The sequence below is a fragment of the Drosophila subpulchrella genome, unplaced genomic scaffold (genome assembly GCF_014743375.2).
Source record: "Drosophila subpulchrella strain 33 F10 #4 breed RU33 unplaced genomic scaffold, RU_Dsub_v1.1 Primary Assembly Seq430, whole genome shotgun sequence".
Taxonomy (NCBI): Eukaryota; Metazoa; Arthropoda; class Insecta; order Diptera; family Drosophilidae; genus Drosophila; species Drosophila subpulchrella.
The window spans coordinates 385997-530175 of record NW_023665647.1 but is presented as its reverse complement, the minus strand read 5'-3'; the positions used below and the strand labels follow the sequence as shown (position 1 = coordinate 530175).

Sequence of the window (144179 nt, the reverse complement as noted above, 5' to 3'; positions counted from 1 at the left end):
TAGTCTTGTCAATACCTATCGATTGACCCAAAAAAAATTTTGCTACGCCCACTCTAACGCCCACAAACCTCCCAAGAAAAAAAGCTATGACGTCAGAGCCAGACTATGCGAAATGTTTTTACGCGTGTATGTGTGTGTATGTAAATAATTGCCGGCCGAACTTAGCGGCAAAGAAAAAAGCACTGCGGGCGCTCAGAGAGAGCAAAGTGCGCGGCTAACTTATTCTATTGAATAATGCATTTTTCACGCCTACCCTAACGCCCACAACGCTTAAATCTGTCTGTCGCCGGTAGATGGCGCATTTAAATCTCGCTTTGCTGCTTGCATATCTCCATTTCCTTTTGGTCCCTTAAGCTGAGTAACGGGTATCTGATAGTCGAGGTACTCGACTATAGCGTTCTCCCTTGTTTTTTTACTTTGTTATCTTTGCCACAAATAGTTTTTTTATTAACTTTAATTCTAGTTATTTTGTGTGCTTTTGATTTATACATTTTTCTATTACCATATAGTGAGGTCCCAGATAATAAAACGTTTTATTTATTTATTTATAAAGAGCTAACAAATAAATAAAGTTATGAGCTAGCAATAAAACGTTTTAATAGTGTTCAATTGTAAGAATTCGTTAACTCACTCCATTTGCTTTATTATGTGAAGATTTAACTTGATCTATACTATAACAATAAACCTTTGAGCACAGACCTACAAATTCTGTCATGAGTTGACCTTTAAGCTCATCTTTCAAAAACCCTAAACTTTTTCTGTTAACTCTTTTAAAGTTATACAGATTAATTCTTTCATCTGAATAATCCGATGTATCAAATTTTGCTTCACGATCATTATGAATATCTCTATAAAAATCCTCAGTTTTTATTGTATAGATAAATGAATCAGTATCCATATAATTTAAGTGTAACTTTTCCTGAAACTTTGGCTTCATATATTGATAGTGAAAATCATACAATTTCCATTTCGATAAGGGTTACTCTGCAAACCCTAAATACATTGGCTTATTAAATATGTTTACGTCAAAAAGGGCGTTTAGTTTCAGGAGGCAGTGTCCAGCAGTTTAATCCAGATGTCTACATCTCGCGCGCTCGCACTGCTGTCCGCTCTCCCTCTCAATCTCTCTCCTAAGTCTCCGCTGCGCTCTGGAGCGCTTAAGTTAAGTTAGGCCTAACGAGTTCTTATTTCAAAGTGTACGAATAAACAGACATGCCAGTCGCGCAAAAACCCCAAGCTACCCCCGTGTTTTTTGCGTACCCTTCGTTCTTGGGACTTCAATTATTTCAGCGATTAAGCCACCCCGCCAATATTTTGGTCCAGTCGAAGCCGGATTTTTAAAATCTTTGGATTTTCCTCTCCTGGAGTTTCCTTTGATTTTTCCCAGCAGGCTTGAACTGCTCCAGATAAATTCCAATTACTATATTTTGCCGGTCATACAGCCAGTTTTTCGAACCCTATTTCGACTAACTTTCTTTTTGATATATTGTCTAAATCCAAAATTGATGCATCCGACGCAACGGTAATATATATATATATATATATATATATATATATGTATTTCAATTCCGTTATTTGTGCCCGACAATATTCCAGTTTCCTTCCCCCACAATTGTACACTTGAAACAATTCCAGTATATATTTCAGTGCTACTATTTAACTAAAATAATTCTCAATTATTTTCAGTTCCAATTGTGTGAAAAATATAACTCAGCCACAGAAGAAAAATTCCTGATCATAAGATTTTTCCTTAAGATTTGCACTACTTATTATACCCGTTACTCGTAGTGTTCGTACCCAAAGGTACTCAATATGACCACACCCAACAAATCAAGCAGTAGCCAAGTTGGGAACAGTACCAGCCGCTCAGTAGCACACATTGCAGATGAGAACTGCTGATCAGCATATTATATGTCTCACTAACTCACCGTCTCACCGACTTAACGGCACACTGACTAGCCAATGCAGTCAGCACATATTGCAATGTCAGCCGCGCCAACTACGCAAACTGCTACCATAATCATAGTTCCCTGACCTACTTTTGAATATAGCTTATTTCACTAATCTTTACACTAATCTTCCGTGTTCCAAGTAGTATATAAGCATGTATCAAATAAAGAATAAATCAGTTATCAACACACCTCATAACTTCGCGGTTCTACTTCCTACCTCTAGGAATAGGGCTCGTAATACACTATCTCAACTAGCAGCTAACCACGTTAGCTCAACCTCAGCGCAGTTCAGCATCGCCTGTGGTCCGGCATCGCAGTAACCATCGTTACCATTGCCGTGACGCGATCGTCCTGCCAGCAAAGCGTCCCCGTGCCAGGGACAAGTGCTCATTACCTCCTTTTCCCGCGGTGTGACCCAGAAGTGTCTACTTCGGTTAGGCACAAGCAGTGGTGACCTCGTGTTGGTCCTTTACCAACAAGGCATCACACTCAAGCAACCCCCTTCCCACCAAAGGCTGAACCTCTGACTGGTAAGAAGACCCGTTAAGTTCACTACATCCTCCCGCCCTGGAAACCATAGCTCATCCAGCTTACTCAGCTTAATCCAGCTTCACAAGATACTCAGCTTCATCCTGCTTCACAGGATACGCTTCTTCATCCAGCGTCATAGGACACGCTTCTTCATCCAGCGTCACAGGATCGTCAGCTTAATCCAGCTTCACAGGATACTCAGCTTCATCCAGCATCACAGGATACGCTTCTTCATCCAGCGTCACAGGATCATCAGCATAATCCTGCTTCACAGGATACTCAGCTTCATCCAGCTACACAAGACACTCAGCTTCATCCAGTTTCACAGAATACTCAGTTACATCCAGCTTCAGAGGATTCTCAGCTTCATCCAGCTTCACAGGATAAGCTTCTTGATCGTCACTGGATCGTCATCTTAATCCATCTTCACAGGATTCACAGCTTCATCGAGCTTCACAAGACACACAGCTTTATCCGACTTCACAAAATTCTTCGTTTCCAAGCCACACATTATGTCTACATCATTCATAGAGGAAGCAAGTCACACAAGAATCGATTTACACAATCGACTTCTAGATAACCAAAACGAACAGCAAAGGAAAATTCAACATCTCATTAAGAATTATGGCACGGATTCGGCCGACTGACGCCACCGAGACGGCTATTATTCCGCTAAGCTAACTCAGTTAAACGATCTCTGGCAGCAGTTTTGTGACCTAAGTGAAGAAGTCCAGCAAGCGGCATTACCAACTGGAAGTGAGTAATCTTCACGACTAGTAGCACTTAAGGAGCTGGTCGAAAAATATCAGAATATCGTTCTGGACAACATGCCGACTGAAAGCGGGCTCCGAAGGCCCCCAGACGAACTTCGGCCAACATCAAGATCACAACAGGAGATTAAGTCAAAGGAGACTCCGCAATTGACACGGTGATCCAACAGTTGCAGAGAAGATGCAACGAATTGGAATCATCATTAACATTAGCTTCGAACGCCCCAACCGTCACCCCAGCCCTACAAAGGCACCTGGATCTCCATTGGGCGTAACTGGGGCAAGTCCACGACGAATTGGATAGCACACCTGGGGACGCAGCTCTGGCAGAAGCAGAGCAAGCTCAATTCCACACATTATACGAGGAATACGAAATGAACCTGCCTCGAGAAAACGATGCTCCAATGAGCCTAAACCTGGCACTTCCGCCAATTAGCATTCCGGAGTTCAATGGCGAGTATCTAGGCTGGCCACGGTTCCATGATCTCTATGTGGAAGTGGTACATAATAAACTATATTCTAAAAACTAAACTATAGTCAAAATCTATATATTCTACAGAGTTCGCTTCGTGGTGAAGCGAGGAACGTTTTGACAGACGCACCCTTCTCACAGGGTGGCTATGACGACACCTGGTTGCGATTGAAGGCCAGGTACCAGAACGGAAAAATACTAGTATTTGCCGCCATAACAAGAATTATTGACCATAAGCCTATAGACGGCCCCTTGCGCCAACTAAGGGCCCCTCATCAAAATCTCAATGAGTACTCTTAAAACCTCGATGTCAGTACAAAAACCTGGGATCCAATCCTGTGTTTTATTATCAGAAGAAAACTAGACCAGCAGTCTCTAGTTGCTCTGGAAAATTCAGCGGATGCACCAACAAGAATTCCAATGTTAAGGAGTGTACTGACGTTTATTGAGCGGTGCGCTTGCATGCTGGAGATGATGAGCGCTCAACCTACAAAAACACTCCGCCATCAGTCAGTTAACAACGAAAAGAGCTGTAAGAGTTGTCACCTAGGACCACATAATGGACCAATAAATGGACCACAAAACACGGCGCCAAGCAAATATTCAAGTAGGAGCATGCTCAAATTGTTTGTCTAAAGCTGATAAGGTTAATAACTATCACCGGCCACTTGTCGAGTCTGCCAGTAACGGCATCATTTACTGCTACACCAAGGACCGACTAGCAATCCAGTGGCCGACCCAGTAACCATTGCAGGTTACGACAGCCCTAGAGGATACACTCTGCTCGCGACCGCCAAGGTATCATTACAAGGGCCAACCGGTCAACTACAAACATGTCGCGCTGTAATAGATGCTGGATCAAAGGTAATTTTATCTCAAGAAGGATGGCAGATCTGCTCTTAAGGAAATGTCACCGATTGAAATATCTGGATTCGGAGGAAAAATAACAACAATTAGATCAACACTAAAGCTCTCATCACTTACATCAGGTTTTGAAACACTTATAGAGGTATTTATTATTCCCACAGTCATTATAGACCAACCGTCAGTACCGATTGCAACCGATCTTAATATTCCCGAGGGACTGCCGTTAGCAGATCCTGACTTTCGGCAACCTGGACCCATTGACCTAACCTTAGGGGTTGAGGTATATTCTCGTGTAATAACCGGTGAACTTTTTGAACTAGGAAATAATAAACCTTTGGCCGAAGGCACAATGCTTTATTATATAGTCACGGGGTTTCTCAATAAAGAAACTTCATCTGTTACGGAAATAATACCTACTTTGGTAGAAGCGCAAATTATCTTGCAGGACCGAACGCTGCTTATGAGCCAACGATTGACATAAATACAATGAATGATAATCAATTTGATATAGAAGATAGCAAACGGCAGAATGAGATTTCACTCGACGAAGAAAGGATTCATTTAACGAACTTAGCATTGATGGATCACAAAATAAAGGAGGCTGAAGATATATGTAGCCAATCAAGAACTAGCGATACTGACTCGTCCGATCAAGAATAAACCGCTACATATAATGGTTCATTGCAGCTAACTGAACTTTATACTGCCAAACCAATTAATACAGAACCGACTTCTCATTAACTTAAAACCTACAAGAAATCTGACTTTTTTTCAACATTTTTAAATTAAACTCAGAAATGATTTGTTGCAGAAAGTCCACATACCATAGATGTGCCAATTGATCAAGTTCTACGAGGGCACAATTTCAGTCTCCACGGAAATGTCAATTTTATCGCAAGGTGATCAGCATCAAGAAGGTATGAAGGACCTTAATGACAAACATGAACCTCTGCAGTTGAAGGAAGGATACTCCACGGTCCGTGATTTGTTCGGTGCCGACCGACATCACGCCTTAATTGAGGATACCCCTCAATGGGGGGAGAATGTTCGTACCCAAGGGTGCTCAACATGACCAGCACCCAACAAATCAAGCAGTACCCAAGTTGGAAACAGTACAACACGCTCAGAAGCACCCACAGCAGATGAGAATTGATAATCAGCATATTATATGTCTCACTAACTCACCGTCTCAGCGGTACTCTGACCCGCCAATGCAGTTAGCACATTTTGCAGTATCAGCCGAGCCAACTACGCAAACTGCTACCATAATCAAAGCTCCCTGACCTACCTACCTACCTACCTACTTTAGAATATAGCTTATTTCATAATCATTACACTAAACTTCCGTGTTCCAAGTAGTATATAAGCATGTATCAAATGAAGAATAAATCAGTTATCATCGCAACCTATAACTCCGCGGTTCTACTTTCCACCTTCGAGAATAAAGATTGTAATACACTATCTCAACTAGCAGCTACCCACGTTAGCTCAACCTTAGCGCAGCTCAGCATCGCTTGTGGTTCGGCATCGCAGTAACCATCATTACCATTGCCGTGACGCGATCGGCTTGCGAGTGTCTACTTCGGTTAGGCACATGCAAATGCAGCAGATTAAATTCATCGGTGAAATACTTCACTTGGAAATTCCAAGCAACACAATGCAGTGCGGGTTGCTGCTTATCTGCGGACGGTGAGGAAATGTTGACTATTTGAAGCCTTCTTGAGCAATGGGCAAAACGAAGTATCCACGCGACTACTGATAGGCGGCTGCCATGTGAGCTGAACTTGTATACGGCTTCCAGAAGATAGTTTAAAATGGTTGATTTTGCGAATGTTTTTCTCCAAAAATCATTTTTACAACCTCTACCTTAGGCTCCTTACGCTTGTCTGCTAGGCACTGAGTTCGGTTCAACAGCAAAAATTCGGGTCCGTCGAGCCATCTGGACGCCGTTAGCTCCGCCACCGTACAACCTCTCGAGATCAGATAAGATCCATAGGACTGACGTGCGTAGGGACATGCCTCCAGTGGCAAGTTGTTGTTTCTTCTTTGACCTCCGATGCGATTACCTACAAATGTTGATAGCGTGGCGGAGTGTTGACGGGTCCTGTGTAATACGATTTGTAAATTGCATCATAGAAACGGCGTTTGGCGTTTGGTTGTAAATGTGGGACAATTAGCATATTAATGGCCCCCGACCCGCCGCCCGGATCATGTCCATAAGGAGTATACTTAATTGCCCCCATCGCCCCCACATCCCCATATGATAATATTGATCATGTATCCTTCCCCTCATTGTGAGCAATTAATAGTCACGTGAAAAAGGTGCACGTGAGAAGGTGCACGTGAGAAGGTGCACGTGAGAAGGTGCACGTGAGAAAGGTGCACATGAGAAAGGTCGCATACACATAGTATCCAAAGGTTATTATCTCATTGGAGTTTGCCCCCATCGCCCTCACATCCACATGTGACAATATTGATAATGTATCCTTTCCCTTATTATGAGCAATTAATAGCCACGTGAGAAAGGTCGCACACCCATAGTATCCAAAAGTTGTTATCTTAGAACATATTCGATTGGGAAAAGGTGTGATCACGTATCCTTTTGCCTCATTATCACAGGTGTTGCTGTGCACGTGAGAAAGGTCGCACACCACCAAAGTATTCAAAGATGGTTATCTTAGAGGAATATGTCCCATCATGTTGGGGAATAATTTTTTCTATGATTGTAAAACTAATTTAGAAATCAAAAGAACCCCAATAAAATAAATCTCAGAAGTTAATGATTTTTAGATATAGATTATTTTCAAACACACATTTTTGCTTCCGTCCCAGAACGTTTAACTGGTAAATGGTCTAAGATTCTCTCCTTTCCACAAATGGGTCATAAACATGTCATAAAAGGGATTCAAGCAAGAGCTACCCGAACATGCGCACCTGTCCATTACCTGACCGCAATAAAAGGGACACATGGACAAGCCTAAAGGCGCACGCTCATTGATAAGATCATGGACCTCACGCCAACGACCTCACGGCTGACTGCTAGCTCTAAAACGTTCCATAATAGGGGTTGAAATCACGACCGCGCAAAAACTCGCAAGTAGCTGACATATCTCAGTCAAGGAAATATTTTCCATTCGCCGTACCTGTAATTTTAGCTCGAAATAAAAAGTCAGAAGTTAATTTTGTTGCATAATAATACATTTATTAATTTACTTTGGTATGGCGAACATGTTTTATTATATATTGAAATAAATTTTCTGGCTTCGTTCCGTCGATTTGCATAGAAGAGGCAGGCGCACGTTTCCGACGTCAATCCAAGATTACAAAATGTAAAGTGTTCACCATAATTCGTAGTTTTTAGATCATGTGCAAATTATTATTTAGTACGGGTCAGCTGGCGTGCAGGTCCCACGCAGCAGTCACTAGTATCCAAAAGTCAACAGTCCCAATTCCTATGGGCCACGGGTGCTGGATCCAGGGGGATCGCGAGTACTGGATGTTGGGGTATTATCCGGGTTAAGCCGGATTCTTGATGAGCCGGCTGGCTATTCCTATCCACTGAAGATTAGGAAGTTTACGTTGGAAGGGTGACTGCCCTTCTGTACCTGCTGGCCTAGAGACTCAGACAGTGTGAAAATAATAAGTTCTTAACGGCGGTAGCCGGAGTTTAATATTGTCAGAGCTTGTGCTCTTTATTCAAGACTTCAAATTAGACTGAACTTAAAGCTAACAAAAATTGGAATCATAGCGGCCACGCAAATATGCTGTGTTTGCCGGCTATGCATGGGCATCCGGCCAGACGCTGTGTCAGCAATTTTGGCCGGAGCGAGCTGTCGAACGAACGGTCATTGCCGCCGCTCGGTTAACTTAGTTAACTACTCCCCCCTCAGGAATGAGGCCGCCCTCGGCCGACCCTAGTCTGGCAATCATCTCTTTTAGCTGGGCCGTAGTTCTTCTGGCCTGGGTGAATCGCCGATAGGTTAATCCGATTCAGATCAACGCGCAGCATATTGCTCCTGCAATAAGCATTATCTGATACAAGCGATAGTCGTTGACCTCTTCTCCGAATCGTTTGATGTGTTCCAAATTACGTTCACTTAATCGATGAAGGTATGGAAGATTAAGGATGTTTCGTTCCATAGTGATGTTCAGAGAAGGCGAGCTGGCTACTCCCGGAGCCCTTTTCTGGGCTGTGTCCTGATTAACAAATCGGGTTTCGTTGACTGTGGTACTCTCAATGAAGGTGATGAGGTAGGTACCCTGTACGTGGACGTAAGTGCCATTGTCCACACTCACACGAGCCGGGCGATCATTTACAATGACAATTCCATCGTCAACGTAAGTGACGGGATGCAAGTCGCTTTGTTGAATTTCGCAGTGCGCAGTGCCTCCAGCGTGGAGCTCCTGGGCGCACGAACTTCTTAGTGCCAGTTGGCGAAATGTGGCCCCTGGTGTTACGGAGCAGTTTTTTACCGTGCGGATCTCCCCATTGCATTCTGCTATTATATTATCTTCCAGCCTGAGAATGGTGCCATGATGTGACACAGGAAAAACGGTAATTTTGTTGCAGGCTGACTTAATTTTAGGAAATTTAATAAAAAAGTGTAAGATGTTAATGGATTGTAAAACTTTCACGGACGCTACGGACAAAACATCTTTGATGGCGGTCTCCGTGGGCTCTTCCATCCACACACTTTCTAGGTCTGCATGATCTAGTATGCTAGGGCTAACGACATTAATTTTCGCAAGGGCGACTGCAAGCATCAAATTCTGCAGCTCCATTACCATCATCCTATTACGAGCTAGTAACATCTCGTATAGGTGTCCCGTACCAATTTGGGATTCCTTAGCCGACCTCAGAAGTTGATTGACAGTAGTGGATATTTTATTGATTTGGTCTTGGACTTTGTTATTAATATTTAATTGCCTATTGTTTGCATCAATGAGTAGAAATTCGTTGAATTTAATTTTTTCAAAATCCTCGGCGTCCGGCGTTCCCGCCACTACCTTTAAGGCTTTACCTAGGAAGTCTAAACTCCTGGCTACTCTATGGTGAATGCTTAATGACTCGAGCAGGTCACGCAAGTGAGCGGTATCAACGCTCAAAAGTTTTTGCATATGCGATTGTGGGAACCTGTCGGTCATCCCGTCTGTCTCTTCCACCATGCGCCTATACTCCGAGAGATTCGCTGAGTGTCTTACAAATGCGAACTCTTCCCATACCAAAATTCGACCGTCAACGATGGGAATGTATTTGGCTTTTGAGTAGTCTGTTATGTGCGCCGAAGCTACGGTCAAGAAGAATAGCAGGGGTATGATTGTAAACCTGTAATTCGGATATACTGTATTGTTTGTTAAAGACGGGTTAACCCACCACCAAAGCACAGAAAAGGCAGTATGATTAAAAATAATAGTAATGAAAAGCTTACGCCAAGTGGCTAGGTATAAAAGTAATGAAAAATGAAAAATTATTAGGCGAGCGATAACATGGTTATGCTTGGTCTACCTAAGGTTGTCTTTGTGGACCACCCTCCCCTTAATGAGGACTGTGGTCCCCATGTCCGCTTCCACCGTTTTTTCTTCGCTTAACGGCGAAAGCTTGTTTCCTAGTCTCCTGTTGGATTTTACTAGGACTTTGTCGCCGGCATTGAATATTCTGTTCTGCCGGGAGGCATTTTCCCTGCTTCTTAGCTTGTCTTGGGCATGCCTTATTCTACCCTCTATATCGCACTGTGGGTCATTCGATTGAGTGACTACCACGTCGGCGGGCCTCTTACCGATGACCGAACTCAACTCTACAGTGTCGCTGATGCCATTGTCGATTTTGAGGCATCTGGCAAGTTCCACCAGAGTGCTGTGGAAGCGTTCCACTTGTCCGTTCGAGACGCTGTGGAGGGGCGGCGCATTCGAGACGCTAACGCCGAAGTGGTTTTCCAGCATGGTCAAAATAATGTGCGAATTCAATGACGGTTCATTGTCGCAAAAGATGACCTTAGCTTTGGGGAAAACGTTCAAGAGTTGTAATAGGGCCGGTTTGAGATCCTCTATTGTTCTAGAGGGAATCGGTTGGACCATTGCAAATTTTGAAAACTTGTCAATGCATGTGAGGAAGTATTTCCTGTCTGTAGAGAAAATGTCTATGTGCAGCATTTCCCCCACCTGCGATGGGACTGGCGTTTCGCCGAGTTCCTGTTTTTTTGGATGTCTGTCATATTTGGCTCTCGCGCATGTCTTACAGTTTGAGACGATTTTGCTGGCCAATTTTGCCATCTTCGGGAAGTAGTACTCGGAGAGCACTTGCTTCACATTTTCCTGGGCCGATCTATGGGCCCTATTATGCTCAGCTGTGATAATTTCCCGCCTCTCAGCAACTGCGAAAATGTCTGTTACTTGATTTTTGCAATACCAAAATTTTGTTGCTGGAAATTGTCGCACCAGCTGGTCCTGTACCATGGCCAACGTGTGTAGGTCACAATGGATGGCGTTTACGCCATTAGGAACGATAATATCTGCGATTTCTCTGAGCAATGATTCTTTGCACGAGAAGCTAACTAAATGACGCCTTTTGTTCCCAAACAGTATGAAGCTGCGTTTCGTTGGGAAGGGCGCCTCTTCGAGAACCAATTGGTTCTGGAAGCAATTCAGCGGATTGTCCGTAGAATCAATGGTGTGGGTCAGGGAGAGTTCGCTGTGTATCGTGGCTATGCATGATTCAGCTTCCTGCTCTTCCATGGCATTGAGTTGTTGTCTGGACAGAGCGTCCGCGACCAAGTTCTCTTTGCCAGGCTTTGCCATCAATGCGCGCCTTCCACCTCTTGATTTTAGCGTTCGGATTCGACTCCGAGACCGCAAAGGTTAAGGGCTGATGATCAGTAAAGATATTTATGTCTTTTACTGCGTACAGATAGTGCCGTAATTTGGGTAATGCCCAAATAATAGCTAACAATTCCCTTTCATTTGTAGCATAATTTATTTCCCTGTCCTTCAATGTCCTTGAGATCATTGTGATTGGCCGACCCTCTTGGGACAATACCGCGCCAATGCCATAGGCTGATGCATCTGTCGTTAGATCAAATGCTTTTTTATAATCAGGGTATCTCAGCATGACGTCCTCAGATGCCAAGATATTTCGCAGCTTCTGAAACGCTTGTTGCTGCGCCTCAGAGAACTGGACCGAAATGTTCCGTGACCTATGTCTACTAACCGTTCCGGTTTCCCCTTTCAGGATGTCCGAAATGGGTCTTGCTATTGCCGCAAAATCCTTTATGAAACATCTGTAGTAGCTTGCCAGGCCAAGGAATGATCTGACTTCAAACACGGATTTTGGTTCCGGGAAGTCTTTAATGGCTTTGACCTTCTCTGGGTCAGTTGTTGCACCGTTGCTGGTGACTATGAATCCCAAAAAGCCTACGCTCTTTTTAAAGAAGCGTGATTTTTCTACAGACACCCTCATGTTTGCTTCGTAGAGGTTCTTTAAAACCCAATCTACGTGTGTGACATGTGATTCTTCATTTTCAGAAAAAATAATCACATCATCCACGTATACGTAGCAAAATTTGCCGATTTGCTCTCGCAAGATGTCGTCGATTGTCCTTTGAAAAATGCTGGCAGCAAGGAAAGGTAGTTTTTCGCGATCACGCTCTGCGAGCATGATCTGGTGGTATCCTGACTTAAGGTCCAATGTTGTAAAATATTTGGCCTTGCCTAGGTTTCCCAATATCATGGAGATATTTGGCATGGGGTACTTGTCGGATACCGTTCTTTCATTTAGCTTGCGAAAGTCAATTACTAGTCGCATGTTTTTGTTGCCCATTTCATCAGTGCCCTTTTTGTCCACTACCCATATTGGGTTGTTGTACGGAGACACGGATTTCTGGATTATGCCGTTGTCCAATAGGTTTTGGATTTCCTTGTTAACAAAATCGGCCGCCACCATGGGGTACGGATACAGTTTTGCATAAATAGGTTCTTCGTCTATTTTTCTTATTGTGGCTACTACCGAAGTGTTATGCGGTAGTGCCTCATTGGGGTCCGCAAATGCCCTTTTTCTGCTTTGAAGCATTTATATAAAGGCATCTTTGATTGCAGGGGGTGCGTCAGAGCAATCTACGTTAGTAAAATTGACATCAGCACAGGTATGGAAGGAAATTTCTTCGACTTCCGTACCCCATTTAAGACTCCCAGATTTTAAGCAAAGCGATGCCCCAGCCTGTGTCAACAGGTCGAGGCCGATTATCCCATCGAACGTTGATAGGTCCGATAGAATAAAGAACGTTGCTTTTATATTAAAAATTGAGACAAGGCATTTCTGTGTTATTTGTGTTGTTCCATGGATTGAATGAATATTGAAAGGGGTTTCTACTGGACGGACGCCTTTTAGAACCTTTTAAGGTCTAATAAAGTTTTTAGAAGCGCCCGTGTCTATAAGGAATTTCATGGAAGTCCCCGCTACTCTTCGTCTGAGGACGGGTAGCAGGGACTTACTCCTAAAAAATTGATGGCATCCGAATCATATTCTGTGATGGCGTCATCATCAATTTTTTGAACCGCGCTAGAGGCCGCTGTGGTGTATGTAGTTTTGTCAGCGCTCTGGGCAATATGATTTACCCTTTGCCTTTTTTGTGGGTGCGTTTTGTCAGACGCCGCCGGCTTTCTATTCAGGTATGCCGGGGCCTGTGATGGTTTCAACAGTCTAGACAGTGATGGATCCACTTCCATGGGTTCCGGAGTGCCTCCACGGTGCCCATCGCCGCGTGGAGCAGGGTGCACCTGTACCTTATGCTGTTCAGTAAAATGTGGACTTTTCCCAGCACTTACTTGCGTGTATGCCTGTTGGGATGTTTGCTGGCGTTCTTGCGTCTTTGGATTTGTTTTCCTGTCCCTATCCTCCTGACTCTTTGCAAACGACGATGCAAACGTGTACCTCTCGTGGTTTGCTTCCACCTCTTAAGCTAGAGCCAGAGCCGTTGGCATGTCCTTCGGCTTTGCCGAGAAGAGGACATCTGTGAGGTTGCGCCTAAGTCCCGAAATAAATACACGGAGTGCATCATCCCGGAATTTGTCGCATAAAACTTTTGCCGCCGACAATTCGTACGACATTGTGACCTTGTTGGTGAGCAAGGTCAGTTTTTTTTCGACCTCGTCATAATACTGCAAGAGTGTTAGGCTTCCCTGACTGAGGGTGCCCATCTCCTGCTCGATTACGTGGATCTGGCGTTTGTCGCTGTATGTAAAATCGAGCCGATTTATGATCGCATCGAAATTCAACACAGTGCTGAACGAAGACAGCACTGCATCGGCAGGGCCTCTTAATTTACTCCTAATAATAATAACTGCCTGATAATGGCGAGAGCTATCCACATAATTTCGAAAAATATAATGTGCGGCTACTGCCGCTTGCCGCCAAGAGACGTATGCATCCTGTGCTCCCGTAAATTCGGGCAGGCACTTAACGCCGTCCAGGGGCTCGTCACATTTAACATTATTTTTAAAATCTATGGGCTCGTAGGCTTTAATCTGAGGGGCTTCCGCTTGGGTGGGAGCGATTTGTACCGCATTAACCTGGGCGGTCAGCTGCTGTATGGCTTGGCGTAGTTCGTTTTCCCTACGCTGGCTCTCCAGGGTTGCCTCTTGAACGGCATGGGCAACTGCCGCCTGTATGGTGGCTGTCATTTCTTCCAAACTAAAAGCCATGTTTACAGCTGAGGGAATATTAGCGCGTACACGTTTCGGTGTAGAAGTTCTGGCTGGGCCTTCGGTCTCAGAATCAGAGCCGCTGGAGATTTGTTTATTATTCCTATACTGCTGAAACGGATTGTTCATGAGGGTCTGCAATTACAAAATCGCCCTGAAGAGTAAAAGCATGGTCAAGCTGTATGCTTGTGCAGGCAGCTGGCCTGTCGAGGGGGACGCGGGGGCTGAGTCGCCGCTTTGCCCACGATGGATGGGGGCTGTTCAGACTGTTGTTGTAGCCTTGCCAGGCAGTGACAAGGTGAGGGGTGCGCGGGTACTGAGCCTCCGCTATGGCAAACCGAGAAAATGAAAAACAACAATTGCCACACAAATGCATGCGCGACCGTATCGGGTTCGCGGATGTGGGGTGGGGAGACAATAAAACCAACAAGACTGCGAAGCTAACGCTGAGAATACAAGATATTCGGTCGGGATTTTTAAAGTTTGTAATTTTTCCTTTATGACTGCACTAATATTGGTTTATCTATTTGCAAAAAAAAAGAAAATAGTATGCAAACAATACGCAATAATATTTGGTAATATTGTCAATATGTCACCATTAATAATATATTTAGTTAAAATATGTTTATTATATAAGATTTAAAAAATTTTATTTTCTTCTTTTATTTTAAATTTATTATAAAAGAATTGTAAATGTCAATCAATTAATGAGAGTAAATTTACGAAATTAATGTGAAATGTCAATAATGGAACTGCAGAAATTTTTCTGACAGTGTATTTGATTTTTGTTTACAAAATGAATGCAGATAGAGGGCATGTGTGAATGAAAATGCTCACTTACATGATTCCCTAAATTTATTGCAATCCGTATTTTACGTTGAGCGCCAATTATTATTTAGTACGGGTCAGCTGGCGGGCAGGTCCCACGCAGCAGTCACTAGTATCCGAAAGTCAACAGTCCCAATTCCTATGGGCCACGGGTGCTGGATTCAGGGGGATCGCGAGTACTGGATGTTGGGGTATTATCCGGGTTAAGCCGGATTCTTGATGAGCCGGCTGGCTATTCCTATCCACTGAAGATTAGGAAGTTTACGTTGGAAGGGTGACTGCCCTTCTTTACCTGCTGGCCTAGAGACTCAGACAGTGTGAAAATAATAAGTTAACGGCGGTAGCCGGAGTTTAATATTGTCAGAGCTTGTGCTCTTTATTCAAGACTTCAAATTAGACTGAACTTAAAGCTAACAAAAATTGGAATCATACCGGCCACGCAAATATGCTGTGTTTGCCGGCTATGCATGGGCATCCGGCCAGACGCTGTGTCAGCAGTTTTGGCCGGAGCGAGCTGTCGAACGAACGGTCATTGCCGCCGCTCGGTTAACTTAGTTAACTTGCACCTCGATTCATAAACATAGTTTTTGTGTTTAGAAGGTATTGAAAATGTTGACCAAATATCTGTCCTTTAAATTGTTCAATAAGTTGATCAATTTCCTCATTAAATTTCATTCTGTTAATTTTGTTTTCATGTAGTCTCAACTTTAAAATGATGTATAAAAATTATTATATTTTTTTAGAGCTACTTTTAAAAAATGTCAAAATAATGTATGCATTGTTAAGAGCACAAGCCCCGCCCTTAAGGTGTGCTTCACAATAGGGAAAACGGTTTCCTTTTAAATTGTTTGATGACGGACATCCCATTTCCTCGATATTAATGAGCTGACGACTCCAAAAAAACGTCTGTAGAAATCGTTTCTATTTCACACCTTTACAAATACTTTGTTTTCCGCTTGTATTTGTCTTTAGATACTTCCGATTTTCTGGACAACTGTTTTCTCCATCGTTTCAAAAAAATTTGTGATTTGTTTAACCAAATCTCAGTCTTTCGAGATTTTTTATTTAGCAAAGTGAAATCATATGGTGACTCTAATAAAAAACTATTTTTTAAGTTGGGATCTTGTTCGAATACAATTCCAATATCCTTTAGAATAAAATTATTATTATTATCAAAGAAACTTTGAATATCAATCGAAACGGTATCTTTCAACTTGGTGTCTTCCGTTCTATTGTAATTCTCACATCAATAGGACCAGTTTTCACTGATTCGTATTGATATGAAAGATCAACCACGATAATAGGGGCCTTCAAATTTAAATTCATTTGGGGTCAAAAATGGTTGTGATTCACGATTATAGTAACTAGATTTAATAGATTTTGACTTTGAAGATTATGCAGAAATATAAAATTTTGTAGGGTATCGTGTTTTATTAATCTCACATCCATTTATTTCATACTTAATTTAATTAAAAAGTAAGCCATACAATTATTTAAAAAATGTGGTGACACTATCAGTTGTCCATTCGGTGAATCTTTTCTAATAATTCCTTGATATTTAAGGTAACTTTCGTGGAGAAGCACGTACAAGTCTTGATTTTGGATGGTAATTCGAATATCATCGTTTGGTTTAAATGTTTGATTATACGACGAATAAGTATGAAACTCTTTCTTCGTAATACCCTCATCTGAGAAAACCTTTTCTCAAACATTTAAAATTTCGTTCATTGTTTTCCTTTCCACCTGTTATATTATATCCGAAGCTTCAATCCTTACGACCTTAAAAATAGTTTATTTTTCAAAGTAAGTCAGCTTCTTTTTACTGTTGATCCTCTTTCTATAACTTTACAATTAGTAATTCTTGGCTGAGGACTTAAGCTACGTCTTTTATTATAAATAATCATATATAATATGATACTCCATAAGTAACATTAATTATTTTGGAAATTTTATTATTAAGACAGACCATTTGAGTTCTATTAGAAAGGTAAGAAAATATCTACTCTACAAGGTTGGGAGGAAAACCTAAAAGGGACAATTTATAAAAAAGAAGCCTATAGTTCACTGAATCAACAGCTTTTGAGAAATCGGTATAAATCACATCAGTTTGATGATGTGTCAGCAAACCTCTAGTAATTAAAGACGTAAATTCAAGTAGGTTTGTATAAGTAGAGCGAATCTGGTGAAGCCATGCTGACAAGGTGAAATAATAGACCGTCAATGATGCTGCAACTGACAGGTAATAATTTTTTCGAAAAGCTCAGGAATAGATCTGAGTTTAGCAATACCACGATAATTTGAGATATCGGACTTGTTCCCTTTTTAAACAATGGGATAACAAAGTATTCCTTCCATATGGATGGAAATCTACATTGACTTAGGGACATATTAAATATCAATGTTAAGGAAAGAGCAAGGGATGTAGAATTCCTGAGTATACAGCTTGGTTTTCTGTCAGGACCCGGTAAAAATGAGAGCTTGAGAGTGTTAAGACTCTGAAGTCATCAGATACATTAATCACTGGTTTGAAGATAGAGTTCAAATGAGGTAGTGGGTATGGATAATCTTTATTAATGATACTATTGCTGTTTGTGCCTAACCGAAGTAGACACTCGCAAGCCGATCGCGTTGCGGCGCGCTGGTAACGATGGTTACTGCGATCCCGGACCACAGGCGATGCTGAGCTGTTGAGATAGTGTTCTACGAGCCCTATTTCCAGAGGTATGAAGTAGAACTGCGACTTATGAGGAGCGTTGATTTATTCTTCATTTGATACCTGCTTATATACTACTTGGAACACAGAAGTTTAGTGTAATGTTCAGTGAAATAAAGTAGGTCAGGCAATTGTGATTATGGTAGCAGTTTGCGTAGTTGGATCGGCTGACACTGCAAAATGTGCTGACTGCATTGGCGGGTCAGTGTTCCGTTAAGTCGATGAAACGGTGAGTTAGTGAGACATATAATAGCTGATCAGCAATTTCCATCTGCAGTGAGCGCTACTGAGCGCCTGGTACAGTTCCCAACTTGGCTACTGCTTGATCTGTTGTGTGTGGTCATGTTGAGCACCTTTGGGTACGAACAATTGCATTGCGTCGATTGAAACAAGTCTGCGAATAAGTTGGAAATATCTTTATCATCAGATGCTACCTTGTTATTGAGAAAAAGAGAAGGAGGGAAGCAGTAAGATTTCCGTTTAGAATTGACGAAAGAAAAAAAAAGCTTAGGATTACTTTTGAAATCACGCTTACAACGAGACAGGTAATTTTTGTTACAGAAAAAATTGAACTGGAAAAATTCCACCTTAGCTGAACTATATTTGGTAAAGTCTGTCTGCAAGCCGGATAATTTGAACCGTTTAAATAGTCTGGTTTTTTATTCTTTAGATAAGATAATTGACGGGTAAACCATATTAGAGCTGTAAGAATTCTTCATGGAGAAAAGAGGGACATGTTCATCAAATAACTGCATCATCACCAGCTTACTGTCGATAAAGATTCCACTAGTTTGCCGTAATCAGTCCTCCTAAGACACAAGGCTGTACATTTATGCAGTCCTAGGATTATTAAAAAATCCATTAATACAGAACTGAAGGGTAGGATGATAACAACCTTCAGGTAAAGATATTGACGAAATACGACTAACTTCAGCATCGCTACTATCAAAAACAAAGATAAAGTCAAGAAGACGACCAATATGATTGGGAATCCTGTTAACTTGCTGCAAAGATAGCTCAACGAGACCATCATTAAAATCGTGTCGCATCCTAGGAATCATTGAAATCAGAAATATTGGGAAGATTAATGTCACCAAGCACAATAAGTTAGTCAATTTCAGCAAGGAACAACAAGATAGAATGTATGGCGGACAGGTGCAATAGATACACGTTAAATTCAGAGCCAGGGGATATATAGGAGCAGGTTAGAAAAATGTTATTTTTAGGGAGAGATAATTTTACGGAAATAAATTCAATACCTGATGATTCAGAAATATCAACAATCTCAGAAGTTAAGTTGGATTTGACTCCAATAAGAACGCCCCCACCTCGACGGGTCTGACGATCCTACCGATAAACAAAAAAGTTATAAGACAAAATCTCACTTTCGTGTACGGATGGGTTAAGCCAGGTCTCAGTAAGAACGATAACATAGCTTTAAAAATTGATTTGTGCTTATAAAGCGTAGAGAGTTTACTAAGAAGCCCCCGAACATTCTGATAGTGATTTAGGAAATTTAGTTTTTGAATTTAAATCAGAGCTGGGCGCCGACAAAAAAGTCATGGAAAGGGATCCATTTTTATACCCGTTACTCTTAGAGTAAAAGGGTATACTAGATTCGTTGAAAAGTATGTAAGAGGCAGAAGAAAGCGACCCCATAAAGTATATATATTCTTGATCAGGATCACTAGCCGAGTCGATCTAGCCATGTCCGTCTGTCCGACTGTCTGTCTGTCCGGATGAACGCTGAGATCTCGGAAACTATAAGAGCTCGGCTATTGAGATTTGGCATGCAGATTTCTAAGCTTCTTACGCAGCGCAAGTGCCACGCCCACTCTAACGCCCACAAACCGCCCAAAACTGTGGCTCCTACAGTTTTGATGCTAGAATTAACATTTTAACTGAAATGTGTTGCTCTCATCAGAACCTATCGATTGACCCAGAAACCGCCCACAAAGTTCAAGAAATCGTAAATATGAACGTGGAAACTATCAGAGATAGAGAATTGGGATCTCAGATTTAGATTAGTTTGTTACAAGAATATGCCACGCCCACTCTTACGCCCACAAACCGCCCAAACCTATGACGCCCACAATTTTCATGCTAGATAAAAATTGTACCCAAAATGTATTGGTCTCGTCAATACCTATCGATTGATCAAAAAAAAAGGTTGCCACGCCCACTCTAACGCCCATAACGCTTAAATCTGTCTACCGCCGGTAGGTGGCGCATTTCAATCACGCTTTGCTGCTTGCATATCTCCATTTCCCTTTGGTCCCTTTAGCTGAGTAACTGGTACCTGATAGTCGAGGTACTAGACTATAGCGTTCTTCCTTGTTTTTTATATACTCTTGGACAATTATATCAGCAGATATTCCGGGATATAGTTTTTGTGGACCGGGAACAAAGTTACAAAAACGGTTGAAACGCGGCGATCAAGGAATAAGCCCATTGGATGAAGCTTGCAAAGAGCACGATATTGCATATTCTCAAAACAAGGAGTAGAAAAAACGTCACAACAGGAAATTGGAAGTGTTGCTGTAGGAGAAGGATTGTATCTCAAGCCCTATAGAAAGGGTTATGGTATCTTTCTTAAGCCCTATAGTAAGGGGAAGGAATTTAGAAGCGAAAAATCTAATTTCTCTGCTACCCAATAGACCACTATCAAATAGCGACATTATAAATTTTGCTAAGATATATGTCCCACATTTTAGAGGGGTATTTATGAGAGTTCTACTCCCAGAAGCACGAAAAAGTTGGGAGTGTGGTATAGTAAGCCTAGATGATTCACTATCAAGTGGTACACATTGGGTTGCATATAATAAAAATAAAAATAATATACATTATTTCGATAGCCTTGGAAATCTTCATCCACCTAGAGAAGTTGGGAAATACGTGGGATAATACAATTACGATAGAGTTCAAGACCTTGATACATACAATTGTGGACACCTGTGCCTCGCTTTTCTACTTTCTTTCGTAAAAGATGTGGAGTCAAAACCGGTATACTTAAACTTAATTTACATTTGGGGGTTGAAAGTCAATGTATGGGTACGTGTATGTGTGAACTCCGTATAGTATAAAAAGTGGACCTGCACGCGTTCAAATTCACAGTTTACGTTTGTACTTCACATCAAACGTCGTCTAGAGGACAAGAATTTTTGATCATTCATAACAAAAGACTATAACAGCTCATAACAGTTAATAACAGCTAGTGACCAGCTTATTACAACTAGTAAACAACTAGTAAGCAACTACTAAACAAGTACTGAACAATTGCTAAACAGGTAGTAAACATCAAAATAAAGCTAAATACAACGTGTAACAACTGTACCAAGTCCAAAAACCTCAACCACCATTATGAATCAGGAAAACCAGATGAATATTGTAATTAAAGAGTTCAATAAATTTAATAAAAAGACACTGCTATCGAAGACAAGGATGTCTGAATATGTAAGATTTCCGATCCTCAAGGCGGAGCGCAAAACAACAAAGATGGAGAATCTATTGCTCTCGAGTTGGAGGAGCACATCCTGTACATGCCGGAAAGTTACACCTCTCTTTATGATGATATAATCAATGAACAGGTTGATGGAAATTTAATATTCGTAAAAGTAATGACAATTTGTATCTAGAAATAAGTCAATAATCATTAAAAAGATTGAGATTTTAAGAATATTACTATAAATACACTTTTAATATATAATGAAAAAAATGTATCGAATCCTATTTATTCGGAAATGGTATATAAATATTACAGATTATGGCGTTCCCTAACAGTATTTGTTTAGTAACTGAGGAGTGACTACATGAATTTCGCAAATTTTAAATCTTTCACCTAAAGTTTGTAAATTATACTACAATGAATATTTTGTCTCAGTTATCCAAAGCTAGATTTGCTTTGGAGCAAGAATTCGATGATCTCAAACATGTCAAAAATCATACAAATTTACAATTAGAGGAAACTTTAAAACCCATTACTGAACCCTTACATGAACTTGTTAAGGAAAATAAAAAACACTAGACTTCTAATATAAAAGATTGTATAAAAGTAAAGCGTGAATTGGAGCAAATTAAACAAGAAAGGAAATTAACTTCGGCAAGCCGAAGTTTGTATACCCTTGCAGTTATAATTATTAAATTTAAAAATACAAAAAAATGATTTTCCCAATAGTATAAGATAATATTTTAAAAAAACACCGAAGCTATAATTTGTTTCATATTGTTTTCCCACCAATTTTCCGATCGTTCCTATGGCAACTATATGATATAGTCGTCCGATTTTGATAAAAATAAATTCGAAATTCATAACTAATTAAAAAATGTTATTTCCAAGCGTAGGAGGTTATATGTTAAAAACCCGAAGCTATAATATGTTCCATATTATTTTTCCACCAATTTTCCGATCGTTCCCATGGCAGCTATACGATAAAGTCGTCCGATTTTGATAAAATTAAATTCGAAGCTCAGAACTAAATGAAAAATATTATTTCCAAGCGTAGGTGGTTATATGTTAAAAAACACCAAAGATATAATTTTTTTTAGCTTCTTTTTCCGATTATTCCTATGGGAGCTATAAGATATAGTTGTCCGATCCGGCTGGTTCCAACTTATATACTACCTGCAAAAGAAGACTTTTGGGAAAGTTTCAACCCGATAGCTTTAAAACTGAGAGACTAGTTTGCGTAGAAACGGACGGACAGACGGACATGGCTAGATCAACTCGTCTAGTCATGCTGATCAAGAATATATACACTTTATGGGGTCGGAAACGTCTTCTTCACTGCGTTGCAAGCTTTTGACTGAAATCAATATACCCTCTGCAAGGGTATAAAAATACGATGATGATCAGAGAGAGCTGGACGATTTCTACTTTACAACTAATGAGAAAGATGTGCAGTCTAATCGAAATATAACTCCACCAAGGTCTTTCGATGATAGAGGTTGCTATAATGAATTCTTTTCACAGACAAATATAGAGGAAGATATAGAAGACGAGAAAAAGCAGTCGGAAAAGAGTGAGGAAGAAGGGACAACACATTTACCAATTTATACAGAAGAGGCCGATATGGGTGTGGATGCAGAGCTAGAAGATAAAAACACTAGTAATAATTATGATTTTAATATCAGTAATTTGACCAGAGGAAATGTGTTGGGTAAAGGTAATGGACCTAAAAAAACTGCAAACAATTCATTAACATTGGGAGATAAGGAAAAAAAAATTAAAAATAATAAAATAACATTTTCTAGTGGAATGAGTTGTGATCTGAATCCTGGTCTGTACTCTCAAATTTTTCTTAGTAAATCTGAAAACTATGATGATCAAAATTTTAAAATGTATACAGAAATTATTTTAGAAACGTATATACATAGAGTGGGCTTTAAACCCAATAATAGAATTAATTAATTAACACGAGCATACAAATATAGCCATATTATTAAGAAGTTGATAGACTAAGATTTCAGTCCTACAACGTGTACACCACTGCGCTCAAAAACAGGTTTTGGTTACATGACTCTTCAGAAATCAAAACCCAACTATGTATATTGGAATGATGTAAATGAATTAATCGAACGATTGGAAATTTTGGTAGCATCAAAAGCAGCCGGTAACACCAGTCACAATAATTACATTTGTTCAATACTAGAGAAATTGCGTGAGAAAAGGATTATATTTAAATGGGTATAAATAGGAAGGGCAAATACGTTTTACATTTATTAACATCATGTCTGTCGACAAGTTTGGACATTTTTCAGTTTATAAGGAACGATTAGAAAATTTGAAAAAACTTAACACGTGTTAAGTCTACTGAGGGACTATTCATCGATGAGAACGGTAGACTAAATGCTCAAAATAAACGTATCAAAAACGGAACTAAACCTTTAGACAACGATGATCTATAAACGAAACAATATACCGATGAGATCCTCGGAAAGTTGGGAGAAGATTTAAGAGAAATTATAACTCAAAATATTAACCGTCGACTCACAAAAATGTCAAGCTTAGAAAATAAAATTGAATTGTATAATAAGAGGGCATTATACAATTTAATTTTATTGCTTATTACAAGCTTAAAAAATAAAATTGAATGGTATAATGCCCCCTTATTATACAATTCAATTTTATTTTCTAAGCCTGACATTTTTGTGTGTCGACGAAGAGTCGACGACAGCGCTGACCAAATTCTAGCCGAAATTCTGGAAAAGATAAAAACCATTGAGGCCTATATATTTAAATATGTAACAAAACCGATATCATTACCGAAAAAAAACATAATTGAGTTAGGTGTCGCTTTTCAGCCTAATATAAAAATATGATGAGGCGAGAAATCGTAAATGAGTTGCACGGACCATCTCGAAAACACTTTTAACGAAGACGAGGTATTACAAGGGGTATAAACGATCTGTGGCAAGAAGACTTGGTTAATATGAGAGCCTTTTCAAAATATAATGCTGGGTACCGATACTTGTTGACTGTTATAGACACATTTTCGAAATAGGCTTGGGGTAAGGCATTAAAATCAAAATATGCAAATGATGTTTCTCATGCTATGGAGAGAATATTTAAATCGGGTCATGAAACACCGAAATATCTGCATACTGATGATGGCATTGAATTTTTGAATTAGAAACTTAAGGTATTAATGAAAAGTTATAGGATAAATCATTATTCAACCTGCAGTACTGTAAAAGCATCTATAGTGGAACGTTTCAATAGAACTCTTAAAGAATTAATGTGGCGTGAGTTAAGTTTCAATGGAAAATATAAGTGGATAGATATGAATAAGCAATTAATTAATATATATAATAATAGACTTGATAGAACATTAAAAATGAGTCCAAGTAGTGTCAATTCTTTCTATGAAAAATAGATATTACAAACATCCTATAATCACCTGAGTTTGTTGCAAGTAAATTCCGTAAGGGGGACCACTTTCTTATTAGTAAATATAAACATTTCTTTGAGAAAGGGTATACACCAAACTATAAAACAGAAATCTTTAAAGTTAGAAAGGTAAGCAATACATACCCTAAAACATACTTATAAAGATTTAGATGGTAGCCCGATTCAGGGCGTTTTCTATAAAGAAGAACTCATAAAAACACGATTCCCCCACACATACCTAGTTGAAAATGTTGTAAGACGAAAAGGAAATAAAGTTTTTGTTAAGTGGCTGTGGTTTTCAAAGACTAGTTGAATAAATAAGGAAGACATTTTGTAGTTTAACAAATGATTTATTTAATTATTTTATTTTTATATATTTATCCCATCTTATATTAAGATTAATATTAATTGTTCGTACCCAAAGGTACTCAACATGACCACACCCAACAAATCAAGCAGTAGCCAAGTTGGGAACAGTACCAGGCGCTCAGTAGCACTCACTGCAGATAAGAATTGCTGATCAGCATGTTATATGTGTCACTAACTCACCGTTTCACCGACTCAACGGCACACTGACTCGCCAATGCAGTCAGCACATTTTGCAGTGTCAGCCGAGCCAACTACGCAAACTGCTACCATAATCATAATTCCCTGGCCTACTTTAGAATATAGCTTACTTCACTAATCATTACACTAATCTTCCGTGTTCCAAGTAGTATATAATAATGTATCAAATGAAGAATAAATCAGTTATCAACACACCTTATAACTCCGCGGTTCTACTTCCTACCTCTAGGAATAGGGCTCGTAATACACTATCTCAACTAGCAGCTAACCACGTTAGCTCAACCTCAGCGCAGTTCAGCATCGCCTGTGGTCTGGCATCGCAGTAACCATCGTTACCATTGCCGCGACGCGATCGTCCTGCCAGCAAAGCGTCTCCGTGCCAGCGACAAGTGCTCATTACCCCCTTGTCCCGCGGTGTGACCCAGAAGTGTCTACTTCGGTTAGGCACAAACATTAATATTTTTGTACAATGTTTACTTAAATAAAATTAATAATAATAAATATAATTTTTACAAACTCAAATTAATTTTTTTTTTTATTTTCCGAAGTCTCGATTATGAATTTCGCAAATTTTAAATCTTTCACCTAACGTTTTTAAATTATACTACAATGAATATTTTGTCTCAGTTATCCAAAGCTAGATTTGCTTTGAAGCAAGAATTCGATGATCTCAAACAAGTCAAAAATCATACAAGTTTACAATTAGAGGAAACTTTAAAACCCATTACTGAACCCTTACATGAACTTGTTAAGGAAAATAAAAAACACAAGATTTCTAATATAAAAGATTATATAAAAGTAAAGCGTGACTTGGAGCAAATTAAACAAAAAAGGAAATTAACTTCGGCAAGCCGAAGTTTGTATACCCTTGCAGTTATAATTATTAAATTTAAAAATACAAAAATATGATTTTCCCAATAGTATAAGATAATATGTTAAAAAACACCGAAGCTATAATTTGTTTCATATTGTTTTCCCACCAATTTTCCGATCGTTCCTATGGCAACTATATGATATAGTCGTCCGATTTTGATAAAAATAAATTCGAAATTCATAACTAATTAAAAAATGTTATTTCCACGCGTAGGAGGTTATGTGTTAAAACCCCGAAGCTATAATTTGTTTCATATTATTTTTCCACCAATTTTCCGATAGTTCCTATGGCAGCTATATGATATAGTCGTCCGATTTTGATAAAATTAAATTCGAAGCTCAGAACTAATTAAAAAATGTTATTTCCAAGCGTAGGTGGTTATATGTTTAAAAAACACCAAAGATATAATTTTTTTTAGCTTTTTTTCCGATTATTCCTATGGGAGCTATAAGATATAGTTCCGATCCGGCTGGTTCCGACTTATATATTACCTGCAAAAGAAGACTTTTGGGAAAGTTTCAACCCGATAGCTTTAAAACTGAGAGACTAGTTTGCGTAGAAATGGACGGACAGACGGACATGGCTAGATCAACTCGTCTAGTCATGCTGATCAAGAATATATACACTTTATGGGGTCGGAAACGTCTTCTTCACTGCGTTGCAAGCTTTTGACTGAAATCAATATACCCTCTGCAAGGGTATAAAAATACGATGATGATCAGAGAGAGCTGGACGATTTCTACTTTACAACTAATGAGAAAGATGTGCAGTCTAATCGAAATATAACTCCACCAAGGTCTTTCGATGATAGAGGTTGCTATAATGAATTCTTTTCACAGACAAATATAGAGGAAGATATAGAAGACGAGAAAAAGCAGTCGGAAAAGAGTGAGGAAGAAGGGACAACACATTTACCAATTTACACAGAAGAGGCCAATATGGGTGTGGATGCAGAGCTAAAAGATAAAAACACTAGTAATAATTATGATTTTAATATCAGTAATTTGACCAGAGGAAATGTGTTGGATAAAGGTAATGGACCTAAAAAATCTACAAACAATTCATTAATATTGGGAGATAAGGAAATAAAAATTAAAAATAATAAAATAACATTTTCTAGTGGAATGAGTTGTGATCTGACTCCTGGTCTGTACTCTCAAATTTTTCTTAGTAAATCTGAAAACTATGATGATCAAAATTTTAAAATGTATAAAGAAATTACTTTAGAAACGTATATACATAGAGTGGACTTTAAACCCAATAATAGAATCAATGGTACACGAGCATACAAATATAGCCATATTATTAAGAAGTTGATAGACTAAGATTTCAGTCCTAAAACGTCTACTCCACTGCGCTCAAAAACAGGTTTTGGTTACATGACTCTTCAGAAATCAAAACCCAACTATGTATATTGGAATGATGTAAATGAATTAGTCGAACGATTGGAAATTTTGGTAGCATCAAAAGCAGCCGGTAACACCAGTCACAATAATTACATTTGTTCAATACTAGAGAAATTGCGTGAGAAAAGGATTATATTTTAATGGGTATAAATAGGAAGGGCAAATACGTTTTACATTTATAAACATCATATCTGTCGACAAGCTTGGACATTTTTCAGTTAAAGGAACGATTAGAAAATTTGAAAAAACTTAACACGTGTTAAGTCTACTGAGGGATTATTCATCGATGAGAACGGTAAACTAAATGCTCAAAATAAACGTATCAAAAACGGAACTAAACCTTTAGACAACGATGATCTAGAAATGAAACAATATACCGATGAGATCCTCGGAAAGTTGGGAGAAGATTTAAGAGAAATTATAACTCAAAATATTAACCGTCGACTCACAAAAATGTCAAGCTTAGAAAATAAAATTGAATTGTATAATAAGAGGGCATTATACAATTCAATTTTATTGCTTATTACAAGCTTAGAAAATAAAATTAAATGGTATAATGCCCTCTTATTATACAATTCAATTTTATTTTCTAAGCTTGACATTTTTGTGTGTCGACGATGAGTCGACAACAGCGCTGACCAAATTCTAGCCAAAATTGTGGAAAAGATTAAAACCATTGAAGACTATATATTTAAATATGTAACAAAACCGATATCATTACCGAAAAAAAACACAATTGAGTTAGGTGTCGCTTTTCAGCCTAATATAAAAATATGATGAGGCGAGAAATCGTAAATGAGTTGCACGGACCAACTCGAAAACACTTTTAACGAAGACGAGGTATTACAAGGGGTATAAACGATCTGTGGCAAGAAGAGTTGGTTAATATGAGAGCCTTTTCAAAATCTAATGCTGGGTACCGATACTTGTTGACTGTTATAGACACATTTTCGAAATAGGCTTGGGGTAAGGCATTAAAATCAAAATATGCAAATGATGTTTCTCATGCTATGGAGAGAATATTTAAATCCTGTCATGAAACACCAAAATATCTGCATACTGATGATGGCATTGAATTTTTGAATTAGAAACTTAAGGTATTAATGAAAAGTTATAGGATAAATCATTATTCAACCTGCAGTACTGTAAAAGCATCTATAGTGGAACGTTTCAATAGAACTCTTAAAGAATTAATGTGGCGTGAGTTTAGTTTCAATGGAAAATATAAGTGGATAGATATGAATAAGCAATTAATTAATAAATATAATAATAGACTTGGTAGAACATTAAAAATGAGTCCAAGTAATGTGAATTCTTTCTATGAAAAATAGATATTACAAACATCCTATAATCACCTGAATTTGTTGCAAGTAAATTCCGTAAGGGGGACCACTTTCTTATTAGTAAATATAAACATTTCTTTGAGAAAGGGTATACACCAAACTATAAAACAGAAATCTTTAAAGTTAGAAAGGTAAGCAGTACATACCCTAAAACATACTTATAAAGACTTAGATGGTAACCCGATTCAGGGCGTTTTCTATAAAGAAGAACTCATAAAAACAGGATTCCCCCACACATACCTAGTTGAAAATGTTGTAAGACGAAAAGGAAATAAAGTTTATGTTAAGTGGCTGTGGTTTTCAAAGACTAGTTGAATAAATAAGGAAGACATTTTGTAGTTTAACAAATGATTTATTTAATTATTTTATATTTATATATTTATCTCATCTTATATTAAGATTAATATTAATTGTTCGTACCCAAAGGTACTCAACATGACCACACCCAACAAATCAAGCAGTAGCCAAGTTGGGAACAGTACCAGGCGCTCAGTAGCACTCACTGCAGATAAGAATTGCTGATCAGCATGTTATATGTGTCACTAACTCACCGTTTCACCGACTCAACGGCACACTGACTCGCCAATGCCGTCAGCACATATTGCAATGTCAGCCGCGCCAAATACGCAAACTGCTACCATAATCATAATTCCCTGACCTACTTTAGAATATAGCTTATTTCACTAATCATTACACTAAACTTCCGTGTTCCAAGTAGTATATAATAATGTATCAAATGAAGAATAAATCAGTTATCAACACACCTCATAACTCCGCGGTTCTACTTCCTACCTCTAGGAATGGGGCTCGTAATACACTATCTCAACTAGCAGCTAACCACGTTAGCTCAACCTCAGCTCAGTTCAGCATCGCCTGTAGTCTGGCATCGCAGTAACCATCGTTACCATTGCCGCGACGCGATCGTCCTGCCAGCAAAGCGTCCCCGTGCCAGCGACAAGTGCTCATTACCCCCTTGTCCCGCGGTGTGACCCAGAAGTGTCTACTTCGGTTAGGCACAAACATTGGTGACCCCGACGTGATCCTTTACCAACAAAGGATCACACTCAAGCAACCCCCTTCCCACCAAAGGCTGAAGCTCTGACCGGTGAGAAGACCCGTTAAGTTCACTACATCCACCCGCCCTGGAAATCAAACCAGCTTCACAGAATACGCTTCTTCTTCCAGCGTCACAGGAACTCAGCTTAATCTAGCTTCACAGGATACGCTTCTTCATCCAGCGTCACAGGAACGTCAGCTTCTTCCAGCCTCACAGGATACTCAGCTCCATTCAGCTTCACAGGATACTCAGCTTCATCCAGCTTCACAGGTTAATCAGCTTCATCCAGCTTCACAGGATACTCAGCTTCATCCAGCTTCACAGGACACACAGCTTTATCCGGCTTCACAGGATTCTTTGTTTCCGAGACACACAACATGTCTACTTCATTCATAGAGGAATCAAGTCACACAAGAATCGATTTACACAATCGTATACTAGACACCCAAAACGAGCTGCAAGGGAAAATCCAACAGCTCATTAAGAATTATGGCAAAGATTCTGTCGACCGACGCCACCGAGACGGCTATTATTCCGCTAAGCTAACTCAGTTAAACGATCTCTGGCAGCAGTTTTGCCACCTAGATAAAGAAGTCCAACAAGCGGCATTACGCTGAGTGAGTACTATTCACGACTAGTAGCACTTAAGGAGCTGGTCGAAAAATATAAGAATATCTTTCTGGACAACATGCCGACTGGAAGCGGGCTTCCGAAGGCCCCCAGACGAACTTTGGCCAACATCAAGATCATAGCAAGTGATCAAGTCAAGGGAGATTCCCCAATTGACACGGTGATCCGACAGTTGCAGAGAAGATGCAACGAATTGGAGTCATCATTAACATTAGCCTCGAACGCCCCAACCGTCACCCCAGCCCTACAAAGGCACCTGGATCTCCATTGGGCGTTAATGAGGCAAGCCCACGACGAATAGGAGAGCATACCTGGGGCCGCAGCTCTGGCAGAAGCAGAGCTAGCTCAATTCCACACATTATACGAGGAATACGAAATGAACCTGCTTCGAGAAAACGACGCGCCTAAACTTGGCACTTCCGCCAGTTAGCATTCTGGAGTTCAACGGCGAGTATCTAGACTGGCCACGGTTCCATGATCTGTTTGTGGAATTGGTCCATAATAAATCATATTCGCCCAGTCAAAAACTACATATTCTACAGAGCTCCCTTAGTGGTGAAGCGAGGAACAGACACAGCCTTCTCACAGGGTGGCTATGACGACACCTGGTTGCGATTGAAGGCCAGGTACCAGAACGGAAAGATAATAGTATTCGCCCCTATAGCAAAAATGGTTGACTATAAGGCTACAGACGGCTCCTCGCGCCACTATCAAAAACTCAATGAGTACTCTTAAAAACCTCGATGTTAGCACGAAATTCTGGTATCCACTCCTGTGTTTTATTATCAGAAGATAACTAGACCAGCAGTCTCGAGCTGCACTGGAAAATTCAGCGAATGCACCAACGGAAATTCTGATGTTAAGGAGTGTTCTGACGTTTATTGAGCGGCGCGCTTGCATGCTGAAGACGATAAGCGCTCAACCTACAACAACACTCCACTATCAGTCAGTTCACAACGAAGAGAGCTGTAAGATTTGTCAAGGAAATGTCACCGATTGAAATATCTGGAATCGGAGGAAAAATATCAACAGCAATCAGATCAAAACTAAAGCTCTCATCATGTACATAAGGGTTTGAAACACTATTAGAGGTATTTATTATGCCCACGGTCATTACAGACCAACCGTCAGTATCGATTGCAACCGATCTTAATATTCCCGAGAGACTGCCGTTAGCAGATCCTGACTTTCGGCAACCTGGACCCATTGACCTAACCTTAGGGGTTGAAGAATTTGCTCGTGTAATAACCGGTGAACTTCTTGAACTAGGACGTAGTAGACCGTTGGCCCAAGGCACAAGGCTTGGCTATGTAATCACAGGTTTTCTCGATAAAGAAACCTCATCTGATACGGAAGTCTGGTAGAAGACAGAGGTGATTTTGAAGAACCGAACGGTGCTTATGAGCCAACGAAAGATAAAAATCCGATGAATAATAATCCTACAAGAAGTCTGACTTTTATTCAACATTTCTAAACTTAACCAAGAAATATCTTAGTTTTGTTGCAGAAGGTCCACATACCATAGACGTGCCAAATGATCAAGTTTTACGAGGGCACAATTTCAGTCCCCAGGGTAATGGCAATTGTATCGCAAAGGGGAGTGTTAAGCAGCATCAAGAAGATCTGAAGGAGGATCCTCAGTCAATGATTTGTTAGGTGCTTTCTATACAATTCGGCAAAGGGCTGACCGACATCACGCCTTAATTGAGGGTACCCCTCAATGGGGGGGAGAATGTTCGTACCTAAAGGTACCAGGCGCTCAGTAGCAATCATTGCAGATGAGAACTGCTGATCAGCATATCATATGTCTCACTAACTCACCGTCTCACCGACTTAACGGCACACTGACTCGCCAATGCAGTCAGCACATATTGCAATGTCAGCCGCGCCAAATACGCAAACTGCTACCATAATCATAATTCCCTGACCTACTTTAGAATATAGCTTATTTCACTAATCATTACACTAAACTTCCGTGTTCCAAGTAGTATAAAAGCATGTATCAAATGAAGAATAAATCAGTTATCAACCCACCTCATAACTCCGCGGTTCTACTTCCTACCTCTACCTCTACCTCTAGCTCAACCTCAGCGCAGTTCAGCATCGCCTGTGGTCCGGAATCGCAGTAACCATCGTTACCATTGCCGCGACGCGATCGTCCTGCCAGCAAAGCGTGCCAGCGACAAGTGCTTGTCCCGCGGTGTGACCCAGAAGTGTCTACTTCGGTTAGGCACAAACACGTAGAGTAAAAGGGTATACTTGATTCGTCGGAAAGTATGTAACAGGCAGAAGGAAGCGTTTCCGATCCAATACAGTATATATATTCTTGCTCAGGATCACTAGCCGAGTCGATCTAGCCATGTCCGTCTGTCCGTCTGTCTGTCCGTCCGGAGGAACGCTGAGATCTCAGAAACTATAGGAGCTAAGCTATTGAGATTTGGCGTGCAGATTCCTGAGCTTCTTACGCACCGCAAGTGTGTTTCAGCAGAGTGCCACGCCCACTCTAACGCCCACTAACCGCCCATAACTGTGGCTCCTACAGTTTTGATGCTAGAAAAAAATTTTTAACTGAAATGTATTGTTCTCATCAATACCTATCGATTGACCCAAAAAAGTTTGCCACGCCCATTTTAACGCCCACAAACCGCCCACAAACTTCAAAAAATCGTAAATATGAACGTGGAAACTATCAGAGATAGAGAATTATGATCTCAGATTTAGATTCCGCAGGCAGCAAGTTTGTTACGCGAATATGCCACGCCCACTCTAACGCCCACAAACCGCCCAAGCCTGTGGCTCCCACAATTTTCATGCTAGATACAAAATTTTAACTGAAATGTATTGGTCTCGTCAATACCTATCGATTGTGCCAAAAAAACTTTTCCACGCCCACGTCGCTTAAATCTGTCTACCGCCGGTAGGTGGCGCATTTCAATCTCGCTTTGCTGCTTGCATATCTCCATTTTCCTTTGGTCCCTTTAGCTGACTAACGGGTATCTGATAGTCGAGGTACTCGACTATAGCGTTCATCTTGTTTTTTACTGTGTTCCAGCTGCGTGTGTATATTTACATAAATATTCTAATACAGTCCACTGCAACTACTTTTCTCGACCTACAAATGCGGCTAAATTATTTATTAAATTAAAAACAAAGTTACAATATCCAAAAATGTACTCCAGCAATTCGTCTGCAATTTAGTTATCCAGGTGACAAACAAACGCACCAACAAACAAACATAAGCGAAGTCTTTACAATTCCCGCAGCGTTATTCCGCTATTCGCACACCACATATGTACATATGTACAGTGTACATACATACGTATATCGATATTTTTTCCAGTGCACAGTGGGTCAAGGGCTCACAATAAATGTTCCTTCCAAACAGACAATATTAAAGTCCGTAATATTTTACATAGGTCCGACAATCCGATATAATAAATATTTATTGACTTTGCCTATCCGAGAGTGTGACCGTATATATTTACAATCTTGATTGGTTCCTAAATTCCAATTTGATTCTAGCCCGTTTCCTTACTTCTGAATTAAAAATGGTATATTATCTTACGTCATGGCAACATCAGTCAAATCAGCTTTAACCCGATTTATGGTCACAGCTGACTGTCTGATCCACTTTGAAGCCACTGTGAACGCTCCAGGTGCTCCTACCCCAACGTTATCCGCCTGTAAAATCCGTCGCGATCACTTCAATTTCTTGTGGCAAACGGTAATGGCAGCATACGACATATGCTCCGACTGCATTATAGCTGCAGGCGAGGGCGCCGCAGACACTAAATCCATACTAAAATTCCAGTATTACCAAACGTACTATGAAATGTTTGCCGCAAAGCTCATGGAACAAATCCAAAAAGGCTCCTCCCAAATACCTCAAGCTCCAGTAACTCCGTTCCAAAATTCCACGTCTTATGGCTGTCGGCTCCCTCCTATCGACACAGAGGTTTTCTCTGGCGATTATCTTCGCTGGCCGACTTTCCGGGACCTTTTCACGGCAATATACATAGACAATCCGAGTCTAACGTCCGTTCAAAAACAAGTGGCGAAGCTCATTCCATAGTTTCAAGATCCCCACTCACCAATGATGGCTTTCGCTCAGCCTGGAAAAACCTAACTGAGCGTTTCGAAAATAAGAGATTGCAGGTGAACAGTCACCTGAAAACAGTTTTCAATGTGCAATCCATAGCACAGGAATCGGGAGCAGCCTTAAAGGAACTTCAACGCACTTTATAAGGTTGCTTAACTTTCTTAAAAATTTCCGGTGTCAATATTAAAAATTGGGATCCTATCCTGGTTTATATGTGCTCGACAAAACTACCAAAGCACACCCTCTCATTATGGGAGCAATCCATCCAAAATAAAGCCGAAATTCCTACGTAGCTTGAGCTTGATTCTTATTTGACGGAGCGCCATCGAACTCTTGAGGCCGTCGATAGTTTCCGATCTGCCAATTTCCTCCATGTCCAGTCCAAAGACACAAATCGAGTGGCAGAATATCCAAAAATAAATTCCTTCAACAAAAGGTTAGTTCCGATACCCAAAGGCTGCGATCTGTGTTCGAAGAAGAACCATCCCGTTCGTATATGTCCACGCTTCCTAATGTTTACGTCAAAAGGGCGTTTCATTACAGGAGGCAGTGTGGCACTGTCCATCTCTCTCCTAAGTCTCCGCTCCGCACTGGAGCGCTTAAGTTAAGTTAGGCTTAACGAGTTCTTATTTCAAAGTGTACGAATAAACACCTATGCCCGTCACGCAAAAAACCCCAAACTATCCCCGTGTTTTTTGCTTACCCTTCGTTCTTGGGACTTCAATTATTTCAGCGATCAAGCCAACCCGCCCCAACAAAATAGAACGGAAAATCTTTTCATTTGATTTGCATAGAAATTATCATTAATTTTAGTTGCACTATGAAAATGGTATTTATACCCGTCACTCGTAGAGTAAAAGGGTTTACTAGATTCGTCGGAAAGTATGTAACAGGCAGAAGGAAGCGTTTCCGACCCCATAAAGTATATATATTCTTGATCAGGATCACTAGCCGAGTCGATCTAGCCATGTCCGTCTGTCCGTCTGTCCGTCTGTCTGTCCGGATGAACGCTGAGATCTCGGAAACTATGAGAGCTAGGCTATTGAGATTTGGCGTGCAGATTCCTGAGCTTCTTACGCAGCGCAAGTTTGTTTCAGTAGACTGCCACGCCCACTCTAACGCCCACAAGCCGCCCAAAACTGTGGCTCCTACAGTTTTGATGCTAGAGTAAAAATTGAAATGAAACGCCCACTTTAACGCCCACAAACCGCCTACAAACTTCAAAAAATCGTAAGTATGAACGCGGATATCTCGGAAACTATCAAAGATAGAGAATTGGGATTTCAGATTTAGATTCCGTAGCCTTGTACGCAGCGCAAGTTTGTTATTCGAATATGCCACGCCCACTCTAACGCCCACAAACCGCCCAAGCCTGTGGCGCCCACAATTTTCATGGTAGATAAAAAATTTTAACTGAAATGTATTGGTCTCGTCAATACCTATCAATTGATCAAAAATGTATTTTGATCAATATAATTCTTAACCCATGGCTTTTATAAGATTTGAACACCTCTATGGATATTTTACAGTACTAACCCATTCTGTATATATTGTTGCAAATTCCGATAATGTATTATATAATATTTCTTATTTCCCAGATCAGCAATTAATTTTTTTACCTTTTCCTCATTTGAGGCGAGACAATTTGACGGACAAATTAGAAGATCATTATGAAGATCATGTAAACGGTACGGATATATTAAGTCCACTTCCAAAAAATAACCGTATCAAATAACTATCAAATGGAATATTATGAATATCAAAATTGTCTATGTCCTTGGTAGACATCCACTCAAAGTCTTTATATGGTAAAAGTTGTGACATTGCCCAACCATATAAGTTTTCGCATCCACATACATTAAAAATGAAGACTCCTTCGAGGAATCAAAATTTGACAAATATTTATTATTTGCTTTTCTATATCTATGACAACATTGAACTACGCCCCCTCGAATGCCATTTTGAATAGATCTATACATATCCTATATCTTTCAGCAATTAAAGTTAAATATTTGTAGGTTTCAACATTTCCTCCCAATATAAACCTCGAGTCGTATAATAGTCAAGTGAATAAAATGGCATACACATTTTTCTGAAGTTTTGAAAAATGTCAGTTAAGAGGAATACATCAGTTCTAAACTTGGTGGCATAAATCTATATGTATCGAGAAAACGAATTTCAAAACTATTTCCACTTAAATATTTCATTTTTTTGAGACAGAAATATAGTTTTCCTTATTTGTTGGTATTACGGAAATTTCACCGGTAATCTTTCCCAACTCTTGAATAAATAAATGACAGTCGTATTTAGAAAAATTATAAAAAAATACTGGTATGAATTTGTTAACTTTATAATCCAAGTTACATTTAGAGTGGGCTGCACCTCTAAAGCGACCTGTGAAATGACAATGATCTCTAACCCTATCAGTCCCTAAACCTTTCTGACAAATAGAACAATTCAATGAATTATCAAATTTTTGCTGGTCATTCAAAGTCATTTCCATAGGAACTATTTTATGTTAGTAGTATTCACTCCATTTGGTTCAATTTTTTATCAAGGAATTTACAAAACTTTTTCCTGAACTTTTTCCTGTTTCTAAAACCAATTTATCTAGCTTAGAATCAAAAGCACACTTTGTATAATACGCATATGATATTGATATATGTTCATTAATATTAAATAATTTGGGGCTCACTTCAAAATTTTTTGGTTCCAGAATGCATTCAAAATCCGCGTAGACAACAAATGGAACTTGAAACTGATGTTGAACTTGGGTAAATTCCAGTTTTTTATTCTGGGGGTGCGGCATCTTTGAAACCTTCCTACTGCAGAGCGTCTTGTGTTTCAATGCAGCTTCCTGGGTTCCGGAAAAATTCAAACACATTACAGAAAAATTGCGCCCTCCTCTGATTTCCTCTTTGAGCAGTCATTAGTCTTTGAAAGAGAAATATATACAAATTATGTAATTGCTTAAAAGAGATAAAAACGAATAAAAGAATTTACCTTGAAATATTTATACCCGTTACTCGTAGAGTAAAAGGGTATACTAGATTCGTCGAAAAGTATGTAACAGGCAGAAGGAAGCGTTTCCGACCCCATAAAGTATATATATTCTTGATCAGGATCACTAGCCGAGTCGATCTAGCCATGTCCGTCTGTCCGTCTGTCCGTCTGTCCGCCTGTCCGTATGAACGCTGAGATCTCGTAAACTATAAGAGCTACAATACTGGGATTAGGCATGCAGATTCCTGAGATTCCTGCGCAGCGCAAGTTTGTTTCAGAAGAGTGCCACGCCCACTCTAACGCCCACAAACCGCCCAAAACTGTGGCTCCTACAGTTTTGATGCTAGAACAAAAATTTTAACTGAAATGTGTTGTTCTCATCAATACCTACCGATTGATCTAAAAAAAAGTTTGCCACGCCCACTTTAACGCCCACAAACCGCCCACAAACTTCAAAAAATCGTAAATATGAACGCGGATATCTGGGAAACTATCAAAGATAGAGAAACGGGATTTCAGATTTAGATTCCGTAGGCTTGAGCGCAGCGCAAGTTTGTTACGCGAATATGCCACGCCCACTTTAACGCCCACAAACCGCCCAAATCTGTGGCGCCCACAATTTTCATGCTAGATAAAAAATTTTAACTTAAATTTATTGGTCTCGTCAATACCTATCGATTGATTTAAAAGAAACTTTGCCACGCCCACTCTAACGCCCACAACGCTTAAATCTGTCTACCGCCGGTAGGTGGCGCATTTGCTGCTTGCATATCTCCATTTTCCTTTGGTCCCTTTACCTGAGTAACGGGTATCTGATAGTCGAGGTACTCGACTATAGCGTTCTTCCTTGTTTTAATGTACATTAATGTCCATTTCCACCTTCTTCCAAAAACATCATATTGATATGAAAAGGCTTTTCTACTTCCGATTAAAAAAGTGGTCCAATTATTTACCTCGTATCTTCATTATATCTCATATGAGTATTCCTTTTTAAAATATTTTTAATACATTTTATTTAAAGGGGGAAAGTCAACCCTGTAAAATCTTATATTATTTCATCACTTATCTCCAGCGATATATCAATATTATATGCCAAACATCTTTGCGGCCTGTTAACAACTTTTAAGGCAGAAATCAAGGCCCGTTTAAAACAATATTGATCATTTTCGTTACAAACGTTAACTATTGCATTTTTCGTTAAATGGAAACGTGGTAGTGGTATGAAAGATGAACCAGCCATCGGTGTATAATGATTCACATTCATTTTCAAGCGAATCAATTTTATAAGAGGCCATCCACTGTCTCTCTCTTGAAATTCTTGAGTTTTTGAAATTATTTCCATGGTATGTTCATGGAAGATACATTCTAAATCAGAATCTTTATTCCTGATCGTCATGTTACTTTGAAAACTTTTCATTTCAATTTTTTCAGATTCATCTTTAAAAAGTATGTTCTCTGCAAACAGTTCAAAGCTTACTTTTTCTGAATTATAACTTTCTAATAAAACGCTGAGATGAGGCAGCAGGGACAATCCAGCTTTGCTCAAGAAATTCTCTGGTAAGATCAAGTCCGATCCATCATTTACATACATGTAATGCATGAATCCCTCAGAAATTTTTTTGACTCTTCCGTCAAGGGGTTGAATTGCATTTCGCTTATGCAACTCCGAACGGTCATGATTTGCCTGCTTATTATTTTGCAAGAATCACTTGCAGGATTGACAAAACTGATTTTGGTTACTCATTTTATTTTATTCTTTTTGTTTAAACTCTTTTTTTCACTTTCACTTTACACTTTTACTTAAGTTGTATTTGACGTAGCAGAGTATCCCACTTCAAGACTATTTTTGGTAGACTAACTATTGTCCTCGATCATTTATAGTTGTAAATTAAAAAAAAAAACAATATAGGTAATTCTAGTAACTTAAATCGACTCTTCATTGGTTAGAAGAGATGAGAAGTATTGATTTTGAAAAATATTTAATACAAGTGTAACCAATAGAACACCATCAAATCGATAAAGGAGAGACCAAGTAATAGAATAAAGGAGAGTGATGATTAGAAGAGGTCACAAATACTTTGCTTGCAGGTGGGAAAGGAAAGATCATTTTTTATACTCACTATCATACTTAGGTAGCCAATAGGGGACAGTTTGGTAAAAATCATTTCGACTTTGGGAAAAATCAAATATTTTCATTTGTTAAATTTCGAGATTGCACATCTAGGGGTAAAAGAAGATGAAAACCTATATAAAATTTATTTATAAATTGTGTAAGCATATTTAAAAGTGTAAGACGAGATTGTGGACTTAGATACCCATCAAGCAGTCCGTTAAAAAAAAATAATTTTTTGAACGCATTTGATGGAATTCTTTTGTTTCGTCATAATACTTATGCCGACCACTGTACAATCAAAACTCTTTGAATGTGATGGAGTTAATATGAAAACATATATTCATGGAAATCATATGGAGACCTTCGTGTGAAGCAATGATGTTGATACTTGTGTATGCTATCGAATTTCGGATTACAAAAAGGAAGCACTCAATATTATGAATATATACTGAAAATGTAGAGTAGTTTTTCCAAGTAAAAACTAGAAGACCGAAAAAACTTTGGTGGCTTTAAATTTTAATTGGGCAAAAACGAAAAATACTTGTGGTCGACCTAAATCAATTTCAACGAATGCTAACTATATTTCGACAAAAGTTCTTAGAACCTAACTTAACGAAAGTTGACGAAGACGGGACGAATTCGCAGAGAGCGAGAGAGTACTTTATTGCGCACCCGCCTTTGCCCTAAACTCACCTACGCTATACTTCAAACTTCAGGTCTAAAAACAACAGTTAAATGAATTCAATCAAAATCCGGCCCTGGTGAACGCTTCAGGCTTCAACTTATAGGAAGCGGCGCCAATTTATGGATGGCCCGCCGAAAAACTCCTCCTCCGCTTGTCCTAACGTCGACGACTCTGACCATGCCGTTCTCCCCTGCGTGCCTGATTCTCCCCAGGAGTGATTGTTGGGGGTAGGTTGTCCTCGGCCATGATGACGAGATCTCCCTCTTTGATGTTCGGCTGCTGCTGGTGCCACTTGCCTCGAATTTGTAGGCCCAAGACATATTCCCGGAACCATCGCCGAGAGAACATTTGCCTGACTGACGAGACAAGCCACCATCGCCGCAAGCAGCTGAGACCCTCCTGATCCGGGGTCCGGAGTGCTGGTGTGGTGACCCGGGAGTCAGCCCCCCTCCGTCGCTTGGCTCGTGGCTGATCGCTCCGAGCGGGCGCGATCACTGTCACCAGCTCTTCTGCGCTTAGGAAAGCGCTGCCCACCGCTCGTAGGAGTAGGTGCTTGGCAGTTTTGACACCTGCCTCCCATAGTCTGCCCATGTGCGGAACACGAGGCTGTGTGACTGCAAGCTCGTATGCGCTTTTTTAAGCGAGTTCGCTTATCGCTTCGGCTTCCTTCTCGATCCGCTCTCGAAGGGCCTGGAAGTGGCGACTGGCTCCGACGAAGTTCGTCCCGTTGTCGCAATGGACGACTTGGGGACATCCTCGGTGCCCAACGATCCTTTGAAAAGCCAATAAAAAGGAATCTCTGGTTAAATCTGAAACAACTTCTAGATGAAACGCCTTGGACGCAAAACAAACAAAGAGCGCAGTGTAGGACTTATACGGTGGCCTACGACGACTTTTCAGATTTGTATAGACAGGGCCACAAAAATCAACGCCGCATATAGCAAATGGGCGGAGAGCACGGAGACGATCTGCGGGTAAATTTCCCATACTTTTTGTCATCAGTCGAGGCTTGCACTTGAAGCAGCGTATGCATGATCGAGCTGTCTGACTGCAGACCTCGTGAGCATTTACGATCCAAATACGCTGTCGAAGGACCAACATGAAAATTGGAATGGAGCAGATGCCGGACATAGCTCTGCACAAATTGGGAGCGTTTCGTCAACAATAATGGAAACTTGGCATCGAATGATATAGGAGCGTTTGCTAGTCGCCCCCCAACTCGCAACAACGAAAAATGACACCAAGTTCCCTTGTCTTCATGGATGAATGGATTCAATCTCTGAAGACTTGGACCAACTCTGGAGCCTCTACGGACTTATTCCCTTTCTTCGTGATACTCGTGCTTTCGTTATATCTCGACAATTTTTAAGAAAGCTTTATTATATTCAGTAGGTTACAAAGTTTTTTCAAATACTTTACTTTTTCTTAGCATTTTCTTATGAAGTAGAACTATAAACGAATACCCTAAGCAGTTTGAGGTGTGTCGAAAATCCCTCAATGACATTTACCAAGTCCGAATTTCGTGCAGCAGAGGCCAGCCCGACCTCAGTCTTCCTCGATTCTTGTAGTAGGACTTCTTCATCTAGGTCAAAATGTGCATTTTGGGGCCATATTTCTTCTTACGCCATGTAGCTACACCTGACTACTCTTGAATCTCCGCAACTCTATCCGATACGAGTGTGGACAACGAGGACGGATGAGTCCGGATCCAATGAAGCGTAACTTCAGAATTCGACCATTACAAAATTCGTTCGATAGGTACCTTTAATAGGGGCTTGATTCTGTGACAGAGATCAGCGAGAAGGTGAGCGGCACATAACTCAAGTCTTGGGAGCGTCTTAGTCTTGAGCGGCGCTACTTTTGACTTTGAAGTCAACAACGATATTTTATAACCTTCTGCAGTTTTGCTACGAATGTAGACGTAAGCTCCATAAGCTCTTAAGGAGGCGTAGGCAAAGGCATGTAAATGGACCGGTGACATCGGATCGGTATGCACAAACCGAGAAATAGATATTTCTTCTTATTTAGACAGTGTAATTATACCCGTTACTCGTAGAGTAAAAGGGTATACTAGATTCGTCGGAAAGTATGTAACAGGCAGAAGGAAGCGTCTCCGACCCCATAAAGTATATATATTCTTGATCAGGATCACTAGCCGAGTCGATCTAGCCATGTCCGTCTGTCCGTCTGTCCGTCTGTCCGTCTGTCTGTCCGGATGAACGCTGAGATCTTGGAAACTATGAGAGCTAGGCTATTGAGATTTGGCGAGCAGATTCCTGAGCTTCTTACGCAGCGCAAGTTTGTTTCAGTAGAGTGCCACGCCCACTCTAACGCCCACAAACCGCCCAAAACTGTGGCTTCTACAGTTTTGATGCTAGAGTAAAAATTTAAACTGAAATGAATTGTTCTCATCAATACCTATCGATTGACCCAAAAAAAAGTTTGCCACGCCCACTTTAACGCCCACAAACCGCCCACAAACTTCAAAAAACCGTAAATATGAACGCGGATATCTCGGAAACTATCAAAGATAGAGTATTGGGATTTCAGATCTAGATTCCGTAGCCTTGTACGCAGCGCAGGTTTGTTATGCGAATATGCCACGCCCACTCTAACGCCCACAAACCGCCCAAGCCTGTGGCGCCCACAACTTTTATGCTAGATAACAAATTTTAACTGAAATGTATTGGTCTCGTCAATACCTATCGATTGATCCAAAAAAAAATTTTCCACGCCTACCCTAACACCCACAATGCTTAAATCTGTCTTCCGCCGGTAGGTGGCGCACTTAAATCTCGCTTTGCTGCTTGCATATCTCCATTTCCCTTTGGTCCCTTTAGCTGAGTAACGGGTATCTGATAGTCGAGGTACTCGACTATAGCGTTCTTCCTTGTTTTTATCATATTCCATTCTGTTTCCAAATGCATCGGAATCCACTCATCCCAACCTAACTTATTGAGCCAAAGTTCCTGCAACAAGATTTTTCCTCTAATTACAATAGGACTTAATAAGCCGATGTCACCGATACAATGTTCCGTTTTGTCGCTCGGAGACCCACGACAGCATTGTCAATTTAGAATTGAAAGGCATCTTCGTTAGGCAACCACGATATTCCTAACGCCTAAGTAAACTTTGAGTCCGATATGGGTATGGATTTAACTGTGCTCTCAGATGCGGTGACGTCAGCTGAGTTTGAAAACTACTTTGTCAATTCAAAACCTGCAGTTTGAAGAACATGAGACCCTTTAGACATAATAGTCTTTAACTCCTCTAGGCATGCAGCATCAGACAACATGTCATCGCCATAAAATTCGGATCCAATAACTTCAGCAACACTAGGATAAGAAACCGAATAGCCAAAATAATCTCAAGAACTCAGAGGGGTCTCTTCTCCACACTATAAGTTAATACTGCCTATCCGCATCATTTACCATTACTTGGCGATACATTTTCTTTACATCGGCGGTCAGGGCGAGCCTATGCAGCCGGAAGCGAAGTAACGTTGACTTCAACTTATCTTGGATTGTCGGCCCAACCATCAAAATATTATTTAGAGTGATCTGAGTTGACGATTTACAAAACGCATCGAAAACGACACGTATTAAAAACTAAAATCTTAGCTCATTTGCTTTAGTCTTGTTGATCTATGTTTTGTCCTGTCCTTGTTTGTTCTATGTACCTTCCTCGCGAACCGAATTTGCCCGAAATAAAAATGGGCCCGCGCGTAACAAGCACGTGCTTGGTGTCGTTTGGGCCACTTGTTTGTACTGCTCTTAGTGCATCAACGTTCAACAAATAATAACTTGGTTGACATACTTTGGGGTCTCACAACACATTGGTGTGGGATAACGTAATGTGGAGCAGAAAGAATTGTATCTGTAGGAGACATATGACGTAAGGAAAGGTACTCTTCCATGAATTCTAAATTCATTTTATGAGTCTGAGTCCGAGACAACCTTCGTTTAAGCGAAAAAAACCACAACTTCAAAGGAGTTGCCTAACCCATTTGGATCAGTTTAAAACGGCAGCTTTACTTCAACCATGAGTAGTCTTCCGGTAGGGTTCTTCACATAACTTTTGCTCAGGTGACAGAATTTTCTTTAGACATGGCATTTCTTCCAGTGACCAAAACTTTTGAAATGTGCTGTCAATAGATAATTTGTTCTATAAATTGTTCAATTTCCTGATGAAATTTCATTTTGATAATTTTGTTTTCTTGTAGGTCCTTACACATCTAGTCTCAACTTTAAAATAATGTATGCATTGCTAAGAGCACAAGCCTCGCCCTTAAGATGTTTTTCACAATATAGAAACCGGTTTCTTTTAAACCTCTTTGATGACGGACACCCCATTTTCTCGGTATTAATGAGCTGACGACTCCCAAAAACGTCTGTAGAAATCGTTTCTTTTCCACACCTTTAAGAATAAATTGTTTTCCGCTTGTAATTAACCTTAGATAAAAAAAAAACTGTTTTCTCCATCGTTCCAAAAATTTTGTGATGTGTTATGGCTTACCAAGTTGCATTTAGTTGTATTTAGCAAAGTAATATCATATTGTGGTTTTATTAAAAACTATTATTCAAGCTTGGATCTTTTTCGAATACAATTCCAATTTCCTTTAGAATGAAATTATTATTATTATCAAAGAAACCTTGAACATCAATCTAATCAGTACCTTTAAATCATTTTCTAATGTTAAACAACTCGTTGTACTAGACCGTTTAATGAGTTATATTCAACCAAACGATCATGTATGAGGAGACAATAAGCTTGGGTATTTTCATGACTTGGGTATTTTCACTTCTATTGAAACTCTCACATCAATAGAACCAGTTTTTCGTTTTGTTATGAAAGATGAACCACAATAATAGGGGCCTCCATTTTAATGCATTTGCAGTCAAACATGGTTGTGAATCACGATTATAATAACTAGATTGAAATCTTGCACACATTTCATATAGGTGAGCATACTGATTCTTACTTAAACCGAAATTTAGATTATCATGTGGATATGACTCAGAATTCAAGTGAACTTTTAAGTTTGACAAAATATTTGTGATAAGTTCTTCATTTAGTGTACATCCAATTATTACAAATCTTGGTTTTTCGCGGTTAGCCGACAATTTCAAATTACAGCTGTGTTGACTGCCATACGGGGTTATTCGGGGTTAACATATAAGTCCCAACTCCGAAATGCGATAAGTATATTTACACCACTGGGGTCCAGTAGAAACTTCTCCACTTTGAAGATTATCCAGGAATATACAGTTTTTGAGGGTAGAAGTCATACCGACATGGACTTAACACGTTGGACACATTGTATTTAGTTGTTACCTAGCAGTATTTTGATGGTTACTTTCTGATTAATCTTGTTTTTGGATGCTTACTATGTGTACAGTACCTGTAATATACTTGGTTTTAGATGGTAACTGACTGTTAACAAGTGTTATGAGACTTAAGGAGCAGGACGTCTGATAAGATCATACATCTCAAGACCATTGATAAGGGATGAAGTTACGACCACGCAACAACTCGCAAGTAGCCGACGTACCTCATTGAACAAAATAGTTTCCCTTCATTCGTACTTGTAGTTTTAATTATAGTCAGAAAGAAATTGTGTAGGATCACTTAATATTATTTTATTTATTTTATTATTGTAAACAAATTCATTTAATTCATAATTAAATATATATTATATATATTTTTATATAATTAATTTTCTGACTCCTCCCTCTGTAAGAAATATATGGGTTGTTAACCTTCGTTTCAAACGAATATTTTCGCTTGGTTCCCATAGTTGGATGTAAAATAATTCTCACAATTTAATGTGTCTCAGATGTTGGATTATTTTTAAACCATTCATTTGTTCAGTCAGAAACAAATTTTGTAGGATCATTTAATATTATTTTATTTAATTTATTATTGTAAGCATATTTTATTTAATTCATAATTAAATAAATATTATACAAATTTATAAGTATTTAATTTTCTGACTCTTAACTCTGTAAGAAATATATGGGTTACTAACCTTCGTTCCAAACGCATATTTTCGCTTGGTTCCCATGATAGATGTAAAAAAATTCTCACAATATAATGTTTCTCAGATGATGGATTATTTTTAAACATTATAACAAATTTCGAGGGCATCATTGCCTAACATAGGAGCGTCTTTTAATTTAATTTCTGATTCAAGTTTATGATAGAGGTGTTGAGACCTGGTAATATCTGTTTTTTGTTGCCAGCTATTTTTCTAGTTCTAGTTTTCTAGTTCTATTCTATTCGTATACTATTTGTATGAGTTAGGTATCATTGTCTGAGATTTTGAATAAGTTTTATAAACTCTTTAATTACAATACTCATCTGGTTTTCGTGATTCATGATGGCGGTTGAGCTGCTTGGACTTTGATTACTAGTTGTTATCAACTGTTATGAGCTATTATTAGATGGTTACTATATGTTTAGTAGATGTATAGAAGTTGTTTACTAGATGTAATTAGCTGTTTACTAGCTGCTTAGTATCTGTTTACTTGATGTTTACTAAGTGTTATTATCTGGTTACTAGTTGTTATTAACTTCTAGGAGCTGTTATAGTCTCTTATTAAGAATGATCAAATATTCTTGACCACTAGATGACTTTCGATGTGAAGTAAAAACTTACACTCTGATTTTCAATGTGTTTGCTGTGTACGTGAGAAAGATCGCACAACCAAAATATCTGAAGATTGATATATATATCTTAGAGGAACATTTCCGATTATGTTAGGGAAAAGGGATTCCTGTGACTGTAAAACTAATTAAGAAATCAAAAGAACCCCATTGGTTGTTCACGAGCTGTCTAACAGCTGTTTAGAAGCTGTTTTGATAAACAATTACGATTCATGTTGACAGACCTTTTCTTTTTTCATTTTCTTTCATCTTATACAGGTATAAAAAATTTATCCTTAACTACGATAGCTAGCCCTACATTCCATAACTAAAGTTATTAGCTACAATGTCTAGAAAGAACAATATATATGAATGTCAGAAAACCGATTTGAAACTACCTATAGCTGGGAAAGTAATTGAAATCGCTCCGGCGTAATACAGTAAAGACAAAAACACTGTGATAATTCAATTTTTTATCACCATAATAAATGTGTACACCCACACCTAAATGACCTATTGTATTCTTTGTCCAAAATGTCTGTGACTTTCACTTATAAATTTGTCACTGATAATTTAAATCCCATCAAGCAAACCACCCATTGCTAACCGTACCATTACCCCAGAGTCAAGTTGGTTACCTACAATAAACACAGGTGGTGGTGTAAAGGATTGCTAAAATGCCTCGACGCAGGCGCAAAGGTCATAAAAAAATATAATTAGGAAAGTATTTTTTATTTGCGAACCATTTATAACTGTTACCAACAACACAAACAGTTATGTTACAAAGGATTGCAAGAATGCCTCGACGCAGGCGCAAAGGTCAAGGTATTGGAAAAAATTCATGAAATATTATCCGTTCATAAAAGAGGTCATAAAATATATAATTAGGAAAGTATTTTTTATTTGCGAACAATTTATAACTGTTACCAACAACAGAAATAGTTATGTTACAAAGGATTGCTAAAATGCCTTGATGCAGGCGCAAAGGTCAAGGTAATGGAAAAATTCATGAAATATTATCCCTTGACCAAAAACAAAAATTTCTTCTATTTGGATAATAAAAAAATATATATTATTTGAATACTTTGATTTTTCCATCAAAATGCTTGATAAATAGAGTTGTTTGATATTCTCTAACTAATTGAGTAATAAGTTTTCATGTGTCTATTTAATTTACCAAAATCAGTATTAGTCTTCTCTCATAAATTTGATCTTTTGGATCCCTCTAATTCCCCACCGGTGAAATATATGTTCCTCATATTTAATAATGATGCTTTGCCAACCCCGACCAACCTCCGCAACATAGATGGGTACTTGTAATTCATATTTAAGATATTTCCATCCTTCTCTAACTAATATCCTTTTATCCATCATATAAACAGGCTTAGAATTGTATTGGATGCTTCAACCCCTAGCCACATCCACCACTGAAACAGATTTTACTTTTCAAATGGCTGCCCCAGCTACCTACAATGTACATTCATTATGATTTTCCTTTTCTCTTTTAAGCAATGTAATTTTAAAACTGGTTCTATTTAAAGGCATCCTCGAATTTATTTTCGTTTTATTTCTGATGTTTTACTAACAGTAGATTATTAAACTTTTATCATTTTATGGAATTTATGATCACCCCAAATCTCAGATACCAACTCATAACATGTATAACATAGCTGAATATTGTCAAAGATGTCAGACTCTAAAAAGATAAGATTTACCTACAATTCAATTTACTATCTACAATCCCAGGAGAACCGTTTAGTTTAATTTAATAATTTAGTGATTTTACAGATTCCCACCGGTGAAGACCAATTTTTAACAAGGATGGCCGCCAGCTTCATCCCATTCAGACACATTAACTCCTAAATTTAAAACTGGTTTACAACGTCATAGAACTGACTTTCAAGGTATCTGTAATGTACAATATACATACGTCTCTATCCTTCTTATCAATATTATAAAATTTCAAAAAGTGGTTTTATTAATATAATTATATTAGGAAAAATCATTAAGCTAACAAAAAGAAATATATTATCACGTTGTTTTGTGTTAATATCCAGAGAATAATACATAATTCTTATTTTCAAAATAATTTATATCAGAAAATTATTCAAGTATCACATTCAAATAATTACCAGATTAAAAGGAACTACTATTTCGATGGTAAACTGTTGTTATAATAGAAAGCATTTATTTATTTATATTTTATATGATATTTGTTGATAATGGTAATTAAATATTAATTATAAATATAATTTCCATATAATGTCAGATCGACATCATACCCCCTCAAATTCATATGCATATCAATTCAAACCGAAAACAGATTCAGGGTTTAAGTACAGGTAAAACTACCTGTAAATCCTTTGATTATCTATACAAGGGTGGTCAAAAGTATTTTCACAAAAAAAAAGTTAAATATACTCATAATTTGAACTTACATCTTGTTAACTTTGGCATCAATGGAAAGGTAATATAAATGCCGTTTGAATGATGCATTACATTTCTTAACCAATTCAGTACTTATTGAAAAGGACGAATTTGTGTGAAAATGTCCTTTTTGAACTTTTTTCCTCGACTTGAAAACTTAAATTTTTTGATGCAAAAAGTTTCTTCAAACAAAAATAATAGAAACTGCAAAAAGAATTTTGCAAAAATCATTTTCCTTATATGTTTTATGATTTTTTGAAAATGCTTAGAAACATGCATTTGAGCCATATTTTTCTCTTTTTCATACAAATTTTTTCCGACATTGTCACCTTCAAAAAATCATAAAAAATATAAGGAAAATGATTTTTGAAAAATTCTTTTTGCAGTTTCTATTATTTTTGTTTGAAGAAACTTTTTGCATCACAAAATTTAAGTTTTCAAGTCAAGGAAAAAAGTTCAAAAAGGACATTTTCACACAAATTCGTCCTTTTCAATAAGTACTGAATGGGTTAAGAAATGTAATGCATCATTCAAACGGCATTTAAATTACCTTTCAATTGATGCCAAAGTTAACAAGATGTAAGTTCAAATTATGAGTATATTTAACTTTTTTTTTTTTAAATAATCCAAGTGCTCTTGGATTAAACTCAAAAAATGAAGAAGATAATTTTCTAGTTAAATTTATTTCAATATTATCTCCTAATAATGGAGGAAACGTGTTTTTGTTTTTTTTTTTTTTTTTTGATTTACTTATTATTTTATGGTTATTATTATTATTTTATTTATTTATTTATTTTTGTTTTTGTTGCTAAGTTACTTAGTTTTACTTTGAATGAAAATCGCCGAAATGTGCCCTCTCCCGAGACGAGTGGCTCCTCCGCCTGTCTCCGCTCCTCGGTCGGGAATAAGGCCAGACCTGGGCGTATGCTCCTCCGCCTGGTGACGGGAAAGTGGGTTCCGGAACAGGCCCTGGTACACGGCGGCATACCAGTCCGCCTCTTCCCTCATTCTCTGGTGGGTCGCCATCCATGCTTCGTAATTAAGCAGGTTTTGCTCCTGGGGCTCTACCAGCGCAATATAGGCTGGCTGACCACTTTTTGTGGCCAAAAATCCATTTTTCGAAAGTCGTTAATATTAAAATCTAATGACGTCAAAATGTTGGGAAAACTTCAAACTTCAATGTTACGTAACAGAAATTTTAACAGAGTCACGATCTGTTAAAGTATCGGCTGTTAAAACAGCTGTTCGGTGTCACGGGCGCACGAAATCTACTTTGTGAAAAAAGAGTCGGCTTAAAATTATAAAAATTAGGCACCAAACAAAGTTTTTACCAAACAAGTTATAATGGCATCGAAAGATAGCGGTTTGTACTTTATGTTTGTGGTCGTCACAAGTTGGATTTGTTTGTGTTGTCCCTGTAATTGAGTGTTTTTTATAGTCGCTTTACGTGTACAAATTTACAATAAAAACTAACTTTAAATAGAGATATAAAGTGAGTTTCACCTAGTTTCACCTTAATATTTACACTGTGTTGTCGGTAGTTCAGTTCTTGTTCATATGAATGCTATCCTAAAGTGCACTTTTGCGCACTTTCGTCGCAATTTACCTTTTTAGGTCACAACCTCAGATTGGCCAATACAAAATTGTTTGGGATTTGGAGTTCTGGAGAGACAAAGCAGGCAATATTTGACAGTTAGACCTTCGATATCTGGTTCAGATGCTTATGAGGATGTTTTAAAAAAACAATGCGAAGCTTTTTGTCATAGTTTGTCCAGCAAATGGACATCTTGCAAAATAAATTTGAGTCATTGCAAAAGAAAGTACTTAACTTGGCTTACATTCCACATTGAGGCTTGCATAAATGGCAGGCCAAAATTGCCTTATTTGTTGTCGGGAGCAAGGGCTCAGAGAAGAGCAGCTTCAAATTTTATCAAACCCACGGCTGGGAATATTAAATTATTAATAAATTCACCTAGTGGGGCTGCGCGTAAGGGCGGTAACATGTAAAAAATGGGCGGTGCCACACCGCCCAATCAATATAAATCCAAATGAAAACAAGGAAGAACGCTGTAGTCGAGTACCTCGACTATCAGATACCCGTTACTCAGATAAAGGGACCAAAGGAAAATGGAGATATGCAAGCAGCAAATGCGCCACATACCGGCGGTAGACAGATTTAAGCGTTGTGGGCGTTAGAGTGGGCGTGGCAAACTTTTTTTTAGATCAATCGATAGGTATTGACAAGACCAATACATTTCAGTTAAAATTTTTTATCTAGCATGAAAATTGTGGGCGCCACAGATTTGGGCAGTTTGTGGGCGTTAGAGTGGGCGTGGCATATTCGCGTAACAAACTTGCGCTGCGCTCAAGCCTACGGAATCTAAATCTGAAATCCCGTTTCTCTATCTTTGATATTTTCCGAGATATCCGCGTTCATATTTACGATATTTTGAAGTTTGTGGGCGGTTTGTGGGCGTAAAAGTGGGCGTGGCAAACTTTTTTTAGGTCAATCGGTAGGTATTGATGAGAACAACACATTTCAGTTAAAATTTTTGTTCTAGCATCAAAACTGTAGGAGCCACAGTTTTGCGCGGTTTGTGGGCGTTAGAGTGGGCGTGGCACTCTACTGAAACAAACTTGCGCTGCGCAGGAATCTCAGGAATCTGCATGCCTAATCCCAGTATTGTAGCTCTTATAGTTTCCGAGATCTCAGCGTTCATACGGACAGACGGACAGACGGACAGACGGACAGACGGACAGACGGACATGGCTAGATCGACTCGGCTAGTGATCCTGATCAAGAATATATATACTTTATGGGGTCGGAAACGCTTCCTTCTGCCTGTTACATACTTTTCGACGAATCTAGTATACCCTTTTACTCTACGAGTAACGGGTATAAATATACACCTTTATATTAAGTTTTGTTTTTAGGGTAAGTATTTTCTTATCTATTTTTATATTATTTTTTATGATATAACAAGAAATTTCTCCAAAAAGGGGCGTTGCCACGCCTTTTTTCTGTTAATTTGCTAATTATAAGCCCAAATATAAGAACCGAACTCAAATATTTGGTTTTGCTTAAAGTTATTAATTTTGGCCACAAAAAGTGTTCAGCCAGCCTATAGTGCAGCGCGAGGAGCCTATCCTGGTTTACCGGACGATTCGCGAGAACACCCCAGAGCTGGAATGCAGTGGTCCTCAGCGCGTGTATTAGGGGGAGTTCCTCCCAATATTGTCGCTCTGCTTCACCCTGCAGCGCTTCCGCCTGTTGGCGTGCCCATTCTTCGGTCGTGTAGGGCTCTCCTTTCGCGCCTCACTCGCGCCTTTGCTCGCTCAGGCGAGCGCGCATTTCAGCGATGTCGCTAGGGAATTTGTGAGCGCTCATCGTTCTGCTGTGGTGTCTTCTGGTGTTCCGACTGGGCTCTCAAGCAGCGAAAAGCACTTTAAACAATGTTAGTGCTGGCGAGAAATTTATGACTAACCCTTGTATTAGTTTTAAGTCTGTTATTCCATTTACATAATAAACAATTTTTTTTTCAATATTGCACGGATTTATATACCCGTTACTCGTAGAGTAAAAGGGTATACTAGATTCGTCGGAAAGTATGTAACAGGCAGAAGGAAGCGTTTCCGACCCCATAAAGTATATATATTCTTGATCAGGATCACTAGCCGAGTCGATCTAGCCATGTCCGTCTGTCCGTCTGTCTGTCCGTCCGGATGAACGCTGACATCTCGGAAACTGTAAGAGCTAGGCTATTGAGATTGGGCGTGCAGATTCCTGAGCTTCTTACGCAGCGCAAGTTTGTTTCAGCAGAGTGCCACGCCCACTCTAACGCCCACAAGCCGCCCAAAACTGAGGCTCCTACAGTTTTCATGCTAGAATAAAAATTTTAACTGAAATGTATTGTTCCCGTCAATACCTATCGATTGACCCAAATAAAAGTTTGCCACGCCTACTTGAACGCCCACAAACCGCCCTCAAACTTCAAAAAATCGTAAATATGAACGCGGATATCTCGGAAAATATCAAAGATAGAGAAATGGGATCTCAGATTTAGATTCCGTAGGCTTGAGCGCAGCGCAAGTTTGTTACGCGAATATGCCACGCCCACTCCAACGCCCACAAACCGCCCAAGCCTGTGGCGCCCACAATTTTCATGTTAGATACAAAATTTTAACTGAAATGTATTGGTCTTGTCAATACCTATCGATTGATCCAAAAAAAACTTTGCCACGCCCACTCTAACGCCCACAACGCTTAAATCTGTCTACCGCCGGTAGGTGGCGCATTTCAATCTCGCTTTGCTGCTTGCATATCTCCATTTTCCTTTGGTCCCTTTAGCTGAGTAACGGGTATCTGATAGTCGAGGTACTCGACTATAGCGTTCTTCCTTGTTTTGTTTGTTGTGTTTACTTTTGCACCTTCGCTGTGGACTTGGTTGGTAAAGTTTGCAAATAAAAAATACTTTCCCAATTATATTTTGTATGACTTTTTTTATGGTGGGATAATAATCTATGAATTTTTTCCATTACCTTGACCTTTGCGTCTGTGTCGAGATATTTTAGCAATCCTTTGTAACATTTCTATTTGTATTGTTGGTAACAGTTATAAATGGTTCGCAAATAAAAAAATACTTTCCCAATTATATTTCTTATGTCTTTTTTATGAAGGGATAATATTCCATGAACTTTTTCCATTACCTTGACCTTTCCGCCTGCGTCGAGATTTTTTTTAGCAACATCACTATTCGTATTGTTGGTAACAGTTATAAATGGTTTGCAAATAAAAAAGTACTTTCCCAATTGTATTTTTTATGACTTTTTATGAAGAGATCATATTCCATGAATTTTTTCCATTACCTTGACCTTTGCGCTTGCGTCGAGGCATTCGAGCAGTCCCTTACACTTCCACCTTTTTGATTGTAGGTAACCAATTTGAGTCTGAGGTTATGGTACGGTTAGCAACGGGTAGATTGCTTAATGGGATTTAAATTATCGGTAACAAATTTATAAGTGAAGGTCACTGACATTTTGGACAAAGGATACAATTGGTCATTTAGGTGTGGGTACACACATTTGATATGGTGATAGAAAATGGGATAATCACAGAGGGGGGTAGCGGGGTAGCGTCGGCGCTGGTAGATGACGTGGGAGGCGGTGGCGGGAACTGGCGGCGTCGGCGGGCTGCTGCGCTGGGCTGGCGTACGTCGCTCTATGGGGAATTTGACCTTTTTTTTTTTGGCTAATACCCATATTTTAAAAGTCGTTAAAAATAGGATTTGTTTATCAGAATGCATCAGGGTAACATCAATATCTAATGTTACTAACAGAAAAGTTTTACACTGTTAAGTTATCAGCTGTTAAAGCCTGTTTTTATTTCAACGAGGTGGCAGCGCTGGTAAAACTCCTATTATTCTTAATAGTTTAAATTGTCAAAAAGTGTAAAACTAAACATAGCTCTGAGATTTTTGAAATACCATCCAATCAGAGGGACTTGTAACTTGTGTATGTGACCTTAATATTGTATTTATTGATTGTGGTGCTCGTATATTCGTGTTCTAGTTCTAACCTCAAAAAAAAACAACATATTTAAGTTAATTTGTATTTTTAAATAGAGCTACAAAGTGATTCCAGCTGTTTCCACCTCTGAAACCTTTTTTATCTTGTAGAGTATTTAATTCTCATTAAACTCGGTTAGTATAAAAGTGCACTTTTCTGCACTTTCTCTAAAATTTAGCTTTAAAGGCTTCTACCTAATATGGTATATTTCTCGCATTTTTGTCTGGTAAATGGCAGTTTCGATGTTATCTTAAGAGAAACAGTGTGCAATTATATTTCTTATTAAATAACGATTGTTTTAAAATTATTTTACAACATCATTTCACTTACCTAACGTTGATATATAGGATTTTAGTATTTTTGTTAAGAATTATAGTGATAACAATACAAAAAATTACAATTTCACTAAAAAAATGGGAAAACAAAAACCCCAACAATTTTTTTAAAATCAGTTTAATCTTTAAAAAAAAAATCAAGAAAAAAAATTTTTTATTTGATTAACAAGAAAAAAATTTTTTTCTTAAAAAAAAGGCGGGACCACGCCTAATTTTTTTAATTTACTTCCTTTAAATTTTATATACGTAATTCTAAAAACAAAACTTTTAAATGCTGCTTCGTTTTTAAGTTATTAATTAATGCCACAAAAAGTGGGCAAACTCCCCATAGTGGGTCGGATGCGGCGATACGCGAAGTGCCCCGTTGACCGAAAGAAATTACACGTGTTCACTTGTACAAAATAGGCGGGGGAGCGACCGCGGCTTATTCCTTTGAACTGCCAGAATCGAACTGCCTTAGTCTAAGCTGAGTTCCGCGCTCCAAAGCGCAGCGGAGACTTCACGGATGGGTGCTGTGAACAGAGCGGGAGAGCGGTGCACTAGGAGAGCGGTGCAATTGGATAGCGATGCCGGGGCCTAGATTCGCCAGACAGTGGGCCTGAACATTCCGCCACCTTGCAATCGCTAGCGTGGCAAAAATAGACGGAAACCCGGCCAGTCGCCTACGCCTTAAGCCGGCGTACAGGCGCCGGAGAGGATCCACCCGAACACCGTCTTCTGGGCTACTGGCAGTCCCTCGTCGACCATGTGGAAGCCCGGCTGTATCACCTTCGAGTAGACGTCCGCGCCCCGGATCGATGGAACCGCTCATTCGTGAGCGGTAGTTCCCTAAACTTATTGGATCTTGCCGGCAAGAACGCTGCGGAGAAGCTGGCTGTTGGAGCCGGACTTTTTCCAGGAAACATGTTCGTGCATGTGGAGCAGCGTGTGATGGTTCCGGTCGCACGTTCTGCACCGATCACCGCTAGGACAGCTTCCAGACAGTTTGCGCAGTACTGGTTTATGAAAACTGCCCGCAGCCGCTTCTCTGCGCTCAGCTTTAAAAGCCTCTGACACTTCCGAAGAGGATGGATTCCGCGGCAGATTCGGCATCGGTAGGATTAAATACCTCTCGTACGTCTGCTATCCAGCCATTTTCCTGGTTAGAGTGTGGATAAGGAAAAAAAATTAACAATGACGTGGACAATGGTTACGGACTAAGGTGTATAAGAAAGGCGGCTCGTTACTAGGTAGTTTTGGACGGCTCTCTTGGAAGAAGAATCGCCTTGGTCACTGGAAGTTGACAATGCCGCGTGCTGTACGAATGTCGACAACGTGGACATTGCCATCGGTTGCCGGAAAAACGGAGTCCATTCTTCCGAGTCTCCACTCATTTGAGGGCGAATTGTCATCTCTAATGACGACCATGTCGCCGACACGCAGATTTTCTGTGGGAACTTGCCACTTGTTGCGCTTGTGGAGCTCCTTATGGTACTCATCCTTCCATCGAGTGCGGAATTGTTCGTGGAGAGACTTTAAGTGCTGCCACCGGTTCAGAATGGACTTGGACTCGCCCTTTACTTCAGGATCAACTATGGATAGAAGAGGTCCACCGACAAGAAAGTGCCCTGGTGTCAACGCTAAGAGATCAGTTGGATCCTCGGTCATGGGAGATAGCGGTCTGGAATTAAGACAAGCTTCGATTTTCGCTAGGAGGGTGGACAGCTCTTCAAAGGTGTACTTCCGTGTAGCGGTGGATTTGTAAAACAAGGTCTTGAAGCTCTTGACACCAGCTTCCCATAGGCCACCCATATGGGGTCCCCAGGAGGAATGAATTGCCAGGTGAGCTGCTGATGATCATACGTATCGGTTACGGACTCTTTAACGGCTTGCAGGAAGTCTCGGGAAAGCACGGTGGAAGCGCCGACGAAGGTCTTTCCATTGTCGGACTGGACTTGGCGAGGACACCCCCTTCTAGATACGAATCGAGCGAAAGCGGCAAGAAACTTCTCAGTCGTTAGGTCGGATGTAGGCTCTAGATGGATGGCCTTTGTAGAAAATCAAACGAAAACCAACACATACCCTTTTATAATGAGACAAGCTCTTCCGGTATAATTATACCCGTTACTCGTAAAGTAATAGGTTATAGTAGATTCGTCGGAAAGTATGTAACAGGCAGAAGGAAGCGTTTCCGACCCCATAAAGTATATATATTCTTGATCAGGATAACTAGCAGAGTCGATCTATCCATGTCCGTCTGACCGTCTGTCCGTGTGACCGTCTGTCCGTGTGTCCGTCTGTCTGTCTGTCCGCATGAACGCTGAGATCTCGGAAACTATAAGAGGTAGGCTATTGAGACTTGGCGTGCAGATTCCTGAGCTTCTTACGCAGCGCAAGTTTGTTTCAGCAGAGTGCCACGCCCACTCTAACGCCCACAAACCGCCCAAGACTGTGGCTCCTACAGTTTTGATGCTAGAATAAAAATTTTAACTGAAATGTATTGCTCTCGTCAATACCTATCGATTGACCCACGCCCACTTTACAGCCCACAAACTGCCCACAAACGTCAAAAAATTGTAAATATGAACGTGGATATCTCGGAAACTATCAAAGATAGAGGGGATCTCAGATTTAGATTCCGTAGCCTTGTGCGCAGCGCAAGTTTGTTTCGCGAATATGCAACGCCCACTCTAACGCCCACAAACTGCCCAAGCCTGTGGCGCCCACAATTTGTATGCTATATAAAAAATTTAAGCTGAAATGTATTAGCCTTGTCAATACCTATCGATTGATCCAAAAAAAAAATTGTCACGCCTACAAATCGCCCAAACCTATGTATTGGTCTCGTCAATACCTATCGATAGATCCAAAAAAAATTAATCTCGCTTTGCTGCTTGCATATCTTCATTTCCCTTTGATCCATTTAGCTGAGTAACGGGTTCTTCCTTGTTTTTTATATCAAACGGAAAGCGGTGATTGTCTTCGACATCGCTGGACAAATCGATGGACATACGCGAGGACCCACAATGCTCTATCTAATTTGGAAAAGCGATCCAGGAAATCTTCTGTCGGCATATACACCACATGGGCTTTGACGGCACGCTTTTCGATCTCGGTCACAGGCAGGTCGGTTCCCTGGCTTGGCCAATGATCGCGTGGACGTTGCAGCCAAGTGGGTCCATGCCACCAAGGCGGGATATCCACAAGCTCTTGAAGGGAAACTCCTCGACTAGCAAAATCAGCTGGATTGTGTTCTGATTGGACGAGTGACCAATTTGCTGCCTCTGTGGACTCGGTGATCTTAGTCGCCCTGTTGGCAATGACACGCTGGTATGGCTAACCATGCTAGCACAATCGTGGAATCACTCCAGCAACGGAGTTTTGAGGTCAGCCTCGGCATATAAAAGGAGAGCCCCACATAACTCCAGCCTGGGAAGGGGAACCGTTTTGACTGGCGACACACGCGTCTTGGCCGTGAGCAAGTGCACCATTGTTTTATGGCCCATCTCTACGCGCACATAGATCGCAGCTTCGTATGCCTTTTGCGAGGCGACACAGAATCCGTGATGCTCTACGCGGAACTCTAGACGGAAGGAAACCCATCTGGGTATTTGACCTGGTCTAGGACTGAATAGCTCTGGAGAAAGCTGTTCCACTTCTGGCAAAGCTCAGATGGAAATTTATTGTCCCAACGTAGATCCTGAAGCCAAATCTCTTGCAGAAAGATTTTGGCACACACAACAAATGGAGCGAGCCAGCCGGCTGGATCAAATATCTTGGCAATTTGGGAAAGGACTTGGCGTTTCGTGTGAGAGATTTCCGTTGCTAAATCTGGTGGGACGAAGAAGAACTCATCGGACGTCGCCTTCCATCGTACGCCGAGAGTTTTGGCTGTGCTCTCAGTGTCGGTCTCGAGGAAGTCTGTTGTCAAAAAATGATCGCTTTGGATATTTTTTGTGGTTGGAAGTCCATTTTCTCAATGGAAAGCCCGCGGAATCTAGAGCACTTTTTAGCTCGCGAACAATGAGCTTAGCGTCCTCGGCGGAGTCAGCTCCCGAAAGGACATTGTCTACATACATATGATTTCTAAAGACGTGGCTCGCTCTTGGATGGCTGAGCTGCACGTCAGTTTCCATCTGTTGCAGAACTCGAATGGCCAGGAATGGCTCGCAATTGACTATAAAAGTTACCGTCCTTAATTCGAAGTCTCGAATGTGCCCCTCGCTGTTGCGGAATAAGATGCGCTGGAACGAGGAATGCTTCGGATCTACCCATATCTGCCGATACATTTTCTCGATATCGGCACTGTAGACGTATCGGAAATATCGCCACTTCAGGATCTGGATAGTTAGATCGGACTGTAAGACTGCGCCAGCATAAAGGATATCATTTAAACTGACCCCATTCTCTGAAGGGCTAGAGGCATTGAAAACCTCACGCAACTTGGTGGTTGTACTTTCCGGCTTGAGCACGGCATGATGCGGAAGGTAATAACTGGCAGAATTATGGGTAGGACGGACTTCTCTTATGTAAAGGAGGTAGAGATACTCTTGAACCACGGAGTCGTATTTGGCTTTCAGCTGACTGTCCCTCCTTAGGCGTTGCTCGGTTCCTAGGAACTGCGACAACGCGGAGGATCTGGACTGACCTAGGGCGGATTTTGCGTTTTCAGGATCACGAAACGGAAGACTTACGACATACCTGCCGTTATCGTCTCTCGGAGAAAATTTTCCTCACAGGTCAAATCGGAAGATTTTTTCACTTTTACTGGCAGATCCTCCACCTCCCAAAAGCCTATCCAGGGGTCTGTCAACCGTGTGGGAGATTCGCGTGGAAAAGACAGAAATCTGATTTTCCCTTGGAGCAGGAACGGGTCCTTTTAGGATCCACCCGAAAATGGTTTCCTGACCAAGGAGAGAGCCACAAATGTTTGGCCGGGAGCCGCTTTGGACTGTAGAGTCCGTGGACCCAGTAGCGGTAACAACTGGTATATTTGGTCTTGAGCTGGGTCTCGGAGAGGGATTCGAATGCGATGGGGAGGAGCTGCCTCTGTGTAGTAAGGTGTGATGGCGGCCGCGGCACGTAAAGCAACTATGAGTGCTTTCACAATCACGCAGCTGATGCCCTAGTGCGAAGCAGTTCAGACAGAGCTGCTTTCTCTTTATATATGCCGACCGCTCGTCGACCGTCATCTGGAGAAATCGTGCACTTGTGCGGACAGGATGGTTTCCTTTTTACAAAGGTCACAACCTTTGGGCTTGGGTGCTACCCTTGTCTCGTAAGAATTTATTCTTCAAGGCGCTGCACTGGGGGCTGATTTTTTTGGCAGAGATTGACTCGAGCCTGACGGCCATACGTCGTCTAAGGCTTCTAAGGTCCGGTGACGCTCCGTAAGGAACGCGTTCAACTCCTTCCGCGTCGAAATCTCGGCCTTGTTGTGCAGGAACTGTTCCCACAAGGATAGCGAGAGCTTAGGAAGATTGGAGTACCACATGTACACTAAGAGGCAATCCCAATTTTCGGTTTGAGTTCCGGACATTTGTAAAGCCATGAGGCAACCCTGGATGGTGCGTTGAAGTAGTATGGAAACATGGATTCTGGGACAATTAGCATAGTAATGAAACGACCTAACGGCTGACTGCTAGCTCTAATACGGTCCCATAATAGGGGTTGAAATCACGACCGCGCAACAACCCGCAAGTAGCCGACATATCTCAGTCAAGGAATTATTTTCCATTCTCCGTACTTGTAATTTTAACTCGAAATAAAAAGTCAGAAGTTTATTTTGTAGCATAATAATACATCTATTCATTTATTTTGGTATTGCGAACATGTTTTTTACGTTATTTAATCTTTTCATTCTTTTTTCTAGATTATAGTATATATTCATAATGTTGAGTGCTTCCTTTTTGTAATCCAAAATTCGATGGCATACACAAGTATCAACTCCCTCGGTGGCTGCATCATTGCTCCACACGCAGGTGTTCATATGATATCCATGAATAAATATTTTCATATTACCTCCATCACATTCAAAGAGTTTTGATTGTATGAACTGGAGCCGTACATAGTGTGCATTGAACAGAATTCCGTCAAATGCGTTAAGAAAACTATTTATTTCAACTGAAAGCATGTTGTTTATCTAAGTCTACAATCTCGTCTTACACTTTTAAATATGGTTACACAATTTATAAGGAAATTTTGTATAGGTTTTCATCTTCATCTGTAGCCCAAGGATGTGCATTCTCGAAATTAAAAAAATGAAAATCATTTATTTTTCCTCTTCTTTTACCCAAAGATGTACATTCTCGAAATTCAACAAATGAAAATCTTTCATTTTTCCCAAACTCGAAATGATTTTTACCAAACTGTCCCCTATTGGCTACCTGAGTATGATTGTGTGTATAAATTGAAAAGATCTTTCCTTTTCCACCTGCAGCAAAGTATGTGCGACCTCTTCTAACCAACACTCTCCTTTATTCTATGATTTTGTGTCTCCTTTATCGATTTGATGGTGTCCTATTGGTTACACTTGTATCAGATATTTTTCAAAATCAATACTTCTCATCTCTTCTAAAGTTTTTGAATTTTAAAAAATCTTAAGTATGCACCTCTCATCTCATCTCACTTCAAACACTATAAATGATCGAGGACAATAGTTAGTCTTCCAAAAAGAGTCTTGAAGTGGGATACTCTGCTACGTCAAACACAACTTAAGTAAAAGTGAAAAAGTGATCGTAAAAAAAGAGTTAAAGCAAAAAGAATAAAAGAAAATGAATAACCAAAATCAGTTTTGTCAATCCTGCAAGTTATTCTTGCAAAATAATAAGCAGGCAAATCATGTCCGTTCGGAATTGCATAAGCGAAATGCAATTCAACCCCTTGACGGAAGAAAGAATTACATGTATGTAAATGATGGATCGGACTTGATCTTACCAGAGAATTTCTTGAGCAAAGCTGGATCGTCCCTGCTACCTCATCTCAGCATTCTATTAGAAAGTTATACTTCAGAAAAAGTAAACTTTTTAAAGATGAATCTGAAAAAATTGAAATAAAAAGTTTTCAAAGTAAGATGACGATCATGAATAAAGATTCTGATTTAGAATGTATCTTCCATAAACATGCCATGGAAATAATTTCAAAAACTCAAGAATTTCAAGAGAGAGACAGTGGATGGCCTCTTATAAAATTGATTCGCTTGAAAATGAATGTGAATCATTATACACCGATGGCTGGTTCATCTTTCATACCACTACCATGTTTCCATATAACGAAAAAAGCAATAGTTAACGTTTGTAACGAAACTGATCAATATTGTTTTAAATGGGCCTTGATTTCTGCCTTAAAAATTGTTAACAGGCCGCAAAGATGTTCGGCATATAATATTGATATATCGCTGGAGATAATTCGTATAAGTGATGAAATAATATTAGATTTCACAGGGTTGACTTTCCCCCTTGAAATAAAATATTTTAAAAAGGAATACTCATATGAGTTTAGTTCGGATATAATGAAGAGACGAGGATAATAATTGGACCACTTTTTCAATCGGAAGTGGAAAAACCTCTTTATATCAATATGATGTTTTTGGAAGAAGGTGAAAATGGACATTACATGCACATTAAAAATATTTCAAGGTAAATTCTTTTATTCATTTTTAAGCCCGATGCCTCCGCGAATGATCTTGCCGACAGCGGGCGGCGATCGGGCAGCCAGCGCCTCAAAGATTATACAAAGCTCGGCAAAAGCGGTGCGCGGATAGGGATTACGGCGCGAGCTGTAGCGCATTACCAGATAGTGATAGTTAATAATGGGGGTCATCAATTCTGCGTGGCTCATGAAGGCCAGCACAATTGCATAGGGCATGATGAAGATCTCGCAGAAAGCGGTGGCTTTTAGAATATTTGCCGCTTGAAACTCGACAATGGATATGATAAAACGAGCACCCCACCACGAGTTGTGACCAATCAGATTGAGCAGCTTGAGCGAGTAGCTGGATGCATGCAGAATCGAGTAGAGCATCACAGGGATCAGAACAAGCAACGATTGGCGGATGTTGAAGAAGATGAGGGTGTACATCATATAGTAACACGAGTCCTCCCCAAACAATCGGGTAAGGAATTCCCGGCTGAAGGAGAACGCGGGCACTCTCTAATGCAAACGCAGGGCAGATATAGCCGCATTGGCCAGCAGGACCTTACTAAATGCGCTCTGTTGAGAAGTGAAGATGGGCAACACATAGCTGACTGTGAAGAAGATGACCAGCAGCCGCAGGGCCCACAGCGCCGAATCGATGCGGTTTGTCTGAAAATGCTGTAAGAGCTTAGTCTGCACATTTTGCGATTGAGATTGCTGCGGTTGCTCCTGCTGTGTTCTTCGGAGCTGTTGATCACGGCGCTATCAAACCGCTGAGGTTGGTCGGTGGGTGTCGTCATAATGGAGTCGCTTCTGTGCTTGATTCCTCTTCGGTTTTCAGTCTTTCGATTGGTGTATCACTCGTTATGATCGGATCATCACTGCAGATTTTCAATTCTTCGTGTGTACACATAGTAGTCGCCTTCACACACTCTCCTGGTGCGCTTCGTCACTGCGAGGACTGCCGCCCACAGTGGTCTTTCGGCAGCGGTTTATGATGCTTAGGACAATATCAATAAGCAGCGCCTTTTCCTCCTTTTATGATGTTTCAAAATTAAACAAAAGTTTTTCACGCAATTAAGTACGTATTGGTCGCTGACTGGTCCGTGTGGATTGCAGATGGACTGACTGAACCGAAGTGTGCTTTTGATTCTAAACTAGATAAATTGGTTTTAGAAACAGGAAAAAATTCAGGAATAAGACTGTAAATTCCTTGATAAAAAATTTAACTAAATGGAGTGATGACTACTTACATAAAATAGTTCCTATGAAAATGACTCTGAATGACCAGCAAAAATTTGATAATTCATTGAATTGTTCTATTTGTCAGAAAGGTTTAGGGACTGATAGGGTTAGAGATCATTGTCATTTCACAGGTCGCTTTAGAGGTGCAGCCCACTCTAAATGTAACTTGGATTATAAAGTAAAATATTTAAATGCTTAAGTGCAAATAGTTCTGAAATTCGTTTTCTCGATACATATAGATTTATTTATTTATTTATTTATTTCGCCAACGGAATTCCTTTACTGGCTACTTATACAATTCAACAACTTATCTTACGTACTAAAATTTTCAAAATAATTGACTAACTTATGCTTAAGAATTGATTTACTTGAGAAGTAGTCTAATTGCATATCAATTGGAAGTGCGTTAGGGGCACATTTTTGGAATAATTTGAACGCCGCAGCTCGAGAAGTTGTCTAGACGGGGCGTGAAAACCAACTTTTGAGAGTAGTTCGAATTTCAAAAATTGTTTCTGTAGTCGTTCTATTCTGTTTCCATGAATGGTATTGAAGGGATTCCAAATAAGAGACGCATATTCTAGTTTAGATCGGACAAATGCAAAATAAGGCGGAAGTTTGGTGTAGGGATCCGTGAATAGTGATGCGTTCCGTTTCACAAATCCAAACATAGCATAGACCCTGGGCATGATGTAATCGAAGTGTGCTGCAAACTTAAATTTCGACTCAAACAACACTCCTAGGTCCAAGGATTCCTGCCGCAGTAGTAGAGGTTGACCATTGATATTATAGGATGTGACGAAATTGTATACGGACTTACTGTAAGTGACATAGAAGCACTTGCTTATGTTAAGAGGAAGCGAATTTCGGCTACACCAAGAGCTCAACGAGTCTAAGTCATGTTGAACCAATTGTAAGTCTGTCGCTAATTTAATAGACTTACAAATTTTTAAATCATCTGCATACAGGAGACACTCTGAAGATAGACAGAACCTCACATCATTAATGAAAATGATGAAAAGCAGAGGTCCCATAGCACTCCCCTGAGGGAGGCCAGAGGTTGCCAAATAGGAATCCGAGAATTTTACGTTAATATTAACTCTATAAAGTCGATGGTTTAAATATGATTTTATCCAGTTTAGTAATGCCGAATGTATACCCAAGCGGGCCAGTTTTGCCAGCAGGGCACTGTGGCTAACTTTGTCAAAGGCTTTCGCAAAATCCGTGTAAATAGAATCAACCTGAGACCGCATAACAAAGGCATAAATGCAATAGTTGCCGAAAACGGCAAGATTAGTCGTAGTTGACCCACCTGCAACAAAACCATGCTGAGAAGTGCTTATATATGTTTTTACAAGAAATTATAATTTATGGGCAACAATGAGTTCGAAGAGTTTAGCAATATTACTGATATTTGCTATAGGCCTGTAATTGGCAATGTTATTCTTCGGCCCTGATTTTAAAATTGGAGTCACGGATGCGACTTTCCATCTATACGCAAAGTGTCCACTAGAAAGTGATTTATCAAAGAGAATTTTTAGTGGAACGCATAGCACCTCTATACAATATTTCAGAAGGTAGGCCGGAAGAATCATCAACGTCTTCCACAGCCCTATGAATATTCTTTTCTGGCACGGTTAAACTACCTAAATTCAATAGAGAAGTGATCGCATTTAAGGATTGAGAATCATTCTAGGCTGCTGTTGGCTCAAAATTAGCTTTAAAATAAGAGGCAAAGAGATTTGCAGTTTCTGTATTTGAATAGGAAGATAAATTGCTTAGAACATAGCAGATGGGACTGAAGAAGCCTTCTTCTTCGAATTGATGAATCGCCAAAAAGAGTTGGGATTCATTTTTAGCCCGTTCTCAACACTCGCTATATACTGAATGTAAAGAAATTTATTTAGAAATTCGAATTCTCGTTTGTGCTGCAAGTGTCTATTCCAATCACCAGGATCCTGTGTAACTAAAAACCTTTTATAGAATTTATTTCGAAGATTTTAAAGCTTTTTCAAACCTTTCGTATACCGTGGCAACCTTAACGAATTGTGGACCCTTTCTCGAGCATTGTTCTTAATGATGTTCAAAATAACAACTTAAAAGTGTCATAACACGACTCCAAACTGACATGTAATAAAACTGACTCCCAGTAAATGGCAGAGATCTCATTTCTGATGGCACAAAGGCTGGTTTCATTGAAAATAAATCTAGGTGAATATTCAGCTGAAAGCGCAAAACTGTAAAAGTTTATACCTAGTAGCAATGGTCTATGATGGATATCACAAATGCTTATAGGTGAATTACATTGGACTAAATAAAAGTTAATATCAGCGCTAAAGAATACTAAGTCTAAAATTTTATGTAAATTATTGAATGTATTATTGACTTGTATTAAGCCCATACTGAAAATATCATCGATGAAAAGAATCTCGTGTGGTTGATGTATGTTGCTTGGCAGTGAAGAGTGATGCTCCGGATCCTGAGACCAAACGGGGGATGATAGATTAAAGTCTCCAATCTCACATATATGTTGACGGTCCTGCAGATTATTGTAGATGTCGGTAATGTTTTCCAGATGAGCCTTGAAAAGTTTATATGAACCTTTCGGTGGTATGTATGACACCACAATTTGCAGCGTTTCCGATTCTCCAATTATCGACACCGCAACTTGATCAAGAAGGGTATCTTCAATGAGAAGTCCAATTGACAAGCAGCGCAAATTGCAGCGAACAGCAACAATTACACCACCCCCTCTAGCACAGTGAATTTTCGTGCTATCTCTGTCTTTGCGAAACACATGGTACAAATTGGAGTCGAAGAATTAATTTGATTAAAAGTTTATGTTGAGCCAAGTTTCAACTAAAACTATATCATCAAACTCGCATTGGGATGTGGCAAGGTATACTTGCTCCGCCTTTGTCCGCATTCCGGAGATGTTTTGAAAATAAATTTTTAGTGGGGCCGTACTCACAATAGCACGATCAACAATCTCCGGATTCGCATTTAAGGCATCATAGTCCAATGCCCTAGGAAGTATTTGTTCTTTCGTTCCCAATGTTGTAGACCCGCAGATCGCCTTCAGTAATGTTGTGTTTTTAATACGAATTTTATCATGTGGACTAGAATCGATGCATTCCTGAAGTTTGCTAGATACTTTTAGTAAAGAGCAACTAGTTCTTAAGAGCGATGGCAATGTCGCCTTTAACAGAGCATATCTATCCAAGTTGAGGAGAGATGGACAATGTTGTTGTTGATGGTGCCATCGGGAAGAGCCACACAAAGCAGTCGATAAGAAATCCAAGCAATTTCGTAGCGTCAGAGAGAAGCGCGGTAATAAGGAAATGATATTGTGATCACGAGTATCACTCAGAGCAAGTTTCGAAAGCTCCAGCCGTTGGGTTTTTGTTGATGGTTCAATTGTGATAAGCGCACAACTCCGACGAGCGCGCTTAGAGCAGGAATCTTGATGAAGTATAATGAGAGCGGCTCTTCAAAGAGCATTTGACGATCGTCGTGCGAAACAGACAACGACAGCTCAAGCTGATATTGTTGTTGCTTTGATTGTGATGGATGCACATCCCCAAAGAGCGCGCTTAGAGGGAGAAGCGTGATGGAATATGATGAGAGCGCCTCATCGATCAGCGTATGACGAATGTCGCGCAAAACAGACAACGACAACTCCAGCTGACGTTGTTGTTTGTTTGACGGTGATGAGCGCACAACTCCGAAGAGCGCGCTTAGAGCGGGAATCTTTATGAAATATGATGAGAGCAGCTCTCCAGAGAGCGTTTGACAAACGTCGCGCGAAATAGACAACGACAAATCCAGCTGATGCCGATGTTGTTTTGATTGTGATGAGTGCACATCTCCAAAGAGCGCGCTTAGAGCGGGAATCTTAATGGAATCTGGTGACAACGCCTCTCTAGTGAGCGTTTGATGAACGTTAGACAGAACAAAAAAGGAAGAATCCAGCTGATGATGTTTTTGATTTGGGAGTGACGGGCGCCCAATACTTGTGCACTGGGAGCGGCGTATGAGTGAGTAATGGTAGCAGCTAGCGATATCGAAACCAGCGGACGTTGACATTGCGAATAAGGAGCATGAAGATGAGGAAGAGGATCATAAAAATTTGCCGTAGTCAAATTGACTCCAGAGGCGCCGATTATTGGGGGTTTTTTGAGTCCGATATGTGATGATTGTGCAAATCCAGAACGTTCCCATCAATAATCGGCCTATCCCTGTGGATGAATCGACTGACCTTGATTGGGTTGGGCCAGAACGCATCACTAAACACAGTCTGAAAGTGCTGCTCAGGTATTCCTCATTTAAAATTGACGAATTCCAGTGTAGCAACATCTACACCATTTTTGACTAAAGGCTTGCAAATTATGGTGGCGGTATCCACACCTAGCTTATTTGCAACATATTCACACACAGAATCAGATTTTACGTGTGCTCTGAATCTACCAATATGAAGGAATTTATTGCTCGGCACAACTTCGAGTACTTTACAACTAGGAGCTTGACCAACTATTTGCCTCTTGTTCCTGTTATTCCTTGCATGTTTCCTGGCGGCAGTATAAACTGGTGCGGGGGGTATCAGGTCTGCGTGGTTGGCTTTACGAGCAATTGAAGAAGCTGGAGGCAATGGTTTCACCACTTTTTTACGCTGACTAACATTGCTATTGTCAGTGGTAGAATTGGGAAAAGCTTTCAGAAACTTTGAGTTTAAATCCATGTATAGACTCTTCAGGTCATGAAGTTCTTCCATTACTTCATCGATTTTGGAGTATTAATCATTACTCACAACACAGCGATCACACTGCCAGAGTAGATTCGGCATATTTGTTAATAATCTAATAGCATCCTCCGGGAGATCAACACATGCAGTGTGAAAAATACGACGACAAAGCGATGAGCAACGAACCGCCTCAAAACCGCGAAGCTGCGCTGCTGTAACTTCAGCATGTAACTCGGAGCAAGAATAGGAATTCATAGCGAAAAGAAAACACGTCTGACTACAACGAATGCTAATCAGAGACTGATTTATGCCATCAAGTTTAGATACCCAAGCCTCTAATTTTGTTGATGACCAAATGAATACTGTAAAGTCATTTTTTAGTAATGATATTAAATTTCAACTAATGCGTAAGAAGGGTATATTTCCCTATGAATATTTAGATTCCGCTAGTAGAGTCGAGGAAATTTCCCTCCCACCAAGGGAAGCATTCTATAGTAATTTAACGAAAAGGAAATGCTCTCAGGAAGATTATGATCACGCTCTTAAAGTTTGGTCTCATTTCTCATGTTCCACTCTTAAAGATTATTTATAATTATATTTGAAAACTTATGTATTCCTTTTAACTGACATTTTTGAAAACTTCCGAAAAATTTGTATGCAAATTTATTCACTTGACCCAGCTAAGTATTTTACGACACCAGGTCTATCTTGGGAGGCAATGTTGAAAACTACAAATATTCAATTTAAATTGCTGACAGACATAGATATGTATAGATGTATTCAAAGTAGCATTCGAAGTGGTTTAGTTCAATGTTGTCATAGATATACAAAAGCAAATAGTAAATATTTTTCAGATTATGATTCCTCGAAGGAGTCTTCATTTTTAATGTATGTGGATGCGCATAACTTGTATGGTTGGGCAATGTCACAACCTCTACCATATAAAGACTTTAAGTAGATGTCTACTACAGACATAGACAATTTTAATATTCATAATATTCCATTTGATAGCAAATACGGTTACTTTTTGGAAGTGGACTTAATATATCCATACCGTTTACATGATCTTCATAATGATCTTCCATTTTGTCCGTCAAATTGTCTGGCCTCAAAAGAGGATAAGGTAAAAAAATTAATTGCTGGCCTGGGAAATAAGAAAAATTATGTAATACATTATCGGAATTTGCAACAATGTACACAAAATGGGTTAGTATTGAAAAAGATCCATAGAGGTGTTCAGTTCTTACAAAAGCCTTGGCTAAAGAATTACATTGATCTAAATACTTTACATAGGCAAAATGCAAAAAATAAATTTGAAAAAGATTTTTTTAAATTAATGAATAATTCTGTTTACGGAAAAACAATGGCAGATCACGAGCGCAGGGTCGATATTAAGCTTATTAGTACATGGGAAGCTCAGGATAGCACCAAGACTGAACGAAAAGCACATTGTACCAAAAAGTTAATTTCAAAATCCCATTTTCATAGTGCAACTAAAATTAATGATAATTTTTATGCAATTCAAATGAAAAGGTTGTCCGATCTATTTAATAAGCCAATGTATTTAGGATTTGCAGTATTAGACTTATCGAAATGGAAAATTTATGATTTTCACTATCAATATATGAAGCCAAAGTTTCAGGAAAAGTTACTCTTAATTAATATGGATACTAGTTCATTTATCTATACAATAAAAACTGAAGATTTTTTTAAAGATATTCGTAATGATCTTGAAGAAAAATTTGATACATCGGACTATTCAGATGAAAAAATTAATCTATATAACTTCAAAAGAGTTAACAAAAAAAGTTTAGGATTTTTTAAAGATGAGCTTAACGGTAAACTCATGACAGAATTTGTAGGTCTGTGCTCAAAGGTTTATTGTTATAGAATAGATCAAGTTGAATCTTCACATAATAAAGCAAAGGGAGTGAGTTCACGAAATCTTACAATTGAACACTATAAAAATGTTTTGTTATCTGGGGCCTCACTATATGGTAATAGAACAATGTTTAGATCAAAAGCACACAAAATATCTACAGTTAAAGTAAATAAAAAAATTCTTTGTGGCAAAGATAACAAAAGAAAACGTAATGTTAATGAAAAAAAAATGGGTGAGATGATACAAAATAATTATGTGAACGATGGAGAATCATTAGATAGCCTTAAATTTCAAAATGAACATCTTGAAAAAGAACTATTTTATAAATCACTTTAATTGGAGATGTTTTATTATGATCGAGACTTTGGAAAATATAAATGAAAATGATTTTGAGTTTGTAAAAAGTATTTTTATTATATTTAATTTAAGTTTAAAACATTGTTCAAAAATATTAATATTAAACTTAATATAAGATAAGATAAATATATAAATAGAAATTAATATACAAATAAAAATTAATTAAATAAATCATTTATTATACTACAAAATGTCTTCCTTTTTATCCAGCTAGTCTTTGAAAACCCGAGCTACTTAACCAAAACATTATTTCCTTTTCGCCTTACAACTTTTTCAACTAGGTATGTGTAAGGAAATCGTGTTTTTTTCAGTTCTTCTTTACAGAATCCGCCCTGAATCGGGCTACCATCTAAATCTTCAAGTAAGTATGTTTTAGGGTATGTACTCTTCACCTTTCTAATTTTAAAGATTTCAGTTGTATAGTTTGGTGTATACCCTTTCTCAAAGACATGTTTATATTTACTGATACGAACGTGGTCCCCCTTACGGAATTTACCAGCAACAAATATTTTCAGGTGATTATACGATGTTTGTAATATTTGTTTTTCATTGGAAGAATTGACTTTACTTGGACTCAGTTTTATTGTTCTATGCACTCTATTATTATATTTATTAATTAATTGTTTATACATATCTATCCACTTATATTTTCCATTGAAACTAAACTCACGCCACATTAATTCTTTAAGAGTTCTATTGAAACGTCCAACTATTGAAATTTTTAGAGTACTGAAGGTTGAATAATGATTTATCCTATAACTTTACATTAATACCTTAAATTTAGAATTATAGAATTTAGTGCCATCATCAGTTTGCAGGTTTTTTGGTGTTCCATGATCCGATTTAAATATTCTCTCCATGGCTTGGGAAACAACCTTTGCATTTATTGATTTCAATGCCTTACCCCAAGCATATTTCGAAAATGTGTCTATAACAGTCAATTAGTATCGGTACCCAGCATTAGATTTTGAAAAAGGCTCCCATATTAACCAAATCTTCTTGCCATAGATCGTTTATACCCCTTGTAATACCTCGTCTTCGTTAAAAGTGTTTTCGAGATGGTCCGTGCAACTCATTTACGATTTCTCGCCTCATCATATTTATATATTAGGCTGAAAAGCGACACCTAACTCAATAGTGGTTTTTTTCGGTAATGACATCGGTTTTGTTACATATTTAAATATATAGTCCTCAATGGTTTTAATCTTTTCCAGAATTTTGGCTAGAATTTGGTCAGCGCTGTCGTCGACTGATCGTCGACACACACATATGTCAAGCTTAGAAAATAAAATTGAATTGTATAATAAGAGGGCATTATACCATTTAATTTTATTTTCTAAGCTTGTAATAAGCAATAAAATTGAATTGTATAATGCCCTCTTATTATACAATTCAATTTTATTTTCTAAGCTTGACATTTTTGTGAGTCGACGGTTAATATTTTGAGTTATAATTTCTCTTAAATCTTCTCCCAACTTTCCGAGGATCTCATCGGTATATTGTTTCGTTTCTAGATCATCGTTGTCTAAAGGTTTAGTTCCGTTTTTGATACGTTTATTTTGAGCATTTAGTTTACCGTTCTCATCGATGAATAATCCCTCAGTAGACTTAACACGTGTTAAGTTTTTTCAAATTTTCAAATCGTTCCTTCAACTGAAAAATGTCCAAACTTGTCGACAGACATGATGTTTATAAATGTAAAACGTATTTGCCCTTCCTATTTATACCCATTAAAATATAATCCTTTTCTCACGCAATTTCTCTAGTATTGAACAAATGTAATTATTGTGACTGGTGTTACCGGCTGCTTTTGATGCTACCAAAATTTTCAATATACATAGTTGGGTTTTGATTTCTGAAGAGTCATGTAACCAAAACCTGTTTTTGAGCGCAGTGGAGTAGACGTTGTAGGACTTAGTCTATCAACTTCTTTATAATATGGCTATATTTGTATGCATTAAATAATAGATTTGTAACTATAACAAGAAAGAGCGCTATAGTCGAGTACCTCGACTATCAGATATCCGTTACTCAGCTAAAGGGACCAAAGGAAAATGGAGATATGAAATAAGCAAAGCGAGATTGAAATGCGCCACCTACCGGCGGTAGACAGATTTAAGCGACGTGGGGGTGGATTTTGGCACAATCGATAGGTATTGACGGGACCAATACATTTCAGTTAAAATTTTTTATCTAGCATGAAAATTGTGGGAGCCACAGGCTCGGGCTGTTTGTAGGCGTTAGAGTGGGCGTGGCATATTCGCGTAACAAACTTGCTATGCGCTCAAGTCTACGGAATCTAAATCTGAGATCCCAATTCTCTATCTCTGATAGTTTCCATGTTCATATTTACGATTTTTTGAAGTTTGTGGGCGGTTTGTGGGCGTTAAAATGGGCGTGGCAAACTTCTATTGGGTCAGTCGATAGGTATTGATGAGAACAATACATTTCAGTTAAAATTTTTTTTCTTGGAATAAAAACTGTAGGAGCCACAGTTTTGGGCGGTTTGTGGGCGTTAGAGTGGGCGTGGCACTCTGCTGAAACACACTTGCGGTGCGTAAGAAGCTCAGGAATCTGCACGCCAAATCTCAATAGTCCAGCTCCTATAGTTTCTGAGATCCCAGCGTTCATCCGGACGGACAGACAGACGGACAGACGGACATGACTAGATCGACTCGGCTAGTGATCCTGATCAAGAATATATATACTTTATGGGATCGGAAACGCTTCCTTCTGCCTGTTACATACTTTCCGACGAATCAAGTATACCCTTTTACTCTACGTGTTTGTGCCTAACCGAAGTAGACACTTCTGGGTCACACCGCGGGTCAAGCACTTGTCGCTGGCACGCTTTGCTGGCAGGACGATCGCGTCGCGGCAATGGTAACGATGGTTACTGCGATGCCAGACCACAGGCGATGCTGAACTGCGCTGAGGTTGAGCTAACGTGGTTAGCTGCTAGTTGAGATAGTGTATTACGAGCCCTATTCCTAGAGGTAGGAAGTAGAACCGCGGAGTTATAAGGTGTGTTGATAACTGATTTATTCTTCATTTGATACATGCTTATATACTACTTGGAACACGGAAGTTTAGTGTAATGATTAGTGAAATAAGCTATATTCTAAAGTAGGTCAGGGAATTATGATTATGGTAGCAGTTTGCGTATTTGGCGCGGCTGACATTGCAATATGTGCTGACTGCATTGGCGAGTCAGTGTGCCGTTAAGTCGGTGAGACGGTGAGTTAGTGAGACATATGATATGCTGATCAGCAGTTCTCATCTGCAATGATTGCTACTGAGCGCCTGGTACCTTTAGGTACGAACATTCTCCCCCCCATTGAGGGGTACCCTCAATTAAGGCGTGATGTCCGAATTGCCGAATTGTATAGAAAGCACCTAACAAATCATTGACTGAGGATCCTCCTTCAGATCTTCTTGATGCTGCTTTACACTCCCCTTTGCGATACAATTGCCATTACCCTGGGGACTGAAATTGTGCCCTCGTAAAACTTGATCATTTGGCATGTCTATGGTATGTGGACCTTCTGCAACAAAACTAAGATATTTCTTGGTTAAGTTTAGAAATGTTGAACAAAAGTCAGACTTCTTGTAGGTTTTAAGTTGATGAAAAGTCGGTTCTATATAATTTGGTTTTTCTCTTGCAGTGCAAAGTTCAGTCAGCTGCAATAAACCATTATATGTATCGGTTGATTCTCGATCGGACGAGTCAGTGTCGCTAGTTTTAAATTGGCTACATATATTTTCAGGCTCTTTTATTTTATGATCTATCAATGCTACGTTCGTTGAATGAAATCTTAGAAATGAAATCCAGAAAACCTGTGATTACATACCCAAGCCTTGTGCCTTGGGCCAACGGTCTACTAGGTCCTAGTTCAAGAAGTTCACCGGTTATTACAAGAGCAAATACTTCAACCCCTAAGGTTAGGTCAATCGGTCCAGGTTGCCGAAAGTCAGGATCTGCTAACGGCAGTCTCTCGGGAATATTAAGATCGGTTGCAATCGATACTGACGGTTTGTCTGTAATGACCTTGGGCATAATAAATACCTCTAATAGTGTTTCAAACCCTGATGTACATGATGAGAGCTTTAGTTTTGATCTGATTGCTGTTGATATTTTTCCTCCGATTCCAGATATTTCAGTCGGTGACATTTCCTTAACAGATAGCAGATCTGCCATCCTCCTTGAGATAAGATTCACCTGTGATCCACCATCTATTACAGTGCGACATGTTTGTAGGTGACCCGTTGGCCCTTGTAATGATACCTTGGCGGTCGCGAGTGGAGTATATCCTCTAGGGTTGTCGTAGCCTGCAATGGTTACTGCGCCGGCCACTGGATTGCTAGTCGGTCCTTGGTGTAACAGTGAATGATGCCGTTGCTGGCAGACTCGACAAGTGGCTGGTGATCTACAGTTTTCAACCTTATGAGCTGTAGATAAACAATTTGTGCATGCTCCTACTTGAACAATGGCTTGGCGCCGTGTTTCGGGGTCCATTTCCTGGAAACAACTGCATGCTCTAAGATGATGTGGTCCTAGATGACAAATCTTACAGCTCTCTTCGTTGTGAACTGACTGATAGCGGAGTGTTGCTGTAGGTTGAGCGCTTATCGTCTCCAGCATGCAAGCGCGCCGCTCAATAAACGTCAGTACACTCTTTAACATTGAAATTTTCGTTGGCGCATCCGCTGAATTTTCCAATGCAGCTAGAGACTGCTGGTCTAGTTTTCTTCTGATAATAAAACACAGGAGTGGATCCCAGGATTTCGTGCTGACATCGAGGTTTTTAAGAGTACTCATTGAGTTTTTGATAGTGTCATGTAAGGCCCTTAGTTGCTATAGCGGCGAATACTATTATCTTTCCGTTCTGGTACCTGGCCTTCAATCGCAACCAGGTGTCGTCATAGCCACCCTGTGAGAAGGCTGTGTCTGTCAAGACGTTCCTCGCTTCACCACGAAGCGAGCTCTGTAGAATATGTAGCTTTTGACTGGCCGAATACGGTTTATTATGTACCAATATTACGAAGAGATCATGGAACCGTGGCCAGTCTAGATACTCGCCGTAGAACTCCGGAATGCTAATTGGCGGAAGTGCCAAGTTTAGGCTCATTGGCGCGTCGTTTTCTCGAAGCAGGTTCATTTCGTATTCCTCGTATAATGGGTGGCATTGGGCTAGCTCTGCTTCTGCCAGAGCTGCGGCCCCAGCTGTGCTATCCAATTTCTCGTGGGCTTGCCTCAATAACGCCCAATGGAGTTCCAGGTGCCTTTGTAGGGCTGGGGTGACGGTTGGGGCGTTCAAGGCTAATGTTAATGATGATTCCAATTCGTTGCATCTTCTCTGCAACTGTCGGATCACCGTGTCAATTGTGGAGTCTCCTTTGACTTTTTCTCCTGTTGTGATCTTGAAGTTGACCGAAGTTCGTCTGGGGGCCTTTGGAAGCCCGCTTCCAGTCGGCAAGTTGTCCAGAAAGATATTCTGATATTTCTTGACCAGCTCCGTAAGTGCTACTAGTCGTGAAGAGTACTCACTTCCAGTGGGTAATGCCGCTTGCTGAACTTCTTCATTTAGGTCGCAAAACTGCTGCCAGAGATCGTTTAACTGAGTTAGCTTACCGGAATAATAGCCGTCTCGGTGGCGTCGGTCGACAGAATTCTTGCCATAATTCTTAATGAGCTGTTGGATTTTCCCTTGCAGCTCGTTTTGGGTGTCTAGTTATCGATTGTATAAATCGATTCTTGTGTGACTTGTTTCCTCTATGAATGAAGTAGACATGTTGTGTGTCTCGGAAACAAAGAATCCTGTGAAGCCGGATGAAGCTGATTAACCTGTGAAGCTGGATGAAGCTGAGTATCCTGTGAAGCTGAATGGAGCTGAGTATCCTGTGAGGCTGGGTGAAGCTGACGTTCCTGTGACGCTGGATGAAGAAGCGTATCCTGTGAAGCTGGATGAAGCTGAGTTCCTGTGACGCTGGAAGAAGAAGGGTATCTTGTGAAGCTGGATGAAGCTGAGTTCCTGTGACGCTGGATGACGAAGCGTATCCTGTGAAGCTGGATGAGCTATGGTTTCCAGGGCGGGTCTTCTCACCGGTCAGAGGTTCAGCCGTTGGTGGGAAGGGGGTTGCTTGAGTGTGATCCTTTGTTGGTAAAGGATCACGTCGGGGTCACCAATGTTTGTGCCTAACCGAAGTAGACACTTCTGGGTCACACCGCGGGACAAGGGGGTAATGAGCACTTGTCGCTGGCACGGGGACGCTTTGCTGTCAGGACGATCGCTTCGCGGCAATGGTAACGATGGTTACTGCGATGCCGGACCACAGGCGATGCTGAACTGCGCTGGGGTTGAGCTAACGTGGTTAGCTGCTAGTTGAGATAGTGTATTACGAGCCCTATTCCTAGAGGTTGGAAGTAGAACCGCGGAGTTATGAGGTGTGTTGATAACTATCTTTATTGGGTTGTTGATCAGGGCTTAAATATTATTCTAACCCGGAACTGGGTGTCTACATTATCTGCGTTGGTGCTGCCCGGTACTTGCGTTGACCTAGTTTGGCCTTGGCTTCGTTGGCTGGTCATCTAGGATGCAATGTCAGCAGCAATACTACCTTTTGGGCTGTTCTGCTGAGTCTTGGTCGATTGTGCCACACTTGCAGCGTCGGCACTATATTGTGCTGCTACTGTGCGCCTGGTCGCTGTTCCGTATAAGTTGCGTTGATCATATGTTCTTGTTCGCTGATGTGTTGTCGACCCGTGCAACGCAACCTGGCTAGATCGAACCGAGTAACCTTGGTTACGAACAATAGGAAACATTATTCCCCAACATGATCGGACATGTTCCTCTAAGATAACCATCTTTGAATACTTTGGGTGTGCGACCTTTCACACGTGCACAGCAACACCTGTAATAATGAGGCAAAAGGGTACGTGATCACACCTTTCTCCAACATGATCGGATATGTTCCTTTAAGATAACAACCTTTGGATACTATGGTTGTGAGACCTTTCTCACGTGCACCTTTCGTACCTGACTATTAATATTCTAATTGTCCCAGAATCTGCGTTTCCATACTATTCGTAGAAGTCCAGACCCAGATTCCTGATTAAAGGACTGCACATTGAAAAGTATTTTTAATTGGCTATTTACTATTTTCGAAACGCTTAGTTAGGTTAGCCCAAGCTTAGCGAAAGCCATCGTTAGTAAGGGGGAGTTCGAAACTATAGTGTGTCACTTGTTTCTGCATTTAGGTGAAACTGGCGTCAGCCTCGGATTGTTTCTATAAATGGCCGTAAACAAATCCCTAAAGGTGGGCCACCGCAGATAATCTCCTGTAAAAACCTCGGTGTCGCACGGAGGCAGCCGACAGCCAAAGGAAATGTAGGTCTGGGTAGGAACAGTGTTTACTTGGGGAGCTTGGTCTATCATATCTGCGATCTGAGCCCCACATCTCTTGTAAACGGAATAGCAGTAGCTGTATTAAGCTTTGAGAATTGGCAAACTATCAGCTGCACTGTCTCCGGCTTCTGCTATGCACCCGGTGCATTCGTCGTACTCTGCCTTGATGCGGTCCCATAACGCGCGTATTTCTTCGCGGCGAATGTTAAGCATGGAAAGTGTAGGAGGGACCAGCGAAGGAGTGTTTGTCCTGGATTCAAATTCACCCAGCCGATCTGAGATCTCAATAAATTTGCTTAGAGCAATTTGGAAAGCTGTTAGAGCCATTTTGACGTTTGCACGGGTGACCCTTTTTCGGGGCGACGAGGACTTAGCGGTTAGTTTGGGTAAGGGTGGATCTACGGATATGCCTGGGACTATGGCAGGTGGAATAGACAACTTGTTGTTGTCACTTCCAACGAACATTAAAAGAAAGACCTTTTTTGGGTCAGAATCTGCTCGCCTTTGTTTATGTCGAATAAATAGGAAACCTGGCCCACTTCTGGAACAGTGGAACGAGGTGTCGATCGAATCGTAGAAATAGAAACTGGAGCACGTACCGACCAGGTTACTTTGCGGAATTAAACCCAATAATACGAATTAGGAACGGTGAGTAAGGAGTTCTTATATCACCGGTGAAAAAAAATAATATGGTACTCAACCTTTTTGGTATAATTGGGATCAAGTTTGGTATTTTTTTTAGTGCTGGTATTATTTTTGCCTTTGAAATAATTTGAGGGGAAAAATACCAAGTGTTGGGGCGGTGCGGCTTGATCGATGAAAATAGTTGAAGCCCCAAGACTTAATGGTACCCAAAAAACACGGGAGTACTTTTGGGGTTTTTACGCGACGAGCGTAGGTGTTTATTAGTACACTTTGAAACATGAACTGCCTAAGCCTAACTTAACTTAAGCGCTCCAGAGCAGAGCGGAGACTTAGGGGAGAGATGGAGAGGGAGAGCGGACGGCAGTGCGAGCGCGCGAGATGTAGACATCTGGATAAAACTGCCGCTCGACACTGCCTCCTGAAATTAAACGCCCTTTTGACGTGAACATTCTCCCCCCCCTTGCGAGGACACCCGTAGCAAGAACCTCAGGATAGTAGGCTCAGGAATACGTTGGAAGTGTAGATCGGTCGTCCGTATGTAGGAGAGTGTGGTGGTCCTTTCCACACTTTTGGCAGTGATGACCACTGCGGCAGGAGTCCTAGGTATGATTGTGAGCCAAGCAATTGGAGCAGTACTTCTGGATATGTACTTCCTGGAGCCGATTCTGGGGGCTTAGCCGTAGAAAGTGGTGGCACTTCCGTAGAGGATGGATCTTTTGGCAGACTCGGCATTGGTAGGATTTAATACCTCGAGTACGTCTGCCATCCAAGGATGGGTATGGAACCCAATACTCGGATGGAGTATTCTTGGGAGGGACTTTTTGTACGGAAACTTGCGCTGAATAGGACGAAATGATGTGTGGAACTGAGGCGGTTACTGGCCTTGGAGGGTCGGATGGAATCGTCGGAGTAGTAGGGCCGCTGTTTCGATGCAGCAATGTGTGATGCCGATCTTGGCAAGTGAGACAGTTGTGAGCGCTTGTGCAATCCCGGAATTGATAGCTACTTGCAAAGCAATTGGAGCACAACTGCTTCCTTTGAATATAGGCTAGGCGATCGTCTACCGTCATCTGTAGGAAGCGTGGACATATACGCACGGGGTGGTTCTTCTTGGAACACAGATCGCAGCCCTTGGGTATCGGAACTAACCTTGTGTTGAAGGAATTTATTTTTGGAAATTCTGCCACTCGATTTGTGTCCTTGGACTGGACGTGGTGGAAATTGGCAGATCGGAAGCTATCGACGGCCTCAAGAGTTCGATGGCGCTCTGTCAAATATGAATCTAGCTCAAGCCACGTAGGAATTTCGGCTTTATTTTGGATGGATTGCTCCCATAATGAGAGAGTGAGCTTTGGTAGTTTTGTCGAGCACATATAAACCAGGATAGGGTCCCAATTCTCAATATTAACACCGGAAAATTTTAGGGAAGTTAAGCAACCTTGAAAAGTGCGTTGAAGTTCCTTTAAGGCTGCTCCCGACTCCTGTGCTATGGATTGCACATTGAAAAGTGTTTTCAGGTGACTGTTTACCTGCAATCGCTTATTTTCGAAACGCTCAGTTAGGTTATTCCAGGCTGAGCGAAAGCCATCATTGGTGAGTGGGGATCTTGAAACTATGGAATGAGCTTCGCCACTTGTTTTTGAATTTAAGTGGAATAATTTTTCAACGGGCGTTAGACTCGGATTGTCTATGTATATTGCCGTGAAAAGGTCCCGGAAAGTCGGCCAGCGAAGATAGTCGCCAGAGAAAACCTCTGTGTCGATAGGAGGGAGCCGACAGCCATAAGACGTGGAATTTCGGGACGGAGTTACTGGAGCTTGAGGTATTTGGGAGGAGCCTTTTTGGATTTGTTTCATCAGCTGCGCGGCAAATATTTCGTAAGTGGAGTACGTTTGGTAATACGTGGACTTTAGTATGGATTTTGTGTCTGCGGCGCTCTCGCCTGCAGATATAATGCTGTCGGAGCATATGTCGTATGCTGCCTTTACCGTTTGCCACAAGGAATTGAGGTGATCGCGACGGATGTTACTGGCGGATAACGTTGGTGTAGGAGCACCTGGAGCGTTCACAGTGGCCTCAAAGTGGATCAGACAGTCAGCTGTGGCCATAAATCGGGTTAAAGCGGATTTTACAGATGTTGCCATGACGTTAAATAATTTAGAATTTTAATTCAGATGTAAGGAAACGGATTGGAATCAAATTGGAATTTAGGAACCAATTAAGATTGTAAATATACGGTCACACTGTCGGATAGGCAATAAATATTTATTATATCGGATGGTCGGACTTATGTAAGGAATTACGGACTTTAATATTGTTTGTTTGAAAGGAACACTTTTTGTGAGCTCTTGACCCACTGTGCACTGGCGATATACGTACGTATGCACACTGTACATATGTACATAAGTGGGGTGCGAATAGCGGAATAACGTTGCGGGAATTGGAAAGACTTCGCTTATGTTTGTATGTCGGTGCGTTTGTTTGTCACCTGCACAACTAAATTGCAAACGATTTGCTGGAGTTAATTTGTGGATATTGTCACTTTGTTTTTAATTTTAGAAATAGTTTAGCCGTATTTGTAGGTCGAGAAAAGTAGTTGGAGTGGACTGTATTAGAAAAAAGTAGTTCGAGTGGACTGTATTAGATTGTTTTTGTAAATATACACATGCAGCTGGAACACAGTAAAAATTAAAGAGTGCAAATCTTAAGGACAATCTTTATGATCGGGAATTTTTTTTCTGTGGCTGAGTTATATTTTACACACAATTGGAATTGAAAATATATTTGAGAAATATTTTTGTTGAATAGTAGCACTGAAATATCTTCTGGAATTGTTTCAAGTGTACAATTGTGGGCAAAGGAAACTGGAATATTGTCGGGCACAAGTAACGGAATCGAAATACATATATTAAATGCCGTTGCGTCGGATTAATCACTTTTGGACTTAGACAATATATCATACAGAAAGTTAGTCGAAATAGGGTTCGAAAAACTGGCGTATGACCGGCAATTATAGTAAGTGGAACTTATCTGGAGCGGTTCAAGCCTGCTGGGACAAAATCAAAGAAAACTCCAGGAGAGGAAAATCCAAAGATTTTGAAATCCGGCTCGAAGGACCAAAATGTTGGGGCGGTGCGGCTTGATCGATGAAAATAGTTGAAGCCCCAAGACTGAATGGTACCCAAAAAACACGGGAGTACTTTTGGGGTTTTTACGCGACGAGCGTAGGTGTTTATTAGTACACTTTGAAACATGAACTGCCTAAGCCTAACTTAACTTAAGCACTCCAGAGCAGAGCGGAGACTTAGGGGAGAGATGGAGAGGGAGAGCGGACGGCAGTGCGAGCGCGCGAGATGTAGACATCTGGATAAAACTGCCGCTCGACACTGCCTCCTGAAATTAATCGCCCTTTTGACGTGAACACCAAGTATATGTTAATTTGTATTATAGTCACTTCTGAATGAAAAAAAAAATACCAAAATATGTCAATAAGTTGTTGGCCGGAGGATGCTATTTGTTGATTATTTAGCACCAGTGCATTCTTTTTTTTATTTAAAATTCCGATTGAAAAATACTAAAATATACCAAAAAAAAAATTGGTGGATGGAGGATGTAAGCATGCCGTAGAGTGCTGGTATTATTCTCCCTGGATAAAATAGTTTTTTCGTAAATACCAAATACCGAAAAAAGACTAAATAGTTTGGTGGTTGTTAAATAAAACACAATGACCAAAAAAATGTTCACGTCAGTTGGTGTAATTATACCCGTTACTCGTAGAGCAAAAGGGTATACTAGATTCGTCGGAAAGTAAAGTAAAGTATATTCTTGATCAGGATCACTAGCCGAGTCGATCTAGCCATGTCCGTCTATCCGGACGAACGCTGAGATCTCGGAAACTATAAGAGCTAGGCTATTGAGATTTGGCGTGCAGATTCCTTCCTGAGTTTGTTTTAGCAGGGTGCCACGCCCACTCTAACGCCCATAAACCGCCCAAAACTGTGGCTCCTACAGTTTTGATGCTAGAATAAAAATGTTCACTGAAATGTATTGTTCTCATCAATACCTATCGATTAACCCAAAAAAAGATTCCGTGCAGATTCCTGGGCTTCTTACGCAGCGCAAGTTTGTTTCAGCAGCGTGTCACGCCCACTTTAACGCCAACAAACCGCCCACAAACTTCAAAATATCGTAAATATGAACGTGGATGTCTCGGAAACTATCAAAGATAGAGAATTGGGATCTCAGATTTTGATTCCGTAGCCTTGTACGCAGCGCAAGTTTAATACGCGAATATGCCACGCCCAATCTAACGCCCACAAACCGCCCAAGCCTGAACTCAAGGCTGCTGTGCCCGCTCACAGCGGATGCGGATGACTTAGATGTGCTCACTCCGGCCCACTTCTTAACCGGCGACTTTATGTTTGCGCCCCCAGAATACCAACCAGCCTCTTTCAAGCTTAGGGAGCAGTTCCTCCTTCACCAATCAATGCTGCGCCATTTTTGGGACGGCTGGAGTAAGGATTGGCATAGTCATTTACAGCAGCGTCCAAAATGGTTCCAAAGTTCGGAAAACTTAAAGTTGGACGAGCTTGTACTCGTCAAGGACGACAGATTCCCACCATCGCAGTGGCTGCTCGGAAGGATTATCGAGCTTCACCCGGGTCAGGATGGCTTGGTTCGCGTGGTGACGCTAAAAACCCAGCAAGGACAGCTGAAGCGTTGGGTAGTGAAGATCTGCTGCTTGCCGATACAAGAATAGCCTCCCTCAAAGCAGCTCTTGTCGCTCACGCTTATGCACACAATTTCTTTTTCTTTCTCCTCCCAGATTCTAGGTACAGCTATGGTCTAGCATTGGCGGGCGGCATGTTCAGATTCACGATCTGGCCCCACGGTGCCCAATACCTGCGGAGAATTTGGGCAAAGGGAGCTTTTGCTACTGCTGGAGAGAGAGGAAAAAGTCAGTCTGAGCATTGCACTGCATCGCCATAGAGTAAGAATCTATATAGAGGCGCCAATTGCTCTGCCCGAACCTCTGCCCAACCTCTGCTAAGAGCCAATTCAAGGCCAAGTTTGAAGCTAACTTAGGTGCGAAGCAACAGCAATAGGGTTTACGATTAATTACAAAACCAAAACAGTGAGCAAGAGCGGTGCAGAACGAGGTGGGAAAGAATTACAAGTTCGATCAATCTTTGAAAAAGAGGGGAGATAAGCTTTTCTCGCCTAGGTGGCATCACCTCAATTTCGAAAGAGAGGGGCAGAGCAAATGGCGCCTCTATACATAATTACTCTATGGCATCGCGACGCTAACGGAGCTGCGTTATTCTTTTTAATTGCTTGTTATGTATAAAGCACTCGAAAACCACAAATAAATAGTGAAATTATATTGTCAAAATTTCCAAAGTGTCTTGTACGACTAAAGGAACCCCTTAATTCTATGACCCCGAGGAGGGGACACATCTTATGTGTGTATGTAGATATGGATATGTATGTAGATATTTATGTATGTAGATATGTGTGTATGTTTTTTTTTTTTTTTTTTTTTGTGTTAGTGGTGGTTTAAAGCATCGAAAGCCAACTCGGAGCTGAACTAGCTTGCCGAAGTCTGGGACTCTAACCCAGTAAAAACTCCACCCCCTCCCCGCTTCCCCGGCGGTACTGCCGTTAGGTATTACTTCGCCGGGGGGGGAATGCCCTTAGGGCTCTCTAGGATTCTATCCTATTGGAATTTCGCAGTCTTTCTGCGATGCGCAGTTTTTTGAGTACTATTGTGGCCATGTTGCATACCGCAGACCAATTTACTTCTGATTCGAGCATAATGTCCACCAGGTTACAAGCGGCTGGCGTCCTCCCAACCCTTATGCTCAGATCTCTTCGTTCATTTTCGAATCTCGGACAGACAAAAAACACGTGTTCTGCGTCTTCATTATCCGACTCGCAGAGTGGGCAGTGCGGATAACGTTCATGCTTAAACCTATTCAGATAGTATTTAAAGCATCCATGTCCCGTCAACAGTTGCGTTAAGTAGTAGTCCACATGTCCATGCTTCCGTCCCAGCCATCTCTGCAGTTCTGGGATAAGCTTATACGTCCATCGTCCTTTGCTACTATTTACCCACCTCTCTTGCCACTTAGCAATGGTGAGTTCTCTGCACCTTTTCCGTACGGATTCTGCAGTTGCGACCCCTGTGCTGCCCGCGCGGATGTTAGCTGATTCCACTGCCAGCAGATCAATCGGTATGCCTCCCGATATTACCAGCGCCGCGTCATGGGATACCGTGCGGAACGCACAGCATACCCGTAGTGCACACAATCTCTGCACGGAGTCGCCGTCTTGCATATAACTTCCATTTTTTGTGGCTCGAGCCCATATGGGAGCAGCGTACATCAGCGTCGATGTGACAGCACTAACCAGTAATCTACGTCCTGGTTGCCTTGGTCCCCGAGTGTTCGCCATAATTCGCGATATCGCGGCCGCGGTCCTACTTGCCTTGCCACTAGCGTACGCTAGATGTTCTTTGAAAGAAAGCCGGTGGTCGATCATGACGCCCAAGTATTTTAGGCTTGGACGCGATGTAATTGTGGCTTCTCCAATTTTGATAGTAGCTGCCTCCACTTTCTGCCTGCTACTTATCAGGACTGCTTCAGTCTTGTGCGCTGCCAAGGCGAGTCCCTTGGAGTCGAGCCATGCGCTTGCTCGTTTCCCCGCTTCATTGCAGATTCCTTCCGCATCTGGGAGTTTCTTTGCCGTAACCACTATGGCCACGTCATCCGCGAAACCAATGAGTCGTGCCCCTTCGGGCATCGTGATCCTAAGTATCCCATCGTACATGATATTCCATAACAACGGGCCTAGGACTGATCCTTGGGGAACTCCCCCGGTGACCCTGTGGGTCGATTGCCCGGAATCAGTATCGTACAGGAGCAGGCGGCCTTCAAAGTAGCTCGCTATTACTCTCTGTATATACACTGGTACATTTAAGTTGCTCAGTGCATTTAGTGTGTGGTGCCAGCTGGCGGAGTTGAAAGCGTTTTTTACATCCAACGTTGCCGCTAAGCAGTACTGCTTAGTGCCGTACAACCACCTTTTTCCCTCAATGGCTTTATCTGCGATTTCACACAGTTTACCGACGGCGTCGATGGTGGATAGCCCCTTCCGAAAACCATACTGCATCTCTGAGAGGCCGTTGGTTTCGGCAAGGGCACCTTCTAGCCGGGAGTGGATTATTCTTTCGAGAATTTTACCCACCGTGTCCAGCATGCAGAGTGGCCTATACGAAGAAGGCTCCTCCGCGGGTTTTTCCCCCTTTGGTATGAGTACCAGCCGCTGTGTTTTCCAGCGGCTAGGGAACACACCTTCCGTTAGGCATGCGTTATACATGTCAACGTACTCTTTAGTGTTTGCTTTTATGGCAATTTTGAGAACTTTATTCGGGACTCCATCTGGTCCCGGTGCCTTGTCGTCCAGTATTGTCTTCAATACCTGGAGGACTTCTTCGGCACTTGTGAGCTTTATGCTCGCCCTGTTCACGATCAGTGAGGTCCGCGCCATACCTTCTTGCTCTGGGAATAGTGTTTCCACGATCCTTTTTAGGCTGACTGGGCATGTCGGTGATGGCCGACTAAATACCCGCAGCCGTTTTGTGACGAGTTTATATGCGAAACCCCATGGGTTGGAGTCTATTTCCTCGCAGATATTGTTAAAGCACCTGCGTTTGCTCTCTTTTATAGTTTTTTCCAGGGCTCGTCTCTTTTCCCTGAAGTATATTTGGAGTGCCTCAAATTCGGGCCTTCCTCTTGAGCGTTGGTATGCGCGTCTTGCCCTGTGGCAGTCTTTCCTGGCTTCCGCAATGGATTGGTTCCACCAGTATGCAGGTCTTCTTCTTGATGGGTTTTTCCCTCTCCTCTGCATAGATGCATCACAGGCTACCTTGGTGTACTCTGCGATGTGGTTTGCCCTTTCTTCAGCTGAGCCGCTTGTGGAGAGGTCCTCGAACAACATCTGTACCATCTCCACGTCTAGCGTTTCTATTTTGTACCCTGGCACGGTCTTAGGGACTCGTGGTGGGCCACTTCTAGAATTTATCGTGCAGATTATTGCTGCATGGTCACTACCCGTGTAGATGTCACTAACCTCCCAGCTGGAGCCCGAGGCCAATCCAGTGTTCACAAATGTGAGGTCAATGATAGAACTGGTGCCGGCTCTTGAAAAAGTCGGTTTTGTTCCAGAGTTCAGCAGCACTAGGTCAAGTGCGGCGAAGCTCTCAAGTAGCGCCTTTCCCCTCGCGTTGGTTCGGGGGGAGCCCCATTCCGTAGCCCAGGCATTAAAGTCCCCGGCAATTACGGCGGGGCGATTTTCCCGGGCGTCTTCTGCAATCTCTTCGAGCGCAGATGTTGCCTGGGGGAGGCTAAGGCTTGGCGGCAGGTAACAGCTATAGAAAGCTATACCATTCACTTGGGCCCTAGCGAAGCAATTTCCGCATTTTTTCTTGCTAATCTGTCGCCTTGGATTACCGCAGCTCCATATTGCCGATTTCTTGCTATTATTTGTTACCCATTCTCCGGAATTTTTATTCCTGTATTGCTCGCTTATGAGTGCCATGTCTACGTTTTCCTCGATGACATTTTGCTCTAGCAACGATTGGGCAACCTCGCAATGGTTTAGGTTAATCTGAAGGAACTTCATTTACCCCTAAGCCCTTGCATAGCCCTCCTGAAGTACGGGCATTTCCCACTCATTGTTGGGTGATCGCAATCTTTCTCCTTTTTGCGTTTGCATAGCATGCAGCAGGCCTTTGCTTTGCAGCCTCTGGCTTGGTGCTCCTTTGCGCCACAGTTGTAGCAGCATTTTGAGCAGTCCTCCTGGACCCTGCAATTCCCTGCTACATGGTTAAACTCCATACATTTAAAACACCTTTTAGGTGTTAGCTTTGGGCGGACTCTACACCAGGTCCATCCCAGCCTTATTTTGCCCTTTTCCAAGAGTCGCCTCCCTATGTCGGGCATAACTCTTAGTGTGGCGGTTTGGGTGCCTCCGTATGCCACCCTTAGGTTTACCACCGCGGACTCTGGCAGTTCCACATCAAATTGTGATTGAACCGCGCATAAGATGTCTGCTTTGTCGGTGGTCTCATCGATGTCTTTTACCTCGATCAGCATTGTCTCAGTCAGCGCTCTGACGTCGACATTGTTGCCCAGGACAGCCTTCATTGTGGTCTGAAGCTCTACGGTCTTAGGGTCAGCGACCTTGTTTAGAATCACTAGGAGTTCCCCCTTTGCTGTTCGCCTAACGGCCTGTACTGCTTGTCCTAGCTCCTTAAGCTGCGGTTCAGCCTTGACCTTTTTAAGGATGTCGGCATAGGACCCTCCAGCAGAGGCTGCGATGACTATCGCGTCGTTCCGTGGCGGTCGCACCTTGGGCTTCCGGACCTTCTGCTTCACCTGTGTCCACTCCTCTGGCTTCTTCCCAGGTTTTTGGGGCTTGCTGGTGCTAACTGTCCCAGCATGTTTCCCTTTCTTTACACCTTGACTGGCATCACTTGCCGGTGCCTTATGCATCGCCTTTTTCGCTGGTACCGCTAGCGTCATCCCAGTTTCTTGACCCCTGGGTCGCTTGCTGGTGCCGCTCGCGAGCACTTCTGCGCAGGTTTTTTTTGCTATCTCCTTAGCTTTTTCCTGTTCTTCGACTATGCATTGCACAGCCGACAGGACTTCCCTCTGGAGATAGTCGATTTCGTCTACTATATCCCTCATGGGGTTAGTAATGGAACGCTTTCCTTCCATTAGCTTCTTCAGCTCCCTGGCCTTTGATCCCAGGCCCGTCAGCTGCTTCAGCATATCCCCCTGCTCCTCATCTGCAGCTTTTGGGCTGCTTTTATCTCCTGCTGGGGGGGTGCCAGGCTGCCTGCCACTGCACTCCACCCCTTTTTCTGGCGATCTCGCCATTACACTGCTTTTTTTAAAAGGGTCAGCTCCCGTGTTGGCCCAGTCAGGTAGACTGGACAGAGGCGTGTGGAAGCCGTCGGCATTAGCCGGCGCCGCCAGGCCTTTGTTTGCCGGCGTGCCTCCACTATTGGTTGGCCCAACCCCTAGGCTAGCGCCAGGGTGTTGTGCCCCCGATCCCCTGCCCGCCATTTCCCCGCCTGGGGAGTTCGATGGTACTGCAGTAAGCTTGGATCTTTACCCGCAGTATCTGCTGTTTTCCGATCGGACTTTAATATTTTTATGAATTATTTAATCAAAAGGGATAAGTCTTAGTAATAAGGCTTATGGTTTTATTTTCTAAATTTTTTTTTTAAAGAGCCACCCAAAATTCCCTACGTGCTACGGCACGCACTTATTTATGTGCTTGGCCTGCACCCTGTCCGAAGCTTGCTGCTATAGCACCCGCAGCCCCTTTCGCACACTACGATCAGCTGGTCGCGCAAGCGCTTCCCACCACTGATTCAGTGTTTGCAAAAATAGAAAGCGCGAGTGAAAAAATTTGGCAACTTCTAAACAAACAACGAGTGGAAAGTAATAAGAGGCAGAGATGCCTCCCCTCCCTCATCTACGACCGGCCCCTGCCTGGCCGCCAAACCTGTTGGGGATAGATTCCCAAGCTGCTTCTGGATGTCGTCCACGGCCTCCCGTCCACCAGCTGATGTCCAGGTGCGTGTCCCGAGTGCTCCACGCCGGATGGCCGGCTGCGCTTCTGGTTTTAAGCTGAAAACTTCAAGGAATAAACGGAGCGATTTTAGAACGCGTCCGCACTCTCTGCTTTCACACTCGTGCGTCCAGATATGTGTGTATGTAGATATGTATGTATGTAGATATGGATATGTATGTAAGGCTGCGGCAACAAAAATAGCACCAAAGTGTAGGCAATTCTTCTTTGTGCTACGAAATTGTCATTTTTTGCAATATTTGTATTCTGTTTGTAAGGGTAAGTAGGGTTACACAATTCGGATGCTTTTGAAAACTTCGATACAATTATCAAAAAAGTAGCAAAGTTATGCGGCAACAAAAATAGGACCACTTAAAGAAAAGGCTAAAAAAACTTACAAATACTGCGATTTAAAATTTGTATACCCTTCCAGATGGTATATTGATTTCAGTCAGAAGTTTGCAACGCAGTGAAGGAGACGTTTCCGACCTCATAAAGTATATATATTCTTGATCAGCATGACTAGACGAGTCGATCTAGCCATGTCCGTCTGACCGTCCGTTTCTACGCAAACTAGTCTCTCAGTTTTAAAGCTATCGGGCTGAAACTTTCCCAAAAGTCTTATATCTTTTGCAGTTAGTATATAAGTCGGAACCAGCCGGATCGGAAAACTATATTATATAGCTCCCATAGAAACAATCGGAAAAAAAAATTTTTTTTAATTATATCTTTGGTGTTTTTTGGCATATAACCTCCTTAGCTTGGAAATAACATTTTTTAATTAGTTTTGAATTTTGGATTAAATTTTATCGAAATCGGACGACTATATCATATAGATGCCATGGGAACGATCGGAAAATTGGTGGAAAAATAATATGAAAGAAATTATAGCTTCGGTGTTTTTCAACATATAACCTCCTACGCTTGGAAATAACATTTTTTAATTAGTTCTGAACTTCGAATTTAATTTTATCAAAATCGGAAGACTATATCATATAGCTGCCATAGGAACGATCGGAAAATTGGTAGAAAAATATTATGAAACAAATTATAGCTTCGGTGTTTTTTAACATATAACCTCCTACGCTTGGAAATAACATTTTTTAGTTAGTTCTGAATTTCGAATTTAATTTTATCAAAATCGGACGACTATATCATATAGCTGCCATAGGAACGATCGGAAAATTGGTAGGAAATTAATATGAAACAAATTATAGCTTCAGTGTTTTCTGACATATTATCTCATACTATTGGGAATATCATTTTTATGTTTTTAAATTTAATAATTATAGCTGCAAGGGTATATAAGCTTCGGCAAGCCGGCAAGCCGAAGCTAACTTCCTTTCTTGTTTTTGATTGAAATATATGATTTTATTCATCTTACGGTTAAAAACTATTGTTTTAAACAACAACGACAGGCCTTGACGTCACTAGACACCATATTCTTTCATTGTCAAAATTATTGTGTGACTCTTTCAAAATAGCTTTAGGGCAGTTTTTTCGGTTTTGCATTAAAAACATAGTTTTTTAACATTTCTGCAAAGATTTTTGATGTGTTTTACTTCTGGGGCCTGAAAGGCCCCCATTATACCATTTAGCTTAAGGGTTTTGAAACTTTGGAGGACTCTCTATCTGATTTTTTTTGGTTTATAATCGTGGTAAATCTTCCAAAACAAATTACGCATAAAATAGCATCATAATTTTTGAGCTATCAAAGTGAACATGTTGATTCTGTATGGGCTTACATTATGATATGGTGCCATGATAATAGCTTCACCATTTTTATTCTTTGCAAATGTGAATTGGGTACTCAATTTTGGATTTATAGGTTACCTGATGTGAATTATAAGTCTTTTTCATCTAAACAATTTTTTAGCAGCCAGACCATAAAATGAGTTTCCCATTTATTGTGGGCCTTATTTAAGACTCGTCTTCAATTTCACCCATGTTCTACAGTCTAAGAAGACTTTTTTTATGGACGTCAAGTGCAAAATTGTTGTTAATGTACATTATCTCCAATTTTTTATGTAGTTACAAATATTAAAAAAAAAAATTCAACTTGATAGGCCGCTTAAACGGGACCTACTTGTATTCATGCACAGGACTTTTTAACAGTTATGGGGTCATTGCGGCTTTCGCACTGCGTGCTATTCCTTTGAGTTCTTGTTTTAGGTAACTATTGGGTGGGCAAGAAAGTCATGTCGTTTTTTTTAGTAATCGTTTTTAATCTAATTTATTTACGACTAATCGAGCACCAGGGTCACACTTTTTAGTATCGTTTTAAAGCTTATTGTCTTAGGTACTATTGACGAAAATTTGGTAATTATTCGATAACATTTGTGGAAGCTATAGCAAATTAAACATGGAGGACCAAAGTGAGCATTTTCGGCATATTTTGCTTTTTTACTTCCGAAAAGGAAAAAAAGCGGTCGAAGCTCGCGAAAAATTGTGCGAAGTGTATGGTAAAGATGCCATGAGTGATCGCCAATGTCAGCGCTGGTTTGCCAAATTCAGGCTTGGAGATTTTGGAGTTAAAGACGCCCCACGTTCTGGTCGACCATCGGCCGTTTTTGACGAACAAATTCAGGCTTTGCTGGATGAAAACCGGCGCTATTCAACGCGGGAGATGTCAGAGAAGCTCAGTGTGTCGCATACAACGGTTGAAAACCATTTGAAGAAACTTGGCTACGTAAGCAAGCTCGATGTTTGGGTTCCGCATAACTTAAAGGAAATTCACCTAACTAAGCGTATCAACATCTGCTATTCTCTGCTGCAACGGATTAAAAACGATCCTTTTTTGAAGCGGATCATTACTGGCGACGAAAAGTGGGTTGTTTACAATAATGTCCAACGAAAAAGATCATGGAGCAAGAAAGATGAGCCAGCCCAAGCCACATCAAGGGCCGATATCCATCAGAGGAAAGTTATGCTGTCTGTTTGGTGGAATTGGAAGGGTGTAGTGCACTTTGAGCTGCTGGGACGGAATGAAACCATCAATTCAGATGTGTACTGTCGCCAGCTATCCAATTTGGCGGAAAAAATTAAAGAAAAGGAGCCGGCACTAGCTAATCGCAAGGGTATAGTCTTTCACCATGACAACGCTAGGCCCCACACATCTTTGGTCACTCGGCAAAAATTAACGGAGCTGAATTGGGAAGTGCTACCACATCCACCTTATAGTCCGGACTTAGCACCTTCAGATTACCATTTGTTTCGCTCTCTTCAAAACTCTTTGAATGGTAAAAACTTTGATTCAGATGAGGCTGTCGAAAACCACTTGTCTCGATTCTTTGCTGGAAAAGACCAAAAGTTCTTCGAGCGCGGAATTATGCAGCTGCCCGAGAGATGGTCATTAGTGGTCGAACAAAACGGCCAATACATAATTGATTAATTATAAGTCCTGATATAAATAAATCATCTTTGAAAATATTGAAAAAAAACGACATGACTTTCTTGCCAACCCAATACTAATCATTATTTTAAAGATTTCGACGATTCAACTTAACTTATCTTTTGCATTGCCTTTACAAATTAGCTTTTTGAATGTCTTAATGGGAACTATATTTACCAATTCACTTAGTAGTACTTATTCTTAATATTATTTATTTATTTAATATTATTATTCGTATTTATTAATTTGTTATCGCAGTTCTATCTTGACTTTTATTCGTCCTTTTATATATTGCCTTCAATTTGCACATGTGCTCGCTAGTCTCTCTTGTATCGCAGTGTGACCGTTCTCCGATCTTTACAATATCCTAGCTTTCAATATTAGCTTAACTTAGTTTTACATTGAATTGAATTCAAATCGCCGGAACGAAGCCAGAAAACTAATTTCAATATATAATAAAACATGTTCGCAATACCAAAATCTACATGTGAGATTTTTTTTATTGGGATTCTTTTGACTTCTAAATTAGTTTTACAATCATAGGAAACATTATTCCCCAACATGATCGGATATGTTCCTCTAAGATAACCATCTTTAGATGTTTTGGGTGTGCGAATTTTCTCACGTACATGGCAACACCTGTGATAACGAGGCAAAAGGATACGTAATCACATCTTTCCCAACATGAAATATGCTGAATATTAATTGCTCTTAATGAGGGAAAGGATACATGATCAATGTTAATACTTGGGGATGTGGGGAAAGTGTGCGACTTTTCTCACGTGCAAATTAAGTTCCTCGCTTGTGAATTAATTAAAAAACTTTATTTTTATTTTTTAATCACTTATTCACTATTACAATTTTTTAATAGGTCGAACTTATTTTATTCACTGCTTGTTTACTTTTTATCGATTTGTTCTACTGCTCGATTCGGATCTCAAAAACGAAACTGCCTGCTCTCTAGTTCAATGATCAATAATCAAACCTCGGCCTAAGAGATTTTATCTACAAAAATTGATAAGAGAATGACTCAAGAGAGTCGGAAAATAGGATGATGCAATTTGCCAATTGTCCAATCTTGGCCGGAAATTGGTGTTTACATTAGCGGAGTTTAGGGATCTTTTTGTTTACGTTAGCAGACTCGGGGCTCGCTTTGGGGATCTTTTGTTTACGTTAGCGGACTCAGGGCTCGCTTGGGACTCCGATGTTTACAATATCGGTTTGGATGTTTATAGCATCCGTTTGATTCGGGCTGCGTGAAATTGATCTGGGTGGGAATGATTTGGAGGCCTGGTTGACAGAAATAGCTGACCACGGATTTATCTCGGGTCTGTCAGAGTTATTTGGAATTTAGCTTTCGGCTCAAAGATGTTTATAAATTGGGTAAGAGCCCCTAAATAATGTGTCATATAACTCCCCCCATTCTAAATTGAATCGTCCCGATTCATAGGAACTGATGGGTATAGTGAATGTAACTGATTGGTTAATTCGACAATGATATTTTCTTCTAGGGTATTTTCATTGTCGGGGATATTATTTATTTCATTATCGGAAATATTGCTTACTGGTTAAATTTCTATATGAATTTGCCATGGTTTGAATATTAAAAATTTGCTGAATTTGATTATAACCATAATAATTAAATATATAAATGTAAATATGATTAATATCAACGTAACTGGAATTTGAGTTTTTTAATTTGAATTAATGGATTTAGCATGTTAATATTATCAAATGAGAGTTCCGAAACATTAGATATAATATATTCGGATACTAAAAAATCTGTATATTTTCGAGCTGTGATGTACATTGGTTCCATTAAAAGTTATTAAATATGACCCATTTAAATGAGTGCCATTAAATGTATTTTCTCCATTTACAAAAATGGCTCCATCTTGGATTACATCTCCATTTTTATTTTTTTCTCGGTTTTTGTTACAAAAAGATTTTTCTATATTTAGTAATCTGGTGAAACAAGAACCTTCTGAGTTAAGTGTGCAATAATTATTAAATATTTCTGTCTTAAAATAACATTACATAGTACTTATTTATACATTTTGCGACGTGATTATCAATTAATAATTTTCCATCATTATGTGAAATGGATCTTGAATTGTAAACGTCACAACGATCGGTAATAATAGGGTATTTTATGTAAGTTATAATAAGATCTTGATGCAAAGCGATTTTAAATTGAGATATTTCTAAAAGGTATGTTATAATTACAGGTCTATCTTCTTGCTTATAAATTTCTTGTATATCATCAATGTTTAGAATTCTAATTGTACTCGCCAAAATTGATGTATTCAATACTAAAATTCCATTAAATTCATAATATCGTAAGTAAGCAAGCGCAGACGATATTTTCTGAGTGGAATTTCTTGATCTTTAAAGGCTGTTTTGAATTGTTCAGATAAAGATTTTATCTCTTTAAATATTTTAGAATTAATAACGAATTGATCGTTATTATTTTTTATTAAATCATCGATTTTATTTTGGACTGTTATGAAATCATCATGATCTGGTGTTCCCGCTATCCATTTCCAAATAGTGCCTATTTCATCAATGCTTCTTTTCGATCTACTGGGTATAATTTGAGAGATAAGTATTTTGATAATTTTTAAGTCGTGGGATATTTCCCAAAGAAAATTCTTGATGTCGTGACCCTTTAGAAATTCTGTTTCAAGATTAATTATTTCTCTACAAAGACTTATATTAGTTATATGAAATAAATCTGCGTATGATTCATAAGTAAGAATATCTTTGGTATCCTTGTAAAGAAGGAAATCATGGGACGTGTAATCCATAATTTCGGATTTGGTTGTAGCTACCAGCAATAATAAGTACATTATTGAAATCATTATTTGTAATTTGAAACAAATTATTTAATATTATCTTAATGAATCGTTCGGTTTCAGTTATTTATAATAACTTTATTGGGGAGATTTTCCTTAACTACTTGTTTTTTATATCTAGAATTAAGCTTGCTTTTTTCCCCGTGTTTCTTTTCGTAAACTACCTCTCCTACGTGATAATTCTTATTTTGTCTATCTCTATTGTGAAAATTCAACATTTTCTCTCAAAAGGTCGATGGTTGGTTATTGAGTGAATTGTTAAATTGTATTTTGTGCTGCTCTAATTATAATTTCGGAATAATCAATTAAATTAAGCTCATCTTTAATGACGCGAGCAACTCCTGTTAAGGTAGAGTGTGCCCTTTTTATTTGTCCGTTGGACGTACTATGTCGCAAAGAATATAGATGTCTGCAAAGAATATAGATATCCCATTTCTTTGTGCAAAAGACTTAAATTGGGAAGAAGAAAAACTTGGTTCGTTATCTATCATCAAAGATTTGGCTAATGGAAATTGTTGTAAAATTTCTTAAACTTTCTTTTCTATATTTAGTTTATTAGGGATTTCTTTTACGACTAGGTATTTCGATTACGAATCTATACGGGTAATGAATATAAGATTTTGGGCGTAAAATATGTCAAGATGCAAATTTTCACCTTCTCTTTCTGGAATAGGTGCTTGACCGATAGGAATCTGTTCTGGGTGTCTGTTGTATTTGTTTTGATTGCAGATTGTGCAATTCTTTATAAACTCCTTAAGGTTTTTGTATAAATTAGGCCAATAATATAGTCTAGTTATTTGTTTATAATTTTCATCAAGCCCTTTATGAGCTCTACAATGAGTTTCTGTGATAATAAGAGATCTGTCTTCAGCGTTCTCGACATCCTGGACAAATGTCTTAGTGTATACAAATTTATTTATAAAATTGTCCTTAACTAGTTTTTGAGTTCTGTAAAAACCTTCTAGAGTACAGTGAACTCCTTTTGTTATATTGGGTGGAATATATTCCCTTAAGATTTATTTTAAATTTTCTGGAATGTCATACTCTATTATATGTCTAGTATTTTTGAATACATTAATCGACTCATGTATTGTATACCTCCCCGTTGCTATTAGCAATTGTTGCTTAAACTGGTTTAATGGTTTTCGGGTTTCTTGTATAACATTCTCAAAACTACTCTCTGCTGAATGCTGAGTATTTTGATCTGAGACCGATTCATTACTTTCCGTAAAGTTATTAATTTGGATCCGTGATAAAGCGTCCGCAACAACATTTGTTGCTCCTGGCTTATAAATAATTTTGGGTGAATAGCTTTCAATAAAGGAATACCATCTTTTCATCTTGATATTTGGATTTTTTGAGAAATGGAAAATGAAAGAGGTTGATGATCGGTATAGATCTCGATGTTGTTAACCCCAAATAAGTAATTTCGAAGATTTTTAAAAGTCCATACAATGGCTTAAATTCCTTTTTATTTGTTGCATATAATTGTTCGGTTTTGGTCAGAGTTTTTGAATTAAATGTAATTGGTTTTCATTCCTGAGAAAGAACAGCACCAATTGCTAAGTCAGATGCGTCAGTTGTTAGGGTAAATTTTTTTTTAAAGTAAGGTTGTACTAGTTATATTTGTGCAATTAAATTTTCTTTGAGCTCGTTAAAAGCTCTTACATCTGAATCATAAGCTATATTAAAGTTTTACGTGATGCTTTTTTAGATACTTTGCCGATTTGGCCTTCTAAAAATTTTGTTAAAGGTTTAGCTATCTTTGCGTAATTTTGCACAAATTTTTTTCCTGTAAGGCCTAGGAAGCTTCTAAGCTCTCGAATATTATTAGGGATCGGATATGTGACAATTGTAGGAATTTTTTCGGGATCGGTTTTGATCACATTGTTCAATTGTTTTTGAAAATATAATTATGTCATCCATATAAACATGACTTGTTTTACCCACTTGTTCTCTTCAAATATCATCCATCGCTCGTTGGAATATTCTTGGAGCGTTGGTCAAACCGAAAGGCATTCTTAGGAATTCGTAATTCCCATTGTTTATTGAAAATGAGGTTTTCTAAATGTCTGGTTCTTCATGAGAATCTGATGGAATCCAGATTCCAAGTCAATTGTTGAAAAGTATTTGGCTTTTCCAAGATTTGACAAAATCACTGAAGGGTCCTGCATTGGATATCTATCAGGTATAGTATTTTCATTAAGATTTTTATAATCAATTACGAGTCTGAGTTTTGGAGTTCCGTCTTCATTGAAACCCTTTTTTGGTACCACTAGTACAAGGAAATTATAAGGACTTCTACTTGGCCTTATAATTTCTTCTTTTAGCATTCGACTTATTTCAGAATATACAAAATCTGAAGCTGATAGAGCATAAGGGTATTGTTTGCTGTAAATGGCCCTATCGTTTACGGTGTTTATTTTACCGCGTATATCTGTCCTAAAAGGAATCTGCATATTTATTTTAGAATGCTCTTCATTGATAATATTTAATATTTCATTCTCCAGATCTTTTCTTTGATCTGCAGATGATATTTTTATGTTGTTTATTTTTTGATTGTCGGATAGTTCAACGACGGCGTGTTCAGAATTTTTAAATTCCAAACTTTTATTTTTTCGGATTTTTCAACGACGGCGGGTTTAGGATTTTTACTTCCCAAACTTTTATTTTTGTCGGATATTTCAACGACGGCGTGTTCAGGATTTGTATATCCCAAACTAAATTCGCTTTGATTACCCATTTCAGATTCGGATCTGATTTGAGCCTTTTCATCAAAGTATTTTTTTAATATAAATTCTTTTAATGGAAGAATGGTGTTTTCTTCTGTTAAAGAATGTTGGTTTAAAATGTTTCCGTTATCATAATTTAATTTTTCTTCTATTCCATTATATTTAATAACTCCCTTAACTGTAGCAATAACAGCTTCTATTTTTTTCAATAGGTTATAACCGACCAGTAAATCTGAGTCTAGCCCTTCTATTTCATAAAAAGTACAAGTATATCGCGTATCAAAAATAGTTATCATATAATAATATTTAATTATTGAATATCCATTCACTATGGATACTCTTTTGTATATTGGAAGCTCATTCTTATTTTTATAAATTACTTTTCGAATATAACACGAGGTTGCCACGGTGTCAATTAATATTTTTAATTTTTTTTATTTATTTTCGGGTCATTTCTAATTAAGTAGGGTAAGCCTACTCCTGACTTTTGTCTAAAAAATGGTTCTCCTCAATGTTATTTAGTCTCATCGTCTTGTTAGCCTGTTGGTAAACAGTTCCAGTTGGTACCCTTTTATTTTGGGCTTGTCCTTGCTGAGTGTTCTGTGTCTCAAGTTTATTGGTTTGATTCCACTTGCTCTGGCTATAATTATTATTATTAGTTTAATTATAAACTAATATATAATAATTATAATAACTAATTATAACTAATTAAAAAATGTTATTTCCAAGCGTAGGAGGTTATATGTTAAAAAACACCAAAGCTATAATTTGTTTCATATTATTTTTCCACCAATTTTCCGAATGTTCCTGTGGCAGCTATATGATATAGTCGTCCGATTTTGATAAAATTAAATTCAAAATTCAGAACTAATTAAAAAATGTTATTTCCAAGCGGAGGAGGTTATATGTTAAAAAAAAACCGAAGCTATAATTTGTTTTATAATATTTTTCCACCAATTTTCCGAATGTTCCTGTGGCAGCTATATGATATAGTCGTCCGATTTCGATAAAATTTAATTTGAAATTCAAAACTAATTAAAAAATATTATTTCCAAGCTTAGGAGGTTATATGCTAAAAAACACCAAAGATATAATTAAGAAAAATTTTTTTTCCGATTATTCCTATGGGAGCTATAAGATATAGTTGTCCGATCTGGCTGGTTCCGACTTATATACTACCTGCAAAAGATATAAGACTTTTGGGAAAGTTTCAGTCCGATAGCTTTAAAACTGAGAGACTAGTTTGCGCAGAAACGGACGGACAGACGGACAGACGGACATGGGTAGATCGACTCGTCTAGTGATGCTGATCAAGAATATATATACTTTATGGGGTCGGAAACGTCTCCTTTACTGCGTTGCAAACTTCTGACTGAAATCAATATGCCCTCTGCAAGGGTATAATATCGAAAAATTCCTAGTGTAACATAGGTTGGTGTCGTGGCGAATTCACGAAAGAGCCAGAGAGAGATTTTATAGTGCTACCGAGTTTTTGAACGATTGCTTTTCAAATCCCTTACGGTGCTCTATCGCGTACTTTCACCTTATATTATCGCATCGCCTTGCGTGCTCACTCTGGCAACAGCTAAACGGTGTATTAAGGGAATCGCTTTAAAGGCGCCGCAGGATCAACATGCTGTTGTCACTGCGACTACTGCAAAAGCAGCAGGGAGAAGGTGGTCTAAGAAACGGCGAAGGATTTATTCCGTTCCCTCGCAGTTTATTTTGAACAATAAATAAGAAAAATTCCTCTTAGAATAATGTAGTTTGTTTTAAAACATATTATTTATCATTGAAGGGATTTTCCTGTGTAGACATTTTAAATGCTGGAATGAAACAATCTGGAGTATTTTATTTACAAATTCGCGGCACGACATATTGGTTTTTGAAGGTGTACTGTGATCAACAAACTACAGATGGAGGTTGGACTGTAAGTAATTTTTTACAGGTAAATTTATTTTATTTACCTCGTTAATTGTAGGTTATTCAAAGGCGCGACGATTTTGGAGAGTCCCGGGAAAACTTTAACAGGGATTGGTCAGATTACAAAAATGGATTTGGTGAACCAAACAAAGACTTTTGGCTTGGTAATGAGAATATATATATGTTGACAAACAACGACGAATATTCGTTGCGAGTAGACCTAGAGGATTTCGAAGGAAATAAACGGTAAGATATCATCCTAAAGGTAAGATAGGGAAAATTTATATCCTTTTAAAAGTATTTACCAGGTAAAAGAAAGCGTTTTCAACCATATCAATTATTTATATCAGGGACCGTAAATAAGAGTTGGAAACTCAAAAATTACAGCGAATTACTCAACTTTTATTCATACAATGGCTTAAGAATTATTCTTAATTTTTTTAAAACGACCTTTGAGAATCCCTATTCAAGACTTTAATTCAAACAAGAGAAAACGTTATAGTCGATGTCCTCGACATTGGTCAAAAAACACCGAAGTAATAATTTTTACATTTTTTAAGAAATTTTTTTTAACACTTCTATGGGAGCTATATGTACACTGGTCGGCATAAGTATTTTGACAAAACAAAAGTTAAATATACTTATAATTTGAACTTACTTCTGTAAACTTTGGCATCAATAGAAAGGTAACTTAAATGCCGTTTGAATGATACAATACATTTCTTAACCCATTCAGTGCTTTCTTCGAATAAAAAGGTGAAGTAATAAAATTCAATACTTTAACTAAACCACCCTTAGCGCTTTCGATTTGCCTCCGAATCTTCCAATGTTGGTCTTAACATTTAAAGGACACAGTTATTATACCAGTTAGTCGTAGAGTAAGAGGGTATACTAGATTCGTCGGAAAATATGTAAAAAGGCAGAAGGAAGCGTTTCCGACCCCATAAAGAATTAATATTCATCATCAGGATCACTAGCCGAGTCGATCTAGCCATGTCCGTCTGTCCATCTGTCCTTATAAACCCTGAGATCTCGAAAACTAAAAGAGCTAGGCTATTTGGATTTGGCATGCAGATTCCTGAGCTTATTGCGCAGCGCAAGTTTGTTTCAGCAGGGTGCCACACCCACTCTAACGCCCACAAGCCGCACAAAACTGTGGCTCCTACAGTTTTGATGCCAGAATAAAAATTTTAACTAAAATGTATTTTTCTCATCAATACCTATCGATTGACTCAAAAAAAAGTTTGCCGAGCAAGCTTCAAAATATTGTAAATATGAACGCGGATATCTCGGAAACTATCAAATATAGAGAATTGGAATTTCAGATTTAGATTCCGTAGCTTTGTACGCAGCGCAAGTTTGTTACGCGAATATGCCACGCCCACAAACCGCCCAAACCTGTGGCGCCCACAATTTTCATGCTAGATACAAATTTTTAACTGAGATGTATTATTCTTCCTAGAAGTGGTCTAAGTTAACCAAAAATTTCGACAAAATTTTGAAGGGTAATATCATTTACAAAACAATGAAGAACGCTATAGTCGAGTACCTCGACTATCAGATACCCGTTACTCAGCTAAAGGGACAAAAGGGAAATGGAGATATGCAAGCAGCAAAGCGAGACTGAAATGCGCCACCTACCCCTGATCACAATATATGGTTATGTGGGCGGTAGACAGCTTTAAGCGTTATGGGCGTTAGAGTGGGCGTGGCAAACTTTTTTTTAGATCAATCGATAGGTATTGACGAGACTAATACATTTGAGTTAAAATTTTTATTTTAGCATAAAAACTGTGAGTGCCACAGGTTTGGGCGGTTTGTGGGCGTTAGAGTGGGTGTGGCATATTCGCGTAACAAACTTGCACTGCGCTCAAGGCTACGGAATCTAAATCTGAAATCTCAATTCTCTATCTTTAAAAGTTTCCGAGATTTCCGCGTTCATATTTACGATTCTTTAAAGTTTGTGGGCGTTAAAGTGGGCGTGGCAATTTTTTTTTTTGGGTCAATCGATAGGTATTGGTGAGAAAAATTCATTTCAGTTAAAATATTTAGTATTAGACCGTGCAAGGATATAACAATTATTTCATTATTTCTCTGACCGTTTCTTAAACAGCTATATGTTAGAGTCGTCCGATTTTTATTAAATTTAATTCGAAATTCTTAAAAAAATCAAAATGTTATTCCCAATAGAATAAAAAAATACATCAAAAAACACCGAAGCTATGATTTGTTTCATATTATTTTCCCACCAATTTTCCGATCGTCCCTATGTCAGCTATATGATAAAGTCGTCCGATTTTGATAAGACTAAATTCGAAATTCAAAACTAATTAAAAATGTTATTTCCAAGCGTAGGAGGTTATATGTTGAAAAACACCGAAGCTATAATTTGTTTCATATTATTTTCCCACCAATTTTCCGATCGTTCCTATAGCAGCTATATGATATAGTCGTCCAACTTTGATAAAATTAAATTCGAAACTCAGAATTAATTAAAAAATGTTATTTCCAAGCGTAGAAGGTTATATGTTAAAAAACACCAAATATATAATTTTAATTTTTTTTTTCCGATTGTTCCTATGGGAGCTTTTAGATATAGTTGTCCGATCCGGTTGGTTCCAACTTATATACTACCTGCAAAATACAACTTTTCTGAAAGTTTCACCCCTATAGCTTTAAAACTGGGAGACTAGTTTGCGTAGAAACGGACGGCCAGGCGAACATGGCTAGATTGACTCGTCTAGTGATGCTGATCAAGAATATATATACTTTATGGGGTTGGAAACGTCTCCTTCACTGCGTTGCAATCTTCTGACTACCCTCTGCAAGGGTATAAAAATTCAGCTTTCGAGTTCTACAATGGCTCTTATGAATGTACTGATTTGTAGTATAGTTATTATACCCGTTACTCGGAGAGTAAAAGGGTATACTAGATTCGTCGAAAAGTATTTAACAAGCAGAAGGAAGCGTTTCCGACCCCATAAAATATATATATATTCTTGATCAGGATCACTAGCCGAGTCGATCTAGCCATGTCCGTCTGTCCGTATGTCCGGATGAACGCTGAGATCTCGGAAACTATGAGAGCTGGGCTATTGAGATTTGGCGTGCAGATTCCTGAGCTTCTTACGCAGCGCAAGTTTGTTTCAGTAGAGTGCCACGCCCACTTTTACGCCCACAAACCGCCCAAAACTGTGGCTCCTACAATTTTGATGCTAGAACAAAAATTTTAACTGAAATGTATTGTCCTCATCAATACCTATCGATTGACCCAAAAAAAGTTTGCCACGCCCACTTTTACGCCCACAATCCGCCCACAAGCTTCAAAAAATCGTAAATAAGAACGTGGATATCTCGGAAACTATCAAAGATAGAGAATTGGGATTTAAGATTTAGATTCCGTGGCCTTGTGCGCAGCACAAGTTTGTTACGCGAATATGCCACGCCCACTCTAACGCCCACAAACCGCCCAAGCCTGTGGCGCCCACAATTTTCATGCTAGAAACAAAATTTTAACTGAACTGTATTGGTCTCGTCAATACCTATCGATTGACCCAAAAATTTGCCACGCCCACCCTAACGCCCATAACGCTTAAATCTGTCTACCGCCGGTAGGTGGCGCAATTCAATATCGCTTTGCTGCTTGCTTATCTCCATTTCCCTTTGGTCCCTTTAGCTGAGTAACGGGTATCTGATAGTCGAGGCACTCGACTATAGCGTTCTTCCTTGTTTTTCTTTTGATTATCAATGACCTTTTGGAGAGTTCTATCAGTTTCTTATAATTTATGTGGCCTTCTGTGCCCAGGTATTGATACAGATTTTTAATAGGTAAAATATATTTTAATTTATTGTAAATATATTTCTTATTTCAAAAAAGTTACATGCTTTGAAAAGGTAAAATTAGAGTCGGCTTATGATAAACATTTTGCTTTCGCAAATATTTTGAAAAACAATGGATTTTAAAGGTATTTTCCTCCGTTTTGAGTAAGCTCAATTTAAATCATTTTCTTTAAATCTTGGGAGAGACCGGAAAATAATTCTGCGTTTAAATTGTCCACGAGCACAACAGGATCGCTAAAGGCCCAAAAGGGAGTGTTGGAAAAAATAATAATGAAGCATGCCATTTTTTCAAGTTTATCTGGTACCTGTTTACGTAGCTATCCCGAGAGATTAGTGCACACATTTTATTGCAATTGTTTTAATAAGCAAAAGGGGAAAAACTCTTTAATCCATCTCTTTAGGTCGCAAATCTTATCCGAAATCACAAAATTTTAAGGGAATGGACGACTTTTTCATTAATTATTTAGGACTTGAAATCGAATCTTTCAATTTTTCAGATGACGATTCAAAAATGTCGAATGTATGCGCAGTCTTAAGGCTAATGCATTGTTTTGTCTGAATGGATGTTCCAAGTCAAGTAAAAAACTATCCTTTTCGACATATACAAATTTGTGTAAATCTGCTTTCGTTCTATGAGGAAAAGCAGGACAAGTTCGAAGAGCGTGACCTTGACCGAGAACACAGGTCAAAACTTAAGTATCCTTACTGCAACGGTCTTGTTGAAAACTTTTAAAAAATACATTTTCCCAACTTTTCTCGTAACATATTATATTTAATATTTATTTGACAAAACATAAAAGATCTAAATAATAATAACGATACATATGCTAAAACCTAAAATGGTCAGCACTTACTTCACCTAGGAGCGGTTTTTTAAAGTTGACTAGTGCTTATTAACTAAGTTGGCGTGGCACTCGGCTAAATATTGCTCATCGCAGGAGTCCCAAGAATCTGCATGCTCAATCCCAACTTCCCATCAAGACCGCTTTTGAAAAGTGAAATTTGACAGCGCGGTCTTAATAATTTTTGGAAAGTAAAACAAATCCGTGACACAAAAATGATAATATTTCATACTCTTAAAAAAAGTTGGCCTGCGAAACAACAGTTAAATTAGGTCGAGCGGCCTTAGTTCACTTTAAAATGAGTTACGCTGGCCGAAGAAAATATTCCGCGGCCTTGGTTCCTGCGGTCTAATTACCATCCCCCTTCCTCTGATTTTAATTTAAACAAAGTCATCGCATACAGGCAATGTCTTTGAATAAAATGTTGATGGATGAGAAAATCTTTATTGATCTCGCTGACTAAAGTGTTGATAATCTCTGAAGATATATTATTTGAATGACCGATAATTAAGGGGTTACGCACACAGCCCAAGACCGTAAGAGCTAGAGTAGCTAATTATACCCGTTACTCGTAGAGTAAAAAGGTATACTAGATTCGTCGGAAAGTATGTAACAGGCAGAAGGAAGCGTTTCCGACCCCATAAAGTATATATTATATTCATATTATTGTACATATTCTTGATCAGGATCACTAGCCGAGTCGATCTAGCCATGTCCGTCTGTCCGTCTGTCTGTCCGTCCCGATGATCGCTGAGATCTCTGAAACTATTAGAGCTATGCTATTTAGATTTGGCATGCAGATTCCTGAGCTTCTTACGCAGTGCAAGTTTGTTTCAGCAGCGTGCCAGGCCCACTTTAACGCCCAAAAGCCGCCCAAAACTGTGGCTTCTACATTTTTGATGCTAGAATAAAAATTTTAACTGAAATGAATTATTCTCATCAATACCTATCGATTGACCCAAAAAAAGTTTGCCACGCCCACAAACCGCCCACAAACTTCAAAAAATTGTAGTTATGAACGCGGATATCTCGGAAAATATTAAAGATAGAGAATTTGGATCTCAGATTTAGATTCCTTAGCCTTGTACGCAGCGCAAGTTTTCTACGCGAATATGCCACGCCCACTCTAGCGCCCACAAGCCGCCCAAAACTGTGGCTCCTACATTTTTGATTCTAGGGTAAAAATTTTAACTGAAATGTATTAGTCTCGCCAATACCTATCGATTGATCCAACTCACGCCACAAGCCTGTGGCACCTACAATTTTCATGCTAGAAAAAAAATTGTAATTGATATGTATTAGTCTCGTCAATACCTATCGATTGACCCAAAAAAAAAGTTTGCCACGCCCACTCTAACGCCGAAAACGCTTAAATCTGTCTACCGCCCACATAACCATATATTGAGATCAGGGGTAGGTGGCGCATTTCAGTCTCGCTTTGCTGCTTGCATATCTCCATTTCCCTGTTGTCCCTGTAGCTGAGTAACGGGTATCTGATAGCCGAGGTACTCGACTATAGCGTTCTTCCTTGTTTTTAATTGCCTATGTGGTTTAAATACTTTTTGGCATGTATATGGGTATTGATATTAAGAACAAAGTCTCACTTACATTAAAAAAAAAAGTATTTTAAAATTTGGGCGCCAGACAGGTGTCGTGGAAAAACAAGAGAAGTCGCTGTAGTCAATGGCCTCGACTATCAGATAAACGTTACTCAGCTTAAGGGAGTGCGAGAGGGTTGGAGTAACTCTGCTTTTTTCACTAACACACCTAGCCTAGAGCGCCACCTATCTTTTTCTTCTATAGTGCCACTTGGCCTACAGTGCCAACTAGCCTATAGCGCCCCTAGCGGCTTGTTGGCATATTAGTAAAAACTGCTTATTTGCTGCATTTGGTGTGCAATTTCGATTGAATTTTAGTGATAAAGGCGTTAGAGTGGGCGTGGCACCCTGCTGAAAGAAACTTGCGCTGCGCAAGAAGCCCTAGAATCTGCATGCCAAGTCCCAACACTCTAGCTTATAGTTTCCGAGATCTCAGTGTTCATATGGACAGATGGGCAGACTGACAGACGACTATAGCTAGATCGACTTCGCTAGTGTGCTGATCAAGAATATAAATACTTAGTGGGGTCGGAAACGCATCCTTCTACGTGTAACATACCTTGCGACGAACCTAGAATACCCTTTTATATATTGAACGTTAATGCACTATGAGCAGTACAAACAAGTGGCCCAAACGACACCAAGCTCGTTCTTGTTACGCGCAGTCCCATTTTTTTTCGGGCAAATACTGTTCGCGAAGAAGGAACATAGAACAAATAAAGACAGGACAAAACATAGATCAACTAAGACTAAAGCAAATGAGCTAAGATTTTTGTTTTTAATACAGGGATAGAAGTTGAGGAACAAATTAAGTGAAATGGCTTGTGCTAACTAAAATTAGATGTTCATCGTGGCAAGTTAATAGGATAGTAGTTTCGCATTAGTCTGACAGGAACATTGAAGGTTAGGCGGCTTACCAAATCTACGGAATCAATATCGCCTCTGATAAGACTATGCATAAAAATAGTAACAAGCATAGTTCTACGACTTACTAGATTAGGCAAATTAATCAATAGCAATCTACTCGAGTAAGAAGGCAACCTGACGTTTTGATTCCAGTTTAATTCAGGTAAGGCAAAAAGAAGAAATTGTTTCTGTACGGACTCTAGTCGGTCAATAAAATTGTGGATTCCAAACCGAAGAACAGTATTCTAAATTGGGACGGCCAAGGGAGGTAAATAATAATTTGTATGGATCATCAAATTTTTTAGACCAACGCAAGAACACTCATAACTATATTTATGGTAGAGGTTATGTGGGCGTCAAATTTAAGTTTTGGATCTAGGAGAACACCTAAAACGTTAACTGAGTATATTTGGTCTAGGGACATGTTTAGAACGTTGGCGTACTCCAATAGAGAGTCATAACGAAATGCAACGTTAGTTTAAAAGGTTGTACTGACACTGTTCCTGGAATCTATTAATGTCTGACTGCAAGCAGAAACCAGACTCAATATTATTATATGATAAACAAAGCTTAACATCATCAGCATACATCAGTACACGAGGGAAGATCATTTATAAAGAGATTAAACATCAAAGGGCCTAAATGACTGCCTTGGGGCACTCTAAATGTCACGTATATCGTCTTTGAATATAATCCTCTAAGATTTTCCATTCAAATAAATTGAAATCCAAGTTAACAGATTATTCGGAAACCCGAGCTGATCTAATTTGAATAAAAGAAGAGAGCGGTTTACAGAGTCAAAGGCTTTACTAAAATCTGTACAAATTACCTCTGTCTGCAATTTTTTGTTAAGTCCATCAATTACAAAAGATGTCAATTCGAGCAGGTTAGTGGTGGTCGATCTTCGCTTACAATTTGCCTAATTAAGTGATTAGGGTAGCTAAAATTAGACCAAGAAACAGAACTATAAGTAAATTTGAAGAATTCCGCAAATAAATCTGCAATTTCGGGATCCGTAGATGCCTCAATAAAGTTTAAACGTACCGATGATGGCAATGCCAAAGACTTTCACTTAGCACTAACAAAGTTATAAAACTGCCCTGGATCCTTTGAAAATTCAAATGTACATCGGTTCAAATACATGGAATTGCAATGACTGTTAAGTACACTAAAAGCCACGAGCCACCACATATCTTAAAAAATCGGATGGCCTACCCGACTTTGTGTACTTTCTATAGAAGTTTGTTTTAAGTCTTTGCAGCTCATTGGTAAGCAAAGGAGGCCTCTCTAACTTAGGAGGAAGACTATCAGAAACACATTCACTAGAAAAAGAGTTTGGGACACTATAAAATAGTTCCGTAGCCCTTTCAATATCCAAGCAATTATATAAATGTGTCCAAGAAATGTAAGGGAGATTGAAATCACCCAAAACAATCAAGAGATTCCTTTTGGAAAGATGAGTTAGTACAGTTTTTATTGCAGACAAATGGTGTTCATAAATTATTAAGTTGAATCAAGGTGGAATATAAGAACATGTTACAAAAATAGAAAAAGATTGCAAAGAATCTTTAAAACCAACGAACTAACGGTACCAATCAGCACCCTACAAGGAGAGCAAGCAGTTCTATAATTATATGTTCTATATTAAAATTTTTGGACAGAACATCAGAGTTTGATATCTCCAGTTTCAGCCAAGTCTCAGTAAAGGCCAGAATGTCTTCAGAAAAGGCAGAGGAGTCAGCATAAAGCTTAGGTAGCTTTGATAGGCCAAAAATAAACTGCTCAGTTTTTTGGCGGAGGTACTATGAAAGCCCTATTATTGGTTCTCCGTCTCCGTGGGAACAAATTTTTTAATGACCAATTCATCATTAAGCCAAAAACCTTTAGAATTTAGTACATTAAATACTTCGAAGGAGCAGATATTTTAAATTAAGATATCCTACGAACATATGGAAATTGTAACTCTTCCTTTGTGATGTTTTGAGATGGGAGTTCCTAATGTGTATAAATTCTAAAACATCTGCAGATGTGGTTTCAGGGGCTAAGCGAGACACAAATAATTTCTTCCTAAATGGAACAATCGACATTTTCTTCCGCCACCAACAATCTGAACATCGTTCGTCTGATTATCGAGACAATGGACTCCTATAGAGCTAACTTCACCTGTAGGCACAGAAAGCTGCGTAGGGTTGAAGCTTTAAAAAAATGGCGTGTCTATTTACTTGGGATAAAGTTCAAAATTATAACCGACTGCAACGTATTTGCTTTAACGATGAAAAAGCGCGGAGAAATTCCTCTAAGAGTGGCACGGTGGGCATTGTTTCTCCAGGATTATGACTATGTCATCGAACATCGAAGCGGCAGCAAAATGCGTCACGTAGACGCCTTAAGTCGTGTTTCATGTCTTATGTTGCAAATCATTAAAAATCATTCGTATGGCCCATAAGCAAGGACATTTCTCAGTTAAAAGAACTCAAGAGGCTGTCGAGAAGACATTTTACATACCGAACTTATCGAAGAAAGTAATAAGAGTTGTCAAGAGTTGCGTCGAATGTATTATTTCTAAAGGCAAGGCTGGCAAAAAGGAAGGTTTCTTAACACCCATTAACAAAGATGATAAGCCGTTGGAAACATATCATGTTGATCATGTAGGACCAATAGAGCAGACCAGCAAGAACTACAACTACATTCTTGTCGTGATCGATGCGTTCTCTGTAGTGTTTGACTCCTTAGGCTGACTAGCAGAAACAAGAACTGCTCCAAAGCTTTCGGTACCTATGGGTACTGCCGGAAGGGAATCTTTAGGCCCCCAGCGCAAGTGGAGATGACACAGCTGCCGTTACCGATCGGGTAAAAATATTTGAAACTAAGTTGGGATTTGGCACTGATGCCTTTACTCCCAAAAATTTTAAGGGAGCGGTCTTTTTGCGTTTAGGTGACCCTACTGACAATTTTTTATTATCAATGTCGGCCTTAAACTCTTTAAAATCAGAAACTACGCTCATAAGTTTATCAAATAGTTTTTAAAACGATCACTGGTGGGCGCCACATAGCCATCCCAATCACGGTCTATTTCAACGCTCGAGACACAAGTCCACGAAAAACCAACACGCAGATCAACATAGTCTTTTACTCTGCTAGCAAGTACAGTTCATTTCGGATGTATGACTATGTTGCAGAGACGACAATAAATAAAAACGTCATTAGGTGACGAAATGGACGGGATAAAAACAGAATTTAATTTTGTTAAAATTGCTACAATAAAAAAAACAATTAAACATAAACAAACGATTTAAAGCACAATCACGGCTGGTTATGTGGGACTAAGTCACAAAGCAAGGCACCAGTATCACAGATTGTTCGTACCCAAAGGTGCTCAACATGAGCAGCACCCAACAAATCAAGCAGTACCCAAGGTGGGAACAGTACCAGGCGCTCAGTAGCACTCACTGCAGATGAGAATTGCTGATCAGCATATTATATGTCTCACTAACTCACCGACTCAACGGAACACTGACCCGGCAATGCAGTCAGCACATTTTGCAGTGTCAGCCGAGCTAACTACGCAAACTGCTGCCATAATTACCATTCCCTGACCTTCTTTAGAATATAGCTTATTTCACTTTTCACTTTTTTTTCACATTTTCAATATAAGAATTAATCAGTTATTTACACAATTCATAACTCCGCGGTTTTACTTTCCACGTCCGGGAATAGGGCTAGTACTACACTATCTCAACTAGCAGCTAACCTACGCTAGCTTAACCTCAGCTCAGTTCCCGATTCGTCTGTGGTCCGGCATTGCAGTAACCATGGTCAGACGTCGAGTGTCTACTTCGGTTAGGCACAAACACAGATATTAATGACAAATTGACAAAAATCACAGAGCACAAGATAAACACAACCGGTAACAAGCGACGCTAAATCGTAAAATTTTTTTTTTTTACTCTTCGAGTAACGGGTATAAAAATCTATTCCATTGGACATAAAAAGATTGGTGTCCAGAGAGTTAAATCAAATTAAAAAATACATTTGTTTACCATATATACAGCGGAAGTAAATTTTTAACTATTTTTACCACAATACTGAGGCAAGGATAGTTTAAAAAGAATTTTGACATTTGCCACATTTCTCGAAGACTTTGCAATTGATTTTAAAGTCGTTCTATGACAAAATACCTACCACTTCCATGGTGATGACTTTTTTATTTGTTGCTGCTATGTTTAACCAAACTGTTCTAACTTTCCCTATCCCATTTTTTTGTTCGTATGTGAATTAGATTTGGATATTCGTTAACGAAAAATCCAAAAAACAACTAAAGCAACTTTTTAGTATCTTGAATGCGATAAATGAAAATTGGTCGTGTTAATTTATTCATTCATTCATTTGTTAACTCCTTGCGATCGGCTTTGCCATCTAAGTTGCAAGTGTGTATTTGAGGATGGGTTTTGTTTTGAAAACGAAATAAAAGAGTGATTTCAATTCAAACTTTACTTTTATTTATCAAAACATTTTATTTATTCCTATAGAAGCTAGGTAGCATGTTAGTGTGGTGTGCAATTATGGAAGCAGCCGATTAGCTGGATGCACATCATCATGAATGGACCAATTTGAATAATTTTTGGTATGTAGGTGGTGTAACGGCGCCTGTAGCGACTGGCGAACCTAGGTTCAGCCTAAAAGCCTACTATAAAGGACCCGCTTAAACCAAAGCTTGACCTAGTGTGGCCACCTGTGACGGTTATTCGAAATTTCGATAGTTTTGAACAGCTGAGCCCGGGTGGTCTTGGGAAATTCTAGTGTGGCCACCTGTGTCGGATATTCGATATTTCGATAGTTTTGAACAGCTGAGCCAGGGTTGTCTTGGAAAGTTCTAGTTTTGACATATAATATATATTTCCGCCGAAAGCCTCGCTGGTATCCAGCCGATTCCGGTTACGTTCTTCTTATTTTAACCTGCGAGAGAAACGGACGTGCCAGCAAGTCAAAATTTCAATTAAAAGGCTTAAAGCCTGAAATATATATTTTTTGAGTGGCATCCAGTATTTTTGAGTGGCATCCAGCATTCTAAGTAGTGCTTAGCAATCGGTGTGGCTGTCAGCTATAAAAGCTAGCCAGCGAAAAAAAGATTTAAAGTAAGTGCAAGTGCATTTGTCTAGAAATTGGTGCGTGTTTAACCTCCAACGAAATTTCACTACAGGTATTTCTAAAATTCCGAGTGGAAACCCCAATCAGTGCTGCCACAAGTTGCCACCAAAGGCGCATCTTATTGATTCGGCCAATTTGCTGGAGGATTTACCACCTCACAAAGGCCAAAATCAAAATCGCGGGGCACAATCGTCAGGTATGGTTTTTGAGACCCGTATTTTGCCATATCTGGAATTAATTTAAATTAACAATCGTCAGGTTGGCCCGCGAGGAATGATTTGGAGAAATTAGTGCCCTGAAGTAAACCCTTTTTATCGCCCAGGCATATCGTAACCGGAGTGCAGTTTTGTAGTGCGGACCAGATGACAGTTTAATTCGACTACATAACCTTTTCCGATGCCCATCATGCCGCGCATCCGTACACCAGCCGAGTTTTAAGGGGGTGCGCGTATCCGTCTGGGAGATTCCCGAGTGGAATATCGCTGCCGCAGATTTAGGGACTTAAAGCAGTTTACGTGTAACAGCGCCGCATGTGTGAACGGCCCTAACCTAGCATGGCACACTAGCCAACCGGGTGTAACCTTAATGAAGATAAAACTCTCTTTCGGAATGGATCAGTCCTAACCCTGTTTTACCAACACGCTTTGAGAAACCGAATTTAAGAATTAATGTGAAAAGAAAATCAATGAAATCAAAGATATGTAAACCATACATTTTCGTAAAGCCTCAAGTGGCAACGCCATGTTAAGCGATAGTTATATTCAGCAAATTATAAGGAAATAGCAAGTCGATCGTGTTAAAAGAGATAACGAACGCCGAGAAGCAGTAATTTAATTTAATAAGAGCTAAGTTTTCTTTAGGTTTAAATGAGAAATTTGTTATTGTAAAGCATTCAAGGAAGTACGATGAATTCGGAACGGGTTACAAAGTTTAGTTTAAATCGTTCGCGCGTCTAAGAGAAATGAGAGAAATGTTTATTTGCCCTTTAAATTCTACGTGGCGAGAAAAATCGCTACCCTTTAGATTACAGCCAACCCATCCCGTCCGGAGATCGATCTTCAACGTTGGAGGAAATGCCGTGAGTCACACTAACTAATCCCATATATGTATATTTTTATTCACATTTCCCGCCGAGCCGTAAAGTGAACGAAACTTGTTTAAACATAAACCCCGATCTAAAAACAATTAATTAATTAAAATACCTTGAGTTATTTGCATTCTCTATGAATTAATTTGCGATTTTCAAAAGAAGTTGAATATAAATAAAGATCGCCTATTGTTAAATCCTAAAGTCTCTAATTGCCTAAAAACATGAATTGATAAAATTTAGAGAAAGTCCCTTTAATAAGATTTTTTTTTTGTGCAAAAATAATACAAGAAAACTAGAACTATCGAAAACCATTTCTTTAAGATAAAATTTACATTTAGTAAAATACATTGTTATAACATGAATATTATCTTCCTATGTCTTATTTTTTTTAAATACCCTATGTTCTTTTTATAAATATTAAATATGACTTGTATCGCTATCTACGGAAAATTAATTACCTTTTCGAACAGAAATAAAACCATGGATCTATAAATAACATTGAACTGAACTAAGCTGATGATTTCTCGATCGTAGGGTATCAAAGGGGTCACCGAAGCCATGCTTTAAGGTGGTGATCATAGGTTGGGAGGGCCATACGCGACCACAATACCATCCGTGGATTCGCATAGCTAACTTTCTCTAAAACTTTTCTGTCCCTATAATACTTATTCCTAAATTTATTTATCGTTCTCTTCCGGTTTCAGTTTACTATTCTCTCTTGTCGCTAGCACGCTTATTTCTGATCTTAGTGATAATAATGTGTAGTCAGTACGCGAATCTGTAGGCGCAAGACCTCCACCCCCAAAGCCGACGAGCGAGTGCCGGACCCTAATAGCGTGCCCCGCAACTGCAGATTCCCGATTTCATGCAACCGTTACACGCTACAGTGGGTATTGTTAATAAGAACAAAATCACGTTTGCAATTTAACAAAACTTCAAAAATATGTGCGCTATATAGGTCTTAGCGTTATGGGCGTCAAGTGGGCGTGCCACTTCGATGAAACAATCGTGCGTTGCGCAGGATTCCCAAGAATCTGCATCCCAACATTCTAGCTCTAGTTTCCGAGATTTCAGCTAGATCGACTCTGCTAGTGATCCTGATCACGTGTCACTGTGGACGGCAGTTCACGTAGTTGAAGAAGCGCACCAGAAGAGTGTAAGAAGGCGTCTACTTTATACAGCGGTGGTGAAAACAAATTAACCAAAAAAAAGTTAAGTAGACTCATTATTTTAACTAACTTCATGTAATTGTTGGCATCAATGGAAAGGTCATTTAAATTCCGTATGAATGATGCAAGACTTTTCTTAACCAATTCAGTACTTATTGAAAATGCCGAATTTTTGTGAATATCTACTTCTTAAACTTTTTTTCACTTCTCGAAAACTAAAAGGTTTGGATGCTCAAAGTTTTTCTTAACAAAACAGTTAATAGCAGCTAGTAACCAGCAAACCACTAGTAAACTTCTTCTAAACAGATAGTAACCATCAAATAACAGATAGTGACCAGCTAATAACAACTAGTAAACAGCTACTAAGCAGATAGTAACCATCATATTACAGCTCATAACAGTTAATAACAGCTAGTAACCAGCTAATAACAACTAGGAAACAACTAGTTAACATCTACTTAACAGAAAGTAACCAGCTAGTAACATCTAGTAAACAGCTACTTAATAGATAGTTACCATCTTATAACAGCTCATATCAGTTAATAACAGCTCATATCTCATAACGGCTAGTGACCAGCAAATAACAACTAGTAAGCATCTTAGTAAAAGCTAGTAATTAAAGTCCAAGCAGCTCAGCCCCTATCATGAATCAGTAAAACCAGATAAGCATTAAAATTCAAGAGTTTATTAAACTTATACAAAATGCGCTGCTATCTTAGACAAGGATGCTTAACTCATTGTCCCCTTTTATAGAATATGCTTTGAATGCTTTATTACTAACACCTTTCTTTAACTTATCAGACCGATCATGTTTTTCGGTTTCTGAAGATCCTGCGGTTGGTACAAATGGATGTTTTGGATATGCCAACATCTGAGAAACAGTAACTGGTGAGATTTATTTTACATCTTTTAATGGGAGACATGCAGAAATCTGCGTTCGCAGCAAAGGATAATTATTGGCATATTAAAGAGGCTGGTATATACAAATATATATTTTATTATATATAAGGAAACATGTTCACAATAATAAAATAAATGAAATAATATTATAGTAAGCTACAAAATATAATTCTCACATTTGTTTGTAGTTAAAACTACAGGTACGGAGAATGGAAAATATTTTTTTGATTAAGGTATGTCGGCTACTTGAGAGATTCTACACAGTCCTGATTTTATTCCTTATCAATTGTCTTGAGATGTATGCTCTTATCAGTGATCCTGCGCCTTGGGTCTTAGGTATGTGACTTTTATGACGGTCAGGTAATGAAAGGTCACGGCAAGTCGGGTTTTGGTAATAGAATCTTATGAGAGTTCACTAAAATTGAGCCGGAAAATAATTATATATATATTAAATTATATATAATGAAACACTTCGACTATCAGATACGTGTTACTCAGATAACAAACTTTTAATTAAATGTGCCTTCATGTATGATTTTCGCCGTCCGCAGGGAGCACCACGAGGAGGCCGTTGCTTTGCAACGGGGTCTTTCAAACCAAAATTCAATTTTGGAGACTGGAGTTGTCTAACTATGCACAAGTTTGAAAACTCCATGTTCCCCAAAAATGTGTTTTATCCGTACCATACGGAAGGCATAATTATTAACAGCACCAAATAAATTAACATATATATGTCGCAAAGTTGATATTTTCTTGTGGCTGGTCTTCCATGTTGACACACAAACTTTCCAAGTGAAGCGAGTTCCAACCGGCGTGCGCAATCGTCTAAATGCAACTAACTGGCATTTTCTGCCCACGCATCGATCTATGCTTCTTTACACACGCAAGCTGGACTACACTCGGCGACAGCGCGACAACGCCGTCGCCTCACTCGTACAGTATTTAGGCGCCAGTCATATTTTACGTTGTAGTCAAATTCTACGGCGTAGACAGGTTCTAAGAAGGATCTCACAATATACCAAACTCATTGCGCAGCAGCTTCTTGCAAGCACAGTGGTCAAACTATGTTCCTAAGGTGACAGACACGTACAGTGGTCAAAATACGTTCATTATGCGACACGGCCTTCCTGACAAAATACACGTCCTCGTGTGAAGTCTTAACTCAACCACATAAGTGACAATACTTCAGGATTCAAAAACTCTCTGGATATTTCAAAGAATTATTTTCATTCAATTTATTTCATAATTCAAATCAGTTTCAACTTCATTCTTAACATAACATAATTAGATTAATTCAATTTCCGTAACATAGCCTAAATTTAATAAGTCATAACATTCGTGTAATTCCTTTAACACATTTTTTTTTAAATCTTTTTAAACCAAACAAATTTGTGCAGTTCCTTTTACACTTATTTAATTTATCATTTGTGTAGTTCCTTTTACACTTATTTAATTTATCAGTTGTGTAGTTCCTTTTACACATACGACCCCCGCCATAACAAGTCTCTTCTGTCTTCAGTCTCCCTTTTGGGCAACAGACGCAACTTCCATTGTGCTGTCTCTATCTTTACACAACTCATCGAGTATCTGATTATTTGGTATTGCTTTTAAAATTTCATGAGAATACTTATACTTTCGATTACATGTTAAAGATTTTAATGTATATCTATCTCCATCCAATACTTCAATTATCTCAAAAGGCCCTTTAAATTTAGGATCAAGTTTAGTTTGATGACGTTCTTCGTTTTTAAGCAAAAGGTGATCACCCACCTTGAAATTTACTACTTTAGCTTTATTTTTATCAAACCGATTTTTGTCGTATTTTGCTTGAGTTTCCATATTCTTTTTAGCCTCCTTTCTCAAATTTTCTTTGTCTACTTCATCATTGCTATCTTCGTTTAGCGGCAACAAGCCAAAAGGTCGAGCTTCCTTACCAATCAATAATTCTAATGGGCTAAACTTAGTCACACGATTAATCGTGCAGTTCATTGCTAGCTGCACTTCGGCCAACGCATCCTGCCATGATCTTTGACTAGTCTCGACAGCAGTCAGCATACCTTTTAGGGTACTCATGACCCGTTCTACCTGACCGTTTGCTCTACTCGAACCAGTAGCAATTAAATGTAGATTAATTTTTTGAGAGGAGCAAAATTCGCGAAAACTTTTACTTGCGAAACTACGTCCTTGATCTGCTATAATTCGAGTGGGTATGCCAAATAGGGACACGGCTGATTTAACAGCCTTAATGCAGCTTTCGGAATCTATATTTAGTGTGTGATAAAAGTAAACAAACTTGGTGAAGGCATCTATAAGGACGATGACGTATTCCTTCAAATCATTTTTACCACTCAATTTGCCTGTGATGTCAATATGTATCGTATGCCACGGTATTTCTATTTTAGGAATAGGATGCAGCTCAGCCTGCACTTTTCCCACAGGTGGCTTAGACACTTTACATGTGATACAATTTTCTACAAACCTACGCACATATTTAGACATATTTTCAAACCAGTAATAACTATAGACTTTGTCCAGCGTCTTTTCCAATCCCAGATGCATAATAGCTTCATGGACGTGATTTATGACGGCCCATCGAAAAGCTCTTGGTATTACCGCCAAACATTTGGTCTTACTATTTCGTTGTATTTCCTTAGTATTCCCTTTCGCAATTCATATGTTTTGTCCAAATTTCTTGGTAACTCATTACATTATCTTATGTTGTTCAAGCACTGGATTTCGAGAGAGAAAATCAACATGCGCCATCCGGTCGCCTTTTCTATACTCTATTTCGAAATCAAACGCCTGTAAAAACGCCCACCATCTATGCACCCTCGGTGTTAAATCTAGTTTTGTGCTGCTGGCCTTTAATGAATTACAGTCGGTAAAAACTATAAATTTACGTCCCTGAAAATAATGTCGGAAGTGTTTAATAGCATTTACCACTGCTAGCGTCTCCAGTTCGTACGAATGGTATTTAGATTCGGCGGGAGACGTACACTTACTGTAATACTCTACCACATGAGGTTTATTGTCAATTTTATGTAACAGGATCGCTCCATACCCAATACAACTTGCGTCAGTATGTAGCTCTATTAGGTATTGCGGATCGAATATGATTAAAACTGGCGTCTGAGTCAATATAGTTATTATTTTTATTCGTATCTGTTCATGCACTGGTAACCAAACAAAGTTAGTGTTTTTCTTAGAGGTGAGAAGATACAGGGGTTTAAGTGTTTGGGAGAAATTTAACACAAATTGCCGAAAATATGTGGCTAAACCAATGAATTGTCTTAGCTGTGAGACATTTTGGGGTGGTGGTAATTCTTTTAAGGCTTGAATTTTTCGTGAATTTGGCCTGACTTCACCGTTGCTTACTTCAAATCCAAGATACTCTATTCTTGTGGTGAGAAAGGAACACTTAGTGACATTAAATGAAAATCCAGCCTTACTTAATTTCTCCAATACTGTCTGCAATCTAACTAGCGCATCTTCTTTGCTTTCTGCTATTATAAGAACATCATCTATATACACAATTGCTTAAGTGTAAGCTAAAGCTCCTAAGGCCTTCATTATAGCCCGCTGGAACACAGATGGTGCGTTCTTCAAACCAAACGGCATTGTCAAGAACTCGTATTAACCCTCTGGCGTTACAAATGCAGTTCGTTCGATTGAGTCCTCATGAACTGGAATTTGGTAAAAGCCGCTTGCCATATCTATGCACGAAAAATATTTAGCACCACGAAGTCTAGCAATTTGGTCTGAAATGAGGGGCATTGGTCACTTGTCAGCCACTGTGTTTTTGTTAAGCATGCGATAGTCCACACGCAGTCGATCGGTGCCTTTTTTTTTTTTAACTAGCATCATGGGACTAGCGAAAGGTGAACAACTTGCCCGAATAATTTTGGCTTTTAGTAACTCGTCAACTTTACCCCGCACTTTGTTTTTCTCTTCTTCACTAAGCCTATATGGCCGCCGTTGTACGGTCTTTTGCTGATCTATTAATCCAATTTCCAACTGCCCTGTGGTATTCCATCAATAAACCAATCTGAATAACATTTTAAAATATTTATCAAGGCTGCCTTATCAAGATCATCAAGTTTGATTCTATGACATCTTCATAATTGGTAATTACTATCGATTCTACTCTTTTGGTTGTGTAAATTTGAAATTTGTCAGCGTCCATGGTTACGCCAAAGCCCTGGCTAAAAATTTCACGACCAATTAGTACGTCATGTTTCAAATACTTGTCCATAATAACATGTAACAAAATCTCAAAATAACATTGATCAATATTTATATTACATAATAGTTGTTGAGTGCTACATATTGAATCATTACTTATGCCGTTTAATTTAACAATGTTATTAATTCTTTTACCACTAAATTTATCGGCGACGCTTTCCTTAACCAAGGAACATTCAGCGCCAGAGTCGAAACAAAATGGAACGGACTCACCGGTTCAAGTATTTATTGTTCCTGATGGTTGAGCTACAGTACAGATGTCCACACGTTTCTCGATTACTCGGTCGTTTCCTCGTGATCGTCCTTTTGGACAAGCGGATGCGAAGTGCCCAAGCTCGTCGCATTTGAAACATTTGACAGTTGACCGGTCTTTTGATCCTTGCGTTGAACTTCCGTGGTGGCTCTTTCCTTGAATTGGTGTCCTCTGCCGAACACGACATTCGGCATATTTATGTCCAGACTTTCCATAATTGTTGCATTTCACTTGAGAGAGATACTTAGACTTTTTACGCTCCGGGCCTGTTGTAGATGCGTCGTCATCTAGGTTCCGTTTTTTAAAAGTGTGCGCTTGTAGTTGTTGTTGCATTTCATTCCGAGTTTTAATGTTGTTTGTAAAAACCCAGCGCGACAAGTTGTCATAAATTTGTGCCATGTGGGCCAGAGCTAGTGAAACCGCAATTTCCTCCAGATCACTAGATTTAAATTTTGACATTAGTAAGGTGACGATTCGGCTCCCATATTCGGTGTAACTTTCTCCAGACTTTGGTCGTCCGTTCAAAATTTTCATCAGTGTGGCAGCAGACGTTTCGACGCCAACAAAGCGTTGAATGAAGAGTTCTTTAAATTGTGGCCATGTGAGGCCAGCAAAGCATATCTGGGACAGCCATTGTGATGCACTTCCCTCTAGCGCCTTACTTAAAGTTATCATAAGGCTGCTACCTTCGGGCATTTCATCAGCAAAAATGAGATCCACTGTTGTACACCAAGCTGAGGCATGTGCACCAGCTCCCTCAGGATAAAATTTTGGCAGAGTTATATGTTTCCCCTTTTCGTCAGTTGCCGATGCCCTTGGTGTCTGCATATTTTTTATGATCTCCATAAGGTTGTTGTTTTGCACTTGTAAAGCTGCCAAGTATGCATCGGTGATATTTGTAGGCAAGTCAGATCCCACTTCTGATGTCGCAGAGTTTATATTTTCTTGTGGCTGGTCTTCCATGTTGACACACAAACTTTCCTAGTGAAGCGAATTCCAACCGGCGTGCGCAATCGTCTAAATGCAACTAACTGGCATTTTCTGCCCACGCATCGATCTATGCTTCTTTACACACGCAAGCTGGACTACACTCGGCGACAGCGCGACAACGCCGTCGCCTCACTCGTACAGTATTTAGGCGCCAGTCCTATTTTACGTTGTAGTCAAATTCTACGGCGTAGACAGGTTCTAAGAAGGATCTCACAATATACCAAACTCATTGCGCAGCAGCTTCTTGCAAGCACAGTGGTCAAACTATGTTCCTAAGGTGACAGACACGTACAGTGGTCAAAATACGTTCATTATGCGACATACGAGTATATTAGGTTTTTTACGTTACTACAGCCTACTTATTCTTTTTTTTGTTTTTGGTTTTTTTTAAAATAATTTGCAACATCAATACCTATTTTGTTTTTATAAAATAAATTTAGATGTATTAAATATTTTTTTTGTTTTTGCTTATTTTAATAAGAAAAGTAAAAAACACAAACTAAATAGAAAGCAGTAAGCTAACAACTTAATTTTTGTTAATAAATAATAATATTACCTTAACATTACTTATAATTTTTTTCTTAATTTGTTTGTTAATAAATAATTAATTTAATTTGTTTTTTTTTTTCAAATGCTTTGCTATTTATTTATTGAATCTTCTCCCCTTAGATACTAACAATAAGTGTATCAAATCTTAGACTAATTAATCTATCTCACAGTCATATGACTGCGGTTGTGCTAAAGGGGCCGGAAGTTATAGCTGGCTTGGCAGGTCGTTGCGTTATGTCCAGATGGGCTTGAGAGTGGAGTTGTAGAGCAAAACCTTGTAGTCCAGACGCAGGGGCGAACGAGCGTTAAGATGTACTTTCTTGCGTTCGATGTGTCTTCTCTAGGTTAGTCGTCTGTCAAGGTGGACGCCGAGATACGTTACATCGTTGACTTGGGGAATCTGCGTATTATTCAATAATAGTGGAGGGCATGTTTGCCTGTTGAGAGTAAACGTTATGTGTTTACATTTTTGTTCATTTATTTTAATCCGCCAATCAGATAGTCACCTCTCTACTACGAGGAGGTGGTTTGCTAGCTGTGTTGTGGCTCGGCCTGGGCACCTCGAGCGACTTAAAATTGCGGTGTCGTCAGCGAACGTAGATGTTGTTAGCTGCTCGTTCGTGGGAATATCCGCTGTGTATAGGAGGAACAGAGTAGGCCCTAGCGTCCTTGCGGGACTCCGGCTTTGATAATGTAGTCGTTGGATGTTGTTGTATTGCACCTTACTGCGAAGGTCCTGTTGTATAGATACGACTCAAAATGATTGACTTGATTTTGTGCATGAGGCCATCTAGCCATACTCGATCGAAGGCTTGAGATACATCGAGGAATATTGCGCTGCAGTATTCCCGATGCTCAAAGGCTGTGCGTATTTCTGATGTTATTCTGTTAACTTGTTCGATGGTTTTGACGAAATCCAAATTGATGAGCAGGGATAACATTGTGTGCTCCTAGATATGGTGTTATGCGAGTTAGAAGGCATTTTTCGAACAGCTTAGACAGACACGATAATAAACTAGTTGGTCTGTAGGATGACGGAATTGTGTGGTCTTTTCCGGGCCTCGGTATCATAATGATGATAGATTTTTTCCATTTTTTCGGATAGTAGCCGAGAGTTATAATCCCATTGAAGAGCTTACAATTTACGTTACGTCGGGCTCGATTCCTTTTAGAACCACTTGCAGGCCCTTGCTGCTTTTTAGTTGGTACGTGTAGTAGCTTTTCCTAGCTTCCTCCAGGTATTTGGATACTGCTCGGAAATGTTCTTCAGATTTGGTCTGAAGCTTGGTTTCATGGATATCCCCTTTTGTGACCTGAACAACATGAAAGTTTCCGTCCCCGGTCAGCGCAACATTTTTGTTGACCAGGGCGTTCGAGATTTTCTCCCTAATGTAAATTGGTGGGGGCTTAGGTTTCGGTTGGGTCCCGTTCTGGCTCATTTTCTGCTGGAAGCGCAAATCTATTGCTGTTGGATCTCCCGGGTAATTTATCTTCTATTTGCACACGGTTTATTTTTGCCTTGTTACCTACCGCAGTATTCTGCGGGCTAAGCTTACGCTTGATATGGATGTACCGATCTAGTCCGGTCTGTATGGCCGGACCCGCTTGCTGAATTTTGTTTTGGTTTTGATTTGTTGTCGTGGTTTTTGTTGCCCTTGTATTTAGAGCTGCGGTTGCAGTCGATTCCGAAATAATAGTCGTAGCTGTGGTTGTTACTGACAAATTTAGTGCGGATGCAGAAGTTTTACCGTTGCATGTTGTTGGTGCGCCAGGGGTCGAAACTGATGGTGGGGGGGTTTTGCATTGTTGACTCCACGACGTCGGAGTAGGGGTAGCCGTAAGTAAGCATGGTGAGCAAGATCGTGCTCTTTGGCTATCGACCGACAGTAGGGTCGTTTTTTGCACTTCGCTATCACGCGTTGAGACATACGAAAAGTAACCGTCTCTTCGGCTCGCGGAGCTGAGTCGCTCTTTATTCTGTTCGTAGCTCATTGAGCTTTTATTAGCGTGGCACTTATTTATTATTATAAGATGAAACAATGTATGTGCTAGTCAAAGTCATTACACCGATTTTGTGTGTTGAAACCTAAATTTCTTTGGGTTTTAGCGTCTTTTCGCTTATTTGAAATTAACCAGTTTAGTTTTTTGTGTTTTGTTTGCATTTAATTTATCAACTTTCTTGCACTTTTCGCGGAGCTCGCACAAAACACGTACGCTCTCTTCAGCGGTCGCGAACTAATTATAATTTGTATTACTAATAATTTGAATTACTAATAATTTGTATTACTAATAATTTGTATTACTAAATTGTTATACCCTTGCAGAGGGTATAATGATTTCAGTCAAAAGTTCGCAACGGTCAGAGAAATCATAAAATAATTGCATTATAATAATTATTTTAAAAAAATTTTTGCTTTGTTGATTTTGATCGTATTTTCTTTTACTCTGGGATATAGAATATTTTAACTTTTCAGAATTACGAATTTAATTTTACACAAAAATCTGACGACTATAATATATTGCTGAATGGGATGGTGTAAGGACACGAATAACATGGAACTGGTGTACAGGTGTTCAAATTTTAAGGTAGGCTACCTAGGTATACCCGTTTTTCCTATTTTATATTACAGAAATATCATGTTACTATCATTGATTATTTCTTATAGCTGCAAGGGTATAAAAACTTCGGTTTGCCGAAGGTTACTTCCTTTCATGTTTTTGTTGTGTTCTTTGTAAGTAAATATTATTATACCCGTTACTCGTAGAGTAAAAGGGTATACTAGATTCGTCGGAAAGTATGTAACAGGCAGAAGGAAGCGTTTCCGACCCCATAAAGTATATATATTTTTGATCAGGATCACTAGCCGAGTCGATCTAGCCATGTCCGTCTGTCCGTCTGTCCGTCTGTCCGTCTGTCCGTCTGTCCGTCTGTCCGTATGAACGCTGAGATCTTGGAAACTATAAGAGCTACAATACTGGAATTAGGCATGCAGATTCCTGAGATTCCTGCGCAGCGCAAGTTTGTTTCAAAAGAGTGCCACGCCCACTCTAACGCCCACAAACCGCCCAAAACTGTGGCTCCTACAGTTTTGATGCTAGAACAAAAATTTTAACTGAAATGTATTGTTCTCATCAATACCTACCGACTGACCTAAAAAAAGTTTGCCACGCCCACTTTAACGCCCACAAACCGCCCACAAACTTCAAAAAATCGTAAATATGAACGCGGATATCTCGGAAAATATCAAAGATAGAGGAACGAGATTTCAGATTTAGATTCCGTAGGCTTGAGCGCAGCGCAAGTTTATTACGCGAATATGCCACGCCCACTCCAACGCCCACAAACCGCCCAAGTCTGTGGCGCCCACAATTTTCATGGTAAATAAAAAATTTAAACTGAAATGTATTGGTCTCGTCAATACCTATCGATTGATTTAAAAAAAACTTTGCCACGCCCACTCTAACGCCCACAACGCTTAAATCTGTCTACCGCCGGTAGGTGGCGCATTTGCTGCTTGCATATCTCCATTTTCCTTTGGTCCCTTTAGCTGAGTAACGGGTATCTGATAGTCGAGGTACTCGACTATAGCGTTCTTCCTTGTTTATATTATATTTATGTATATGCATGTGTACACTAGTAGTATGGAAACGCGGATTCTGGGACAATTAGCATATTAATGGCCCCCGCCCCCTTACTAATTAGCATATTAATGACCCCGCCTCTCACTGATTAACATATTAATGACCCCCGCCTCTTCATTAACGTATGCGGGTTCTGGGACAATTAGGATAATCCAATAAATTAAGTGATTTTAATGGACTTTGAACTCATAAAAATGTCACGATCATGTCTATAAAGAGTATACTTAATTGCCCCCAACCCCACACCACCATGTGACAATACTGATCACGTGACCTTTTTGCCTCATTATCAACAATAAATATTCAGCAGGTGTTGCTGTACACGGGAGAAAGGTCGCACACTTTCCCCACATCCCCATGTGACAATATTGATCATGTATCCTTTTCCTCATTATTAGCAATTAATATTCAGCAGGTGTTGCTGTGCACGTGAGAAAGGTCGCAAACCCAAAACATCTAAAGATGGTTGCCTTAGAGGAACATGTCCGATCATGTTGGGGAATAACGTTTCCTATGACTGTAAAATTAATTTAGAAATCAAAAGAACCCCAATAAAATGAATCCCACAAGTTAATAATTCTCAGATGTCGAATATTTTCAAACAGACATTTTTGTTTCCGCCCCAGAAGGTTTAACTGGTAAATTCTCTAAGATTCTCTCCTTTCCACAAACGGGTCATAAACATATCAAAAAAGGGATTCAAGCAAGAGCTACCCGAACATGCGCACCTGTCTATTACCTGACCGGAATAAAAGGGACACATGCACAAGTCTGAAGGCGCACGCCCATTGACAAGATCATGGGCCTCACGCCAACGACCTCACGGCTGACTGCTAGCTCTAATCTCAGTCAAGGAAATATTTTCCATTCTCCATACCTGTAAATTTAACTCGAAATAAAAAGTCAGAAGTGTATTTTGTAGCATAATAATACATTTATTCATTATATTGGTATTGCGAACATGTTTGATTATATATTGAAATTAATTTGATTCTTGCTTTGATTCCGACGATTTGCATAGAAGAAGCAGGCGCACGTTTCCGACGTCATTTCTGGATTACAAAATGTAAAGTGTTCACCATAATTCGTAGTAGTGAGATCATGTCCACCTCGATTCATGAACATAGTTTTTGTGTTTAGAAGGTATTGAAAATGCTGACCAATTATCTCTCCTTTAAATTGTTTAATAAGTTGGTCAACTTCCTCATGAAACTTCATTTGGTTAATTTTATTTTCTTAAGAGCACAAACCCCGCCCTTAAGGTGTGTTTCACAATAGGGAAACCGGTTTCCTTTAAACCTGTTTAATGACGGACACCCCATTTCCTCGATATCAATGAGCTGACGACTCCCAAAAAACTTCTCTAGAAATCGTTTCTTTTCCACACCTTTACAAATAATTTGTTTTCCGCTTGTAGTTGTCCTTAGATACTTTCGAGTTTGTGGAAATCTATTTTCTCCATCATTCCAAAAAATTTTGTGATGTGTATTGGTTAACCAAATTGCAGTCTTTCGAGATTTGGTATTTAGCATAGTAAAATCATATGGTGGTTCTATTAAAAAACTATTATTCAAGTTTGGATCTTTTTCGAATACAATTCCAATTTCCTTTAGAATAAAATTATTATTATTATCAAAGAAACCTTGAACATCAATCGATACAATATCTTTCAACATTTTTCTAATGTTAAACAACTCGTTGTACTAGTCCGTTTAGTGGGTTATATTCAACTAAACGGTCATATATGAGGAGACAGTAAGCTTGGATATTTTCATGACTTGGTGTCCTTAGTTCTATTAAAATTCTCACATCAATAGGACCAATTTTTACTGATTCGTTTTGATATGAAAGCTTAACCACAATAATAAGGGTCTTCAAAATAAATTTATTTGGGGTCAAAAATGGTTGTGATTAACGATTATAGTAACTAGATTGAAATCTTGTATACATTTCATATAGGTGAGCATACTAATTCTTACTAAAATCAACATTCAGATTAATTTTTATGACTTGGTGTCTTTAGTTCTATTGAAATTCTCACATCAATAGGACCAATTAATTTACTGATTCGTTTTGATATGAAAGATCAACCACAATAATAGGGGTCTTCAATTTAAATTCATTTGGGGTCAAAAATGGTTTTGATTCACGATTATAGTAACTAGAATGAAATCTTGTATACATTTCATATAGGTGAGCATACTAATTCTTACTAAAATCGACATTCAGATTATTATGGAAATGACTCAGAATTCATGTGAACTTTCAAGTTTGATAAGTTATTTGTGATAAGTTCTCCATTTAGTGTAAATCCAATTATGGCAAATCTTGGTTTTTCAAGGTTAACCGACAATTTCACATTTCAGCTCTATTGATTCCCATACCCCAATTTGGGGTTAACATATAAATCCCAACTCTGGAATGCGATTGGTAGGTTTACACAACTTTTAATAATATCGTACATCTTAATTTTTGCAAAATAGCTCAGAGTTACATGGGGAACTTTCCAGGTTTTTTTCGTAATTTTCAGTTTAAAAGTTTTTTCATTTCTGGTTTGTTCAAGACTCACCACGATTCTTAGTTAGCATCATTACAATTTAACAAAACTTTTTTATAAACCTCAGCCAATCCCAACAAAATTTGATTGGTACAGAAAAGATGAAGTGGGGTCCTGTAGAAATTTCATCTCCACTGCTCCATCCAGAATTTAATAGGTATTGACTTTGAAGATTATCCAGAGATATATAATTTTTTAGGGTAGTACTCATATTGACATGGACTTGACACGTTGAACACGTTGTATTTAGTTGTTACTTAGCAGTATTTTGATGGTTACTTTCTGTTTAGTATTGTTTTTGGATGGTTACTTTTTGTATAGTACCTGTACAGTACTTGGTTTTGGATGGTTACTATCTGTATAGTATCTGTAAAGTACTTGGTTTTAGATGGTTACTAAATGTTAACAAGTATTATGAGATGCTATAGTCTCTTATTAAGAATTATCAAAGAACACAAGTTAAAGTTTCTAAATGTGTTAGCCAAACACACTTTCAGTGAACTATCATTACCTGACCGTCATCAAAGTCACATGCCCAAGACCCAAGGACATTGAATAAAATCCTTCCCCTTCATTTGTACCTGTAGTTTTAATTACAGTCAGAAGCAAAATTTGTAGGATAATTCAATATTTTTTTTTATATTTAATTATTGTAAACATATTTCATTAAATTCATAATTAATTATATTTTATGTATATTTGTATATAATTAATTTTCTTACTCAATCCCTCTGTAAGAAACATGCCGGTTATTCCAAACGCAGATTTTCGCTTGGTTCCCATAGATAGATGTAAAATAGGTCTCACAATGTAATCTTTCTCAGATGTTGGATTATTTTTAAAGCATTCATTTGTTCTAACCCATAATAATATTATATCATATTTCGAAAGCATCATTAGCTAGCATAGGAGCGTCTTTCAATTTAATTTCTGATTCAAGTTTATGATAGAGGTGTTGGGACCTGGTAATATCGGTTTTTGTTGTCAACTATTTTTCTAGTTCTAGTTTTCTAGTTCTATTCTAATTGTATACTATTTGTATGAGTAAGGCATCATTGTGTAAGATTCTGAATAAGTTTAATAAACTCTTTTATTACAATACTCATCTGGTTTTCGTGATTCATGATGGCGGTTGAACTGCTTGGACTTTGATTACTAGCTATTATTAGATGGTTACTATCTGCTTGGTAGATGTCTATTAGTTGCTTACTAGTTTTTATTAGCTGGTTACTATATGTTTAGTAGATGTATACAAGTTGTTTAGTAGATGTATACAAGTTGTTTACTAGATGTATACAAGTTGTTTACTAGATGTATACAAGTTGTTTTCTAGCTGTTTAGTATCTGGTTTTATATGTTTAGTAGATGTATAAAAGTTGTTTAGTAGATGTATACAAGTTGTTTAGTATCGGGTTTCTATATGTTTAGTATCTGTTTACTTGATGTTTACTAATTATTATTAGCTGGTTACTAGTTGTTATTAACGTCTACGAGGTTTTATAGTCTTTTGTTAAGAATGATCAAAAATTCTTGATCACTAGACGACTTTCGATGTGAAGTAAAAACTTACACTCTGATTTTCAATGTGTTTGCTATGTACATGAGAAAGAACGCAAAGCCAAAATATCTCAGGACTGATATATAAATCTTAGAGGAACATATCCGATTATGTTGGGGGACACTCTGATTTTCAATGTGTTTGCTATGTACATGAGAAAGAACGCAAAGCCAAAATATCTCAGGACTGATATATAAATCTTAGAGGAACATATCCGATTATGTTGGGGGAAGATGTATCCTGTGATTGTAAAACTAATTAAGAAATAAATTGTTCACAAGCTGTCTAAAAACTGTTAAGAAGCTCTTTTGATAAACAATTTTGATTTATAATGACAGATATTAAGAATATATAATAATATCATCCACTTTAACTAGTATATTGTTAAAATAAAACATTTCCATTTTTCATGTTCTTTCATCTTATGTAGGTATAATAAATGTAATCTTAACTAGCTAGCCTTACATCCCATAACTATAGTTATAAGCTACAATAAAATGTCTAGAAAGAACAAAATATATGAATGTCAAAAACGATTTAAAACTAACTATAATTGGGAAAGTAATTGAAATCACTCCGGCGTAATACAGTAAAAAGAAAAAACACTGTGATTATCCCATATTCTATCACCATAACAAATGTGTATACCCACACCTAAATGACCAATTGTATCCTTTGTCCAAAAATGTCTGTGACTTTCACTTATAAATTTGTCACCGATAATTTAAATCCCATTAAGCAAACCACCCATTGCTAACCATACCATAACCCCAGAGTCAAGTTGGTTACCTACAATAAACATAGGTGATGGTGTAAAGGATTGCTAAAATGCCTCGACGGAGGCGCAAAGGTCATAAAAAATGGTCATAAAAATGTTAATTAGGAAAGTATTTTTTATTTGCGAGCCATTTATAACTGTTGCCAACGACACAAACAGTTGTTACAAAGGATTTGCTTAAATGCCTCGACGCAGGCGCAAAGGTCAAGGTATTGGAAAAAATTCATGGAATATTATCCCTTCATAAAAGAGGTCATAAAACATATAATTAGGAAAGTATTTTTTTATTTGCGAACAAATTATAACTGGTACCAACAACACAAATAGTTGTTACAAAGGATTGCTAAAATGCCTTGATGCAGGCGCAAAGGTCAAGGTAATTAAAAAATTCCTGGAATATTATCCCTTGACCAAAAACGAAAATTTCTTCTATTTGGATAATAAAAAAATATATATTTACTCAATACTTTGATTTTTCCATCAAGCTGCTTGATAAATCTAGTTGTTTGATATTCTCTAACTAATTGAGTAATAAGTTTTCATGTGTCTATTTAATTTACCAAAAGCAGTATTAGTCTTCTCTCATAAAATTGAACTTTTGGATCTCTCTAATTCCCCACCGGTGAAATATATGTTCCTCATATTTAAAAATTATGGTTTGCCAACCCCGACCAACCTCCGCAACATAGATGGGTACTTGTAATTCATATTTAAGATATTTCCTCCTTCTCTAACTAATATCCTTTTATCCATCATGTAAACAGGTTTAGAATTGTATTGCATGCTTCAACCCCTAGCCACACCCACCACTGTTACAGATTTGACTTTTCCAATGGCTGCCCCAGCTACCTAAGCTGTACATTTCTTTTGATTTTCTCTTTTTCTTTCTAAGCAATGTACACAATTTTTAAACTGGTTCTGACCTCCCTCTTTAATGGCATCCTCTACTTTATTTTCGTTATATTTCTGATCTTTTCGTAACAGTAGGTTGTTGCTCTTTTATCATTTTATGGGATTATTGAGCACCCGAAATTCCAGATATTAACTCATAACATGTAATTAGCAGAATATAGTCAAAGATATCAGACTCTAAAAAGACAAGATTTACCTACAATTCAATTTACCATCTACAATCCCTGGAGAAGATTTTAGTATTTGCAGTTTAATTTTCTAATTTATTGATTTCACAGATTCCCGCTGGTAAATACCAATTTTTAACAAATGGCTTCCAACTTCATACCATTCAGACAACCAACATAATAGAACTGACTCTCAAGGTATCTGTAACGCACAATATATTTCCGTCTCTTTTCTTCTAATCAATATTAAAAAATTTCAAAAACTGTTTTTTGGAGTTCATTTTATTCTTAGAATTGAATTATTAAAAATCATTAAGCCAACAGAGATAATAATGTTTTTGTGATAATATCCCATGAATAATACATAATTCTTATTTGTATATTTTCAAAATTATTTATTTCAGAAAATTATTCATTAATCGCATTCAAATAATATTCATAATATATCTTACAATTTTTCAGATTTATCAATAGAGTTTGCCAATTATTAATATTAAATGATATTGCATCATATCTATTTTTAAGATTAAATATTATGAATAAAAATTCTGTACCATTCCTCTTACTTAATGATGACCATTATAAAATTATAATTATCAACAACTAATATATTAAATACAATTAAATGTACGCATACTCTTATAACAACAGTTCTCAAAATCGATATGTATTGGGCTACAATCTTACTTTGCCTTTGATTTCCGGTTTCTTATGTATTCTTCTTCTCACTTTGACACAGTGTGGAATGGTTTTACTTAAGCCAATCGCATGGGATGGTGGTTTGATTCTTGGGGAGGGGGTTTGATCCTTGGATATAAAGTACCTGCTCGATTCTACGTTCTGTCTTTTCCTGGTTGATGAGTTTACAAAACCTAAAACAGTACAAAATTTAAATCGAAAGACAAAAGATGACTGAAATCAATAACCAAATCAACCAGTGTGACTTTAAAATAAATGAAGATTTGATGATTGAAATAAGAATCTTTAAGGAAATTTTAAAGGTTTCCAAGGAGTTGCGACGAGAATTCGGTAGTATCTATTACGATAATATAGAAGAGTTGGATATCCTGAAATGGCGCTTGGTGGATTTGCAGAGCGAAAACAATACCGATTCCCATCTATTTGATATTGAGAACGTGGAAAATCGAATCACCGAGCTGATGATGGAGACAACCAAGTTACAACACCAAATTGATCTTCACGATGCGGAAATCGAAAATAATCCGCTGTCACGACTGCTACTGCAAGTTAAGGAGATGATTTTTCGTATAGGGGATTCAGTATCAGACTTAGAATGCCTTAAATTTAATGGTGAGGCAGACCAATGTGAGTTGGTCAGCGCTATGTCTCGCGAGGACGACCCTATCTTAATATTTAATCTTAAAAATAGATATGATGCAATATCATTTAATATTAATAATTGGCAAACTCTATTGATAAATCTGAAAAATTGTAAGATATATTATGAATATTATTTGAATGCGATTAATGAATAATTTTCTGAAATAAATAATTTTGAAAATATACAAATAAGAATTATGTATTATTCATGGGATATTATCACAAAAACATTATTATCTCTGTTGGCTTAATGATTTTTAATAATTCAATTCTAAGAATAAAATGAACTCCAAAAAACAGTTTTTGAAATTTTTTAATATTGATTAGAAGAAAAGAGACGGAAATATATTGTGCGTTACAGATACCTTGAGAGTCAGTTCTATTATGTTGGTTGTCTGAATGGTATGAAGTTGGAAGCCATTTGTTAAAAATTGGTATTTACCAGCGGGAATCTGTGAAATCAATAAATTAGAAAATTAAACTGCAAATACTAAAATCTTCTCCAGGGATTGTAGATGGTAAATTGAATTGTAGGTAAATCTTGTCTTTTTAGAGTCTGATATCTTTGACTATATTCTGCTAATTACATGTTATGAGTTAATATCTGGGATTTCGGGTGCTCAATAATCCCATAAAATGATAAAAGAGCAACAACCTACTGTTACGAAAAGATCAGAAATATAACGAAAATAAAGTAGAGGATGCCATTAAAGAGGGAGGTCAGAACCAGTTTAAAAATTGTGTACATTGCTTAGAAAGAAAAAGAGAAAATCAAAAGAAATGTACAGCTTAGGTAGCTGGGGCAGCCATTGGAAAAGTCAAATCTGTAACAGTGGTGGGTGTGGCTAGGGGTTGAAGCATGCAATACAATTCTAAACCTGTTTACATGATGGATAAAAGGATATTAGTTAGAGAAGGAGGAAATATCTTAAATATGAATTACAAGTACCCATCTATGTTGCGGAGGTTGGTCGGGGTTGGCAAACCATAATTTTTAAATATGAGGAACATATATTTCACCGGTGGGGAATTAGAGAGATCCAAAAGTTCAATTTTATGAGAGAAGACTAATACTGCTTTTGGTAAATTAAATAGACACATGAAAACTTATTACTCAATTAGTTAGAGAATATCAAACAACTAGATTTATCAAGCAGCTTGATGGAAAAATCAAAGTATTGAGTAAATATATATTTTTTTATTATCCAAATAGAAGAAATTTTCGTTTTTGGTCAAGGGATAATATTCCAGGAATTTTTTAATTACCTTGACCTTTGCGCCTGCATCAAGGCATTTTAGCAATCCTTTGTAACAACTATTTGTGTTGTTGGTACCAGTTATAATTTGTTCGCAAATAAAAAAATACTTTCCTAATTATATGTTTTATGACCTCTTTTATGAAGGGATAATATTCCATGAATTTTTTCCAATACCTTGACCTTTGCGCCTGCGTCGAGGCATTTAAGCAAATCCTTTGTAACAACTGTTTGTGTCGTTGGCAACAGTTATAAATGGCTCGCAAATAAAAAATACTTTCCTAATTAACATTTTTATGACCATTTTTTATGACCTTTGCGCCTCCGTCGAGGCATTTTAGCAATCCTTTACACCATCACCTATGTTTATTGTAGGTAACCAACTTGACTCTGGGGTTATGGTATGGTTAGCAATGGGTGGTTTGCTTAATGGGATTTAAATTATCGGTGACAAATTTATAAGTGAAAGTCACAGACATTTTTGGACAAAGGATACAATTGGTCATTTAGGTGTGGGTATACACATTTGTTATGGTGATAGAAAATGGGATAATCACAGTGTTTTTTCTTTTTACTGTATTACGCCGGAGTGATTTCAATTACTTTCCCAATTATAGTTAGTTTTAAATCGTTTTTGACATTCATATATTTTGTTCTTTCTAGACATTTTATTGTAGCTTATAACTATAGTTATGGGATGTAAGGCTAGCTAGTTAAGATTACATTTATTATACCTACATAAGATGAAAGAACATGAAAAATGGAAATGTTTTATTTTAACAATATACTAGTTAAAGTGGATGATATTATTATATATTCTTAATATCTGTCATTATAAATCAAAATTGTTTATCAAAAGAGCTTCTTAACAGTTTTTAGACAGCTTGTGAACAATTTATTTCTTAATTAGTTTTACAATCACAGGATACATCTTCCCCCAACATAATCGGATATGTTCCTCTAAGATTTATATATCAGTCCTGAGATATTTTGGCTTTGCGTTCTTTCTCATGTACATAGCAAACACATTGAAAATCAGAGTGTCCCCCAACATAATCGGATATGTTCCTCTAAGATTTATATATCAGTCCTGAGATATTTTGGCTTTGCGTTCTTTCTCATGTACATAGCAAACACATTGAAAATCAGAGTGTAAGTTTTTACTTCACATCGAAAGTCGTCTAGTGATCAAGAATTTTTGATCATTCTTAACAAAAGACTATAAAACCTCGTAGACGTTAATAACAACTAGTAACCAGCTAATAATAATTAGTAAACATCAAGTAAACAGATACTAAACATATAGAAACCCGATACTAAACAACTTGTATACATCTACTAAACAACTTTTATACATCTACTAAACATATAAAACCAGATACTAAACAGCTAGAAAACAACTTGTATACATCTAGTAAACAACTTGTATACATCTAGTAAACAACTTGTATACATCTACTAAACAACTTGTATACATCTACTAAACATATAGTAACCAGCTAATAAAAACTAGTAAGCAACTAATAGACATCTACCAAGCAGATAGTAACCATCTAATAATAGCTAGTAATCAAAGTCCAAGCAGTTCAACCGCCATCATGAATCACGAAAACCAGATGAGTATTGTAATAAAAGAGTTTATTAAACTTATTCAGAATCTTACACAATGATGCCTTACTCATACAAATAGTATACAATTAGAATAGAACTAGAAAACTAGAACTAGAAAAATAGTTGACAACAAAAACCGATATTACCAGGTCCCAACACCTCTATCATAAACTTGAATCAGAAATTAAATTGAAAGACGCTCCTATGCTAGCTAATGATGCTTTCGAAATATGATATAATATTATTATGGGTTAGAACAAATGAATGCTTTAAAAATAATCCAACATCTGAGAAAGATTACATTGTGAGACCTATTTTACATCTATCTATGGGAACCAAGCGAAAATCTGCGTTTGGAATAACCGGCATGTTTCTTACAGAGGGATTGAGTAAGAAAATTAATTATATACAAATATACATAAAATATAATTAATTATGAATTTAATGAAATATGTTTACAATAATTAAATATAAAAAAAAATATTGAATTATCCTACAAATTTTGCTTCTGGCTGTAATTAAAACTACAGGTACAAATGAAGGGGAAGTATTTTATTCAATGTCCTTGGGTCTTGGGCATGTGACTTTGATGACGGTCAGGTAATGATAGTTCACTGAAAGTGTGTTTGGCTAACACATTTAGAAACTTTAACTTGTGTTCTTTGATAATTCTTAATAAGAGACTATAGCATCTCATAATACTTGTTAACATTTAGTAACCATCTAAAACCAAGTACTTTACAGATACTATACAGATAGTAACCATCCAAAACCAAGTACTGTACAGGTACTATACAAAAAGTAACCATCCAAAAACAATACTAAACAGAAAGTAACCATCAAAATACTGCTAAGTAACAACTAAATACAACGTGTTCAACGTGTCAAGTCCATGTCAATATGAGTACTACCCTAAAAAATTATATATCTCTGGATAATCTTCAAAGTCAATACCTATTAAATTCTGGATGGAGCAGTGGAGATGAAATTTCTACAGGACCCCACTTCATCTTTTCTGTACCAATCAAATTTTGTTGGGATTGGCTGAGGTTTATAAAAAAGTTTTGTTAAATTGTAATGATGCTAACTAAGAATCGTGGTGAGTCTTGAACAAACCAGAAATGAAAAAACTTTTAAACTGAAAATTACGAAAAAAACCTGGAAAGTTCCCCATGTAACTCTGAGCTATTTTGCAAAAATTAAGATGTACGATATTATTAAAAGTTGTGTAAACCTACCAATCGCATTCCAGAGTTGGGATTTATATGTTAACCCCAAATTGGGGTATGGGAATCAATAGAGCTGAAATGTGAAATTGTCGGTTAACCTTGAAAAACCAAGATTTGCCATAATTGGATTTACACTAAATGGAGAACTTATCACAAATAACTTATCAAACTTGAAAGTTCACATGAATTCTGAGTCATTTCCATAATAATCTGAATGTCGATTTTAGTAAGAATTAGTATGCTCACCTATATGAAATGTATACAAGATTTCATTCTAGTTACTATAATCGTGAATCAAAACCATTTTTGACCCCAAATGAATTTAAATTGAAGACCCCTATTATTGTGGTTGATCTTTCATATCAAAACGAATCAGTAAATTAATTGGTCCTATTGATGTGAGAATTTCAATAGAACTAAAGACACCAAGTCATAAAAATTAATCTGAATGTTGATTTTAGTAAGAATTAGTATGCTCACCTATATGAAATGTATACAAGATTTCAATCTAGTTACTATAATCGTTAATCACAACCATTTTTGACCCCAAATAAATTTATTTTGAAGACCCTTATTATTGTGGTTAAGCTTTCATATCAAAACGAATCAGTAAAAATTGGTCCTATTGATGTGAGAATTTTAATAGAACTAAGGACACCAAGTCATGAAAATATCCAAGCTTACTGTCTCCTCATATATGACCGTTTAGTTGAATATAACCCACTAAACGGACTAGTACAACGAGTTGTTTAACATTAGAAAAATGTTGAAAGATATTGTATCGATTGATGTTCAAGGTTTCTTTGATAATAATAATAATTTTATTCTAAAGGAAATTGGAATTGTATTCGAAAAAGATCCAAACTTGAATAATAGTTTTTTAATAGAACCACCATATGATTTTACTATGCTAAATACCAAATCTCGAAAGACTGCAATTTGGTTAACCAATACACATCACAAAATTTTTTGGAATGATGGAGAAAATAGATTTCCACAAACTCGAAAGTATCTAAGGACAACTACAAGCGGAAAACAAATTATTTGTAAAGGTGTGGAAAAGAAACGATTTCTAGAGAAGTTTTTTGGGAGTCGTCAGCTCATTGATATCGAGGAAATGGGGTGTCCGTCATTAAACAGGTTTAAAGGAAACCGGTTTCCCTATTGTGAAACACACCTTAAGGGCGGGGTTTGTGCTCTTAAGAAAATAAAATTAACCAAATGAAGTTTCATGAGGAAGTTGACCAACTTATTAAACAATTTAAAGGAGAGATAATTGGTCAGCATTTTCAATACCTTCTAAACACAAAAACTATGTTCATGAATCGAGGTGGACATGATCTCACTACTACGAATTATGGTGAACACTTTACATTTTGTAATCCAGAAATAACGTCGGAAACGTGCGCCTGCTTCTTCTATGCAAATCGTCGGAATCAAAGCAAGAATCAAATTAATTTCAATATATAATCAAACATGTTCGCAATACCAATATAATGAATAAATGTATTATTATGCTACAAAATACACTTCTGACTTTTTATTTCGAGTTAAATTTACAGGTATGGAGAATGGAAAATATTTCCTTGACTGAGATTAGAGCTAGCAGTCAGCCGTGAGGTCGTTGGCGTGAGGCCCATGATCTTGTCAATGGGCGTGCGCCTTCAGACTTGTGCATGTGTCCCTTTTATTCCGGTCAGGTAATAGACAGGTGCGCATGTTCGGGTAGCTCTTGCTTGAATCCCTTTTTTGATATGTTTATGACCCGTTTGTGGAAAGGAGAGAATCTTAGAGAATTTACCAGTTAAACCTTCTGGGGCGGAAACAAAAATGTCTGTTTGAAAATATTCGACATCTGAGAATTATTAACTTGTGGGATTCATTTTATTGGGGTTCTTTTGATTTCTAAATTAATTTTACAGTCATAGGAAACGTTATTCCCCAACATGATCGGACATGTTCCTCTAAGGCAACCATCTTTAGATGTTTTGGGTTTGCGACCTTTCTCACGTGCACAGCAACACCTGCTGAATATTAATTGCTAATAATGAGGAAAAGGATACATGATCAATATTGTCACATGGGGATGTGGGGAAAGTGTGCGACCTTTCTCCCGTGTACAGCAACACCTGCTGAATATTTATTGTTGATAATGAGGCAAAAAGGTCACGTGATCAGTATTGTCACATGGTGGTGTGGGGTTGGGGGCAATTAAGTATACTCTTTATAGACATGATCGTGACATTTTTATGAGTTCAAAGTCCATTAAAATCACTTAATTTATTGGATTATCCTAATTGTCCCAGAACCCGCATACGTTAATGAAGAGGCGGGGGTCATTAATATGTTAATCAGTGAGAGGCGGGGTCATTAATATGCTAATTAGTAAGGGGGCGGGGGCCATTAATATGCTAATTGTCCCAGAATCCGCGTTTCCATACTACTTACACTACCTACTGTGCCTCCCTTTTGCTAACTAACATACCACTGTGGTAGCTATACGTGGTCTCAAATGTGCGCGCATTGGCCCTATTATCGAAAATATTTGAAAACACACAACAAATATGGGTATTGCAATTGGTTGTAGACGAATCCTAATCTAGCAAATGAACTACAACCTTGCATCTGCTAAAAAATCGAAAATTCTCCTACAGCAGTCAGGGATGGAGTGAAGGCATAAACTAAAATCTCCTAACACTAAACAATTACTATTTAAAAACGTGTGCCGCTAAAATAAATGCTTAAGCTCTGTTTAAAACTTTATCAACGGTTAAGTCGGACTTTTATATATAAAAATAGTCCATAAGGAACGGTACTTAAGGGTACCTTCTTTGTCGAAGAAAAAGAGGAAAGTTTGGATTTTTCTTAGGTATGTAGCAATTATTTCATTACACGAATGAATTTTTTGATGGTACACTTTATTAACAATGTTTGTGCAAAATTTCGTGGAAAAATATTAAATAGTTTTTAAGGGGTGGCTGCTTCCCTTAGAGGCCTTTTTTTGAAGAGCCTTGCGGTGATACTTCCCCAGGTCGAACAGGTCAACTGAAACCATAAAAGTAAACAAATTTCATAAGTTTAGTGTAATTCCATGTGCTTAAACGATCGTTTTTAAGATTTTTTTTGTGCATACGGGAACGTTTTATGCTAAAAATGAACTTTTTGGTCGCTAGAAATTTCACAAAAAAATTCATTTCAGCGAAAAAAAAGTTTGTGCGTGAAAAGTCGATCGTTCAAGCACAGAAAAATTTCATTACGAACATTTAAAAAAAAATTTGAAGTAAATCGGTTCTGTAGTTTTCCGCCAATCCATATCACCGCAAAGTCATTTTTCAAGAAGCACCATTTCGAGATTTTCGCGTTTAAAGTATCAATTTCAGTTTATGCGCGCGACGGGGCGCGCGGTTAGGAGCGCTGTAACTTTTTTTCTACTGCTCGAATCTCTATGAAAATTGGGGAAAATGTTCTCAAGGAGTTGTTCTTTAAGATAAAACAATAAAAAAATTTTCGATTTTTTGAAAATAAAAAAGGTATATAACCCCTTAAGGATGGCAAACTCGAACACTGGAGAGACTAAATTTGTAGAACTAGCAAAAAAGCGACCACTTGAACAAAAAGTTCGCTTCGAATGAATACGAGAACGTCTCTTTTTGGCCAAGCTCCGCTAGCTACTGACTGGCAATCTAGTCGCACTACTGGGGTAAAGCCAGGAATATCATATGCTTTATTTGAGTATGTGGAAGCCTCAACGAAGGACAAAATTGAAGACTTAATCTTTAGCTGATCGGAACATACATCGCTAATGTGGCAGTGCAAGCTTTCCGTATTATGAAAAAAGACATGAAGGTTCGGACTATTGAGTAAGCAATCGAAATAAATATTGGAAATATTCAGTAAGCTAGCGGAACGCCATTCTCGGAACTCTTCTGAAGCTGAGTCCTCAGCGGATCTTCGAGCGGCGAAAGGTCCAATGATATAAAGACCTGCTGGACTAGTGGCTCTGCTACAGGCTACATACAGTGCAGCTCTCTGCATCCCTGGAATAGTGTGAGCCACCTTTCTGTACTAGCTCCTTGACTTTTCTGAATAGTAATGGCTTCTGCAGGTACCACTGGAAACTGCTTTCGGTCAATGGTAGTGGCCTGGCTAGAATTATTCTGAAAGCTTTTGATAATTTTAACAACTGGGATCCATGAAGGCTCTTGACTGTGATGCACTTGATCATGCACTAACTCCTATGCTTTCATCTAAAAGTTGTATCCAAAGAATATTCGGAGTGTTGGACATACTGAAGCCTATCTCCCTAAGAACACCTATGGCTCCATTAACGAGACCATCAGATGTATCTACATTGACCGTCATATATTTTGCAGTGGTTTTTAAAATCAGTGAGGTACACAAGCCTTGTGTTTCAGATGTTTTTAATGCCCTAGCTTGTTCCAGACATCTGTTCCTCTGCTCTGAGCTAAGTTGTGCAGATTTAACTGAGTCTATAGCTTCCGAGTTAAACTGATCAGTGGGAATCGAGTTGAGCATCTCCCTATTGTACTGATCTGTGTCCCTATTGCTTGAAAAAAGTGAATTCCGTCATTTGGTACTTGACTTTCATCGGAAATACGGGTTCTAAGTAAGCTTATATCATCAGACGACATTATCTCTGTGAGTTCAAAAAACCTAAAAGGGCTCCACAGGTAAGATCAAACTATAGCACTGTATGATACGATCACATACCGGATGCAATTGTTTAAGATCGCCGAACACGATGACCGAAATACCTCCCAAGGGAGCATCGACGTTGGAAAAAATTTGCTTAAGGCGAGAGTCCAAATGGGAAAGCATTGTTGCACCGACCATAGAAACTTTGTCTATTATAAGTACTTTAAGATCAATAAATCTAGAGCGCAGGGTATTAACAAATCAGGGCTTAAGCTCCTAAATGCAGACCCAGCCTGATTTACAGGGAGAGAGAACATGGAATGAAGAGTGGAGCCTCCGATTCCAAAAGCAGCTTTGCCTGTGGGAGCGCACAATAATATTTTAACCGAAGTTGGGTCGCATCCTGCTCTACCATTATACCCCTTGGAAAGGGACTGAAATAGCGTAGAAATAAGTCTACTCTTTCCGACACCTGCTCCGCCTCCTACAAACTCATAAAAATTAGCATTTCTTCTTGCATTATGCAAAACATGCGTTAAAAAGGTTTTTTTTGCTTCAAATTGAGGGATCTAACTAAAGTTGCTAGGTTTTCAGGGGAATTAATTGGCGGCAGCTTTATTATCTGGATATTGCTATCCGGATCAATTTCTTGAACATGTTTGTTTTAGTTTAAAACATTTAGAAGATATTTCCGGAAAATCTAGGGCCTTAAACTCCTCATTAACTGCATCCTCCTTATCTATATTTTCCTCATTATTGTCCTCTTCTTCCATGGCCCTTCTAAGCGCGTCTTCCAAACTTTTTTTGGAATTAAATCTATCAAAATTGGCTTTTATAGCCTCTTCATTCCCTTGGTGAAACTTCTGACAATTTCCCTGTATTAAATCTGCCTGTTCGCCTCTCCACGGAGATTAAAGCATAACTAATGCTCTAAAATAATTCTGTCTATCTATATCAACATAAAGGAGGTACCTACCTACCTTCCTAATAATACTCGGCGTATTTCCTTCTCTTATAAAACCATTACCGTCGCGAAGCGCGAAATAAACTTCTTCTAAAATATCTTTTTCTTTTTCAGCTTCATTGTCACTATTTGTCCCTCGACGAGTTCTTCCACGGCTTTTTAAAAACTCATAGTTTGCAGCGAAATCGGCTAAACACAGGCCTTCATGAGAATCTGGTATTTGTTCGTATCTGTCCAGCAAACCTTTCTGAAAGAATTTTTAGGCATATTTGCAGGACGCTTGTAGGTCTAAGCATACGAACACGTTGTTCTGGAGGGACGCATTTATTGCAAGTTTCTGACAACGCCAATTCTAGACAACAATTTACGGCCTCCTGAGCAGAAATCTCAGAGCCCGAAATAAATTTCTGACCGAGATACTGTAGCCTTTGACGAATGCTTGCATTGCCTATTCAAATGTCATAAGCTGCTTCTCGTATTACCTTCGAAATACTCCTTTGGGATTTGTTAATATAAATAATTATGTAGCTACAGCAAGCAAAAGGGTCAAAAAATAACTGGATATCCATATTTGCCCTTCGCATAGAAAGAATGTGTTTATTATAACATTAACTTGAATTTGTGCAAATGTTCTCTGCAGAAAAATCTGTGGTTTTTTCAAACCAGAACTAATAGCATATATGTAGTCCTCGTAACTGAGGCTCACCTGATCATGAGAAAGAAAATTTTCAAATATGCTAAGATGGCTAATCAAATCATCTGATTGATCGCGAAGGAAAAACCTACGAATTTTTATACCCTTGCAGAGGGTATATTGATTTCAATCAGAAGTTTGCAACGCAGTGAAGGAGACCTTTCCGACCCCATAAAGTATATATATTCTTGATAAGCATGACTAGACGAGTCGATCTAGCCATGTCCGTCTGTGTACCCATGGGTATCCATATTTGCCATTTGCATAGAAAGAATGTGTTTATTATAAGCATTAACTTGAATTTATGCAAATGTTCTCTTCAGAAAAATCTGTGGTTTTTTCAAATTAGACCTAATAACATATATATAGTCTTCGTAACTGAGGCTCACCTGATCAT

The 144179-nt window shown here is 38.9% G+C and overlaps 2 protein-coding genes across 2 annotated transcripts; one reads left to right on the top strand and one right to left on the bottom strand.

Annotated features, from left to right (window-relative positions):
- The first annotated feature begins 48945 nt into the window (after positions 1-48945).
- Positions 48946-125002, top strand: LOC119562379 (techylectin-5B-like). The gene is made up of 4 exons (XM_037875540.1): positions 48946-49038; positions 100766-100897; positions 100949-101136; positions 124892-125002. Exons 2-4 carry the CDS (start codon positions 100799-100801, stop codon positions 124941-124943), a joined length of 339 nt encoding a protein of 112 aa, XP_037731468.1. The 5' UTR covers positions 48946-49038; positions 100766-100798; the 3' UTR covers positions 124944-125002.
- On the bottom strand, positions 63088-63875 carry LOC119562378 (Krueppel homolog 2-like). Its single transcript, XM_037875539.1, is given in 2 exon segments — positions 63088-63812; positions 63815-63875. Coding segments are annotated over 2 exon segments (786 nt in total).
- Positions 125003-144179: the final 19177 nt, after the last annotated feature.

Coding starts and splice junctions, on each gene's coding strand:
- LOC119562379 (XM_037875540.1), top strand. CDS start 100,799: ATGAAACAATCTGGAGTATTTTATTTACAAATTCGCGGCACGACATAT. Junction 100,898..100,948: donor CTACAGATGGAGGTTGGACT/GTAAGTAATTTT, acceptor CGTTAATTGTAG/GTTATTCAAAGGCGCGACGA. Junction 101,137..124,891: donor GATTTCGAAGGAAATAAACG/GTAAGATATCAT, acceptor TTAACTTTTCAG/AATTACGAATTTAATTTTAC.